Genomic DNA, 144,179 nt, shown 5'->3' on the forward strand with positions numbered 1-144,179 from the left:
GAAGAGCAGAACTTCTTCAACGTGGGCAAGGCGGTATGTCTACATATGTGCAATAAAGTGAGCCAATTATTCCTACCATTGCCTACTGTCCTACATCGAATATAATGGAGAACAATTCATTCCTCTCCCACGACCTGTTCTGTCCCATCTTAAGTGAACTCTAAGGATACAGTTGACATTAAATCCATTTTATTCTCCCTTCTTCAGCATATCTAGTGAGCAGATTGATGTGCACCAATGAGATCACTGAAGCCCTCCATTATTGTCTTGGAATCTGATTCCCCAGCATATTGAAATCTGACAGGAGAAACTGTTGTGTATTGAACCCAATGTTTACTTTATCCCAAATTACAGCATTCATTCGATAAACGTATAGACATATAGACATAGGACCTTTGTCATGGGGGCTTCATTGGCGATGGTTCTGGAGTACACACTTCCTCCATAATGATCTGCATTTTTGATACACAGTCAAACATCACTGCACAGATGTGGCCAGTGTCCTCATATTTGTCCTCAGACATTGCAGGGTGCTTGGCGCTTGTTTAAATCACTGTAACACTGATGCCCAGATCTGAGACTTTGGATGGATTTTATGAATTAGTGATCCTGGCACAGAACTTCATGTGGCAGGAGCACATGTTGTGAATTCAGGTGCAGAGGACAGTGACCCTGCCTGCTTTTCCCTGATGTGTGCTCCTGTTGAGTAAAGCTTTGCACAAGGTGTGCTAATTCATGAAACCTCCCCCTTTTGTAGGCAGACTCCAGGAACATGGAGTACGCAAGTAACTTGTGTTGGTGTAGATTGTAGCAGTGTGTTTGATGGTCCTAATTTGCAAAATTTAGGTGAGACATTAAAACATATTTTTGTCCCGGGAACAAAGTGTGTCCTGTAAACATGGGCATGCATGAGAATGTTTTAATTACCTGAAAGGTGCCTAAGTACTTTACATGCCTTGTCAGTGATGTAGCACCAGCGTGAGAATGTACTCTTGCTCCTTTCCACCATAAGGCTACAAAAACAAAAAATTAGGCAAACTGTGGGTACCCTTACTAACTTTCACGTGCCCAGACAATGTTGTTTTCACATATTCCTACTACCTACACACATGGAAGACGCCATTGACTCACTTGGTAATCTTCACTGCAGGAACAGAGCTGCTGATCAGAGATCATCCCTTAGCTCAAAAGAGAACAATCTACCATTGCAAATTTTTACAGCAGAATCCTGAAAAAGAGCAGTCCTGCTCCTGTCTCTGTCTCTCCCAGCTTCCACCCTGGTCTGCTAGCAACAAGACTTTAAATTTGTCAATGTATAGCTCTGCTTTAACATGAAGCAACATCCCTTTAAGTGCTGCCGACTCACTTGCTATCGTACATTTACATACCCAGCTCGCTCTCCATGCTTGAACCAATCAGTGCAGGGAGTGTATAATAATTATTAAAGTCACCTGACCTGAAGAACTCATGCAAGATCTTCTCTCTATGCTAAGTGTGCATGTATAGAATCATGGAATCGTACAGCACAGAAGGCGTCCATTTGGTCTATCTCTTGCCCTTTTCCCATAGTACCTACAAATTTTTTCCCTTTAAATTTTTATCCGATTTTCTTTTGAAAGTTATCATTGAATCTGCTTCCCACCACCCTGTCAGGCAATGCTTTCAAGATCATAAAAACTCCGCTGGGTAAAAATATTTCTCCTCATCTTGCCTCTGGTTCTTATGGCAGACTTTCAATCTGTGTCCTTTGGTTACTGACCCATATGGCATTGGAAATAGTTTCCCATTATTTACTCTACTGAAACATCATGATTTTGAACACCTCTATTAAATCTCCCCTTAGCCTTCTCTACACTAAGTATCTCCATGTAATTGAGGTCTTTCATCCCTAGTACCATTCTAGTAAATCTACCCTGTGCCCTTTCTTAGGCCTTGACAATCTTCCTAAAGTGTGGTGCCTAGAATTGGACATAATACTCCAGCTGAAACCCAACCAGTGACTTATAAAGGTTTAGCATAACTTCCTTGTTTGTGTACTCGATGCCTGTTTATAAAGCCAAGGATCCCATATATTTTTAACAGCCTTCTCAGCTTGTCCTGCCACCTTCAAAGATTTGTGTACATACACCCCCCAGGTCTCTTTGTTCCAGCACCCCCTTTAGAATTGTACAATTTAGTTCTTTATTGCCTCTCCTCATTCTTCCGATCAAAATGTATCACTTCACACTTCTCTGCGTTAAATTGCATCTGCCATGTGTCTGGTCATTTCACCAGTCTGTCCATGTCCTCCTGAAGTCTGTTACTCCGCCTCATTGTTTACTACATTTCTAAGTTTGTGTCATCTGCAAACTTTCAAATTATGCCCTGCATACCCAAATCCAGGTCATTAATACATATAAAAAAGAGCAGTGGTCCTGATTCCAAGCCCTGCGGACCACCACTGTATACTTCTCTCCAGTCTGAAAAACAATCGTTCACCACTACTCTGTTGTGTATGGAAGTTGTTGTGATTCCACTAGAGCTACATTGGAGCACATAATTGGCTCTAATAGCACTGAAAAAGTACTTAGTACAAAGATGAAGTCATTAATATCCTTGAAGAATTATGTGTGTTCAAAAATCAGGTTCTAACTTCATTGGCAATAATCATTTGATGTCAGTAATTTCTGTGAGATTTCTCCTGATCTCCCATCATAACTCGGAGAAATGGTGTAAATGACTATTCACATCATTTCTCTGGGCCTTCTGCCAACATTATTTTGGAAGATTGGGGAACCCCTGCGGAAAACCTATCCCTAAGTTTTTTGTAGGAACTAAAGATTTACCCTCATTTTAAACACAGTGGTGTGATGGTGCTGTCCATTGGTACTCCAATGAAGCTGTGCCATAGGGTGATGGGATGTTGAATGACCACTGTGATTATCCATACTGCAAGCTCCTAGTCTCAACAGTGGCACTAGAAGGAAGTGCACAGCCATGGACAAAGTGCCTTCTTAGAAGGGAGAGAAAATCAGGGAGCAAGTTTAAAATTATACTACTGAGGAATATTAGACTAATGAGTGTGTACATTCACAGGTACAGAGTAAAATGTGGATTTCTGCAGATGTTGAGAGTGTAACAGAATTTAGGATGATTGTAAACTATGATTTCTGGTAAGCTGTCATTTTATTCTACTGACTTTTGCTTATTGGATTTATTCTTTTTGTATTATTTTTGTCACATTTGTTTTTGTGTTTGTATTTGCCTTAGTTTTTGCATCCTTGTGCTTTCTCCCCCCTGCATTTTTTCGGGCCAAAAATCTATCACCCTCCCCATCCACCCGTTTGTTATCATTTGATTCAATTATTCCAATGTCTCCTGGCTGGCCTTCCATCTTCCAACCTCCATAAATTTGAGCTCATCCAAAACTCAGCTGCCCGCGTCCTAACTTGCACCAAATCCCATTCAACCATCACCCCTGTGCTCACTGACTTACATTGGCTCCCGGTTAAGCAAGGCCTCGATTTCAAAATTCGCATCCTTGTTTTCAAATCCCTCCATGGCCTCGCCCCTCTCTGTCTCTGTAATTTCCTCCCTCGGAGATCTCTCTGCTCCTCCAGCTCTGGTCTCTTGCGCATTCCCTATTTTAATCGCTCCATCATTGGCAACTGCGTTTGCACGTCTGATGCTGCTCTTGGTTGCTCTTCTACTCTCGGCATTGAACTAGGGTTAGTCTCCTGGCTTGATGGTCAAGAGTGAACGATGTGTGAGTCATGAGGTTACAGATTGTGGCGGTGTAAAATTCTGTTGTTGCTGATGGCTCACAGCACTTCATGGATATCCAATTTTGGCCTGCCAGATCTGTTCTTAATCTATTCCACTTAGCACAGCAATAGTACCACATGACACAATGATCTGCATCATCCTACCTTAGTCTGTCCTACCGAGTGACCATACGGCGAAAATGTCACCATCCTGGTAACAGTCATTATGTCTTCTTTTGAACGAAATCCTTTGTGCCAGCATCATTTGAAGAAGGAAGAGTGGATAGAAAACTTTGCATGATATTCTCTTCAACCAGGCTCATGATCTCATTGAAACAGCCATGAATAAGAGGTGAATGGCAATCTATTGAGACATATGTGACCTTGAGGATCATAATGAAATATACCACTGGAGTGCTGAAACAAAGATTTAGATGCTTGGATAGAATAAACGAAGTTCTGTATAGAAGACCTGCTAAGGTCTCAAAGATCAAAGTACCGTGTTGCATGTTACACGACTTTATATTTCATTGTTTTCAGACCTTTGGGTTGTGCTCTGCTCCTCTGTCCCAGATTCAGGAGTTGATTTGCTGAATGGTTCGTCCATGTGATGCGAAGCATCTGATCTCCCACCTGTGCAATGGCTGGCCTACACTAGCAAGGCCTTCAATTGATCAATATGTGTCTAGCTGCTTCGGAATTTTACATTCCTGGTTAAGTAACAAAACTCTTAAATTGTCTGGAACTATTTCAATATATTTTTTTTTAATTCGTTCCGGGATGTGGGCATCACTGCCCAGCAAGGCCAGCATTTATTGTCCATCCCTAATTATCCTTGAGAAAATGGCAGTGAGCCGCCTTCTTGAACTGCTGCAGTCCTTGTGGTGAAGGTACTCTCACAGTGCTGTTAGGGAGGGAGTTCCATGATTTTGACCCAGCGACAATGAAGGAACGGCGATATATTTCGAAGTCAGGATGGTGTGTAACTTGGAGGGGAACTTGCAGGTGATGGTGTTCCCATGCGCCTGCTGCCCTTGTCCTTCTAGGTGGCAGAAGTCACAGGTTTGGAAGGTGCTGCCGTGAATCTTACAGACAGTACATACTACAGCCACGGTGCACTGGTGGTGGAGAGAGTAAATGTTGAAGATGGTGGATGGGATGCCAATCAAGCAGGCTGCTTTTTCCTGGACGATGTTGAGCTTCTTGAGTGGCAGGCGGAGAGTATTCCATCACACTCCTGACTTGTGCCTTGTAGATGGTGGAAAGGCTTTGGGGAGTCAGGAGGTGAGACACTTGCCATGGAATACCCAGCATCTGACCCGCTTTTGCCACAATATTTATGTGGCTGGTCCAGTTAAGTTTCTGGTCAATGGTGAGCCCCCAGTATGTTGATGGTGGAAGATTCAATGGATATGATCTTCACCATGTGAAAACTACAAGAGAAATGCAGGGGACAGCACCAACCATTGTACATGGCTTTCTTTGACCTCACCAAGGCCATTGACACTGTCAACCATGAGGGACTATGGAGTGTCCTACTCCGTTTCGGTTGCCCCAAAAGTGTGTCACCATCTTCTGCCTGCTCCATGACAACATGTAAGCTGTGATCCTGACCAACGGATCCACCACAGACCCAATCCTCTTCTGGACCAGGGTCAAGCAGGGTTGCTTCATCGCGCCAACGCTCTTCTTGATCTTCCTCACTGCAATGCTCCATCTCACTATCAACAAGCTCCCCGCTGGAGTGGAACTACACTATAGAACCAATGGGAACCTGTTCAACCTTTGTCGCTTCCAGGCTAGATCCAAGGTCGTCCCATCCTCTGTCATCGAACTACAGTATGCAGATGACGTTTGCGTCCATGCACATTCAGAGCTGAACTCCAAGCCATCATCAACGTCTTCACCGAAGCATATGAAAGCCAGGGCATTACACTAAACATTCATAAGATAAAGGTCCTCCATCAACCTGACCCCACCACACAACACTGCCCCCCGGCCTTGGACAACGTGGATCATCTTCCATACCTCAGGAGCCTATTATCAGCAAGGGCTGACATCGATGATGAGGTCCAACACCGCCTCTAGTGTGCCAGCGCAGCCTTCAGTCTCCTTAGGAAGTGAGGATCTTAAATCTGACACCAAGCTTATGGCCTACAGGACAGTAGTGATACCCGCCCTCCTATATGGACCATGTACAGTAGACTCCTCAAAGCGCTGGAAAAATACCACCAGCGCTGCCTCCGCAAGATCCTGCAAATCCACTGGGAGGATAGATGCACCAACGTCAGTGTTCTCGCTCAGGCCAGCAACCTCAGCATCAACGCACGGACCACACTCAAACTAGCTCTGTTGGGCAAGCCACATCGTCCGCATGCCCGACACGAGACTCCCAAGGCAAGCACTCTACTCAGAACTCCTACACGGCAAGCGAGCCCCAGGTGGGCAGAGGCAATGTTTCAAGGACACCCTCAAAGCCTCCTTGATTAAGTGCAACATCCCCATTAGCACCTGGGAATCCCTGGCCCAAGACCGCCCTAAATGGAGGAAGAGCATCCGGGAGGGCGCTGAGCATCTCGAGTCTTGTCGCCGAGAGCATGCAGAAACCAAGCGTAGACAGCAGAAGGAGCATGCGGCAAACAAGACTCCCCACCCAGTCTTTCCTTCAACGATTGTCTGTCCCACTTGTGACAGAGACTGTAATTCCCGTATTGGACTGTGCAGTCACCTGAGAACTCACCTTTAGAGTGGAAGCAAGTCTTCCTCGATTTCGAAGGACTGCCTGTGATGATGATGATGGATGACGATGTTGATTGTGGGGGATTCGGTGATGGTAGTGCCATTTAATATCAAGAGGAGGTGATTAGACTCTTGCTTGTTGGAGATGGTCATTGCCTGACACTTGTGTGGCGCGAATGTTATTTGCCACTTATCAGCCTAAGCTTGAATGTTGTCCAGGTCTTGCTGCATGCGGTCATGGACTGCTTCATTATCTGAGGAGTTGTGAATGGAACTGAACACTGTGCAAACATCAGCGAACATCCCCACTTAGAACAGAAGAACATAAGAAATAGGAGCAGAAGTAGGCCATACTCGAGCCTGCTCCGCCATTCAATAAGCTCATGGGCTGATCTGATCATGGACTCAGCTCCACTTCCCCGCCCGCTCCCCATAACCCCTTATCCCCTTTTCATTTAAGAAACTGTCTATTTCTGTCTTAAATTTATTCAATGACCCAGCTTCGATAGCTCGCTGAGGCAGCAAATTCCACAGATTTACAACCTTCTGAGAGAAGACATTTCTCCTCATCTCTGTTTTAAATGGCCGGCCCCTTATTCTAAGATCATGCCACCTAGTTCTAGTCTCCCCCATCAGTGGAAACATCCTCTCTGCATCCACCTTGTCAAGCCCCCTCATAATCTTATACGTTTTGCTAAGATCACCTCTCATTCTTCTGAATTCCAATGAGTAGAGGCCCAAACTACTCAACCTTTCCTCATAAGTCAACCCCCTCATCCCTGGAATCAACCTAGTGAACCTTCTCTGAACTGCCTCCAAAGCAAGTATATCCTTTCGTAAATATGGAAACCAAAACTGCACGCAGTATTCCAGGTGTGGCCTCACCAATACCTTACATAGCTGTAGCAAGACTTCCCTGCTTTTATACTCCATCCCCTTTGCAATAAAGGCCAAGATACCATTGGCCTTCCTCATCACTTGCTGTACCTGCATACTATCCTTTTGTGTTTCATGCACAAATACCTCCAGGTCCCGCTGTACTGCGGTACTTTGCAATCTTTCTCGATTTAAATAATAACTTGCTCTTTGATTTTTTCTGTCAAGGTGCATGACCTCACACTTTCCGACATTATACTCCATCTGCCAAATTTTTGCCCACTCACTTAGCCTGTCTATGTCCTTTTGCAGGATTTTTTTGTGTCCTCCTCACAAATTGCTTTTCCTCCCATCTTTGTATCGTCAGCAAACTTGGCTACGTTACACTTAGTCCCTTCTTCCAAGTCATTAATATAGATTGTAAATAGTTGGGGTCCCAGCAATGATCCCTGCGGCACCCCACTAGTTACTGGCTGCCAACCAGAGAATGAACCATTTATCCCGACTTTCTGTTATCTGTTAGTTAGCCATGCTAATATATTACCCCCAACCCCGTGAACTTTTATCTTGTGCAGTAACCTTTGATGTGGCACCTTGTCAAATGCCTTGTGGAAGTCCAAATACACCACATCCACTGATTCCCCTTTATCCACCCTGTTCGTTACATCCTCAAAGAACTGCAGCAAATTCTGTTCTTATGATGGAGGGAAGGTCATTGATGAAGCAGCTGAAGACGATTGAGCCTAGGGCACATAAGAACATAAGAACATAAGATAAGAACATAAGAATTAGGAACAGGAGTAGGCCATCTAGCCCCTCGAGCCTGCTCCGCCATTCAAAAAGATCATGGCTGATCTGGCCGTGGACTCAGCTCCACTTACCCGCCCGCTCCCCATAACCCTTAATTCCCTTATTGGTTAAAAATCTATCTATCTGTGATTTGAATACATTCAATGAGCTAGCCTCAACTGCTTCCTTGGGCAGAGAATTCCACAGATTCACAACCCTCTGGGAGAAGAAATTTCTTCTCAACTCGGTTTTAAATTGGCTCCCCCGTATTTTGAGGCTGTGCCCCCTAGTTCTAGTCTCCCCGACCAGTGGAAACAACCTCTCTGCCTCTATCTTGTCTATCCCTTTCATTATTTTAAATGTTTCTATAAGATCACCCCTCATCCTTCTGAACTCCAACGAGTAAAGACCCAGTCTACTCAATCTATCATCATAAGGTAACCCCCTCATCTCCGGAATCAGCCTAGTGAATCATCTCTGTACCCCCTCCAAGGCTAGTATATCCTTCCTTAAGGTGACCAAAACTGCACGCAGTACTCCAAGTGCGGCCTTACCAATACCTTATACAGTTGCAGCAAGACCTCCCTGCTTTTGTACTCCATCCCTCTCGCAATGAAGGCCAACATTCCATTCGCCTTCCTGATTACCTGCTGCACCTGCAAACTAACTTTTTTGGATTCATGCACAAGGACCTCCAGGTCCCTCTGCACCTCAGCATGTTGTAATTTCTCACCATTCAAATAATATTCCCTTTTTTTTCCAAGGTGGATGACCTCACATTTTCCGACACTGCCCTGAGGAACTCCTGCACCGCTGTCCTGGGGCTGTGATGATTGAACTCCAACAACCACAACCATCTTCCTTTGTGCTAGGTCTGACTTCAGCCAGTGGGGAGTTTTCCCCGATTCCCATTGACTTCAATTTTACTCTGGCTCCTTGATGCCACACACCGTCAAAAGCTGCCTTGATGCCAAGGGCAGTCACTCTCACCTCACCTCTAGAATTGAGCTCTTTTGCCCATGGTGGACCAAGGCTGTAATGAGGTCTGAAGCTGACTGGTCCTGGCAGTACCCAAACTGAGCATCGGTGAGCAGGCTATTTGTGTGCAAGTGCCGCCTGATAGCACTTGAGGAAGAAGCAGTGTGGCAGCCTAGCCCAGCCGTCTTTGTGGCCCCTGGCCTGTGAGCACCATCGGAGCAGGCCGTGGAGCAGAAGGAGCAGCATGGCAGCATACCATTCCAGGGAGCAGCACGTGCTGGAGCAGGAGAGCAACGGCAGTGAAAAGCGCCGTCACCAAGGTCCAGGTCGGTGATTGGAGCGTGGGCAGGTACATCAGGAGTGGCGAGATCGGGGTGAAGGAGCGGTGAGATACTGTAGAGGGACGTGATCGGGGCCCAGGAGAGGCGCGAGTTCGGGGCCCAGAAGAGGTGAGGGCCCAGGGGCAGCACAGGCCAGCCCACACTGCGATATGTGTGCACACTTGGTCCATGCAGCAGAGCAGATCTCCAGTCATCTTGGTTAATCCTTGCTATTGGACCAAGACCTAGCTCTGTCAAGCCCGTGTGGTGGCTGGTGTATAACGGCCACCACAAGTTAAAAAAATCCAAGCACATGCATCTTCCACCCTTCAAGATTTAGTTCGGACCTGGAATTTTAGGTCCATCATTGTAATGTCTGTAAGCTTGTAATGTTTGTAGCGCCACACTGTGGATGTGGACGAATTGTGTACTGCAGCTGCAGAGTTAATAATTAAACAGCACCAGGCAGATTCTGGAGGATTCCGAGAGAGCTGCCTGCCATGTAGGAAACTGTGTGTGCTTGTGCTCTGTGAATATATCACATTTGGTGATGAGATGGGATTTTGTGGATGATTTAAAGCTTAAATTTTGTTGGGGAAGGATTCAACCAGCCGACAGAGAGACTTTGGAAGTTTCTGTCTTTGGAAAAAAGCTACAAAATCTGCGGTAAAATACAGCACACGGTGTGAACAGCTAGAGATTAAAATGGCAGGTATAATCGGACATTTGGGGGAATATAGACATGACCGGGAACATTTTAAAACGTATGTGGATCGGTGAGAAATGTATTTCACTGCAAATAACATAATTGAAGTTCCAGACAATGCAGTCCAGAACCGGGCTGTGTTGGAACGTAAGAAAGCGATCTTCTTATCGGAGGCGAGTCCGGCATTGTACGAAACCCTTGTAAATCTGCTTGTGCCTGATGAGCCAAAGGACACAACGCTTACAGAGATTTTAACGAAGCAGGAGCAGCACTATAACCCCAAACCGTTAGAAATTGCTGAAAGCTATCGTTTTGGGATTCAAAATCAAAAGATTGCTGAAAGTATCAGTGATTACATCAGAGCATTAAAAAAGCTATCGATGCACTGTAATTTTGGAAACTTTCAAAACCGAGCATTATGGGATCGTTTTGTTTGTGGGTGAAAAATGATGCGATCAGAAGGAAGTTATTGACGACGGATGACTTGACTTTTGAGATTGCTTGTCAGATAGTGAGGTCGATGGGCATAGCTGAACAATATTCCCGAGAATTAAATAATAATTACAGTCGTCAGTCAACCGAGGTAAATCACCTGCAGTTTCAAAGTAAAAGACGGTGGGGGCCCAAAGTCTCAGAAACTAAAAATTCCAACAAAGCGTCGAAGTCGTGCTATAGGTGCCTGGGACAACACATTGCTCAAAGTTGTCCATACGTGAAGGCAGAGTTTTTCTTCTGCAGAAAGACTGGGCATCTTGCGAAGGCATGCTGACTGAAGGGTAAACCACCTTTTAATGCTATGGGTCCAGCGTTCAAAGCTATGAGTAGAAATCCCAAGAGACTACATAGCATGGAAGAACAACAACAGGACGAGGAGATATTAGAGTTACACGTCATCAGGAACACGAGGTTAACGGACAGCGATTCGGAAAGCATCAAAATCCACATAGATGTTGCGGGATTCAAGATACCGATGGAAATTGACACGGGTGCATCCGTGAGTGTAGTACCGGAGTCACTATATCGTGACAAATTGCGTGATTTTCAACTGGAGAAATCCAAGACAGAGCTGCGAGGCTACTCGGGAGAGAAAATTCTTGTGGTAGGTCGTATCACCATACCGGTGAAATATAAAGATCAATTTCAGAACTTGCCTATAATAGTAGTGAAAGGAAACAAGTCTGCCTTACTAGGAAGAAATTGGTTGAGCTCACTGAAGCTGGATTGGAGTATGATTTTCTGTGTGGAAGTGAGATCTTCATCAACGGATGAGGTTATCAAGAAGTATCCGAAGGTGTTCTGCGAAACGGGCAGTCTGATCCAAGGCTTCAAGGCGAGTGTCAGGGTACAGAAGGACGCTAGATCGGTTTACTACAAGCCACGTTCCATACCATATGCACTCAAGGAGAAAGTTGAGCAAGAACTCAAAAGACTAGAGACTGAGAACATTATTTGTAAGATAGATCGATGTAATTGGGCTACACCCATTGTTGTTGTACCTAAGTCTGATGGTAAGGTAAGATTGTGTGGTGATTATAAAGTAACCGTAAACCAGGTTCTAGAGGGTAATGTCCCCAATACATTGCCGAATATAGAAGATTTGTTCACAACACTGACAGGTGGTCAGATCTTCTCAAAACTGGATCTTACGAATGCCTACTTACAGCTTGAACTAGATGAGGAGTCCAAGTCATGTTTGACTATAAATATTCATCTAGGCCTATATCAATTTAATAGGCTACCGTTTGGAGTGTCTTCCACCCCTGCCATATTCCAAGGGGTAATGAACCAGATTTTGCAAGGTATTGAAGGGGTAGTATGTTATTTGGATGACGTACTAATTTCAGCACCAAATAGGCAAATTTATAATAACATATTGAATGAAGTCCTCAAACGTCTAGAGAAGCACAGAGTACGAGTGTCTGCTCGTAAGTGTGAGTTATTTAAAAACTCAGTGGAGTACTTAGGGTACAGAGTAGACAAAGCTGGTTCACATCCAACCATGGAAAAATTGGATGCAATTAGAAATGCACCCACCCCCAGGAATGTCACTGAACTTCGTTCATTCTTGGGTCTTTTGAACTATTATGTGAAGTTCCTACCAAATTTGGCTGCAGTATTACATCCACTGAATGAAATTTTGAAAAAACAGGTCCATTGGAAGTGGTCAAAAGAATGCGATACAGCATTCAAGGAGTGTAAAAGCAAATTGGTAGAGAGCACCATGTTAGTTCACTATGACATATCTAAGGAGATTAAGCTAGCATGTGAAGCCTCTCCTTATGGAGTTGGGTCATGTATCACGTAGTGGGGAGGAGAGACCAATTGCTTTTGCTTCACGCACTCTCAGTGAGAGTAATTATGCGCAAATCAAAAGGGAAGTTTTGGCATTAATTTTTGGGGTCAAGAAGTTTCACAAATACTTGCATGGTCGTAAGTTTACCATCGTTGTGGACCATAAGCCCCTAACAGCAATCCTCCCTCCAAAGTCCCCAGTTCCAACATTAGCTGCAGCCCGAATTCAGAGATGGGCTTTGATTTTGTCAGCATATACATATGATATTGAATACAGATGATCAGCTGATCACAGTAATGCTGATGCAATGTCTAGATTGCCTTCCCCATCACAAGTTAGGGAAGAAGTGTTTTATTTTTCATACATTAATGACCTGCCAGTCACAGCTTAAAAGATTGGAAGAGCAACCAAACGTGACCCAGTGATGTTAAAGGTGTATGATTATATTGCAAATGGATAGCCAAACCAGGTAACAGACAAAGATACACATCCATTCTTCATTCGTAGGAATGAATTATCAGTCGATAAAGATTGTATCATGTGGGGTGCAAGAATGGTTATACCAAATAAATTCAGGTCCAAATTATTAGGAGACCTCCATGACCAGCACTTGGGAATGTGCTTGACCAAGAGTTTTGCATGCAGTTATTTATGGTGGCCAGGTCTTGATAAAGATATAGAGTACATCGTGAGTCAGTGTACAACATGTCAATCGGTAAACAAGCAACCACCACCAGTACCATTACAGTCATGGAAATGGCCTCCCAGGGTGTGGCAAAGGCTACATATTGATTTTGCTGAGCTAGAAGGACAACAATTGTTCATTGTGATTGATAGCCATTCAAAGTGGGTTGAGGTGTTTCCAATGTGGAAAATAACAACAAGTAAAACATTGGACATTTTACGAAAATTATTTTCTTCTTTTGGCCTCCCTGAAGAGATTGTTTCGGATAATGGATCACAATTTCGTTCAGAAGAATTTGCACAATTCACGAGCAAAAATGGTGTGAAACATACCAAGTTTCCACTATACCATCCTGCTTCGAATGGTGCAACAGAGCGCACTGTACAAATTGTAAAACGTGCCCTCATAAAACAAATGTTAGATCAAAATCCAAATAAACGTCATTGGATCACAAATTGGCTAATTTCTTGATTACATATTGAAATACTCCTCATACAACTACTGGTAGAACACCAGCAGAGTTGTTTCAAAAATGACAGCCACGAACCAGATTCTCGTTGTTACAACCAAACTTGGCACAGTCCGTAGAAGAGACACAATTAAGACAGAAAGAGAATCAGGATAGAGGTAGAGTAAAAGAGAGAAGTGTGAAATCAAACCAGAAGATGAGAGTGAAGAACCATCACCATAAATGGTTAAAGTGGTTACTAGGAAGTGTGGTGAAGATATGTGGTCCTCGCACATATTTGATAAAGTTGTTTGATAATGGACAGGTTAAGTTTGTTCATATTGATCATATTTTATCTACAGACATGGAAGGAGTTGAAGGTGGGAATGATTCAACTATTTCTGCCTTATCAGATAATTTTGATACACCAGTAGAAAATCCTAAATCCAATGTACTGGAAACAAATCCAGGAGAGAATCAGAATGAAAGTCTGAGTCCGAGTCAGGAAAACAAAGAGCCTGAAGTTAGAGTGAGCTCAAATGAAAATCAAGGAAATTCCGTGGAGGAAAATGTTCCTCAGGATGAGCCTCGAATAAGTGTGAAATCGACACCATGTTTGGAAGGTTCTGTTCGAGAGCGAAGGTATCCTCTTCGAAACAGAAAACAAGTGGTAAAGTTAAATTTGTAAATATGGAAAAAAAATGTTTATACCCTGTGTTATGTATAAACATGAAAGTTATGTATGATGTTTGTTATAATAACTTCTTCATTAAGGAGGGAGAAGTGTAATGTCTGTAAGCTTGTAATGTTTGTAGCTCCACACTGTGGATGTGGACGTATTGTGTACTGCAACTGTAGAGTTAATAATTAAACAGAACCAGGCAGATTCTGGAGGCTTCTGAGAGAGCTGCCTGCCACGTAGTATGCTGTGTGTGCTGTAATCTGTGAATATATCACAATTATTGAAACACCTGTGAACTTTTTGACGTGGAACCAAGTCATCCTCGGTTCGAGGGACTGCCTATGATTTTGAGCACTTTCGATGACACCTTCCATCACTTTGTTGATGATTGAGAGTAGATTGATGGGGTGTTAATTTGCCGGATTGAATTTGTACTGCTTTTAGTGGACAAGACATAACACATTTTCCACATTGTCGGGTAGATGCCAGTGTTTTAGTTGTGCTGGAACAGCTTGGCTAGAAGCGCGGCTAGCTCTGGAGCGCAAGTCTTCAGCATGACAGTCGGGATCTTCGTCCCTTAACATCAAGTTACAAAGAGTCTCGTGATCTGTTACATTTTTGCATTCTAATCACCTGCACCTTATAGCTCGTTAACCATTTCTTTATAAACACTGAACAGATCTGTACGCTTGTGACGTTAAATCAGAAGCACCAATATTATAGTTTATACTATTGACAGGATTGACATGAGGTAACAATACGAGCCCCTTTCTGCTTCGTGAAATTGCAAGTCAGCTAACCCATTCTCTTTTGTCTCAATTGTGGTAATTGGCTAATAATTCAAATACACATACAAAACTAATAACAGCATTCCTTTCTTTAAAATTTAGAATCAGATTCAATTTAATAAAATGGAGAGGCCAGGGCCTCATTTAGTGAACTCATGGCTGATGCGCATTTCTCTGCCTCATCAAATGCCCAGCAGTGTTCTTTCTCCTTCACCATGCCTCATGGTGGCACTGTTTCTCCTTCTCTTGGCCTTGAATTCATGTTGTTCCCTCTTTTTCTCCATCTGCATTGATTTTCTATCTGTCACTGTTGCCCTCATTCTTCCTCAGCCTACAATTTCAACATTCCTAACTGGAACGGATTCCCTTGTTTTATTCTTCCTGCACTAAGCAAGCCAGCTCAATACTTGCACTTGCTTTTTTTCATCTGGTCAACATTTTAAAATATCACTGGCCTTGTAAATGAGCAAAGCCATTCATGCCTGTGTTGCACCAATATCCTGGACTTCCACCCGCTGTTGCCTGCAGTACTCATCCTGCCCTAAAATGTGGGGTCATAGTATTTAAATATGCTCTGTTGTTTCTGTCATGCAATTTTCGTGTAACATCGGAGTAATAATCCATGAAGGGGTGGGGGGAAGGGCTGGAAGCATTTATCATCATCATCATAGGCGGTCCCTCGTATCGAGGATGACTTGCTTCCTCGCCAAAAAGGGATGAGTTCACATGTGTTTCAATGAAGGACCTAATATTCCGGGTCCCGAACTACATGTTGAAGGGTGGAAGATGCCTTTGCATGGATTTTTTTAACATGTGGTGACCGTTGCACACCAGCCACCACACGGGCTTGACAAAGCTAGGTCTTGGTCCAGTGGCAAGGATTAACCAAGACAACTGGAGACCAACTCTGCTGCACAGACCTAGCGCGCAAACATATCGCAGTGTGGGCTGGCCCGTGCTGCCCTTGGACCCACCCTCTCCTTGGCCCCGAACACGTTGCTCCACGATCTGTCGCCGCTCCTCCACCCCGACCTTACCGCTCCTGATGTACCTGCTCCAATCAGCGACCTGGATTTTGGTGACGTCCAATCCAGTCACCCTCTTCACAGCCGTGGCTCTCCTGCACCAGAAATGGTATGCTCCACGCTGCTCCTCCTTTAGGCCCCGACCTGCTGCTGATGGTCCTCGCAGGTTAGGGCTGCCACGCAGCAGCACCTGCACTAAATGGAAGCATTTATTACAGCATTTAAATAACAAGAAATAGCAGAAGATTAGGCTGGGGAAGCAGCAGGTGAGTAGTGATCCTTATGAAAAACTGAGGTTACCATCAGGTAGCTGAATAGGTGTGTCATGTAAAATCTTATGGCACTTTTGAAGACGATCTTTTACAGGAGGGGTAGGCAGAGACACCCAAAGAATGGTGGCAGGCATTGCAAGGAGGCAGAGAAGCAGAGCAAACAATTATAAAGCAGCCAATGATCAGACATACCTGGTTGAAATACGACAAAGGAGAGAAAGACTGCCGGGTGTCCGTGGGAGAAAACAACAAGAAATGTCAGAATTGCCATGTAGAGGAAGGTTGCAGTGGCAAAGAGTGTCACCTCTCTCAACCCCACAACAGCACACAAGTGTTGTAAATGGTTTAATGACCTGGCTATATACTATAAACCACTATATACTATCGTCATAGAAGTCATAGAAATTTACAGCATGGAAGGATGCCATTAGGCCCCTCGTGTCCATGCCAGCTGACAAAGAGCTATCCAGCCTAATCCCACTTTCTAGCTCTTGGTCCGTAGCCTTGTAGCTTATGGCACTTCAAGTGCACAGCCAAATACTTTTTAAATATGACAAGGCAGTGAGTTTCAGACTCTCACCGCCCTCTGGGTGAAAAAGTTTCTCCTCAAATCCCCTCTAAACCTCCTACAAATCACTTTAAATCTATGCCCCCTGGTTGTTGACCCCTCTGCTAAGGGAAATAGATTCTTCCTATCCACTCTATCTAGGCCCCTCATAATTTTAGACACCTCAATATGGTCTCCCTTCAGCTCCTCTGATCCAAAGCAAACTACCCCAGCCCATTCAATCTTTCCTCATAACTAAAATTCTCCAGTCCAGGCAACATCTTCGGAAATCTCCTCTGTACCTTCTCTAGTGCGATCACATCTTTCCTGCAATGTGATGACCAGAACTGCATGCAATACTCAAGCTGTTGCCTAACTAGTGTTTTATACAGTTCATACATAACCTCTCTGCTCTTGCATTCTATGCCTTGGCTAATAAAGTCAACTTTCTGTAAGCCATCTTAACCACCTTATCTATCTGGCCTGCTACCTTCAGGGAACTGTGTACATGCACTCCAAGGTCCCTCTGTTCCTCTATACTTCTCAGTGTCCTACCATTTATTGTGTATTCCCTTGCCTTGTTAGCTCTCCCCATACTTCTCTGGATTGAATTCCATTTGCCCACCTGACCAATTCGTTGATATCTTCCTGCAATCTACAGCTTTCTTCATTATCAACCACACAGTCAATTTTTATATCATCTGCAAACTTCTTAAATTATACATTCATATATCCCACAAAAATCAAAGGACCCAGTACTGACGCCTGCGGAACCCCACTGGAAACAGCCTTCCAGTTACAAAAACACCCATTGACCATTACCCTTTGCTTCCTGCCTATGAGCCAATTGGAAACCAGCATACTGTTCATCCTCTAAAATGACAAGCTGCACATGTCTTCCTTCGCACTGTACTGTGTTTTGGTATTTCAAGAGGATGGCCTCTTGATTGTCAGAATTTCTTGCACATCAGCCATAAAACTACGAGCAAAGGTACTCAACTACAGGGGACCCAACCGTTATAAGGTAAATGCACTAATATTTACAAAGGCAGCTGTTGATGATTTTTCCATTTCCATTTATACGTCTTCTAAACTTATCTTTTGTTTCTTTACTTGTCTCATTACCATCTTATTTTTCTCTGTACTATCACACCTTTTATCATTTAATTTCTCCTGCCTTCCATCCTATCACAGACATTCCCTTGTGTTCTTCCCTCCCCTCCCCCTTTCCCTGCCCCTGCACCTGCTTAAACTCTGTTACATCTCGAACTTTTTCCGTTCTGACGAAAGATCATCCACCAGAAAAGTGAACTGTTTCTTTCTACACAGATTTGGCCTGACCTGCTGAATATATCAAGCATTTTCTGTTTTTATTTCAGATTTCCAGCATCCGCAGCATTTTGCATTTGTTTCCAGATGTAATGTCATCAGTCATCACGTGATTGGATGTCACATGATCAAGCCTACAGGAATACCTCTAATCATTATGTGTGCATGTGTGGTTAAATTATGTGGCTTGCAATGTGTGTTGAGCCTTTCACTGTTTGAAGCCAATGCAATTATAGCTCAAGTTAAATGCCTTTGCACTTTTCCCATAAATGTGCCTTAGCTCACTCTCAGAATACCACACTCCACTGCAACAGTGTGAATTTTCTGTTTTTCACAGAAACTATTCTTGTGATCTCTCTAAATGAGATTTACCATTTTAGTGCACAGATTATGGCCAGTTTTATGGTGCGAACTAATGTGTATGAGAAGCTACCTAAATTAATTTCAGTAAGGCTCTCTACAGTCATCAGAGAGGTGACTTTGGCCCAGAAATTCGAGTAGGCCGGAAACCTGCTGGTAACAGCGCAGGCCAAGGCTAATGACTGCCCATAGAGAGCGCAGGCAGCACCGGTATTTTGGTGCTCCCTGCTAATTAATGTTAGCGGTGCAAAGAAATTGTGGTGTAACGTGTTCCTTTTAGAGCTAAGCTCAGAAGGTGGCTGAAGATCACTTCTATAAATTAAGGAGAATGAGGAAGAAAGGAAATTAACCTGTAGGCCATGTATGGAACAGTTGCCCTATTTGTTATAACAATTTACCTGCCACCTGCTCACCAATCAATGTTACAGCAATGCATTCAGCTTTTATGGAGAAAACCCTCTGTTGTTTGAAGCTCATCAAAGTGACACAAGCAGAGCTCTGGAAACCTATCTATGGAAGTCATTTTTTAAATCAACACAAGCTCTGGCTCGCAAAATTTCTACAGGTGGAAAAAGGGTTCGGCAAATTGTTTATGCAGTTGTGGGGATTGTGCTGGAGAAAACTGGTTTGGTCGTACTTTGGGTTTTATGAGATCGGAGGAGAAAGGGGGAGGGTATAGGTGTACAACAGGGCAAATTAATTATCGGAAGTCTATACCTCTCATTGCACTGAAGAAAGCATGCAGTATTCAGTGTTGTTGAAATGGACCACAGTTCATTTGTTTTTGACAATGAGCCAAGATGGCCCATTTAATGCTTTCAAGGACTCTCGCCTATCACTTTACCCAAAGATCTCATTCTAATGGAATAGAGACTAAGCCAAGCTCTTTATTTTAAATGCATGTTTAAATTTTCATAAGGCAGGAAGAAAAAGATATAGGACAGGAATGATCAAATCCAGCACTTTGTAATTTTTGAAATCATTACAGTGTAGTCATATTTCATTGGTAAGCTGAGGTCAGTTTAGTCACTGGCTTAGGAGGATCTGACAACTGAGGGCTTTTCACTATTCCATGGTGAGGACAGAGTAATCATATCTGATAAGTTAAAGAATTTGAATTCACACTTCAGATTTCAGAGATTGATACACTGAACACCCATAGGTTCTGTCTCAGGTTGAAACACCCTGCTTGCAACTTTGGTGTCAAATTTGATCCTGAAATGAGCTTTCGACCACATGTCTGCAGCATAACTAAGATCGCCTATTTCCACCTCCATAACATCGCCTGTCTCCGCCCTTGCCTCAGCTCATCTGCTGCTGAAGCCCTCATCGTTACCGCTAGACTTGACTATTCTAATGCACTCCTGGCTGGCCTCCCACATTCTAACCTACGTAAACTAGAGGTGGTCCAAAACATTGCTGCCTGTGTCGTAACTCGCATCGTCCCGTTCACCCATCACATCTGTGCTCACTTACCTACATTGGCTTCCAGTTAAGCAATGGCTCGATTTCAGAATTCTCATCCTTATTTTCAAATCCCTCCATGGCCTCGGCTCTCCGTCCCTATCCCTGTAATCTCTTCCAGCCCCACAACCCCCCGAGATGTCTGCGCTTCTCTAATTCTGCCCTCTTGAGCATCCCTGATTATAATCGCTCAACCATTGGTGGCCATGCCTTTTGTTGCCTAGGCCCCAAGCTCTGGAACTCTCTGCCTAAGCCTCTCTGCCTCTCTACCTCTCTTTCCTCCTTCAAGACACTCCTTAAAACCTACCTCTTTGACCAAGCTTTTGGTCACTTGCGTTAATTTCTACTTATGTGGCTCGGTATCAACATTTTTAGCTCATAATACTCCTGTGAAGTGCCTTGGGACGTTTCACTACGTTAAAAGCGCTATATAAATACAAGTTGTTGTTGTTATTCCTAATCCAAACCTCAAGCTTATTGTTATAGTCACTCAGAAGTAATTATTCCCAATATTCTGCATCTTCCCATTTGTTACACATTCAGGGCTGGATTTTTGGTTAATTTACCCCCCATTTAGTGCCTTGGGCCTGAAACGAAGTGCACACGATTTTGCTCCCGGACGGAACTTTCGTCAATGGTTTTGCAGCGGCGCTAAAACTTACTGCCCCACCGCTATCTTGACCATTGGGATAATGTAAATCGTCGTGCATCGCTGCGTTAGCATCCCGGATGGAACTTTCCAGCATTTCGCCCGATTTAGCATCCGCCCGAGAACCTGCCCAGAAAAAAACAGACGGACCCAGGGGGCACCATGCGCTAACGGCCCCATGTTGAAAGTGGAGAAGAAAGTTGCAGTTGTGAGTGATTAAAAGGATTGGGAGAACATGACAACATAAAAAATAGAGACAGGAGTAGGCCATACGGCCCCTCGAGCCTGCTCCGCCATTTAATAAGATCATGACTGATCCAATCATGGACTCAGCTCCACTTCCCCGCCCGCTCCCCATAACTCCTTATTCCCTTATCGTTTAAGAAACTGTCTATTTCTGTCTTAAATTTATTCAATGTCCCAGCTTCCACAGCTCTCGGAGGCAGCAAATTCCACAGATCCACAACCCTCTGAGAGAAGAAATTTCTCCTCATCTCAGTTTTAAATAGGAGGCCCCTTATTCTAAGATCATGCCCTCTAGTTCTAGTCTCCCCCATCAATGGAAACATCCTCTCTGCATCCACCCTGTCAAACCCCCTCATAATCTTATACGTTTCAATACGATCACCTCTCATTCTGCTGAATTCCAATAGTAGAGGCCCAACGTACTCAGCCTTTTCTCATAAGTCAACCCCTTCATCTCCGGAATCAACCTAGTGATGTTTCTCTGAACTGCCTCCAAAGCAAGTGCATCCTTTCGTAAATGCTGCGTTACTGCATGCATTTGATTGTGAAGTTTTATGTGAGTTTCTAGTTTGTTTTATAAAGACATTTTAAAAGGTGAGGGCTATGCTAGGTCAGGAGCCATTCATCCTGGCTGCTATTGCCATACGACTTCAAGCCGGAAGAAGGCTTGTCGTTGATCATTTGCAACATAATCGAAGAGATCGCAGATGTATGGGGAGGAGGTTTTACCCCCACGAGTTTACAGGGAACATCGCTCATACCTCCAGCACAGTACATTAGAAGGCTGCGCTTCCGAAAAGAAGTGCTGACAGAGATATGCCAGCTCCTACAGGCAGACCTACAGTCTACCAGCAGCAACAGGACTGCACTGCCCGTGGAAGTAAAGGTGACTGTGGCACTTGCCTTTTATGTCTCCGATTCCTTCCAGGCAATAGCAGGGGACATATGCTCCATCTCGCAGCACGCTACACATAGCTGCATTCGCCAGGTGACTACTGCACTGTACGCACACAGGATGGACTTCATAAAGTTCTTAATGACCAGGGAGACCCAAAATGAGAGGGCTATAGGTTTTGGACAATTTGCTGGCTTCCCCAAGGTTCAGAGTGCCATTGACTGTACGCACATCACCCTGCGATCACCTTTACAGAATGCAGAGGTTTTCCGAAACCGAAAGGGATTCCGCTCCCTGAACGTACAGATCATCTGCGACCATATTCAGCGCATCATGGCAGTCAATGCCCAATATCCAGCGAGCATCCATGATGCTTTCATCTTGCGTGTGAGCAGTGTCTCAGGCCTGTTCCAGCATCAACCACAAGGCAAGAGCTGGATGCTCGGGGACAAAGGTTATGGCCTCGCCACCTGGCTCATGACCTCCCTTCGGAACCCTCAGACAGAAGCCGTGCATCGCCATAATGAGAGCCATGCAGCCACACGCAACATCATTGAACAGACAATTGGAGTGCTCAAGCAGCGCTCCCGATGCCTGCACCACTCTGGAAGCTGCCTACAATACTCCCCTCAGCAGGTCTCTGAGTTCATCGTGGTGTGCTGCATGTTAAACAACTTAGCCATCATGAGGGGACAGGATTTGCCAATGGGGATTGCAGGACCACCTCAGGAGGAGGAGGAGGAGGAAGACGAGGAAGAAGAGCCTGGTAAGAACCCCATGTCACCACCATACCACCACCACCACAATCACAGGGGAGGCATCGTGGAGATTTTGCTGCTGCAAAAGCGTTATGTTGGCAGCTCATAATTGAACACTTTGCTTGAAGAGTGAACGGCAGGTTTGAGCGTTGCCAGGTCACTCTATCCCACCATGTTGACTATTACCCCTCTTAATCTGCAAATGAGACACTACACAGGAATGGTTAAGGTGAACAAAAACACTTATTAAACATTGCAACATTGTAAACTTTGTAACCTTCATTGTGATATTTAAATACAATAAAATAATGAACTACATCCAGCAGTGTGATAATTCAAGAGCATTATCAGAACATATTCCAGCAGTGTGATACTGTAACATCAACTCCTGCCCCACTATTTTTTCCCACCATCTTTTTCCCCCCTTCCCTTCATCCCCCTCCCTTGCCTGCTGCTCCTAATCAAAGTGGCACCAAGGTGTGCAGTGGGGCTGCCAGAGCACTGCTGTGTTGGGGGGGAGAGACAATGGAGATGGCATCTGGGGATGCACTGGCGCAGCTCGTGGCCTGGAAGGCCGGTCTCTGACTGGCTAACCTCTTCATCGGCGTCACCAGTCACAGGTGGTTTGGGTGACAACCGTCGCTGATGCTCGGTTGGCAACTGAGTGGGGGGAGATTGAATGCTGTCATCACGATGAATGACACCACCTCCCATATCCCTGGAGCCACTCAGTCACCGACGGGCCTGGTCCCTAGCAACTGGAGCACGATGTAAACTAACACCTTGCTGGCCTGCTTCGGAACCGTCACTTCCCCATGTGACAGTGGGGAATGCAGAATGTATGGAGGTAGGCATGGACTACATCACTTGCCCAAGCTGAAGCAGAGCTCGTGAATGTGATGCAACATATTCTGCAAGGGCTCAAGCCACACTCTCCGGGACTCCACTGTCACTGCTGGAGGCCACCAGCCTCATGTGGGCATCAATGGCCTCGCTGGTACCATGGCTCGCACTGATAATCTGCGACCCTTCCTCTGTAATCTTTCAGACTGTCAATGCTCGCAGGAATCCTTCCCAAGACATCAAGGAGCTGACGACTGATTTGGATGCTCTTCCTGGACATTTCCACTATGTCCAGTTCCACGTCCGCCTGTCTGTCAGCAGACCGACTTTGCCGACTCACCCTCTGGAGAGATGGCCTGCGAGATTCAACCCCAGCACTGCGTTGCTGCACGCCACTGGTCCTAGGAGCCTCAGATTCCTCAAACCCTGAGAATGTCACATCGTCCTCAGAGGAGCCGAGTACCAGTGGTGGAACAGGGGTGGATTGATGCTGTGCCAGAGTTGGCTCATCGGTATCCTCCTCTTCTTCCTCCGCCAGGCTCATTTGAAGGACCGGTGCTATTCCATTATATCTAGTCCAGAGACACTGCAGGCATTGCCCCAACCCAGCCCAAGGAGTGTGCAGGACATTGCCCCAACCCTAGTCCAGAAGCACTGCAGGACATTCCCCCAACCTTTCCCAGGGAGTGTGCAGGACTTACCCTCAGTATCCGAGCGGGGTTCAGCACCCACAGAGACAGCTACCTGACCAGTGACGCCAATGAGGCCTGCCACTCTGTCCTCGATGTCGGTGAGTGGCAGGGTCTGAGGCAGACCCCCGCCTGTCTGCACCTGCTCACGACAATTATGAGACTTCTTTGCCTGCAAAGATGAAAGTGGGAATGGTTACAAGAGGGTCCATCTGCTCTTGTGGCACACACAGATAGCCACCAAAGCACTTATACCATACTGTCTGAATGTAATAGAGTCCTTTGTTTAATGGTCTTGGAAGTTGCATGTGGTTCATCAGGAGGACATCAAAGTGGGGAGCTATCTTATGAAATCTCAGAAAGCAATCTTAATGTGTAAAGATCATTCATGGCAAATAGGGTACCGAACTAAGCCTACCAATGTGTCATGCATTTTAGGAGGCAACCCCAGAGTGCTGAGAGGCACCAACAGCATGAGAACAAATAGTGTGTCAGATTTTTCGTTGAAGTAATGAAGGAGTGCATTAATTAAAATGGTACTCACTCTGACGATCCTGGTGAGATCGTTAAATTTCTTTCATCACTGTGCGCCAGTCCTGACCACAGTGTCCGAGGCAGAGACCTTCTCAGCGATGTCTCTCCAAATTGTCTTGAATATGGAGGGCAGTGGTCTCGAACTACCCCGAAGATGCAACTCCGAACATCTCCATTCCACAGCCCCACTAAAGCTTCATTAGCCTTCATTAGGCTGAAGCGCTTGGCACGCTGTCTTCAATCGTCCTCCTCCATCAAAAATGTGAAATGGCTGATTCAGCCCCGGTTATACTGCGCACGTGCGTGCAGTAAGTGGCGCGCCCTGCATTAGCGTTTGTGACAGGAGACCAGAACGTGGAAGCGTGGGGGAAAAAAGCGCATGCATAAAACAGCAGATTGCGCCAATGTCGGAACTTTCGGCTCCAGCGCACAAAGTCTGTGGTGTAATGCCAGAGTTAACGCTAATGCTCCTTGTGAACTTTCATTTGGTGAAAGTTGCTCGTGCTGGGGCTAATGTTATCCCGGCACTAAATGTTTTGCTCAGCTGTGAATTGTACCCGGTAAGGCTTGTAAATGTGAAAAAAAGAAAATCCAGTCCATCGTATTACAATCTCAGGCAGGACAGTTTCAAATAGGCAAAACATCGAAAAAAAAATTAACCTTACCTACAAATCTCAAGGGTTAGCTATCAAAACCTAGGGCTAGATTGTCTATCGCCTCAGTTAGTGGCCAGAGAGTACGTTAATCTGAATGTTGGAGCTTCGTGACTGGGAGCACAGCTCTTAGCGCCCTGACGAAAAATTCATTAGAGGCTCACCGTGGGCGCAAACCATTAGCGCCTGGCTGCTGATGATCATTCCGGTCATGACGTAATTCTGGTGCAATGCACACACTTGCGCCCCGGTCAGTAAATTAGGTGCGGCTGCCTCATTGAGTGCCCGCCAATAACAACATCTGGAAAAACAATTGGTACGGGCTTGCAGAGTTGTGAACTAGTGGCTACTTAAATGGATGAGGAAGCGCTTCCCTCGGAGATCACAGTCAGTGCAACGTTTACACACAGCACGATGCGCGAGCCTCCGAGTTTGCAGTGGCAGACAGACATAATAGTTCAGCTTACGAAAAAGTCATTTCTAAAACTTTAATGGGGGCATTACTAGTTTGCCAGCATTGCATTCTACATGATCTTGCAAGGCATTGTGAAGAGAGAAGGGCTGTTGGCCATGTCAGAGGCCGAAGGAGGAGAGCCCCTAGATGTCGGGGCAGGAGGCCTTATCCCCCATGGCTTTACCGGCAGCACACTCATACCTGGACATGTCCGAGGAGCAGTGTGTCAGAAGGCTGTGCTTCTGAAAGAAGGTTGTTACAGAGATATGCCATCTCCTGCAGGCAGACCTGAAACCTCACATCGGCACCAGGACTGCGTTGCCTGTCGCAGTGAAGGTCACGGTGGCACTCACCTTCTATGCCTCCGGCTCCTTCCAGGCTGCATCAGGGGCCATGTGCCGTGACTCACAATTTTCAGCTCATTGCTGCATCTGCGACATCATACAGGCACTCCACACCCGTCGAAATGGACTTCATTACCTTCCCTATGACCATGGAGAAACAGGATGAGCGTGCATGTGGATTTTGCCAGGTGAGAGGGCTTCCCGAGGGTGCAAGGAGCAATTGACTGCACACACGTGATCTTGTGAGCACCATTCGAGAATGCAGAGGTATTCAGAAACAGAAAGGGATACCACTCCCTAAATGTGCAGCTGGTGTGCGACCACATGCAGCACATTCTCACAGTCAATGCTCAGTATCCTGGAAGTGCACATGATGCGTTTATCCTCCAGGAGAGTACTGTGCCACGACTGTTTCAGCCACCCCGGGAGGGCCGAGCCTGGCTGCTCGGGGACAAGGGATACAGCCTCGCCACCTGGCTAATGACCCCACTCTGCAACCCCACCATAGAGTCAGAAGGACGCTACTATGTGAGCAATGCCACCACCCGCAACATCATACAGCAAATAATAGAGATGCTGAAGCAACAATTCCGATGCCTGGACTGCTCTGGAGGCAGTCTTCAATACTCCCCTCAACAGGTCTCAGTATTCATTATGGTGTTCTGCATGTTGCACTAATTAGCCATCATGAGGGCCCTGGCCTTGCCACTGGGGATTGCAGGCCCACCTCAGGAAGAGGAAAAGAGGGTGGCGGAGGAGGAAGAAGAATAGGAGGCTGGAGACACCCCGAATCTCCAGCAACAAGAAAAAGGACCAGCAGCAGCCACGAAAAAGGCAGCCTGCCAATGTTGGGGGCACCAGGGCTATTTGGCGGCGGCTCATAAGGGAGTGCTTCACTTAAATGGAGGTAGCTGAGGGATGCAGCTAATGATAACCACGCATTGTGCCACGATAATGCCACATCTCCGTCACAACTGATCAGTCAGACACCAGAGGCCCAAGGAAACAGTTTGTTGTGTATCTGCAAAGCATGCACTCCCATGTTCCGCCACCAGGGAGTGCATCCCCTGAAGTCCCAAGGGATTCCAGCATCCCTTGGGAGCACTGTATATAAGCTGGCCTATAAGGCCTGTTCCTCACTCTGGAGTGTCTTAATAAAGACTGAGGTCACTGTTACTTTAACCTCCCTGTGTGCAGCCTCATCTGTGTTCGGAACACAATAACTGGCGACGATTATACGAATCCAATGCAAAGATGCAGCAAATTGTGGGCATCCTGCAGAAGATCTCGGAGGGTGAGGACTGGAAAGCCTATGTCGAACGGCTAGACCAGTACTTTGTAGCCAACGAGCTGGACGGAGAAGGAAGTGCTGCAAAAAGGAGAGCGGTCCTCCTCACGGGGCACCGACCTGCAGCCTCATGAAGAATCTTCTGGCTCCAGTGAAACCCACAGATAAGTCGTATGAGGAGCTGTGTACACTGGCTCAGCAGCATCTTAACCCGAGGGAGAACGTGCTGATGGCGAGGTATCGTTTCTACACGTGCCAGCGATCTGAAGGTCAGGAAGTGGTGAGCTACGTGGCCGAGCTAAGGCAACTTGCAGGGCAATGTGAGTTTGATGGTAGCCTGGAGCATATGCTCAGAGACTTTCTTGTACTGGGCATTGGCCACGAGACCATCCTACGAAAACCTTTGACTGTAGAGACACCGACACTCAGTAAGGCCATTGCGATAGCACAGGCGTTTATGTCCACCAGTGATAACACCAAACAAATCTCTCAGCACACAAGTGCTAGCAATGTTCATAAATTAACTGGAACTGTGTTTGCGATCAGAAATGTACAGGGCAGAAACCACGAGTCTGCAACTGCCAGCAGGCCTCAGGTGACCCAGATGACTCAGAGTCTGCAACAAAGGATGAATGCAAGGCAATTCACACCTTGTTGGTGTTGTGGAGGCTTCCATTCAGCCTATTCATGCCGCTTCAAAGGGTATGTTTGCAAGAGCTGTGGAACAATGGGGCACCTCCAATGAGCTTGCAGACGAGCTGCAACCTCTGTAAAACCTGCCTAACACATCGTGGCAGAGTAAGATCGGCCCATGGTGGATCAAAGCAATCTCGAGCCTCAGAGAGAGGAGGCAGATGCTGAAGTACACGGGGTGCACACATTTGACGAAATGTCCACCTACAATGCTAAATGTAAAATTGAATGGCTTACCCGTAACCATGGAATTGGACATTGGCGCTAACCAATCCATAATGAGTAAAAAGATGTTTGAGAGACTGTGGTGCAACAAGGCACTCAGACCAGCCCTGAGCTCCATCCACACGAAACTAAGAACGTTCACCAAAAAGCTCATCACTGTCCTGGGCAGCGCCATGGTCAAGATGCATGAACTGCCACTCTGGATTGTCCCGGGTGATGGCCCCACACTGCTTGGAAGGAGCTGGCTGGGCAAAATCTTCTGGAACTGGGTTGGCATCCGAACGGTATCATATGTCGATGAGGCCTCATGTACCCAGGTTCTGAACAAATTTCCTTCCCTTTTTGAGTCAGGCATTGGAAACTTTTCCAGGACGAAGATGCAGATCCACTTCGTCCCAGAGGCACGACCCATTCACCACAAGGCGCGAGCGGTACCTCACATGATAAGGGAGAGAGTGGAAATTGAGCTGGACAGGCTGCAACATGAGGGCATCATCTCCCCAGTGGAATTCAGTGAGTGGGCCAGCCCGATTGTTCCAGTACTCAAAAGTGATGGCACGGTCAGGATTTGCGGCGATTATAAAGCAACTATTAATTGTTTCTCGCTACAGGACCAATACCCGCTACCTAAGGCAGATGACCTATTTGCGACCAAGCTCGACCTGACTTCAACCAGGACGCAGGAGCTGGAGGCTTCTTCGAAGAGCCTCACCTGCATCAACACGCACAAGAGACTGTTCATTTACAACAGATGCCCGTTTGAAATTCGGTCGGCTGTAGCGATCTTCCAGAGAAACATGGAGAGCCTACTCAAGTCGGTACCACGCACGGTGGTTTTTAACGACGACACATTGGTCACGGGTCGGGACACCATCGAGCACCTACACAACCTGGAGGAGATCCTCCAGCAACTGGATCGCGTAGGGCTGCGGCTGAAGAGGTTGAAATGCATCTTCATGGCAACAGAAGTGGAGTTTTTGTGGAGAAAGATCGCGGCAGATGGCATTCGGCCCACAGACGCCAAGACAGAGGCTATCAGGAACGCGCCCAGGCCACAGAATGTCACGGAGCTGCGGTCGTTCCTGGGATTCCTCAACTATTTTGGTAACTTCCTACCGGGGTTAAGCACCCTCTTGGAACCCTTACATGTGTTATTGCGTAAAGGTGAGAACTGGGTATGGGGAAAAAAAACAAGTAATTGCTTTCGAGAAAGCCAAAACATTTTATGCTCCAACAAGCTGCTTGTATTGTATAACCTGTGTAAAAGACTTGTGCTAGCATGTGATGCGTCGTCGTACGGAGTCGGGTGTGTATTACAACAAGCTAACGTAGCGGGGAAGTTGCAACCTGTCACCTTTGCCTCCAGGAGCTTGTCTAAGGCCGAGAGGGCCTACAGCATGATTGATAAAGAGGCAGTAGCGTGTGTGTTCGGGGTAAAGAAAATGCATCAGTACCTGTTTGGCCTCAAATTTGAGCTGGAAACCGATCGCAAGCCCCTCATATCCCTGTTTGCTGAAAACAAGGGGATAAATACTAATGCCTCAGCCCGCAAACAAAGGTGGACACTCACGCTATCAGCGTATAACTATACTATCTGCTACAGGCCAGGCACCGAGAACTGTGCGGATGCTCTCAGTCGGCTACCATTGCCCACCACGGGGGTGGAAATGGCGCAGCCTGCAAACTTGCTGATGCTGGCGCAGCCCGCAGACTTGTTGATGGTCATGGAAGCATTTGAAAATGATAAATCACCTGTCATGGCCCGCCAGATAAGGACTTGGACGAGCCAAGATCCTCTGCTGTCCCGAGTAAAAAACTGTGTACTGCATGGGAGCTGGGCCAGCATCCCCATTGAAATGCAAGAACTAATCAAGCCGTTCCAGCGGCGAAAGGACGAGCTGTCCATTCAGACAGACTGCCTGTTGTGGGGTAACTGCGTAGTGCTACCCAAAAAGGGCAGGGAGATGTTCATCTCGGATCTCTACAGCACACACCCGGGTATAGTAATGATGAAAGCGTTAGCCAGATCCCACGTGTAGTGGCCCGGTATCGACTCTGACTTAGAGTCCTGTGTATGGCAATGCAGCGTGTGTGCTCAGTTGAGCAACGCGCCCAGAGAGGCACCACTAAGTTTGTGGTCCTGGCCCTCCAGACCATGATCGAGGATCCACGTCGACTTTGCGGGCCCGTTTCTTGGTAAAATATTCCTGGTGGTGGTGGATGCTTTTTCAAAATGGATTGAATGTGAAATAATGTCGGGAAGCACCGCCACCACCACCATTGAAAGCCTGAAGAGCCACTGCATACCATGTTTGCCACCCACGGCCTGCCTGACATACTGGTCAGTGACAACGGGCCATGTTTCACCAGTGCCGAATTTAAAGAATTCATGACCCACAATGGGATCAAACATGTCACCTCGGTCCCATGTAAACCAGCCTCCAATGGGCAGGCAGAGCGGGCAGTACAAACAATCAAACAGAGCCTTAAACAAGTCACAGAAGGCTCACTTCAAACCCGCCTGTCCCGAGTACTGCTCAGCTACCGCTCGAGACCCCACTCGCTGACAGGGATGCCCCCGGCTGAGCTACTCATGAAAAGGATACTTAAAACCAGACTCTCGCTGGTTCACGCCAACCTGCATGATCAAGTAGAGAGTAGGCGTCAGCAGCAAAATGTAAACAATGGTTGTCATGTATCTCACACTACTGTATATAACTGTAGCTTACCATGCTATACATGACTGTAACTAGATATGACCTGTAACCACGAGCATACTTTACCACCAGGGGTGCACTTGCAGGAGACACTGCATACCTGTTCCACACAGGTATATAAAGGCAGGTCTCAGGCAAGTGTGGCACTCGAGAGCTGTGAAATAAAGGTGCAGATCCAGAGTGACCTTGACTTCAGCATGTGCCTCGTGTAAGTCTGTACTGCAGGGTCAGGACTTTACAATGGTCATGCCACTGTATCACGGGAAACTGATCTGAATGACCCGATGTATGTGCTAAACTATGGACATGGTCTCAGGTGGATCACGGGCACGGTGATAGCTAAAGAAGGGAGTAGAGTGTTTGTAGTCAAACTAGACAATGGACAAATTTGCAGAAAGTTCCTGGACCAAACGAGACTGCGGTTCACAGACTGCCCTGAACAACCCACAGCAGACACCACCTTTTTCGAGCCCACAACACACACCCAAAGGATCAACGACACCACCCCGGACCAGGAAATCAAACCCATCACACCCAACAGCCCAGCGAGGCCAGGCTCACTCAGCAGCCCTGCAGGGCCAACAACACGCCAGCCCAGCGAGGGCACAGCCAACACACCAGAGCAGACATTTGTACCGAGGGGGTCCACCAGGGAAAGAAAGGCTCCCGACCGCACCTTGTAAATAGTTTTCATTTTGACTTTGCGGGTGAGTGATGTTTTGTAGCTGTAAAGCATGCACTCCCATGTTCCGCCACCAGGGAGCGCATCCCCTGAAGTCCCAAGGGATCCCAGCATCCCTTGGGAGCACTAAGGCCTGTTCCTCACTCTGGAGTGTCTTAATAAAAACTGAGGTCACTGTTACTTTAACCTCCCTGTGTGCAGTCTCATCTGTGTTAGGAACTCAATATAGTTCAACTAATATTTTATTTGGCAAACGTACCTCAAACAACCCCAAAAATCCCACACCCTCCAATAAAACAAAATGGAGCACCCACCCCTTCAAAATACACAACAGATGCTGAAACTTCCTAACATATATACAAAGGTCCCATGGGGACACATTTATTCAGTCCGTCTTCCACTGGCATTTCCCACCCTCCTGCCTCACCCCCCCTCCCTCGCCTACTGCTCCTCCTCAATGGGTCCTCAGTGCCTGCAGCAAGGCTGCTTGAAGGCTGTTGTGTGTCTGAAGGAGACAGGTAGATGGCCGAACACGACTCTCTGGACCACCTCTGGGCCTGGAAGGCCCGACTGCTGACAGCACCATCTGAGAATGAGCGGCACCAGTGTCGGATGGCTGGGGTGCAGACCACAGCAGGTGCAAAGGCGGACTGACAGTGTCGGGAAACTGAATGATGTCCTCCTGACAGGACATCAGGTTCCAACTCGACCAACTGGCTGCCACTCCACCGGAGCAGAGCCTCAGCATCCAGAGCAATCTGTTGCCGCAGGGATCGGAGCTGGGACCTCAACTATTTACAATCTATATTAATCACTTGGATGAAGGGACCGAGTGTAATGTAGCCAAGTTTGCTGATGATATAAAGATGGGTGAGAAAGCAAATTGTGAGGAGGACACAAAAAATCTGCAAAGGGATATAGACAGGCTAAATGAGTGGGCAAAAATTTGGCAGATGGAGTATAATGTGGGGAAATGTGAGGTTATCCACTTTGGCAGAAAAAAATCGAAAAGCAAATTATTATTTAAGTGGAGAAAAATTGCAAAGTGGAGCAGTACAGAGGGACCTGAGGGTCCTTGTGCATGAAACACAAAAAGTTAGCGTGCAGGTACAGCAAATAATCAGGAAGGTGAATGTACTGTTGGCCTTTATTGCAAGGGTGATGGAGTGTAAAAGCAGAGAAGTTCTGCTACAACTACGCAGGGTATTGGTGAGACCACACCTGGAATACTGCGTACAGTTTTGGTCTCCGTATTTAAGGAAGGATATATTTGCATTGGAGGCAGTTCAAAGAAGGTTGATTCCAGAGATGAGGGGGTTGACTTATGAAGATAGGTTGAGTAGGTTGGGCCTATACTCATTGGAGTTCAGAGGAATGAGAGATGATCTTATTGAAACATATAAGATAATGAGGGGTCTCGACAAGTTGGATGCAGAGAGGATATTTCCACTCATAGGGGAAACGAAAACTAGGGGGGCATCGTTATTTTGTTTGCAACATGTTGTAAGGCGTGTGGCCTCAAGGTAAGGGGACACACACAAAACAGCCACCTCATTCACATACTGTCACTGTCTAGTGGGTGCTCTGCCTCACCGCCCTTCACCGTCACGACTGCAGCGCCCATGAGGGTGGATTCTCGCCCCTCCACCTCGGTGAGGTCCTGCAGGCAGGGTTGGCCCTCTCCCTGATGATGCAACTCGCACATATTGTCCACGAGTTTGACCTGCAATGACAAAAATAAAAAGTTGTTAGTGGCTGTGTGGGTGCTGGTGTGCCACATGTGTCTGCAGTAGGGTATCACGAGTGATATGACGAAGTGAGCATATCTGCATTTCTTCCTGGGTGGCATCGCACAGTGGATTTGTGAACGGTGGGTCTGGGGCACAAGCAACTACCAGTAAGTATGAGGCTTAGGCTGTGACCGTATATGAAGAGTTGAAAGGTACTGCGAGGTGGGCTCAGGCTGAGTAAGGAGCTAGAAGGTGAGAGAGGCTTGGATAGGCGGGGCATATCTAGTGAGGCGATATAGAGGTCTCAGGTTGGCATCAGCAAGGAGGAGCATGGCCTGGTAGCCATCACAGGCAGTCCCTCGAAATCGAGGAAGATTTGCTTCCACTCTAAAAGTGAGTTCTCAGGTGACTGCACAGTCCAATATGGGAATTGCAATCTCTGTCACAGGTGGAACAAACAGTGGTTGAAGGAAAGGGTGGGTGGCTAGTCTGATTTGCCGCATGTTCTTTCCGCTGCCTGTGCTTGATTTCTGCATGCTCTCGGCGACGCCACTCGAGGTGCTCAATGCCCTCTCGGATGCTCTTCTTCCATTTAGGGCGGTCTTGGGTCAGGAATTCCCAGGTGCCGGTGGGGATGTTGCACTTTATCAAAGAGGCTTTGAGGGTGTTCTTAAAATGTTTCCTCTGCCCACCTGGAGCTCGCTTGCCTTGTAGGAGTTCCGAGTAGAATGTTTGCTTTTGGAGTCTCGTGTCGGGCATGCGAACAATGTGGCCTGCCTAATGGAGCTGGTCGAATGTGGTCGGTTCTTGGATGCTGGAGATGTTGGCCTGAGCGAGAACACAGACGTTGGCGCATCTATCCTCCCAGTGGATTTGAAGGATCTTGCAGAGGCAGCGTTGGTGGTACTTCTCCAGCGTTTTGAGGTATCTACTGTATATGGTCCACATCTCTGAGTCATATAGGAGGGTGGGTATCACTACTGCCATGTAGACCATAAGCTTGGTGCCAGATTTGTGGTCCTCATCTTCAAACACTCTATTCCTCAGGCGACCGAAGGCTGCACTGGCACACTGGAGGTGATGTTGGACCTCGTCATCGATGTCTGCCCTTGCTGACAGTGGGCTCCCGAGGTATGGAAAGTGGTCCACATTGTCTAAGGCCGCACCGATGACTGGGGGAGGGGACAGTGCTGTGTGGCGGGGTCAGGATGGTGAAGGACCTTTGTTTTACGGATGTTTAGTGTAAGGCCCATGCTTTCGTATGCCTCGGTGAAGATGTTGACGATGGCTTGAAGTTCAGCCTCTGAATGTGCGCAGACACAAGCATCGTCTGCATACTGTAGTTCGATGATAGAGGATGGGATGACCTTGGATCTAGCCTGGAGGCAATGAAAGTTGAACAGGTTCCCATTGGTTGTGTAGTTTAGTTCCACTCCAGTGGGGAGCTTGTTGAGCGTGAGATGGTACATTGCAGCAAGGAAGATCGAGAAGAGCGTTGGCACAATGGCGCAGCCCTGTTTGACCCCGGTCGAGGCATGGATTGGGTCTGTGGTGGATCCGTTGGTCAGGATTACGGCCTGCATGTCGTCGTGGAGCAGGCGGAGGATGGTGACAAATGTTTGGGTGCAACCGAAATGGAGGAGGATGCTCCATAGTCCCAAGGCCTCTCACACAGTTGACAGTGTGAAAGACCTTGGTGAGATCAAAGAAGACCATGTACAAGGGTTGGTCCTTCCAGATAAGAGAGATGAGGTTGTGCATTCGTGCCAATAGTGCCTCTCCGCCATACTTTAGTGTCTCAGCGGGGAAAGTGAGAGACGCTTGAATGGCAAGGCATATCTGGTGAGGCAATAGAGAGGTCTCAGGTTGGCATTAGCATGGGGGAGCATGGCATGGTAGACATAGAGAAGGAATAGGCAGTGCAATGTCTTTACATTGTGTGAGACAGTGAGGTTCACATGAAGGCATTGGAAGATGAATGGAAAGGGTACTCACCCCGATTACTCTAATAAGTCATTGAATTTATTGCAACCTTGCGTAGCTGTTGTGGCCACCATGTTCCAGGCTGAATTGTGCTGTGCCACCTCCCTCCACAGCCTCATCAAAACCCCAGGCGGTTACCTTCATCCCCCTCCAGGCGGGAGAGCATTCCAGCGACTCTCCACTGCCTCCAGCAAGGCATCAAGGGCGGTGGGCGAGAAGTGGGGAGATAGCTGGCATCCTCCTATCCTCCTTGCTCCTCTATTTTCACACTCTGATGACCCTGTGGAGCTGGAGCTGCTCATGCGCTAACTTACCTTGCCGTGCCTTTAAGACTCGTATTTTTCCGGGATCTGAATCGGAGTTCAGCGGATGCGTAATGGGTCTGCAAAATGTACTGACCAAACTTTCGTTATCACCCCCCAAGCACTGGTGTGCAACGCCCCTGTCAGTTCTTTGACCAATTCTGATGAATTTCTGGACGGGAGGCGCAAACACTTTTTCAAGGTGTTAAAAGTACCTCTCTGCCTGGATTAACATCGCAACAGAGGAGCAACTGAATCTTTCCCCCCTCGGCTTGTGATTAATATAAACACTGCTACGTGCAGGTAATAGTACTGTCTGTCTTACATTTGTCACTTGAAGCGTCCTCATGGCTGTTTATGCAGCTGAAGCGCTTTTAGCGGCTGCAAGCAGGGGCGTACTTTGGAGAGGGTGGCAAGAGGAGCGGCGATTTCCAAAATGGATGAGCTTTGCATGCCGATGGACGTCACGCACTTGACTACTTACAATACTTTCAGCGAGCACGCAAAATGGCAGAGCTGTCGACCTGAAAATGGCGGCTGCTGCAGGACCTGTTGGCAGCGGGCGGAAGTGAGGCGGCAGCCATTTGTTTCCCCAAAATGGGCCTTAACGACCAGCGCAAACACTTTGAATTTTGAGGCCTTTGATTCTATCAGTCTGGTTAGATACAAATTGGGTCTAGGTGGTGGAAAGATTGTTTTCCTCAAAATGGAACATTATAATCTGCATATGTTGTGTAATATAACAGCTCCCTCTGTTGGATGCCGTGTAGAATGGTCCAAGAAAATAAGGGCATTTATGCAGATTCTGGAAAAGTGAGAATTATAGGTTTCATTTTCAGCTGCTTTAGATGTGGTACCATGGCATTTAATCTTCTAAATTGCTTGACCTTATTGTGAAGTGTTCGACTATTTGTATTATCTGTATAACATTTATTTCAGGAGCTGAGGCCGTTGTTTCCATGTTTTTCTGTTCCACACAAAAATAATACGAACACGATGCATCTCAGCACATCTAAAATGTCCTTATGTATCTTTGAAGTGGTTGTATCAAAGAGAAAAAAAGGCTACCCAAATGTTGCCTTGTTGCAGTGTACTTGATCTGAAGGGATAAATATATAAAGATCTATAAAGAACCAGGGATAGAATCATAGAATTATACAGCACAGAAGGAGGCCATTTGGCCCATCGTACCTGTGCCAGGGCTTTGAAAGAGCTACCCATTTAGTCCTACTCCCTGCTCGTTCCCCATAGACCTGCAAATGTTTCCTTTTTTTGGTATTTATTTAATTAAAGATAGCACTCTGATACTGTTCAGTATTTGATCAGAATAGATAACCATATGCATGTTTGGTACTTTTTGAATGGAGTCTATTTTTAAAATGAAAAAGAACCGCTAGACTTTCCACTTCACATCGTCCATCTAAGGCCCATCTATCGCCCAAAACCGACTCTATCACCCATTTTGACTAAAAAGTGGAAACTAGGCCCAAAATATCGCCGGAAAAACAGGTGCCAAAGTTTCCACTCTGATCGCCCAAATGATCGCCCACACAAGGCCCATCCCAAGTTCCGGCACCTAGTATGCACTTCACTGGGCTGATGCAAGGCCCAAAAGAGTGCTGAGAAATACTTTTACTGGGCTTATGAGAAGGAAATGGGCACTACGGACGTCATTTTGAAGATCGGAAGAAGGGTGGAGGCATAGTTGTGAGTTATTTAGAGAGTTCATTTAAATTTAATTTTACTCATAATATTAGAACAGTGTATATAAAGGGTATATAAAGTAGGTATTATCAAGTTATTTTGGAAATAGGTTTCATATATTGACATTATTTTGGAAATAGCTTTTACATAGTGAAATTATTTACTGATATTGTTGGGGCCTATTAAACTGACTGGTATACAGTGTAGTGAGTACAGAGAGTGCAGAGTACAGTGATTAGAGAGTATAGAGGAGAGACATTATATTAAATTAGTGAAAGTAATTATTGATAGTGATATGGGGTCTTTGCTTTCCCTGCCATTAATTGCAACTGCTCACAAACTGGTTCCTGAAAGGATCAATCGAAGAGGTGGCAGAGAAATGCGTAAACGGAGACGAAGACAAAAGAGGAGACCGTACAGCCAACGAAAGTACTTGGAAAAGCAATCTTACCTGAACTTGTCTGAAAATGCTTGTCTTAGGAGGCTGCGATTCCGGAAGGAGGTCATCGATGAGATGTGCCAACTCGTCAAGGATGATCTGCAGCCTTCCAGCACCATCAGAACCGCACTGTCTGTTGAGATGAAGGTTACTGCTGCTCTAGCCTTCTACGCATCGGGATTTTTTCAGGCTTCAGCTGGCGACATCTGCTCTATCTCTCAGCACGCTACACACTGCTGCATTCGACAGGTGACTGAAGCCCTTTACGCTCACAGGATGGACTTCATAAGCTTCCCAATGTCCAGGGAGGCACAGACCGAGAGAGCTTTGGGTTTTTACAGGATATCACAGTTTCCCAAGGTATCGGGAGCAATAGACTGCACGCACATTGCCCTGAAAGCACCCTTAAAGAACGCAGAGGTGTTTTGTAACAGAAAGGGGTTCCACTCACTAAATGTGCAGCTTGTTGTTGACCACAATCAAACAATTCTGACAGTAAATGCTACATTTCCTGACAGCATCCATGATGCGCACATCCTACATGAAAGTGCTATCCCTGACCTGTTTGTCAATCAGCCAGAAGGTCACGGTTGGATGCTGGGGGATAAAGGATACGGCCTTGTCAGTTGGCTGATGACCCCTCTGTGTAATCCTGTCACTGAAGCACAGAAACGTTATAATGAAAGTCACATAGCGACTCGCAACATTGTTGAAAGGACAACTGGAGTCCTAAAGCAGCGCTTCAGATGCCTGGATCATTCTGGAGGCAGCCTACAGTACAACACTGACCAGGTCGCAGAGTTTATTGTGGTGTGTTGCATGCTGCATAACCTAGCTATAAGAAGAGGACAAGTAATGCCAGATCGGGCTGCAGGTCCACCTCCAGAAGGAGGGGAGACAGAAGAACCAGCGGCGAGGATGAAGAGGAGGAATAGGCAGAATAGGACGCAGGCGCGGACATAGAGGAACACAATCAGCCTGGCGATCTATCACCGGGACCACCACCCCGCTCCCGGGGCAGGGGCAGTTACATGACCGCTAAGCTGTTGCGTCAGCAGCTACTTAATGAACGCTTTGCATGAATTCTCATTGTGGATTTTCAAATGTTCATTTACAGTTATGGTTAATCAAAAGTTTCATTTGCATGGGGTACTGGCCTATCATCGGCATTAATGCTTATTTTAAATAAAGTTTAAGGGAAGTACTGCTACAGTAAAAGAATAAACAAATAAGGATGAACAACTGTAAACTTGTTAACTAATGTAACTAAGAGACAAGGCACAAAAAAATTTGTTGAATTAAAAGTTTATTTTTATTAACAAAAAAGAAAACTATTTTTTAAAAACGAACACCCTCCCTCCACCCATCACCCCTTCCCTTCAAATCCCAATGAATTGAACACAATGATAATGATAAAAATAACAATTAACAATAACAATGCACAAATTAAACAAGTAAACAATGATAAACACAACCCCCACCCTACCTGCGTCCACGTTTCCCTCCAAGTCCTTTCCCGCCCTGTGTTCTTACCCCACCCGCCCATTTTGGTCTACGCTGACCGACACGAAGACATTGTGCAGTGTGGGACGGCAAGACTTCCTGCTGTGATGGAAGTGAAGTAGAGGAAGTTGAAGCCTGGGGCTCCACTTTTGAGTCTGGAGGAACGTTGCCCTCCGTACTCGCTTGTGTGCTCGGGGTCTCGCTGCGAGCTGACACGACACCTTGGGGTGCAGCGCCGAGTGCAGCCATCAACTCATGCCGAAGGGCATTGATTGCGGCAGTTTGCTCACAAATTGCCTCCAACGTCTCCCGTGCTGTCTGTGTTTGCACGGAAGACCAGTTGGAGAAGTTCGTGCTGAACTCACTCCAGGTTGTTGGAAACTGGCACCAGTTCTCGGAGAACTTGCTTCAGCTTGCAGAGAACTGGTTCCAGTTTGCGGAGAAACCCGCGAAACCCTGGATAAGGTCGCGACCGATTGCGACCGTCTCCCTGCACAGGGATATCAAGCTCTCCGTCTGGCCTTCCATGGTAGGCGATTGCCCACCCAGTTAACCCGACCTCCGTGGGGTCGACGTTGGCAAAATTTCACGCCTTGGCTTCACCACCTGTACACTGCCTGGTCCCAGTTCCTCTTCCATCTCAATTGAGATGGCCGCAGGTTGTTCCCCCACACAAAAACAAGATCATATTCTTCCTCCTCCTCCTCCTCCTCCTCCTACTCCTCCTCCTCCTCCTTCTCCAATGCCTCCTCCTCATGCTCTTCCTCCACAGTTTGAGGGTGTTCCCCCTCTTCCTCCTGCGAGTTCGTTGATGTTCCTGATTCCAACGACACTTGACCTTAAAAAGACAAATGACGTTTCTAAACATTTCTAAACACTTAAAGACAACTTATTAGGATATTAACGGTGCTCATTGTTATTAAACATACATATCAATACATACTACTTTTTCAATGACCCAATACATAAGACTAATTTTCAATACCCCATATGCACAATGGTTCACCAGGGCTGACAAGACCTCATTCGTGAATCATGAATAGCTCAAAAGTATATATCATAAAGCATTATCATTGCAGGACATTACAAGAGTAATTATGATATTTTAAAGATGTATTTGATAATGTTTGATATATTGTACAGTTCCCATTACTCACGAGAATCGAGGGTGGGTTCGGCCACACCACGGGTTGTGATCGAATGGCTGTCAAGCCCCACTAGGGCGACCACAAGCTCCTCATATTCACTTAGCAGCTGCATTTGAGCCGAGCCGCCGCCTGTCCTCCTTTGCTCAGCTCTATTTAGTGAAATCTTCTTCTGTAAATGATAAGATAACATTGCATGGCATAAGCTAATTGACTTGGTAATAAACATTTCAGATTGACATAATTAAATGTTTGATTAGAACCTTGCATTGAATTACAACAGCTCATTCTTCTGAACTCCAATGAGTATAGACTCAACCTATCTTCATAAGTCAACCTTGCATTGTATTGCGTATGAACAATATGAACAATATGAACAATATTCCACAATATAAAATTCAACTTAGTGTTAGGATGCATAAATTATTTCATAATTTAATTAATTAATACTATAACGAAATGACATTGAAAATTCCAATTAAAATTTCCATACATCATTTAAATATAAAATATGTATAATTTCAAATATAAAATGCAACTTACTCTGGCTGCTGACAGCAGGCTGTTCCACTTTTTGCGGCACTGGTCCAGTGTCCGCACTTCATTTGACACCGATGTAACCACATCTGCAATCTCTGCCCATATTCTCCTGTATGCCCCATGTTAAATCTACCCACCTGCCGCTCATGATGCTAACCAGAGCCTTGTTCGCCTCCTCGCTAAAGGGCTTAGCCCCTTTTATGTTCCAAATCAGCCTTCATTGATTTTTTTGGTTAAATATATTTATAAATATATTATACAATATATTTTTCTTTGTATTGTACAGTATGGATAACTTGTAGTGCAATATAATTATTTCAAACCGATAAATCAAGGATAATTTACAAAAAGATTGTTATTCTAATCACAGACACGAATCCAGCAATTCAAACCCTTCTTTCCTCTCTCTCGCTCTCTGACCCTCCCTGTACTTCTGAGCATGTCTGATGACCCCTGACCTCTCAAAACGTGGCAAAGAAAATCAACCACAAAAAAAATCGCATACATGCGCACAATAGCGATGCTAGGGAAGCTTTATTTTTCACTTCCGTTTTAGGTGGGCGATCGTGAGATCGCCGAAAAATCACATCGCCCATTTGATATCGCCGGAGTAAGGCCGAGTGGAAAATCTCAACAAAAAAAAATGGGCGATGTGCAGGCGATCAGCAAGGCCGAAACGTCCCACATCGCTGGAACATCGCCCACTTTTTTGGGAGATGGCCCCCTAGTGGAAAGTCTAGCCCCAAGAATCTGCTTCCTAGCCGTGGTCATAAAGTGCAATGCACATTATAGGTAGAAATACACTCAACATCATTAAACAGCGCTGCAGTTGGTTTAAGATTTGTTCTGAAGTTGGAGCACAGCTATAACATTTTAATGAGTTCCTGCTGCTTTCTTATGAAATTTGTCACAAATTGACAGCTTGATAAAATACACATACAGCTTGAATTCTTTTGAAAATAACAGCATTTTACAAATGCTAAAAACTTTAAACTTAAGCTAATACTTACCAATCTAAACAGAAAAGAATTGATATCTCAGTACCTGTTCTTATTTCACTATTAAAGTTTGAAAATAAATTCCTAAAGATTTATCTGGAATTTACCTATGAACTGATTTTGGTGTTAATTGTAATTTCCAAAATTCCTCCAAGTTGCTATAGCTGGCATTATGTACTGATTAATTGCCAGACCAGGAAAATTAGTAGCTCGACTTACATAGCATGAAAAGTAGGTCCTTAATTTGGTGACTGGACCAGATCTCTGGATTCCATAGTTTGGGCATTGCACAAGAATCTGTCTGTTGTCAACTTTAAAGTCACCAGGGTCGAATTTGTGTTTGATGTGGTGACACCGCCTGAAGGGTGATTTTACTGTCAAATTACCAAATTCAGTATTTTTCCCCAAAGCTGAGAGTGCAGCGCTAAAAGAGACGTTCCACACTTGTCCTCGGGCACCAGCTGAGCTGGAGCTCAGGTAACTCAGGAGGCCGACTTAATTTCCCCACGGTAGGCTGCCGGCATTCTTCTTGATAAAGCAAAAAAAAAAGTTTGTGAAAATTTATTTCACCCACACGCACACTTCCCCAATGGTGCCATTAATAAATATATGCTGAAAAAATTTGTTAACAACTTACCTTGATCTCTGGATGGTACCGCCCCGGGACCCCTAATGTAGTGATAGCTTTTCCAGTCGGTAGAAATGCCTACCAGTGAAGCCGCCGAACCTGCCTAATATCGCAGTCACGGCGCCAAGCGCCCGGCGCGATGCCTTACCAAATTGTGGAAAACTGGGCATTTTCGCCCCAGGAGTGAGGGAGGTGGGGGCGGTAAATGTGGTGCGAATCACCTCAGCTGGGTGTTGCAAGGGCACTATTCACAGCCACTTACCCAATTTCAGCTGAGTTCCATTCAGCAATCAGCTTTCAATCCTTAACTCCATCTCCATCTGGCTGTTAAAGGGGAGGTCATTTGAAGCTGCTGATGCTCATTTTCAGCATTGCTGAAGTTAATCACTCATCTGTAGAGCTGAGGAAGTTTGTGAAATGGCTGCTGGAAATCCCTCTTCAAGGGAGAGGGCCACAAGATTCAACAATGTGGCTCTGGAAGCATTGGTGGAAATACTGGAGACCAGGAGGGATTCCCTGTTCCCTGCCTTGGGAAGGAGGCCATTGTTATGTATATATAATGTATGTACTGTAACACTAGACCACTGACTGTATCTTCACACTGTATACACCATACCTATACCACCAGAAGGTGCTACTGGTGGTAACCTAATGGTCACCTGTACACTGCAGGTAACCAAGTATAAAAGGAAGCTCACTTCATTGTGTCCTCACTCAAGGAGCTGCAATAAAGGACTAAGGTCACTACAGTTCAAGTACAATACCCTTACCTTTTGGAGTCATTATTAGAGTGCTTGCATAAACTACAACTGGCGACGAGGTTACGAATTTCCACGCACAATATGTCGAACCTAAGCAACTTTCAACAATTCGCTAATGGGGAAGATTGGGATGCCTTTGTGGAAAGGTTTGAACACTTCTTCATTGCAAATGACCGAGCAGGAGACGACCCGACCTCGTTGGCTGATAAGTGCAGAGCTCTCCTGCTCAGCAGTTGTGGGCCTACTGTCCATGGCCTCGCCAGGGACCTGCTAGCCCCAATGAAGACGACAACCAAAACTTACGCGGAGCTCGTAACAATAATACAGGAACAGCTCAAACCTAAAGAGAGCATCCTCACAGCCAGATACCGGTTCTACACCCACTGGCGGCCCGAAGGCCAAGAAATTGCAAAATATGCTGCAGACCTGAGACGATTGGCTGCACGGTGTGATTTTGGCGACCACCTCACCGAAGCACTAAGGTACATCTTCGTTATTGGGATCGGCCACGACAGTCGCCCTGCAGAAGGCAATTAAAGTGAGCCAGGCATTCATGATTTCGGCCTTTGATTCCAGAAGGATGATGACTCACCCCCAGGACTCTAACCCGATGAGTACAGTGAACCGAATGGCACCTTTCAGAGGCAAGGCTACTGCCCCGAGTCCTGGAACCCTGAGTCCGCCACATGGGGCCAACCGGCTAGCCTCATGCTGGCGCTGTGGAGGAAATCATCAGGCCCACCAGTGCCGATACAAAGACTATACTTGCAAAGGCTGCAACACTAAAGGTCATCTCCAGCGAATGTGTAGAAAAAGTGTTACTCACCGAGTCGCTGAAGAGTTGGCCGATCACCCGGGCTCCAGGGCTGATGAAGATGAAGAGAGAATCTATGAAGCGGCTCAGCCCCTGGAAGAGCTGTATGGAGTGTATACCTGCTCCACCAAGAGTTCCCCGTGGAAAATGGAAGTAGAAATCAATGGTGTTCCAGTCTCGATGGAGGTCGACACAGGGGTGAGCCAATCGCTGATGAATCAGACGGCCTTCGAAAAACTCTGGGACAATCCCGCCAACCGACCCAAAATGTTCCCAATCCAAGTGAAGCTGCTCATTTACACAAAAGACACCATCCCAGTCGTTGGCAGCGTGGGTGTCCAGGTGTCCCATGGCGGCGCGATGCACAAGTTACCTTTGTGGATCGTTGCTGGTGATGGTCCAACGCTGCTGGGAAGAAGATGGATGAAGCAAATTCAAATCGGTTGGAGCTGGGAAAGCCTCCAGGCTCCGGCGATCGACGTCCTACACGGCCCCAAACTTGGATCCATCACAGCACCTGGAAATCCTATCATCCTACTCGACTGCGTGGCGACGACACAGACTGCACAACTCAACGGCAAGATGATCCGACCTCACCTTCTGAGCTCCAATGGCAGGACGCCGAGGGAAGAAGATCGGCGCAGAAGGTAGATTCCCGGCTTCCGTGGCAGAATCTGGGGAGAAAAGGATCACCGCAACCTGCCTCGTCAAGAAAAAGAAGATGGCGCCCACACCATGAGGTGAAGCACCTGAAATCAAGATGGCCGCGACCAGACCACGAGGGGCAACGTTGAGGGAGCAACATGTTGCCGAGCAGTGAACTGGATTGGGGTAAAGGTTGCAAGGCTCTTTTAAAGGAGACTGGCAACCCAGAACTATTAAAGGGACAGTTCCGCTCTTTGTACAGCGATGTCGGTGACACTAATGTGAAAGATGCAATCAACAAATGCAAGTATATAAATGTACTGTTGAACAGTGATGCTGGTAATACTAATGAAAAAAAATGTAACTAACAAATGCAGGTATCTAAATGTAACCTTGCGCACAGATGCTGATAGTATATGGGAAAGTGATATAATTGACAAATTCAAGTATATAAACACAACCTTGCACCGAGATGCTGATAGTACATGGGAAAGTGATGTAATTGACAAATGCGAAAGTGTAAAGACAAATAACAATGTAAAGTCGGCTGATTGCGGTTGGAGCCAATGTATCATGAAAGCTAATGATGAAATGAGATATGATGTCAGGTTCTACATGCACGTCGACAAAGCCAAAGGTAACCGCCCGTGGGAAGCACCCAAGTCCAGCGGGCTACCCGATCATGTAGCCTGCTCCTCCGGGACCAATGTGATGCCCCAGGGAGGGTGGCCACACACACAGTGGGAGCATACCCACTGTAGGGCCAGCGATCAAGGGACGGCACAGGCACCACCACTGGCACCCTGCCCCAGACTGGTCCTACCCCCTGGCCACCAGGGCCAGCAGCGGGAGCAAGAGGCCAGCACTCTCCAGCCCTCCCGGCGGGAGTCTGGGATGACCAGACTTTTACCACCGCTGAAGGGCAGAAGGGAGACCCTGCAGTCCTCAAAGGAGGACAGGGAGGCCACACACTCCTGTGGTTCTGCCCACCATTAAACGTCCTCACCCACCTGCACCCCAAGGGTCAGACCGCAATACCATGTATGTATCCTACCCGTAATATGAACTTGCTCCACCACTGCTGAACTCTAAAACAGTGACATAACCAATCCGAATCCTTATTCTCTGTACATGTATGCCAATGCAGGTGTTGAGCCACACACATGGTCTATGTATGGGAGGGGAAAATTGATGTATGTAGCCATGGACACATGGATCACACCCAGAACCCACACAACCCTCACCACAACCTCCAACCGTCCACTGCCGACCACTTCCCAATGTCGTGGCAATAAGGACTTGTGGGTCTACAGGGAGAGAGCCATTCCCAAGCAAAGACAAAGTGCAAGTGCTTTGGGCACTCAAGTCGAGGGCCAGAGCACACCATGATAAAGCCTGTGGCACAAGACTTAGGGGGGAGTGTTTTTATGTATGTATAATGTATGTACTGTAACACTAGACCACTGAATGTATCTTCACACTGTATACACCATACCTGTATCACCAGAGGGTGCTACTGGTGGAGACCTAAGGGTCACCTGTACACTGCAGGTAACCAAGTATAAAAGGGAGCTCATCTCATTGTGTCCTCACTCAAGGAGCTGCAATAAAGGACTAAGGTCACTACAGTTCAAGTACAATACCCTTACCTTGTGGAGTCATTATTAGAGTGCTTGCATATACTACAGCCATGACTGCAGGTGTTCCATGCCATGTGGCAAGAGGTGTCCCAGGAAGTGTCGGCCAGCACTGAGGTGCAGAGAAGCCTCACCCAGTGCCGCAAGAAATTCAACGATCTATGTCGGGTGGCTTCCACATCTCCTCCATACCAGCCTCTCAACCTCTGTCTGTGCACACTGTGCAAACCGTCACTTCCACAGCACTCAACCACCAAGCATCTGCAGATCCTCATCTCACACCTTGCCTACATTCACAGTTATTCACCTGCAGACATATCTTCCACATACATAGCTGGACTCTTACTCCCACGAGTTCCTTTCTTTTGCAGGCCAAGATGGCACATAACAGACGGGAGCAGCAGAGGACTGGAAGAGGGGAACCTGAACTGCAGCACCTCTCTGACCTTGAGGAGCGAGCGCTGGGGCTCTTTGGCCCGCAGATGGTAGGCACTGTGGCCGGCGGAGATGTCGAGCCCGCTGGGGAAATAACGATATCTTTATCCCCTCTCCTTTCCTGATACCACTTCCCTCACACATCAGGAAGCTCTATCACTTTCCAAAACCCTCTTCTTCTCTCATCATTTCCCCCCTACACCTGAAGGCTTTATCACTTTCCAGCTCCGATACTGTCTGCATTCCTTGCTCCATTCCTGCCCCACTGCCCTCACCTTAATGCGAGACTTGTGCCATTTATGCTTTCAGATAACCAGGCAGAAACTGTATATCCTGCACCTGAGCCCCTGCCACCACCTCCCCCGCAAACCCCCCCCCCCCCCCACTTCCCCCGCCCAATACATTGTGGAGGGAGAGGAAGAGCAGGAAGAGAGGAAGAGCAGGAGGAGGAGGAGTCAAACACTTAGTCGCTGCTTCTCTCATCCACAGGCACCAGCTCAGATACTGGCACTACACATTCGTTAGAGTTTAGCTGAGTAGAGGGGCTGCACTGGGTGATGCACTAGGGCCTAGTGGGCTGCAGCAAAGCCAAGGGGAAATGGAACTTCGGGAGCCATCTCCCCGAAGGGCGAGTTCACGTGCAAGTTCTGCTCCACAGGACTCAGATAAGGACTTCGATGGGGAGGCATTCACACAAAGGCAAAATGCACTCTGACATCATAGGTGCAATGCCCGAGCGCCTCGTGACAATGGTACAGAGTGTGGAAGAGCTCGCCTCAAGCATTGGACAGAGCTCTGCACATACCATGGAGTACATCTATGCCAGTCAACAGACCATGGTGCACCCCCAGAGAGACCGTGTGGATCCAGACCTCATGACGCGTGTCTTGGGCGATGTGTAAGCCTCCATTGCAGCACTGGTAGAAGCAACTCAACATCTTAGTGCTGTAATACAGAAGCTCAGACTGCTCTCATGTAGCCTCAGGTTGATGCCCTGCAACATCTTGGTGTTGTCATGCAGTCAGTGAGTGCTGGCATCAAATCTCAGACTGCTGTCATGCAGTCTCAGCTTGATGCCACGCATGGTCTGACTTGTGTCATACAGTCAATGACTGCTGGCAACCAGTCGAGGACTGCTCTCATGTAGTCTCAATGAATGTTGGCATCCAGTCTCTGACTGCTCTCATGCAGTCTTCGTTGCATGCCACGCGAGCTTTGACTGCTGCCATCACCACTGGGTCCACCACAGTCCACCGGGGACCTCACAGTGTCGCAGCAGACCACTACACAGTGCTCAGCAGATTGGTTTGGATGCTGAGGTGCTGCCCCGGGGGAGTGGCAGTGGATCAATGGAGCAGGAACCTGCTGTCCTCTCTCAGGATGACAGCATTCCTGAGCCCACTACTGCCACTCTGCCACTGCACTTGCCACTGCCTGTCACTCAGCCAGCCTAGACTGCCACTTTCCAGCCTGAGGTGGTGCAGTCTACAGCCGAGCTTTCCAGGCTCAGAGCTGGTGGAGGGCATCCTGCAAGGCCATTTGTAGCCTCTGGCACTGACACACAGCAATTTTCCACTAGCCGTGCAGCCACAGGGGAGACACAGTGGAGGAGCTCCTGAATAGTTAAAGCAAAGAGGGGATATAAGGAAATGCACAAGGGTGATTAGTAAATACACTATGTAAGCGTTTGTTGTTCTGATATAAATTCGGATTGGAATGTTTATTCTTTGTTATTTTGTCTCATTTCAGTTTTGGGGCTTTGGAATGGAAGTGAAAATAGACGTAGTCAGAGGGACGTCCAGAGGAAATGGGATAAAATTCACTGGAACTGAAGTCTGATGAGATGGTCGTGGGCCTGTCTTGCAGAATCGCGATGGGCTTGCTGCCTCTTCCATCACTGTTGTTGCTGCTCCTGCTCCTCTTCCTCCTTTTCCTGCTCCTCATCCTCCTCCTTCTCTTCCTCATTATCCTTCTCTTCCTCAGGTGGTGCGGCTATACTTGGTGGCAATGGCTGTGGCCTCAAGATGGCGAGGTTGTGCAGAATGCAGCAGATGGCGACGAATTGGGACACCCGTTCAGCCGACTTACTGGAGGACTCCTCCTGAGCAGTCAAGGCAGTGGAACCATTGCTTCAGCACTCCAATCGTCTGTTCAATGATATTCCTGGTGATGGCATGGCTCTCATTGTATGAGTGCTGGGCAGGAATGGTGGAGTTGCGGAGGGAAGTCATGAGCCAGGTGGAGAGCAGATAGCACTTGTCTCCGAGTAGCCAGCCGCGAGCTTGTTGTGTTGGCTGGAAGAGAGCTGGCACACCGGTCTGACACAGGATGAAAGCATCGTGGCTGCTGCCAGGATAGCGGGCATTCACAGTGTGGAGTCGGCGTGTGTGGTCACACACCAACTGCACATTTAGTGAGTGAAAGTCTTTGCAGTTACGGAATACTTCAGGATTGTGATGCGGTGCCCGCAAAGCGACGTTGGTGCAGTCAATGGCGCCCTGCACCATGGGGAAGCACGCTATCCTGACGAAGCCACATGCACATTCCTGTTGCTTCTCTCTGGTCAAATGTATTCCCTTGTCCTTCTGTACAGAGAATCTGTGACCTTGCGTATGGTCGCCAAACTGGGAGATGTTGGAGCTGTCTCCTGTCGCTCCCTGGAAGGATTTATTGGCATAGAAATTGAGCGCAATGGTGACCTTGACTGCCTCTGAGAGAGCTGTCCTCACCCTGGTCTGAGGCTCGAGGTCGGGTTGCAGGAGGTGGCAGAGCTCTGTGACCATGTCCTTGCTGAAGCACAGCCTTCGAATACACTGTTCCTCGGTGGTTTAGGAGAACTGCTGCTGGAATACAATGGGAGGGTAGGATCTCCGGAAGAGCTACGGAATATCAAAGAGCAGAAAACGCTAGTGGGAGTTGTGTACAGACCACCAAACAGTAGTAGTGAGGTTGGGGACAGTATCAAACAAGAAATTAGGGATGTGTGCAATAAAGGTAAAGCAGTTATCGTGGGCGACTTTAATCTACATATAGATTGGGCTAACCAAACTGGTAGCAATGCGGTGGAGGAGGATTTCCTGGAGTGTACTAGGGATGGTTTTCTAGACCAATATGTCGAGGAGCCAACTAAAGAGCTGTCCATCCTGGACTGGGTGATGTGTAATGAGAAAGGACTGATTAGCAATCTTGTTGTGCGAGGCCCCTTGGGGAAGAGTGACCATAATATGGTAGAATTCTTTATTAAGATGGAGAGTGACACAGTTAATTCAGAGACTAGGATCCTGAACTTAAGGAAAGGTAACTTCGATGGTATGAGGCGTTAATTGGCTAGAATAGATTGGCGAATGATACTTAAATGGTTGACGGTGGATAGGCAATGGCAAACATTTCAAGATCACATGGATGAACTTCAACAATTGTATATTCCTGTCTGGAGTAAAAAATAAAACAGGGAAGGTGGCTCAACCATGGCTAACAAGGGAAATTAAGGATAGTATTAGATTCAAGGAAGAGGCATATAAATTGGCCAGAAAAAGCAGCAAAGCTGAGGACTGGAAGAAATTTAGAATTCAGCAGAGGAGGACAAAGGGTTTAACTAGGCGGTGAAGAAGGCAAATGGTATGTTGGCCTTCATAGCTAGGGGATTTGAGTATAGGAGCAGGAAGGTCTTACTGCAGTTGTACAGGGCCTTGGTGAGGCCTCACCTGGAATATCGTGTTCAGTTTTGGTCTTCTAATCTGAGGAAGGATGTTCTTGCTATTGAAGGAGTGCAACGAAGGTTCACCCGACTGATTCCCGGGATGGCAGGACTGACATATGAGGAGAGACTGGGTCGACTGGGCCTGTATTCACTGGAGTTTAGAAGGATGAGAGGGGATTTCATAGAAACATATAAAATTCTGACAGGACTGGACAGGTTAGATGCAGGAAGAATGTTCCCGATGTTGGGGGAAGTCCAGAACCAGGGCTCACAGTCTAAAGATAAGGGGTAAGCCCTTTAGGACTGAGATGGGGAGAAACTTCTTCACTCAGAGAGTTGTTAACCTGTGGAATTCCCTACCACAGAGAGTTGTTGATGCCAGTTCATTGGATATATACAAGAGGGAGTTAGATATGGCCCTTACGGCTAAAGGGATTAAGGGGTATGGAGAGAAAGCAGGAAAGGGGTACTGAGGTGAATGATCAGCCATGATCTTATTGAATGGTGGTGCAGGCTCGAAGGGCCGAATGGCCAACTCCTGCACCTATTTTCTATGTTTCTATGTTTCTATTGCTAGCTGTATTGGGCCTTCTCCCTCTCTCCCTGTGCCTCTCTCCCTGTGGCTCTCTCCCTGTGCTGCTCCCTGTGCTTCTCCCTATCTTTTTCTATGCCTTTCTCTCTGCATTGGTCTTTGCGTTTGTCTTCGCCTAAGTAGCCTCCGACAGTGAAACCGGAGCAGGAAATATAGTGGCAACACAACTACCATGAAACGAGATAAATGTTGTTATTTGAAGTTTGCCTTGAATGATACAGGGGAATAGTTCGGAGCCAGAACAGTCCTTGAAGTTAAAATTGCTGCAATCTGTCCACCAGCCACTTTGCTTATGAGTTAGCAAGCTGCAAAGAGTAATAGCCAACAACACTTTTTTTTCAAGATGACACCTTTAAATAGCACTCTTCTAGCCAATTCCCGACTGCAACTCGGCAGCTGAAGTTGTTGTTGTGACCGCCAGACAGTAAGTGAGGATGCGCGGCAGAATTTCACTTTTGGGGCGGTAACGGGGTGCTGCGCACGGCGATGACACGGAGTAGTGGGGCGCTACCGGTAGGAGCGAGGCACTATCTTGCAGTGCCTCCCCAAAAGCTCCACCCAATTCCACGGGGATGCTGTTATTACCGCGCCCGAGCAAAACTGAACTGGCATCAACAACTCTTTGCGGTAGGGAATTCCACAGGTTAACAACTCTCTGAGTGAAGAAGTTTCTCCACATCTCAGTCCTAAATGGCGTACCCCTTTTGCACCCTGTTAGTGCCTCCGGCAGGTGCACAATAGGCCAAATTCGGCCCCTCACAGTTTGTTTGTCTTCAAGTTTGCATGTGCTTCCAATTTTGAAAGATATCCAAATTAATTGACAGCTCAGAGTTACCCAAAAACTTGTGATTAGAAAAATTTTGAGCAAGAGTCTTATTTAAACGGCAAAGTTGTATCCTGATGATAACATAGAACACAGTAGCAGTAGTCGGCCATTTGGCCTCTCGAGCCTGCTCCGACATTCAATGAGATCATGGCTGATCTTCTACCTCAATTCTACTTTTCTGCACGATCCCCATATCCCTTGATTCCTTTAATATCCAAAAATCTATCGATCCCAGTGTTGAGTATCTGTAAAGCATGCACTCCCATGTTCCGCCACCAGGGAGCTCATCCCCTGAAGTCCCAAGGGATCCCAGCATCCCTTGGGAGCACTGTATATAAGCCAGCCCCTAAGGCCTGTTCCTCACTCTGGAGTGTCTTAATAAAGACTGAGGTCACTGTTACTTTAACCTCCCTGTGTGCAGTCTCATCTGTGTTCGGAACACAATAACTGGCGAGGAGAATACGAATCCAACGCAAAGATGCAGCAAACTGTGGGCATCCTGGAGAAGTTCTCGGAGGGTAAGGATTGGGAGGTCTATGTCAAAAGGCTAGACCAGTACTTTGTAGCCAATGAGCTGGATGGAGAAGGAAGCGCTGCAAAAAGGAGAGCGGTCCTCCTCACAGTCTGCGGGGAACCGACCTACAGCCTCATGAAGAATCTTCTGGCTCTGGTGAAACCCACAGATAAGTCGGATGAGGAGCTGTGTACATTGGTTCGGGAGCAACATAACCCGAGGGAGAGCATGCTGATGGCGAGGAATCGGATCTACACGTGCCAGCGATCTGAAGGTCAGGAAGTGTCGAGCTATGTGGCCAAACTAAGGCGACTTGCAGGACAATGTGAGTTTGATGGCTACCTGGAACAAATGCTCAGAGAATTTTCTGTACTGGGCATTGGCCACGAGACCATCCTACGAAAACTTTTGACGATAGAGACACCGACCCTCAGTGAGGCCATTGCGATAGCACAGGCGTTTATGTCTACCAGTGATAACACCAAACAAATCTCTTAGCACACAAGTACGAGCAATGTTCATAAATCAACTGGAACTGTGTTTGCGAGCAGAAATGTACAGGGCAGAACCCATGAGTCTGCAACTGCCAGCAGACCTCAGGTGACCCAGATGACTCAGAGTCCGCAACAAAGGATGAATGCAAGGCAATTCACACCTTGTTGGCATTGTGGAGGCTTCCATTCAGCCTATTCATGCCGCTTCAAAGGGTATGTTTGCAAGAGCTGTGGAACAATGGGGCACCTCCAACGAGCTTGCAAACAAGCTGCAAGCTCTGCAAAACCTGCCTACCGCCACGTGGCAGAGGAAGATCGGTCGATGGTGGATCAAAGCAATTTCAAGCCTCAGAGAGATGAGGCAGATGCTGAAGTACACGGGGTGCACACATTTTCGATGAAATGTCCACCTATAATGCTAAACGTAAAATTGAATGGCTTACCTGTAGCCATGGAACTGGATACTGGTGCTAGCCAATCCATCATGAGTAAAAAGATGCTTGAGAGACTGTGGTGCAACAAGGCATTCAGACTTGCCCTCAGCCCCATCCACACGAAACTGAGAACGAACACCAAAGAGCTTATCACTGTCCTGGGCAGCGCCATGGTCAAGGTCACCTACGAGGGCATGGTGCACGAACTGCCACTCTGGATTGTCCCAGGTGATGGCCCCACACTGCTTGGAAGGAGCTGGCTGGGCAAAATCCGCTGGAACTGGGATGACATCTGAGCGCTATCACATGTCAATGAGGCCTCATGTACCCAGGTTCTTAACAAATTTCCTTCCCTATTTGAGCCAGGCATTGGAACTTTTTCCGGGCCGAAGGTGCAGATCCACTTCGTCCCAGAGGCACGACCCATTCACCACAAGGCGCGAGCGGTACCTCACTTGATGAGGGAGAGAGTGGAAATTGAGCTGGACAGGCTGCAATGCAAGGGCATCATCTCCCCAGTGGAATTCAGCGAGTGGGCCAGCCCGATTGTTCCAGTACTCAAAAGTGATGGCACGGTCAGGATTTGGGGCTAAAATAAAGTAACTATTAAACGTGTCTCGCTACAGGACCAATACCCGCTACCTAAGACAGACGACCTATTTGCAACGCTGGCAGGAGGCAAGACTTTCACCAAGCTCGAACTGACTTTGGTCTACATGACGCAGGAGCTGAAGGAGTCTTCGAAGGGCCTCACCTGCATCAACAGGCACAAGGGACTGTTCATCTACAACAGATGCCCGTTTGGAATTCGGTCGGCTGCAGTGATCTTCCAGAGAAACATGGAGAGCCTACTCAAGTCGGTACCACACATGGTGGTCTTTCAGGACAACATATTGGTCACGGGTCGGGACACCGCCAAGCACCTATAAAACCTGGAGGAGGTCCTCCAGCGACTGGATCGCGTAGGGCTGTGGCTGAAGAGGTGAAATTCGTCTTCATGACAACAGAAGTGGAGTTTTTGGGGAGAAAGATCGCGGCTGACGGCATTCGGCCCACAGACGCCAAGCCAGAGGCTATCTGGAACACGCCCAGGCCACAGAATGTCACAAAGCTGCGGTCGTTCCTGGGACTCCTCAACTATTTTGGTAACTTCCTACCGGGGTTAAGCATCCTTTTAGAGCCCCTACATGTGTTATTGCGCAAAGGTGACAACTGGATATGGGGAAAAAAACAAGTAATTGCTTTTGAGAAAGCCAGAAACATTTTATGCTCCAACAAGCTGCTGGTATTGTATAACCCATGTAAAAGACTTACGCTCGCATGTGACGCGTTGTCGTACGGAGGTGGGTGTGTATTACAACAAGCTAACATTGCGGGGAAGTTGCAACCTGTCGCCAATGCTTCCAGGAGCTTGTTGAAGGCCGAGAGGGCCTACAGCATGATTGAAAAAGAGGCATTAGCGTGTGTGTTCAGGGTAAAGAAAATGTATCAGTATCTGTTTGGCCTCAAATTTGAGCTGGAAACCGATCACAAGCCCCTCACATCTCTGTTCGCTGAAAACAAGGGGATAAATACCAATGCCTCAGCCTGCATACAAAGGTGGGCACTCGCGCTATCAGTGTATAACTATACCATGCGCCATAGGCCAGGCACCGAGAACTGTGCGGATGCTCTCAGTCGGCTACCATTGTCCACCACGGGGGTGGAAATGGCACAGCCTGCAAACTTGTTGATGGTGGCGCAGCCTACAGACTTGTTGATGTCCATGGAAGCGTTTGAAAATGATAAATCACCTGTCACGGCCCGCCAGATTAGGACTTGGACCAACTCAGATCCTCTGCTGTCTCTAGTCAAAAAACTGTGTATTGCATGGGAGCTGGGCCAGCATCCCCGTTGAAATGCAAGAGCCAATCAAGCCATTCCAGCGGCGAAAGGACGAGCTGTCCATTTAGGCAGACTGCCTGTTGTGGGGTAGCTGTGTAGTGCTACCCAAAAAGGGCAGGGAGACATTCATCTCGGATCTCCAAAGCACACACCTGGGTATAGTAATGATGAAAGCGATAGCCAGATCCCACGTGTGGTGACCCGGTATCGACGCTGACTTAGAGTCCTGTGTACGGCAATGCAGCATTTGTACTCAGTTGAGCAACCCGCCCAGAGAGCCACCACTAAGTTTATGGTCCTGGCCCTCCAGAACCATGGTCGAGGATTCATGTCGACTATGCGGGCCCGTTTCTGGTGGTGGTGGATGCTTTTTCAAAATGGATTGAATGTGAAATAATGTTGGGAAGCACCCCCACCGCCACCATTGAAAGCCTGAGGGCCATGTTTGCCACACACGGCCTGCCTGACATACTGGTCAGTGACAACGGGCCATGGTTCACCAGTGCTGAATTTAAAGAATTCATGACCCGCAATGGGATCAAACATGCCACCTCGGCCCCGTTTAAACCAGCCTCCAATGGGCAGGCAGAGCGGGCAGTACAAACCATCAAACAAAGCCTTAAACGAGTCACAGAAGGCTCATTCCAAACCCGCCTGTCCCGAGTACTGCTCAGCTACCGCACGAGACCCCACTCGCTCACAGGGGTGCCCCCGGCTGAGCTATTCATGAAAAGGACACTTAAAACCAGACTCTCGCTGGTTCACCCCAACCTGCATGATCAGGTAGAGAGTAGGCGGCAGCAGCAAAATATAAACGATGGTCGCGCCACTGTGTCTCAGGAAATTGATCTGAATGACCCTGTGTATGTGCTAAACTATGGACATGGTCCCAAGTGGAACGTGGGCACGGTGATAGCTAAAGAAGGGAATAGGGTGTTTGTAGCCAAACTAGACAATGGACAAATTTGTAGAAAGCACTTGGACCAAACGAGGCTGCAGTTCACAGACTGCCCTGAACAACCCACAGCAGACACCACCTTTTTCGAGCCCACAACACACACCCAAAGGATCAACGACACCACCCCGGACCAGGAAATCGAACCCATCACGCCCAAAAGCCCAGCAAGGCCAGGCTCACCTAGCAGCCCTGCAGGCCAACAACACGCCAGCCCAGTGAGGGCACAGCTAACACACCAGAACATACATTTGTACCGAGGCGGTCCACCAGGGAAAGAAAGGCTCCCGACCGCCTCACCTTGAAAATAGTTTTCACTTTGACTTTGGAGGGGTAGTGATGTTGTGTATCTGTAAAGCATGCACTCCCATGTTCCGCCATCAGGGAGCTCATCCCCTGAAGTCTCAAGGGATCCCAGCATCCCTTGGGAGCATTGTATATAAGCCGGCTCCTAAGGCCTGTTCCTCACTCTGGAGTGTCTTATTAAAGACTGAGGTCACTGTTACTTCAAACTCCCTGTGTGCAGCCTCATCTGTGTTTGGAAGACAATACTCAGTCTTGAATATACTGAAAGACTGAGCCTCCATACCATTCTGCGGTCAGGAATTCCAAAGAGTCACCACTCTGAGTGAAGAAGTTTCTCCTCATCTCAGTCCTAAATGGCCAATCCCTTATTCTGAGACTCTGACCCCTGGTTCTAGACTTTTTAGCCAGAGGAAACATCTACCCTGCATCTACCCTGTCAAGTCCTGTAAGAATTTTGTATGTTTCAATGATATCACCGCTGATTCTTCTAGACTCTAGAGAATATAGGCCGAGTGTACACAATCTCTCCTCAAAGGACAATCCCCCCATCCCAGGAATCAGTCTGGTGAACCTTGCCCTCCTTCCTTAGGTTCGGAGACCAAAACTGCACACAATACTAAAGGTGCGGTCTCACCAGGGTCCTATATAATTGCAGTAAGACACCTTTACTATTATACTCAATTCTCTTGTAATAAAGGCCAACATACCATTTGCTTTCTTAATTGCTTGCTGTACCTGCATGTTAACTGATTGATTCGTATACAAGGACACCCTGGTGCCTCTGAACCCAAACATTTCTCAATCTCTCACCATTTAAAAAATACTCTGTTTTTCCAATTTTCCTACCAAAGTGGATAACTTCATATTTCTTCACTTTATATTCCATTTGCCATGTTCTTGCCCACTCACTTAGTCTGTCTATAATCTCTTGAATTTTCTTTGCATCCTCCTCACAACTTACATTCCCAGTGAGCTTTGTATCATCAGTAAACTTAGATATATAACCTTTGGTCCCCTCATCTAAATCATTGATATAGATTGTGAAAAGCTGGGGCCCAAGCATCGATCCTTGTGGCACCCCACTAGTTACAGCCTGCCACCCCGAAAATGACCCGTTCCTATTCTGTTTTCTGTCCGTTAACCAATCTTCAATCCATGCTAGTATATTACCCCCAATCCCATGAACCCTAATATTGTTCAATAATCTCTTGTGTGGCACCTTATCGAATGCCTTCTGAAAATCCAAATACACCACATCCACTGGTCCCCCTTATCTATTCTGCTAGTTACAACCTCAAAAAACTCTAATAGATTTGTCAAACATGATTTCCCTTTCATAAATCCATGTGGACTCGACCCAATCCTGTTATTATTTTCTAAATTCCCTGTTACCACGGCCTTAATAATAGATTCTAGCATTTTCCCTGCTACTGATGTCTGGCTAACTGGTCTGTAGTTCCCCGTTTTCTCTCTCCCTCCTTTCTTAAAATAGAAACATAGAAAATAGGTGCAGGAGTAGGCCATCCGACCCTTCGAGCCTGCACCATCATTCAATAAGATCATGGCTGGTCATTCCTTCAGTACCCCTTTCCTGCTTTCTCTCCATACCCCTTGATCCCTTTAGCCGCAAGGGCCATAGCTAACTCCCTCTTGAATATATCCAATGAACTGGCATCAACAACTCTCTGCGTCAGGGAATTCCACAGGATAACAACTCTCTGAGTGAAGAAGTTTCTCCTCATCTCAGTCCTAAATGGTCTTCCCCTTGTCCGAAGACTGTGTCCCCCGGTTCTGGACTTCCCCAACATCGGAATTATTCTTCCCGAATCTAACCTGTCCAGTCCAGTCAGAATCTTATTTGTTTCTATGAGATCCCCTCTCATCCTTCTAAACTCCAGTGTATAAAGGCCCAGTTGATCCAGTCTGTTAAGTCCTGACTCTAATGTTGACTTACACGAGACACATGCTGAAGTCAAGGTCACTCAGGACCTGCACCTTTAATTCCATCTCTCCAGTGCTGCACTTGCCTGAGACCTCTCTTTTTATACCTCAGTGGGACAGGTATGGAGTATCTCCTGCAAGTGCACCCCTGGTGGTCAGGTATGCTGGTGGTTACAGGTCATATCTTATTACAGTCATGTATCGTATGGTAAGATACAGTTATGTACAGTAGTGTGAGATACATGACATCAGCCTCCCCCAAGGTCTTATTGCCTTTATAGATTCAGTCTCTTAGGTGGTCTGCGCTCTCGCGTGGAGCGTCTTAGTTGTGGTTCAGTTGTTTGCCTTGGTGCCTGTTTTTCATTCGGAGTGATTGCTGGTATCTCGCCCGGGCTATCTCTTTCGTTCGGTGTGATTGCTGGTATCTCGCCTGGGCTGTCTATTGAGACTGCCCTTTCCTCAAATTGTTCCACCTGTCTGTCCACCAAGGTGTGGTGTGAGTTCCACATTGTAGTCTGCCTCTGGTTCTTCAGTGTTATCAGTGAATCTACTTTTTACTTGGTCTACATGCCTCCGGCAGGTTTGGCCATTGTCCATTTGTACAACCAGTAGCCTGTTTCCCTCTTTGTCTGTTACTGTCCCAGCAAGCCATTTGGGACCCCAGCCATAGTTTAGCACAAACACTTTGTCCCCTATCTCATTCCACCTCCCCCTCGAATTTCGGTCATGGTACTCAGTTAGCTTTTGACACTTAGCCTCAACAATTTCATGCATGTCTGGGAAGATTAACGAGAGCCTGGTCGTTAAGGTTCGTTTCATCAATAGTTGCGCGGGGGGAACCCCAGTCAACGAATGCGGACGAGATCTGTATGTCAGCAGCAATCGCGACAGGCGGCTCTGCAGCGTGGGACCTTGGATTCTGAGTATGCCTTGTTTAATGATCTGCACTGCTCGCTCTGCCTGGCCATTGGAGGCCGGCTTGAAAGGTGCCGCATTAACGTGATTTATACCGTGGTCAACTATAAAATCATGAAATTCTGCGCTGGTGAAGCACGGACCATTATCACTGACCAACATGTCAGGAATTCCGTGCGTTGCAAACATGGTTCTAAGGCTCTCCACAGTGGTGGAGGTGGCGCTCGAGTTTAAAATGGTGCACTCGATCCATTTTGAAAATGCATCAATGACTACAAGGAACATTTTGCCCATGAATGGGCCCGGATAGTCAGCATGCACCTGTGACCACGGTTTGGTGGGCCAGGGCCAGGGGCTTAGGGGGGTCTCCCTGGGGGCATTGCTGAGTTGGGCACAAATGGTGCACTGACGGACGCAGAGCTCCAAGTCCGTGTCAATGCCAGGCCACCAGACATGAGATCTGGCTATGGCCTTCATAAGGATGATCCCCGGGTGCTCGCGATGGAGCTCCCGGACAAAAGCCTCCCTGCCTCGTAAGGGCATAACTACTCGGCTGCCCCACATCAGGCAGTCTGCCTGTAGTGAGAGTTCATGCATGTGCCTATGGAAGGGTTTGACCTCCTCGGGGCAGGCATCGCGAGCCTCTGCCCAGTCACTCGTTAAAACGCATCTTTTAACGAGAGATAACGTGGGGTCGCTGGTCGTCCAGGCTCTGATTTGGCGAGCCATCATGGGCGAACCTGTGGATTCAAAGGCATTGATTGCCATGACCATCTCACAGACCTGTTCGTCGGACCCTTCTGTGGTCGCCAGGGGTAGCCTGCTAAGCGCGTCGGCACAGTTGTCTGTGCTTGGTCTGTGCCTTATCGTGTAGTCGTAAGCCGCCAGCATGAGTGCTCACCTCTGAATGCGCGCCGAGGCGTTGCCGTTAATTGCCTTGCACTCGGATAGCAGGGACGTGAGGGGTTTGTGGTCGGTTTCTAATGCAAACTTGGCCCCGAAAAGGTATTGGTGCATCTTTTTGACACCGTACATGCATGCGAGCGCCTCCTTCTCAACCATACTGTACCCGCGCTCCGCCCGCGAAAGTGACCCGGAGGCATAAGCAACAGGCTGCAATTTACCCGCATCATTGACGTGCTGTAAAACGCACCCCACCCCATACACTGACGCATCACACGTAAAGACTAACTTTTTACCTGGGTCAAAAAAGGCTAAAACTCTCTTGGAACATGGAAGGTTGTGTGCCTCATTGAAGGCGCGTTCTTGGGCGTCCCCCCAAAACCAATCGCACTCCTTTCTGAGTAGCACGTGGAGAGGCTCCAGCAGCGTGCTCAAGTTCTGCATAAAGTTCCCAAAGTAATTGAGTAGCCCGAGAAAGGCACGCAGTTCCGAGACATTCCGGGGCCTGGATGCGAGGCAAATCGCATCGCTTTTGGATTCGGTTGGGCGGATTCCATCAGCGGCAATCCTTCTGTCCAAAAATTCAACCTCAGGCGCGAGAAACAGACACTTGGATTTCTTAACTCTTAGGTCTAGCCTATCCAATCGACTTAGTACATTCCTCAAGATTGCAGAGATGAGAGTCGGTGTCCCTGCCCGTGATAAGTATGTCATCTTGAAACACAACCGTCCCCGGGATGGACTTGAGCAGACTCTCCATGTTGCGCTGGAATATAGCAGCTGCCGACTTGATGCCGAATGGGCATCGATTGTACACAAAAAGGCCTCGATGTGTGTTGATGGTGGTGAGTAGCTTAGACTCTTCGGTCAGTTCTTGCGTCATATACGCAGATGTGAGGTCAAGTTTCGAGAAAGTTTCCCTCCAGCCAACATGGCAAATAGGTCCTCCGCTCTGGGCAGCGGGTATTGGTCCTGTAGGGAGACTCTGTTTATGGTAGACTTGTAATCCCCACAGATTCGCACGGATCCATCAGGCTTCATGACGGGGACGATGGGGCTTGCCCAGTCGCTGAATTCCACGTGAGAAATTATGCCTTCCTGCAGAAGCCGGTCCAGTTCGTTTTCAATCTTTTCCCTCATCATATAAGGCACAGCTCTAGCCTTGTGATGGGCCGGACTGGCATTCTATGTGATGTAGATTCTGACTTTAGCCCCTTTGAAGGTGCCCACACCTGGCTGAAAGAGATGTTCAAAACGGCTTAGAACTGTTGAGCAGGAGGTTCGTTCCTCTGACGACATGGCATGAACATCATCCCATTTCCAATTAAGTTCTGCTAGCCAGCTTCTCCCCAACAGGGCTGGGAGATCCCCGGGGACAATCCACAGGGAAAGTCGGTGCACCATCCCTTTGTGTGTGACTGAGAGCATGGCGCTGCCAAGGACTAGGACGATTTCTTTAGTATAGGTCCTTAGTTTGGTGTCGGTCTTTGTGAGTTTTGGTCTGTTGCTTTTGTGCAGCCACAGATGTTCAAATTGTTGAACGCTCATGAGGGATTGACTGGCCCCCATGTTCAGTTCCGTGTTGACGGGTATCGCGTTGAGTAGAACCATCATCATAATTGGAGGCATCTTGGTGTAAGAACAGTGGACATTGATCGTGTTAACCTGCTGTACCTCGGCGTCCCGTGCACTGTTCTAACCGTCTTCTGGTCCGCTTTCCGACCCTTCCGATTCGTATACCAGCTGAGCTACTGTTTTTCTGCACATGCGAGCCAGATGCCCTGTGTAGTTGCATTTTCTGCAAACGGCATGCTGAAATCGACACACCCTGGTTGAGTGCCTTCCCCCACATCTCCAACACAGAGCGTTTCCATTGTTTCCGAATAGATGTTAACAAATACTATGTGATTGGGATTACGGAGACATGGCTCCAGGATGATCAGGGCTGGGAACTCAACATCCAGGGGTATTCAACATTCATGAAAGATAGAATAAAAGGAAAAGGAGGTGGGGTAGCATTGCTGGTTAAGGAGGAAATTAAGGCAATAGTTCGGAAGGACTTTAGCTTGGATGATGTGGAATCTATATGGGTAGAGCTGCAGAATACCAAAGGGCAAAAAACGTTAGTGGGAGTTGTGTACAGACCTCCAAACAGTAGTAGTGATGTTGGGGAGGGCATCAAACATGAAATTAGGGGTGCGTGCAATAAAGGTGCAGCAGTTATAATGGGTGACTTTAATATGCACATAGATTGGGTTAACCAAACTGGAAGCAATACGGTGGAGGAGGATTTCCTGGAGTGCATAAGGGATGGTTTTTTAGACCAATATGTCGAGGAACCAACTAGGGGGGAGGCCATCTTAGACTGGGTGTTGTGTAATGAGAGAGGATTAATTAGCAATCTCGTTGTGCGAGGCCCCTTGGGGAAGAGTGACCATAATATGGTGGAATTCTGCATTAGGATGGAGAATGAAACAGTTAATTCAGAGACCATGGTCCAGAACTTAAAGAAGGGTAACTTTGAAGGTATGAGGCGTGAATTGGCTAGGATAGATTGGCGAATGATACTGAAGGGGTTGACTGTGGATGGGCAATGGCAGACATTTAGAGACCGCATGGATGAACTACAACAATTGTACATTCCTGTCTGGCGTAAAAATAAAAAAGGGAAGGTGGCTCAACCGTGGCTATCAAGGGAAATCAGGGATAGCATTAAAGCCAAGGAAGTGGCATACAAATTGGCCAGAAATAGCAGCGAACCCGGGGACTGGGAGAAATTTAGAACTCAGCAGAGGAGGACAAAGGGGTTTGATTAGGGCAGGGAAAATGGAGTACGAGAAGAAGCTTGCAAGGAACATTAAGATGGATTGCAAAAGTTTCTATAGATATGTAAAGAGAAAAAGGTTAGTAAAGACAAACGTAGGTCCCCTGCAGTCAGAATCAGGGGAAGTCATAACGGGGAACAAAGAAATGGCGGACCAATTGAACAAGTACTTTGGTTCGGTATTCACTGAGGAGGACACAAACAGTCTTCCGGATATAAAAGGGGTCGGAGGGTCTAGTAAGGAGGAGGAACTGAGGGAAATCCTTATTAGTCGGGAAATTGTGTTGGGGAAATTGATGGGATTGAAGGCCGATAAATCCCCAGGGCCTGATGGACTGCATCCCAGAGTACTTAAGGAGGTGGCCTTGGAAATAGTGGATGCATTGACAGTCATTTTCCAACATTCCATTGACTCTGGATCAGTTCCTATGGAGTGGAGGGTAGCCAATGTAACCCCACTTTTTAAAAAAGGAGGGAGAGAGAAAACAGGGAATTATAAACCGGTCAGCCTGACATCGGTAGTGGGTAAAATGACGGAATCAATTATTAAGGATGTCATAGCAGTGCATTTGGAAAGAGGTAATATGATAGGTCCAAGTCAGCATGGATTTGTGAAAGGAAAATCATGCTTGACAAATCTTCTGGAATTTTTTGAGGATGTTTCCAGTAGAGTGGACAAGGGAGAACCAGTTGATGTGATATATTTGGACTTTCAGAAGGCTTTCGACAAGGTCCCACACAAGAGATTAATGTGCAAAGTTAAAGCACATGGGATTGGGGGTAGTGTGCTGACATGGATTGAGAACTGGTTGGCAGACAGGAAGCAAAGAGTAGGAGTAAATGGGGACTTTTCAGAATGGCAGGCAGTGACTAGTGGGGTACCGCAAGGTTCTGTGTTGGGGCCCCAGCTGTTTACACTGTACATTAATGATTTAGACGAGGGGATTAAATGTAGTATCTCCAAATTTGCGGATGACACTAAGTTGGGTGGCAGTGTGAGCTGCGAGGAGGATGCTATGAGGCTGCAGAGCGACTTGGATAGGTTAGGTGAGTGGGCAAATGCATGGCAGATGAAGTATAATGTGGATAAATGTGAGGTTATCCACTTTGGTGGTAAAAAGAGAGAGACAGACTATTATCTGAATGGTGACAGATTAGGAAAAGGGGAGGTGCAAAGAGACCTGGGTGTCATAGTACATCAGTCATTGAAGGTTGGCATGCAGGTACAGCAGGCGGTTAAGAAAGCAAATGGCATGTTGGCCTTCATAGCGAGGGGATTTGAGTACAGGGGCAGGGAGGTGTTGCTACAATTGTACAGGGTCTTGGTGAGGCCACACCTGGAGTATTGTGTACAGTTTTGGTCTCCTAACCTGAGGAAGGACATTCTTGCTATTGAGGGAGTGCAGCGAAGGTTCACCAGACTGATTCCCGCGATGGCGGAACTGACCTATCAAGAAAGACTGGATCAACTGGGCTTGTATTCACTGGAGTTCAGAAGAATGAGAGGGGATCTCATAGAAACGTTTAAAATTCTGACGGGGTTAGACAGGTTAGATGCAGGAAGAATGTTCCCAATGTTGGGGAAGTCCAGAACCAGGGGACACAGTCTAAGGATAAGGGGGAAGCCATTTAGGACCGAGATGAGGAGGAATTTCTTCACCCAGAGAGTGGTGAACCTGTGGAATTCTCTACCACAGAAAGTTGTTGAGGCCAATTCACTAAATATATTCAAAAAGGAGTTAGATGAAGTCCTTACTACTAGGGGAATCAAGGGGTATGGTGAGAAAGTAGGAATGGGGTACTGAAGTTGCATGTTCAGCCATGAACTCATTGAATGGCGGTGCAGGCTAGAAGGGCCGAATGGCCTACTCCAGCACCTATTTTCTATGTTTCTATGTTTCTATGTTTCTATGAGCTGAGTCTGGCTGATCTCCCTTGAGCTTCTGTCAATCTGTTGTTGATTGCTTGCATTGTGGGTTGATGAGGTGTGATCGGTCGTTCATGTGGCCTTTGATTTTGATGGCTTCTGGTGCCACTGTCTGCTGTTGAAGGCTTGCTCTCCTGCCTTTATCTGTGTGTGGGGGTAGCGGTTTGTTTCACAATGTGAACCCCTTGTTCCGATGCCTTGTTGGTTGTCGTACCCGAAGTATAGATCAGCCTCGTTTCTTCGTCGCCTGCCAAGAACATCTGTGCGACCAGTGCTGCTGCCTCAAGAGTCAAGTTCTTAGTCTCGATAAGCTTTCGGAATATGCCTGCGTGGCCTATTCCTTCAATAAAAAAATCTCTCAGTACTTCTCTCCTTAGTTCATCGGGGAACTCACATGAACTAGCCAGCCTCCGAAGTTCCGCCACGAAGTCGGGTATGCTTTGACCCACACAACGTCTGTACTTGTAGAAACTGTGTCTGGCCATGTGTTGGCTGCTCGCTGGCTTCAGGTGGTCGCTTATCAGTGTGCTTAACTCCTCAAACGACTTGCTTGTTGGTTTCTCGGGTGCCAGCATGTCTTCCGTAAAGCGTATGTTTTCGAGCCACAGCTGGTCAAGAGATGGGCTCTTCTCTTGTCTGCCTTATCGTCGCCCAGCTAGTCTTTGGTCACAAAGCTTTGCTGGAGCCTTTCTATAAAGTCATCCCAATTGTCTCTCGCATTGTATTTCTCATCTGAGCTGTTGGTAGCCATTCTGTGGATTCTGTGATCCCGTAACTCGTCGCCACTGTTAAGTCCTGACTCTAAAAGACTGACTTACACGAGACACATGCTGAAGTCAAGGTCACTCAGGACCCTCACCTTTAATTCCAGCTCTCCAATGCTGCACTTGCCTGAGACCTCCCTTTGTATACCTCAGTGGGACAGGTATGGAGTGTCTCCTGCAAGTGCACCCCTGGTGGTCAGGTATGCTTATTGTTTCAGATCATATCCAGTTACAGTCATGTATAGCATGGTAAGATACAGTTTTATACAGTAATGTGAGATACATGACACAGTCTCTCCTCATATGTCAGTCCAGCCATCCTTGGAATCAGTCTGGTGAACCTTCGCTGCACTCCCTCAATAGCAAGAACATCCTTCCTCAGATTAGTTGACCAAAACGAACACAATATTCCAGGTGAGGCCTCACCAAGGCCCTGTACAACTGCAGCAAGACTTCCCTGCTCCTATACTCAAATCCCCTTGCTATGAAGGCCAACATACCATTTGCCTTCTTCACCACCTGCTGTACCTGCATGCCAACCTTCAATGACTGATGAACCATGACACCCAGGTCTCGCTGCACCTCTCCTTTTCCTAATCTGCCGCCATTCAGATAATATTCTGCCTTCGCGTTTTTGCCCTCAAAGTGGATAACCTCACATTTATCCACATTATACTGCATCTGCCATTTATTTGCCCACTCGCCTAACCTGTCCAAAGCACCCTGCAGCCTCTTAGCATCCTCCTCACAGCTCACACCGCCACCCAGTTTAGTGTCATCTGCAAACTTGGAGATCTTACACTCAATTCCATCATCTGAATAATTAATATATATTGTAAAGAGCTGGGGTCCCAGCACTGAGCCCTGCGGCACTTCACTAGTCACTGCCTGCCATTCTGAAAAGGACCCATTTATCCCGACTCTCTGCTTCCTGTCTGCCAACCAGTTCTCTATCCACATCAGTACATTACCCCCAATACCGTGTGCTTTGATTTTGCACACCAATCTCTTGTGTGGGACCTTGTCAAAAGCCTTTTGAAAGTCCAAATACACCACATCCACTGGTTCTCCCCTGTCCACTCTACTAGTTACATCCTCAAAAAATTCCAGAAGATTTGTCAAGCATGATTTCTCCTTCATAAATCCATGCTGACTTGGACCAATCCTATCACTGCTTTCCAAATGAGCTGCTATTTCATCCTTAATGATTGATTCAACATTTTCCCCACTACTGATGTCAGGCTAACTGATCTATAATTACCCGTTTTCTCTCTCCCTCCTTTTTTAAAAAGTGGTGTTACATTAGCAACCCTCCAGTACATCGGAATTGATCCTGAGTCGATAGACTGTTGGAAAATTATCACCAATGCATCCACTATTTCTCGGGCCACTTCCATAAGTATTCTGGGTTGTAGACTATCAGGCCCTGGGGATTTATCGGCCTTCAATCCCATCAATTTCCCTAACACAGTTTCCCGCCTAATAAGGATATCCTTCAGTTCCTCCTTCTCACTAGACCTTCGGTCCCCTTGCACATCCGGAAGGTTATTTGTGTCTTCCTTTGTGAAGACAAAACCAAGGTACTTGTTCAATTGGTCTGTCATTTCTTTGTTCCCCATTATAAATTTACCCAAATCCGACTGCAAGGGCCCCACGTTTGTCTTTACTAATCTTTTTCTCTTCACATATCTATAGAAGCTTTTGCAGTTATTTGTTATGTTTCCGGCAAGCTTCCTCTCGTACTCTATTTTCCCTCTCTTAATTAAACCCTTAGTCTTCCTCTGCTGTATTCTAAATTTCTCCCAGTCCTCAGGTTTGCTGCTTTTTCTGGCTAATTTGTATGCCTCTTCCTTGGATTTAACACTGTCCTTAATTTCCCTTGTTAGCCACGGTTGAGCCACCTTCCCAGTTTTATTTTTACTCCAGACAGGGATGTACAATTGTTGAAGTTTGTCCATATGATCTTTAAAGGTTTGCCATTGCCTATCCACCGTCAACCCTTTAAGTATCATTTGCCAGTCTAATCTAGCCAATTCGCGCCTTATACCATCAAAGTTACCTTTCCTTAAGTTCAGGAACCTAGTTTCTGAATTAAATTTGTCACTCTCCATCTTAATAAAGAATTCTACCATATTATGATCACTCTTCCCAAGGGGCCTCGCACAACAAGATTGCTAATTAGTCCCTTCTCATTAAACATCACCCAGTCTTGGATGGCCAGCTCTCTGGTTGGTTCCTCAACATATTGGTCTGGAAAACCATCCCTAATACACTCCAGGAATTCCTCCTCCACCGCATTTCTACCAGTTAGGTTAGCCCAATCAATATGTAGATTAAAGTCACCCATGATTACTGCTGTACCTTTATTTCACACATCCCTTATTTCTTGTTTGATGCTGTCCCCAACCTCACTACTACTATTTGGTGGCCTGTACACAACTTCCACTAGCGTTTTCTGCCCTTTGGAATTCCGTAACTCCACCCAAACCGATTTCACATCATCCAAGCTAATGTCCTTCCTTACAATTGCATTAATTTCCTCCTTAACCAGCAATGCCACCCCACCTCCTTTTCCTTTCTGTCTATCCTTCCTAAATGCTGAATACCATTGGATGTTGAGTTCCCAGCCTTGCTCACCCTCGAGCCATGTCTCCGTGATGCCAATCACATCGTATCCGTTAACTGCTATCTGCACAGTTAATTTGTCCACCTTATTCCGAATACTCCTTGCATTGAGGCACAGAGCCTTCAGGCTTGTCTTTTTAACACACTTGGACCCTTTAGCATTCTGCTGTAAATCGTCCCTTTATGTTTTTTGCCTTGGGTTTCTCTGCCCTCCACTTTTACTATTCTCCTTTCTGTCTTTTGCTTCTGTCTCCATTTTATTCCCCTCTGTCTCCCTGCATAGGTTCCCATCCCCCTGCCATATTAGTTTAACTCCTCCCATACAGCACTAGCAAACACTCCCCCTCGGACATTGGTTCAGGTCCTGCCCAGATGCAGACCGTCTGGTTTGTACTGGTCCCAACTCCCCCAGAACCGGTTCCAATGTCCCAGGAATTTGAATCCCTCCCTTCTGCACCACTGCTCAAGCCATGTATTCATCTGAGCTATCATGCGATTCCTACTCTGACTAGCACCTGGCACTGGTAGCAATCCTGAGATTTGAGGTCTTACTTTTTAATTTAACTCGTAGCTCCCTAAATTCGTCTTGTCAGACCTCATCCCATTTTTTACCTATATCGTTGGCACTTATATGTATCACGGCAACTGGCTGTTCACCCTCCCTTTTTAGAATGCCCTGCACCCGCTCCGAGACATCCTTGACCCTTGCTCCAGGGAAGCAACATACCATCCTGGAATCTCGGTTGTGGCCGCAAAAACGTCTATCTATTCCCCTTACAATTAAATCCCCTATCACTATCGCTCTCCCACTCTTTTTCCTGCCCTCCTGTGCAGCAGAGCCAGCCACGGTGCCATGGACTTGGCTGCTGCTGCTCTACCCTGATGAGTCATCCCTCTCAACAGTACCCAAAGCGGTGTATCTGTTTTGCAGGGGGATGACTGCAGGGGACCCCTGCACTACTTTCCTTGCACTGCTCTTCCTGTTGGTCTTCCATTCCCTATCTGGCTGTGTACCGTTTACCTGCGGTAAGACCAATTCGCTAAACATGCTATTCACGTCATTCTCAGCATCGTGGATGCTCCAGAGTTCATCCCACCCGCAGCTCCAGTGCCGTAATGTGGTCCGTCAGGAGCTGGAGGTGGATACACTTCCCGCACACGTAGTCGTCAGGGACACCGGAAGCGTCCCTGACTTCCCACATAATACAGGAGGAGCATAACACGTGTCCGAGCTCTCCTGCCATGACTTAACCCCTAGATAAACTTAAATTGGCAACAACAATGCTAAATGTTACTTACTGATAAAGAAAAAAATAAATCTACTCACCAATCACCAGCCAATCACTTACCCCTTGGCTGTGACGTCACCTTTCAATTTCTTTCTACTTCATTTTTGCCTTCTCTCCCAGCTGCAGTTGCACCGCTGATTCTCCTCAACTCACGCTGGCCTTTTGTTGGCCTGGGACACTGCCGCTCCGCCTCTCGACCTCCCGCTGGGCCTCCCCGACTCACGCTGGCCTTTTGTAGGCCTGGGACACTGCTGCTCCGCCTTGCGACCTCCCGCTAGGCCTCCTCGACTCACGCTGGCCTTTTGTAGGCCTGGGACACTGCCGCTCCGCCTCTCGACCTCCCGCTGGGCCTCCCCGACTCACGCTGGCCTTTTGTAGGCCTGGGACGCTGCCGCTCCGCCTCTCGACCCCGAAGTGGGGTTACCTTAGCTACCTTCCAATCTGTGGGAACCATTCTAGAATCTATGGAATTTTGGAAGATGGCAACCAATGCAGCCACTATCTCTATAGCCATCTCTTTCAAAACCCTAGCATGTAGGCCAGGTCCATGGGATTTATTGGCTTTCAATCCCTTTTACTTTCTCCAGTCCTATTTTTTTTTCTCATACTAATTTCTTTCAGTTCCTCATTCTCGCTATACCCCTGATACTCCACTATTTCCGGGAGCTTTTTCATGTCTTCTTCCGTGAAGACAGACACAAAGTATTTGTTTAACTTTTGTGCCATTTCCTTATTCTCCATTATAATTTCTCCTGTCTCAGCCTGTAGTGGACTCATATTTACTTTTGTTAATCTTTTCCTTTTTACATACCTATAGAAGCTTTTACAGTCTGTTTTTATGTCTCTCACTAGTTTACTCTCATATTCTATTTTCCCTTCCTTTATCAATTTCTTGGTCCTCCTTTGTTGAATTCTAAAATCCTCCCAATCCTCAGGCAATTTGGCAACATTATATGCCTCTTCCTTTGATCAAGTAATATCTTTAATTTCTCTTGTTAGCCACAGTTGGACCACTTTTCCTGGGGGGTTTTTGTGCCTTAAAGGAATGTTTTTTTGTTGTAAATTATGTATTAATTATTTGAATGCTAGTGATTGCTTTTCTACCTCATCAGGAAATGCATATCATGTTAACTGTGAGCTCGACTAAGACCCGCACAGTCTTGAACCCACCAGTGACAGCTGACGGTTGGGAGGATCCTCGTCATAGGAGGCTCAGGCAAGTTCATTTTTAAAAACTTTTTAAAGGTTACTTGTGGCCCTACAAAGATGCCTTAAATCCCCGATGACAAACTTTCTCGATCCCCTCTCATTCCTGACTTACCTTGCCAGTGACGCGGGTTCCGGGGGGTGCCCTTATTCCCCACATGTTTCAATTCCCACCTGTTGGTAGTGCCATCAGTCTCACCAACTGCAGGTGGGACTTGGTATCAGAGCATGCTTAAAATCTCCCGGGCTTCACACTCTGGACAATGGGGCGTATGGATTACCACCCATTTCAGCCTCTGTGGTCCCTATTTTTGGCCCGAGTTTAAAATCATGTCTCATGTGTTCATGTCTCTGTAAAAGAGGTGATTAGTATTTTCTCATTAGCACACGTCCATTAATATCAATTAGAATTCATAAAAAGCTATAGGACAGACAGGATTTGGGAGCACTATTCTAACTTTAAGATGATGCATGAATAAATATATATACAGTGTATGTGTGATTTAGTTGTATAAGTTATGCTGCGTAGTTGCATGCTGATTATAATTGTGACCCTCAGCACTAAACAAATGCATGGAAGCAAAGGTTCAAGAATTTGTTTAACTCTGAGGCTGATTTGCTGCCTAGCATGAGATTGGGGTCATCAGCAGTTACATTTTGCCGATCCTGAAGGGTGTCACTGGAAACAAGCTAATCATAATAAGGATACACAGGGGATGCCAATGATAGCTGTAAAAAAACAGGTTAATCATTTTTTATTGTGCACTGGGGAAGACAATGATTACAGCATAAATGAGAATTCACTCATCTTTTGATACCTATGGGGTTTGCAGGAGGGCCTCATAATCTATAGTGTTCACTCGCGGTTTTAATGCCTGTCACTGTGTTTGCTGTTCCACCCTTCTGTAGATGCCATTCATTTAGCAAGACAACAGTGGTAGGACACTGGGCAAGTCATCCAAATAATCCAAATGTTATCTTCCTTAAAATGTTATGTGCTGCAAGTACTATTAGTTCAGTGAGGACTGCATTGCAGTAGTGTTGGCGATCTGCTAGTTATTATCAGACCTTATTCATAATGTAGTTCAAGACACAATATACACTTCAACAAAAGTGAATTAAAAAATTGGGATTTGTGTAATTTTAAGATCAATATCAAATTTACGTAATTAAATCTAAATTTTTAAAATATTCATATGCATTCAGTAACTACTTTTGTGAATTTGTGTGTCCCATTGAATCTTTCTTTTGCTTGATTTTCAGGATTTATAAAGAATAATTTCAGATTATAACCTCTTTCACTGGAGACTGAGACTATGAAGGGAGAAAGGCATGCTATTCAGTGGGAAAGGAGATGTACATGTCGGCCGTACTCAACAGTCATACGAACATAAGAATTAGGAGCAGGAGTAGGCCATACTGCCCCACGAACCTGCTCCCCCATTCAATAAGATCAACATCACTTTCCCGTCCGATCTCCATATCCCTTGATTCGCCCAGAGTCCAAAAATCTATCTCAGTCTTGAATATACTCAATTGGGTGGAATTTCGGCTTCTCTCCGCTCCATCTTTTGCACTGAAGCGATGGCAATGGTGGCGGTGAGGTGCTCCGGCCAGGCGGTCAGCCTCCAGCGATCCTCAGGTCTGGTTTTGCGGTGACGTGGAGCAGCATCGCCTAGAAGAGCTGCGTGTGCAATGCCCCTGGTTACGACACCGGCGTGAGCTTTGACTCCTGCCCGACCTGAAAACCCTGAAATGCGCCCTGCAGTGAACGCCTGGGAAATCAGGCGGTGCAACAATACTCACAGCGGAGAGGTAAGTAATGGACTCCGAAGGTAAGTATGATTGTTTTTTCTTTTAATTTTTTTTGTGATTTGTGTTGCGGTGGCATCGGCAATGTTTTGGCAATGTTTTTGTGGCTTTTTTGAAAGCTTTTATTCCCCCCCCGGGTGTCGCTTGGAGCGCTCCCGACACGGCACGTTAGCTCGGGAGTTTCCCATGCTAGCATCCTACGAGAGTTACACAATGCCTCCCTTAGCGCTGCACCCCCTAACTCAGGGCCCAGCTGCCCTATAGTACTTACTGAGGTGCAAACTGCTCCTGGGCGCAAACCTTACAGCACTGCCGCCATTACCGCCCCAAAACACGAAAGCCAAAAATCCAACCCATTCAGCATCCACAGCCTTTGGGCTAGAGAATTCCAAAGATTCATAACCCTCTTAGTGGAGAGATTCCTCCTCATCTCAGTCTTAAATGACTGACCCCTTATCCTGAGACTATGCCCCCTAGTTCTAGACTCTTTAGGCAGGGGAAACATCCTATCAGTGTCAATCCCCCACAGTCTCTCATTTGATGCATTTGTAGGCAGCAAGTTATCTAATATTGCAGATAATCTATATGTTAACCTGGAAAGCAGTAAATATAAAAAGATTGAGGGTGCCCAGTGATTTTTTTCCAGTAACTTAATCATTGTGATTTATGTAAAGTTTTGAAGTTAGATCATTAGTGTTATAAAAGTGATATACCATAGTTCTCAGAACCATGATCGGGTTTAAACTCCCAGTTGTTAAAAATTGAGCATTGTTAACAACAACAATTTAAATTTATAAAGCGCATTAAGCATAGCAAAATATCCCAAGGTGCTTAACAAGGACGATATCAATAAAAACATTTTTGACATCGAGCCACAGAAGGCGATATCAGGACAGTTAACCATTCAATAAGATCATGGCTGATCTGTGACCTAACTCCATATACCCGCCTTTGTCCATATCTCTTACTATCTTTGGTGAACAGAAATCTATCAATCTCAGATTTAAAATGAACAATTTTAATCAATCTCAAATATAAAATTAACAATTGACCTAGTGACAATTACCGTTTGTGGAAGAGAGTTCAAAACTTCTACCACCCTTTGCGTGTAGAACTGTTTCTTAACTTCAATCCCGAAGTTCCTGGCTCTAATTTTTAGGTTATGTTCCCTAGTCCTAGATTCCCCAACCTGCAAAAATAGTTTCTCACTATCTAGCCTATCAGTTCCTATTAATATCTTTAAAACTTTGATCATTTCTAATATGTCCTTACTATACAGCATAAATGCACACGAGGCATATACTTGAGAGAAGGTCACTCTGTGACCAGTTACCTTTATTACCAAGACCTCAAGAGATGAAGGTGGGTGGAGCTTCCCCTTTTATACCTGAAAGTCCAGGTTAGGAGTGTTTCCCACAAGTTCACCCCTTGTGATAAATGTTCTCAAGGTATACAACTTAAGTCAGCTGATACATGGGTTACAATGATAGTTGAATACATGACATCACCTCCCCGCCCCGCCCCAAAGTCTTATTGGGATCACAGGTTAAGTCTCTCTGGTGGTTTACGATCCCTTGTAGAGCAACTGAGTTGGGGTGTTCCGGTTGTTGGACGCTGGCCTGAGTGTCTGCTGTTTGCGGTGCCTCAGGCCTGTCCGGACTGCCCACAGTGACTGGGCTCTCCTCCACTTGGTTCCAGTGTTCGGTCACCTGTGGTGGAGTAAACTCTATGTTGTGTTCTTCCTCTGCTTCTTCTATGGGGTTGCTGAACCTCCTTTTAGTTTGATCCATGTGTTTGCGGCAGATTTGTCCATTGGTAAGTTTAACTACCAAAATCCTATTTCCCTCTTTGGCAATCACCGTGCCTGCAAGCCATTTGGGCCCTGCAGCGTAATTAACGACAAAAACAGGGTCATTGACATCAATACATCACGCCCTCGCATTCCTGTCATGGTAGTCACATTGTGACTGATGCCTGCTCTCAACAATTTCTTTCATAGTAGGGTGTCTGAGGGATAACCTGGTTTTGAGCATGCTTTTCATTAGCAATTCTGCGGGTGGAACCCCTGTGAGCGAGTGTGGTCGGGATCTATTGGCCAACAAGAGGCGTGATAAGCGGCTTTATAGGGAACCCCATTGGATTCTGAGCATCCCCTGTTTGATTATCTGCACTGCTCGTTCTTCTTGGCTGTTTGAGGCCGGCTTGAACGGTGCTGTTCTGACATGGTTGATTCTATTGCCTGCCATGAAGTCCTCGAATTCAGTGCTTGTGAAGCACGGGCCATTGTCGCTGGCCAAGACATCCGGTAGACCATGGGCGGCGAACATTGCCCGTAGACTTTCTACGGGGCTTCCCTGGGTGCGTTGCCCAGCTGAGCCACATGTGTTGCACCTGCGAACACAAAGTTCCAGGTCGGCATCTATCCCTGGCCACCAAACGTGTGACCTGGCAATTGCCTTCATCAAGTTGGGTGGCATTGTGAGCTGCGAGGAGGGTGCTATGAGGCTGCAGAGTGACTTGGATAGGTTAGGTGAGTGGGCAAATGCATGGCAGATGAAGTATAATATGGATAAATGTGAGGTTATCCACTTTGGTGGTAAAAACAGAGAGACAGACTATTACCTGAATGGTGACAGATTAGGAAAAGGGGAGGTGCAACGAGACCTGGGTGTCATGGTACATCAGTCATTGAAGGTTGGCATGCAGGTACAGCAGGTGGTTAAGAAAGCAAATGGCATGTTGGCCTTCATGGCGAGGGGATTTGAGTACAAGGGCAGAGAGGTGTTACTACAGTTGTACAGGGCCTTGGTGAGGCCACACCTGGGGTATTGTGTACAGTTTTTGTCTCCTAACTTGAGGAAGGACATTCTTGCTATAGAGGGAGTGCAGCGAAGGATCACCAGACTGATTCCCGGGATGGCAGGACTGACATATCAAGAAAGACTGGATCAACTGGGCTTGTATTCACTGGAGTTCAGAAGAATTAGAAGGGATCTCGTAGAAACGTTTAAAATTCTGACGGGTGTAGACAGGTTAGATGCAGGAAGAATGTTCCCAATGTTGAGGAAGTCCAGAACCAGGGGTCACAGTCTAAGGTTAAGGGGTAAGCCATTTAGGACCGAGATGAGGAGAAACTTCTTCACCCAGGGAGTGGTGAACCTGTGGAATCCTCTACCACAGAAAGTTGTTGAGGCCAATTCACTAAATATATTCAAAAAGGAGTTAGATGTTGTCCTTACTATTAGGGGGATCAAGGGGTATGGTGAGAAAGCAGGAATGGGGTACTGAAGTTGCATGTTCAGCCATGAACTCATTGAATGGCGGTGCAGGCTCGAAGGGCCGAATGGCCTACTCCTGCACCTATTTTCTATGTCTATGTCTATTTTTTTTTAATTTCAAAATAAACTTTATTCATAAAAAAATCTGTCTAAGTTACACACCATCCCTACTTGGATATATATTGCCGTTCCTTCATCATCGCTGGTCAAATCCTGGAACTCCCTCCCTAACAGCAATGTGGGAGTACGTTCACCATATGGACTGCAGCGGTTCAAGAAGGTGGCTCACCACCATCTTCTCAAAGGCAATTAGAGATGGGCAATAAATGTTGGCCTTGCAAGTGACGCACACATTCCATGAATGAATTAAACAAAAAGTCTGCCCTAATTATTCTAATTACCCAATTTTTGAGCTTTAGTCTCGCAAGTACCCCGTCCCCCAAATCACAAGGGTGGGGGTCATTTTAATAATTAGGTTGGAGGCATAAGAGAGACCTACTGCGCCCAGTTTTGGTCCCCTCACATGGTGGGTGATATTGAGCCTTTGGAAATGGTGCAGAGAAAGACCACACGATGATTTCCCAATTTGAAGCATCTTAATTACCAAGATAGGCTCAACACTTTAGAGAGTGCAGACTTAGGCGTGATTTGACCAATGTTTATAAGATGATGAAGGGAATAGACAGTGTTTGTGTCGGCAGTTTGTTTCAATTGAACAATTTAGGAACGACCAGAGGTCATAATCTCAAGTTATTTAAGGTCAGAACTAGGTTAGGAGATGGTTGTTTTGCCATAGATTAGGCGATCTGTGGAACAGTCTGCCGGCTCATGCAGTGAACGCTGATTCACTGAGTTCTTCAAGCTCGAGCTGTAACTGTTTCTAGCTGGGGCAGAGATCACCTTGTATAAAAAGTAGGTACTGTACGATATTAATTCGGGTCAGAATAGTCTCCTGGACTAGTTTGCATCACCTGTGTCTGTCGGGGGTGGGCGGGGGGGGTGGTGGACAGGAATTTTCCTGATTTTTTTCTCCTACTTGACCTTGGTTTTTTATCTGGTTTCTCACCTCACCCTGGAGATTACATGGCTTTCGGGTGGGGAGCCCACACAGCAATGCAGTTGTGTGGGTTAGGCTGGATGGACCAGTGGGTCTTTTCCTGTCAGTCATGGTTTGTATATTCGTAAGAGAGGCACCCAACCTGCTTTGCCTCTGAAAAGGAAAACCCTTGAACCTTCCTGAGCTGAAGACTGAGCTCATTAAAATCATTTTAACTCTGCATAAACTTTGGCTGGCATTTTGAGAGATCGATTAGCGTTGCAAGTTTTCATCAGACATTTTGTGGGCCGACAGCAGAAACCATACCTGCTGTCCACTAGACAATGCAATGGGTGGAATTTATAGGGAATCCTGGGAATGTCTCCAGACACAGCCCCAAAATGCTGCTGGGACATTAGTGGGGTGGATCGAGGATGTCTTCACCCGTTGTCCCTGGGTTAGAATTTGCAGGGTAAGTAACAGGGGTTGAAATTTCTAAGCTCGTATCAATAATTCTTAAGCTGCATTCTGGAACTTGTAACTCATGAAAGTGACAGGCACAGTGACACTGGTGCATCCCGGGAATTGTAATCCACTTGTGTGACATACTCAGAGTGACAGTAAGAGTCTCTTGATTCAAGGAATTCCACGCTCCACAATGCAAGCTGAGATCTGTGAGTTAGTAAAAGCAGACCTACATCCTGGAAGTGTCAGAAGGACTATTTTGTCAGTTGAAGTGAACGTTACAGCTGCACTTTTATTCTATGCATCTGGATCATTCCAGGCTACAACTGGGGATGTGTGCGCTATTTCTCAATATACAACACATGTCTGCATTCGGCAGGTGACTGCTGCACAATATGCGCGGAAGAATGACACATAAAGTTCCCCATGATCGCCCAGGCAATGCATGAAAAGGCTGTGGGCTTCTCCAGGATTGCTGGCTTCCCAAATGTACAGCGCTGCATTGATTGTACCCACATTGCCTTGCGAGCATCTTTTGGAGGATTCCGAGATGTACGGGAACAGAAAAGGCTTCCACTCCATTAATGTGCAGATTATGTGTGACGACATGCATCGCATCATGTCAGTTGATGCGAGATATCCTGAGAGCGCCCATGATGCATTCATCCTACGCGAGAGCGCTATATCTGCCATGTTTCAGCAGCTGCCAGAAGGACAGAGCTGGCTGCTGGGAGACAAAGGATATGGCCTCAGCACCTGGCTCATGACGCCCCTACGCATAAACCGGACGGAAGCTGACCGGGAATACAACATGTCGCACATTGCAATGCGCAGCATAATAGAAAGGACCGTTGGCATCTTGAAACAGCGTTTCCGATGCATGGACCATTCCAGAGACTACATGCAACACTCCCCTGAGATTGTCGGTCAGTTCACTGTTGTGTGCTGCATGCTGCATAACTTAGCCATCATGAGGCAGCAGAAGCTGGTAGTAGAAGACGCACCTGAGGTGAGGGTAGCTGATGATGAGGAGGAAGATGCAGATAATGATGAGGAGGAGGAAGCCATGCAACTACCTGAACCTGGAGCACGACGGCAGAGGAGGGAGAGCCATCGTGCCCGTTTAACGATTGCTCGAGCCTTGCCCCAGCAGCTCACCCATGAACACTTTGCTGCCTGAAGAGTCAGCAGCAACCATTCCAACTGGACCATGTTTACCGTTTGGACCTGTTCTGTAATGTTGTGTTGTGTTAATGGAACAAATAATGCAAATGATTGAGTTATAATGTAAAATATATTTTATTCAAAAGTTTAACAAACACTTGTTTGTACTTAACTTAACTTTAATAAAATATTCTTGTATCAAACTTTAAAGTTTTCACTTAAGATCACTTACAAACTTTAAGATCACTTACAAACTCTAAGATCACTTAAAAACTTTACGATCACTTACAAACTTTTAAACTTGTAAATTTACATAACTTACAAAAAACTTTTAATTTGAGAACAGTTACAACAGTAACAATAATAATAACAACAACAAGAACAACAATAGCAAAGAAAGGCTGCACCCATCTCTCCTCCACCTTAATCTAAGACCGCCCATGCGCTTGGGCTTGGTGACATCACCCCTGCCCTCAGACGATGGCGCAGTGATTCTCGGGTTGGTACCAAGCTTATTCTTTCAAATATCTCGGGTAATGCGCACTTCTTGATGGGGGTGGCAGGCGGCAATGTGGAAGGCCTAGCTTCAGAGGCTGGTCTGGGGTTTGAAGTGGGAGTGGCAGTTGATTCTGTCAATGGGCGCAGGGTCTGGGCATGTTCCCTTATTGCAGCAGCTAACTCCAACATTCCATCCCTGACGTTCGCCGACAGTGTATCAGCTGCCTGTGACATTCCCCCCCTCATGCGCCCAGACAGTTTCTCGCGAGAGTGTTGTTACTTCTCCCGACAGTCCCAGTACCTCATCACCCACCCCACTGATGGTGCCCAGGAATGATCATGTAAAGTCAATGCTCTCCACACACATTGCCATCATCTGAACCACATCTGTTAGATCCTGCACCTCAGGAGAGTGCGGTCGAGTTCCCTTTCCCCTCCTCACCCGGGGTGCGGCTCGCTGCATCCCACTGGGACCCGCAGCCTCGGACGGTGGGGCCCTGGGTGTGGCTCGCTGCATCCCACTGGGACCCGCAGCCTCGGACGGTGGGGCCCTGAGTATGCCTCGCTGCATCCCACTGGAATCCCCAGCCTTGGACGGCGGGAAACTATGGAATGTCCTAATACTCATACCACTCAGGAAAGGGCCTGGCACCTCAATGGGCGGCACCTGAAACTCCTCCAAAGTGAGTGCAATGATGTCGCATTCATCCGTCACCTCCCACTCCCCCTCACCACCATTCTCTTCGTCTGGAAGGTCGCATTGGAAGATGTTCTTCTCTTGATCACAGAGCTCTTCCACGTCCTGCAACCAGATCTCGAGCCTCGGACCAGGGTGAGGAGGGCTCTCTAAGTGGCAGTCAAGGAAAATTTCTATGCCAGTGGATCCTTCCAGTGTGTAACAGGAGACATCTTCAACACCTCCCAGTTTACCGTCAAATGCTGCATCTGTGAGGTCACAGATGATCTCAGCAGAAGGAAGAGGGATTACATTTCCTTCTTCATGACCAGAGAGAAGCAGCACGAGTTTGCATGTGGCTTTGCCAGGAGAGCGGGCTTCCCCAAGCTGCAGGGTGCCATTGACTGCACCCACATCGCTTTGTGGGCACTGCATCACAATCCTGAGATATTCCGTAACTGCAAAGACGACCACAAACCCTTAATTCTCATCGTCAATGCCCGCTATCCTGGCTGCAGCCACGATGCATGCATCCTGCGCCAGACCGGTGTGCCAGCTCTCTTCCAGTCACCACATCAAGCTCGTGGCTGGCTGCTCAGAGACAAGAGCTATCTGCTCTCCATCTGGCTCATGACTTTCCTCTGCAACCCCAACACTCCTGCCCAGCACTCATACAATGAGAGCTACGCTGCCACCAAGAACATGATTGAGCAGACCATTGGAGTGCTCAAGCAACGGTTCCGCTGCCTTGATTGCTTGGGAAGAGTCCTCCAGCATTCGACTGAGCGGGTGTCCCTAATCGTCAATGTCTGCTGCATGCTGCACAACTTGGCTATCGTGAGGGTGCAGCCATTGCCATCAGACATAGCTCCACCAGCTCACGAGGAGGAGGTGGACAAAAGAAAGAAAGAAAGACTTGCATTTATATTGCGCCTTTCATGATCACCGGACGTCTCAAAGTGCTTTACAGCCAATGAAGTACTTTTGGAGTGAAGTAACTGTTTTAATGTGGGAAACACGGCAGCCAAGTTGTGCACAGCAAGCTCCCTCAAACAGCAATGTAATGACCTGATAATCTGTTTTTGTTATGTTGATTAAGGGATAAATATTGGTCAGGACACTACGGATAACTCCCCAGCTGTACTTTGAAATAGTGCCATGGGATCTTTTACGTACCCCTGAGAGAGCAGATGGGGCGTTGGTTTAACATCTCCCGAAAGATGGCATCTCCAACAATGCAGCACTCCCTCAGCACTGCACTGGAGTGTCAGCCTAGATCGATGTGATGAAGTCCACGGAGTGGAACTTGAACCCACAGTCTTCTGACTCAGAGGTGAGAGTGCTACCTACTGAGCCACAGCTGACCCAGGAAGAGGAGGAGAATGAACAGGGGCAGCGGCAGCAAAGGAGAAAGCAGGCGATAAATAGACCTTTTGAAGAGCGGTCTGCGAGCACCTCATCAGACTGCAGTTCCAATGAATTCCACGACAATTCCCGGTTGGTCTGCACGTCCCCAACATTACATCAATTTATCATTCCATACCAGAGCCCCAATGGGAATGGTAGCACAGTGGTTAAGTTACTGGACTACTAGAGGCCTGGATCTGATTGTGAGTTCAAATTCCTCCACGGCAGCTGTGGAATTTAAATTTAAGTAATTAATTAAATTAAATTAAAAATCTGGAATAAAAAGCTAGTATCAGTAATGGTGACCATAAAACTGTCGGATTGTCGTAAAAACCCATCTGGTTCACTAATGTCCTTTGTGGAAGGAAACCTGCCATCCGTACCTGGTCTGGCCTATATGTGACTCCAGACCCACAGCAATGTGGTTGACTCTGAAATGCCCTCTGAAATGCTTAGCAATCCACTTATGTGTAAAAAAACGCTACAAAAAACTATAAGAATAAAACCGGACGGACCACTCGGCATCAACCTCGGCACCAGCGACAGACAGGACAAAGTCACACCCAGCCCAGTCGACCTTGCAAAGTCCTCCTCACCAACATCTGGGGACGTGCCAAAATTGGGAGAGCTGTCCCATATACTAGTCAAGCAACAGCCTGACATAGTCATACTCACAGCCTTTCAGCCAATGTCCAAAAATCCTCCATCACCATCTCTGGGTAGGTCCTGTCCCACCGGCAGGACAGAGGTGGTGGCACAGTAGTATACAGTCAGGAGGGATTGGCCCTTGGAGTCCGCAACTTTGACACCGGTCCCCATGAAGTCTCATGACTTCAGGTCAAGCATGGGCAAGGAAACCTCCTCCTGATTACCGCCCTCCCTCAGCTAATGAATCAGTACTCCACCATGTTGAACACCGCCTGGAAGAATCACTGAGAATAGCAAGGGCACAAAATGTACTCTGGGTGGGTTCTTCAATGTCCATCACCAAGAGTGGCTCGGGAGCACTAGTACTGACTGAGTTGACTGAGTCCTGAAGGACATAACTGCCAGGCTGGGCCTGCGGCAGGTGGTGAGAGAACCAACATGAGGGAAAAACATACTTGACCTCGTCCTCAGGAATCTACCTGTCGCAGATGCATCTGTTCACATTAGCATTGGTAGTGACTATTGTGTCTATAAGCACTCTAGTAATGACTCCACGAGGTAAGGTATTGTACTTGAATTATGGTGACCCGAGTCCATTTATTGCAGCTCCTGAGTGAGGGTACAGCATGGTGAGCTCTCTTTTATACCTGGTTACTTGTAGTGTACAGGTGACCCCTAGGTCTCCACCAGTTGCATCCTCTGGTGGTACACGCATAATGTATACTGTGTGAAGATACATCCAGTAGTCTTATGTGACGGTACATTGAGTGTACAGGGTATATATTTATGTTATACATACACAACATCATTCTCCCCTAAGTCTTGTGCCACTGGCCTTTGCATTGTGAGCTCTGGCCCTAGACTTGTGCCCAAAGCCCTTGCACTTTGTCTATGCTTTGGCCTGGCTCTCTCCCTGTCGACCCCCAAGTCCTTATTGCCACAACATTGGGAAATGGTCAGCAGTGGATGGTTGGAGGTTAGTGGGTTCTGGGTGTGATCCATGTGTGTCCATGGCTACATACATCCATTACCCCCCCCCCCCATACATAGACCATGTGTGTCCATGGCTACATACATCCATTACCCTCCCCCCCCCCCATACATAGACCATGTGTGTGGCTCAACACCTGCATGTGTATACATGTACAGAAGGCAAGAACAAAAAAAAGGAACATATAATTAATTGCATCACTGCTTGGGTTTTGCAGTAGTGGAACAAGTACATTTTACAGGTAAGGTACATGTGTGGTATCACAGTCTTGCCCCTGGGGTGTAGGTGCATGTGGGCGAGGACGCTAGTTCCAGAGTAACCGGACTGTGTCCAGGTTGTCTGATGGCGGGGCTGTGCCCTCTGCCAGCTGGGGTGGGCTCGGATCGCTCACCTGGCTGAGTCTCAGGGCCTTTGCTGTTGCTGAGTGGTGGTCAGAGTCACAGGAATGTATGGCCTCCCTGTCCTCCTTTGAGGGCTGCATTGTCTCCCCTCTGCCCTTCAGTGGCAGTGGGAGCCTGGTCATCCCAGGTCCCGTTGAGAGGGCTGAAGGATGCTCTCGGTACTGGCCCTGGTGGCCAGAGAGGTAGAGCCGATCTGGGGCAGGGTACCAGTAGTGGTGCCTTTGCCTGCAGCTGGCCCTGCAGTTGGTATGCTCCCTCTGTGTTTGGCCACGCTCCCTGGGGCATCACATTGGTCCCGGAGGCACAGGCTATGTGATCGGGTTGCCCGCTGGACCTGGGTGCTTCTGACGGGAGGTTGCCCTTGGTTTTGTCGGCGTACATGTAGAACCCGGCATCGCACATAATTTCTTCATTTACTGTCATAATACATTGGCTCCAACTGCAATCGCCCGACTCGACACGGCTCGATACATTTACATACTTGCATTTGTCAATTACATCTTATCCATGTGTATTACCGGCATCGCTGTACAAAGTTACATTTACATACTTGCATTTGTCAATTACATCTTTTACATGTGTATTAGGGCATCGCTGTACAAAGAGAGGAACTGTCCCTTTAATTGTGATGGATTGCCGGTCTCCTTTAAGAGAGCCTTGCAATCTTTACCCCAATCCGGTTCACTGCTCAGCGTCACGTGTTGCTCCCTCAACGCTGCCCCTCGTGGTTTGGCTGCCGTCATCTTTACTTCAGGCGCTTCACCTCGTGGTGCGGGGGCCATCTTATTTCTCTCCACGAGGTAGGCTGCGGTGATCCTTTTCTCCCCAAGTTCTGCCACGGAAGCAGAGAAGTTACCTTCTGCGCCGATGGAGTCCTGCCACTGGAGCCTGGAAGGTGAGATCGGGTCGTTTGGGCTGGATCATCTCACCATTGAGTTGAGCGGTCTGTGTCATCTCCACGCAGTCGAGTTGGGCGGTTGGTTTTTCAGGTGTTGTGCTGGATCCAAATTTGGGGCCACGTAGGACGTTGATTGCCAGGGCCTGGAGGTTTTCCCAGCTCCAATGGATTTGATCATCCATCTTCTTCCTAGCAGTGTTGGACCATCATCAGCAACGATCCACAAAGGTAACTTGTGCATCGCGCCGCCATGGGACACCCTGGACATCCACGCTGCCAACGACTGGGATGGTGTCGTTTGTGTAGGTGAGCAGCTTCACTTGGATTGGGATCATTTTAGGTCGTTCGACTGGATTGTCCCAGAGTTTCTCAAAGGCCGCCTGATTCATCAGCGAATGGCTCACCCCTGTGTCCACCTCCATCGTGACTGGAACACCATTGATTTCAACTTTCATTTTCAACAGGGAACTCTCGGTGCTGCAGGTAAACACTCCGTACATCTCATAGTGGGGCTGAGCTGCTTCATGGACTCTCTCTTCATCGTCGCTGGAGTCCGGATGATCGGCCAACTCTTCAGCGACTCGGTGAGTAAAATTTCTCTTGCACATTCGCTGTCGGTGGCCCTTCATGTTACAGCCTTTGCAAGTATAGTCTTTGTAGCGGCACTGGTGGGCCCTGTGTTTTCCTCCACAGCGCCAGCATGGGGTTGGCCGGTTGGCCCCATGCGGTGGATTCAGGGTTGCGGGACTTGGGGTTCTGTTCTCTCTATCCTGAGAGAGACCACTTGCAGCAGCCTTGCCTCTAAAAGGCACCAGTCGGTTCACAGTACTTGCTGGGTTAGAGTCCTGGGGGTGAGTCATCTGCTTGGAATCGCAGGCCAAGGCCATGAATGCCTGGCTCACATTAATTGCCTTCTGCAGGGTGACCATGGTGTCTGCAGAAAGCAGCCTGTGGAGAAGGCCCTTGTGGCTGATTCCAATAACGAAGATGTCCTGCAGCGCTTTGGTGAGGTGGTCGCCAAAATCACACGGTGCAGCCAATTGCATAACATATATACTTGTGTTATACATACACAACAGTGACCACCGCACAGTCATTGTGGAGACGAAGTCCAGTTTTCATACTGAGGACACCCTCCAGCATGTTGTGTGGCTAAATGGAATAGATTCAGAACAGATTCAGAACAAAACTGGGCATTCATCAGGCATGTGGGTCATCAGCAACAGCGGAATTGTATTCCACTACAATCTGTAAACTCATGGCCTGGCATAACCCTCAATCTACCATTACCATCAAGCCAGGAGACCAACCCTGGTACAATGAGGAGTGCAGAAGAGCATGTCAGGAGCAGCACCAGGCGTAGCTAAAAATGAGGTGCCAGTCTGGGGAAGCTGCAACATAGGACTACATGCATGCTAAATAGCAGATGCAGCATGCTATAGACAGGGCTAAGCGATCCCACAACCAACGGATCAGATCAATGCTATGCAGTCCTGCCACATCCAGTCGTGAATGGTGGTGGACCATTAAACAACTAACAGGAGGAGGAGGCTCCATGAATATCTCCATCCTCAATGCTGGCGGAGCCCAGCATGTGAGTGCAAAATACAAGGCTGAAGCATTTGGGACCATCTTCAGCCAGAAGTGCCGAGCTGATGATCCATATCGGCCGCCTCCTGAGGTCCCTACCATAACAGAAGCCAATCCGATTCATTCCTGTGATATCAAGAAACGGCTGAGCGCACTGGATACAGCAAAGGCTATGAGCCCCGATAACATCCCGGTTGTTGGCTGAAGATTTGTGCTCCAGAACTAGCTGCACCTCCAGCCAAGCTGTTCCAGTTCAGTTACAACACTGGCATCTATCTGACAAAGTGGAAAATGGCCCAGGTATGTCCTATCCACAAAAAGCAGGACAAATCCAATCCGGACAATTACCGTCCCATCAGTCTACTCTCAATCATCTGCAAAGTGATGGAAGATGTCATCGACAGTGCTATCAAGTAGCACTAACTCACCACTAACCTGCTCAGTGATGCCCAGTTTGGGATCCACCAGGTCCACTCAGCTCCAGACCTCATTACAGCCTTGGTCCAAATGTGGACCATGGAGCTGAATTTCAGAGGTGAGGTGAGAGTGATTGCCTTTGAAATGAAGGCAGCATTTGACCGAGTGTGGTATCAAGCAGCCCTAGTAAAACTGAAGTCAATGGAAATCAGGGAGAAAACTCTCCGCTGGCTGGAGTCATACCTAGTACAAACGAAGATGGTTCTTGTGGTTGAAGGTCAATCATTACATCCCCAGGTCATCGCGGCAGGATTTCCCTCAGGGCAGTGTCCTCGGCCCAACCATCTTCAGCTGCTTCATCAATGACCTTCCCTCCATCATAAGGTCAGAAGTGGGGATATTCGCTGATGATTGCACAGCGTTCAGTGCCATTTGCAACTCCTCAGATAATGAAGCCGTCCATGCTCGCATGCAGCAAGTAACATTCACGCCACACAAGTGCCAGGCAATGACGATCTACAACAAGCGAGAGTCCAACCATCACCTCTTGACATTCAATAGCATTACCATAGCTGAAGCCCCCACCATCAACATCCTGGGGCTCACCATTGACCAGAAGCTTAACTTGACCAGCCACGTAAATAGTGGCAACAAGAGCAGGCATTTGACAAGGTGCTACATAAAAGGTTACTGCACAAGATAAAAGTTCATGGGGTTGCAGGTAATATATTAGCATGGATAGAGGATTGGCTAACTAATAGAAAACAGAGAGTCCGGATAAATGGTTCATTCTTGGGTTGGCAACCTGTAACTAGTGGGGTGCCGCAGGGATCGGTGTTGAGACCCCAACTATTTACAATCTATATTAACGACTTGGAAGAAGTGACTGAGTGTAACATAGCCAAGTTTGCTGATGATACAACGATGGGAGGAAAAGCAATGTGTGAGGAGGACACAAAAAACCTGCAAAAGAACATAGACAGGCTAGGTGAGTGGGCAAAAATTTGGCAGATGGAGTATAATGTTGGAACATATGAGGTTATGCTCTTTGGCAGAAAAAAATTGAGGAGCAAGTTATTATTTAAATGGAGAGAAATTGAAAAGTGTTGCAGTACATTGGGACCTGGGGGTACTGGTGCATGAAACACAAAAGGATAGTATGCAGGTACAGCAAGTGGTCAGGAAGTTCAATGGAATCTTGGGTTTTATTGCAAAGGGGATGGAGTATAAAAGCGGGGAAGCCTTGCTACAGGTATACAGGGTATTGGTGAAGCCACACCTAGAATACTGCGTACAGTTTTGGTTTTCATACTTAAGAAAGGATATACTTGCTTTGGAGGCCGCTCAGAGAAGGTTCACTAGGTTGATTCCGGAGATGAGGAGGTTGACTTATGAGGAAAGATTGAGTAGGTTGGGCCTCTACTCATTTGAGTTCAGAAGAATGAGAGGTGATCTTATCGAAACATATAAGAATATGAGGGGGCTTGACAAGGTGGATGCAGAGAGGATGTTTTCACTGATAGGGAAGACTAGAACTAGAGGACATAATCTTAGAATAAGGGGCCGCCCATTTAAAACTGAGATGAGGAGGAATTTCTTCTCTCGGAGGGTTGTAAATCTATGGAATTCGCTGCCTCAGAGGCCTGTGGAAGCTGGGTCATTGAATATATTTAAGACAGAGATTGACAGTTTCTTAACTGATAAGGGAATAAGTGGTTATGAGGAGCGGGCAGGGAAGTGGACCTGAGTCCATGTTCAGATCAGCCATGATCGTATTGAATGGCAGAGCAGGCTCGAGGGGCCGTATGGCCTACTCCTGTTCCTATTTCTTATGTTCTTATGTTCTTATGTAGGTCAGAGGCTGGATATTCTGCGGCGAATGTCTCATTTCCTGACTTCCCAAAGTGTTTCCACCATCTACAAGGCACAAGTCAGGAGTGTGATGTAATACTCTCTACTTGCCTCGATGAGTGCAGTTCCAATAACACTCAAGAAGCTCGACACCATCCAGGACAAAGCAGCCCACTTGATTGGCACCCCATCCACCACCTTAAACATTCACTCCCTTATCACCGGTGTACCATGGCTGCAGTGTGTACCATCTACACAATGGTGCCACCTCCCAAACCCACGACCTCTACCACCTCGAAGGACAAGGACAGCAGGCGCATGGGAACATCGCCATCTCCACGTTTCCCTCAAGTTACACACCATCCTGACTTGGAAGTATATCATTGTTCCTTCATCGTCGCTGGGTCAAAATCTCGGAACTCCCTCCCTTACAGCACTGTGGGAGTGCCTTCACCACACGGACTGCAACGGTTCATGAAGGCGGCTTACCGCCACCTTTGCAAGGGCAATAAATGCTGGCCTTGTCAGTGACGCCCACATCCCATGAACAATTTAAAACAAATTGAAATGAGGGATAACACCAATTAAATTTTTATCAGAAAATATTAACCATAAATATATACAATAATTAAATTTACTATTCACCACTTACCACTGCCTTTACCTATTCTACCGCTCCTAAATTTTGTCTCCGCAGTGGCTGCAGCACAGCTGGTGGAAGGCTGCTGAGTGCCAGAGACGACAGTTGGCCTTGCAGGATGCCCTGGATCAGCTCTGGGTCTGAAAGGCCCGGCTGCAGACTGCACCACATTAGGTTGGGCGGCGGCACTCTGGGCTGGTTGGATGGTAGGTGGCGACAAGTGCAATGGTGGAGTGGCAGTGGTGGGAGTAGGAATAGGAATGCTGTTCCTGCTCCACTGACCCAGCACCACTCCCCCGGAGCATCACTTCAGCATCCCCACCAATGTGCTGGAGCACAGATTGGTGGCTTGCTGCAACACTGTGAGATCCCTGGTCAACTGTGGTGGACCCAGCGATGATGGCAGCAGTCAGAGTTCACGTGGCGTTCAGCTAAGTCTGCATGAGAGCAGTCTGAGCTTCAATGCCAGCAACCATTCTCTGTATTACAGCACTAAGACGTTGCATTGCTTCCACCTGTGCTGCAATGGAAGCTGCCACATCGCCCATGACACACGTCATGATGTCTGTGTCCCCATGATTTCTCTGGGAGTCCACCATTGTCTGCCGATTGGAAATTATAGGTTCCATGATGTGTGCAGAGCTCTGTGCAATGTTGGAGGTGGACTCCTCCATGCTCCTTACCATTGTCGAGAGGTTCTCGGGCACCCTTGCATTTGCACCTATCATCTCGGTTTGCATGACCATCACTCTTGTGAATGCCTCCCCATCAAAGTCCTCATATGAGTCTTGTGCAGCAGAACTCGTGCGCAAAGTCACCCTCCACAGAGCTGGCTCCCGAGGTTCCCTTTCCCCTTGGCCTTGCTGCAGCCCACTCATTCCCGATGCATCTTTGTTCATGTGATGTTTCTACACATTCCCATAGTTCTGCCTGTAGTAACTCGATGGTTTTATCTCGGAGTTGGTTCTGTCGCTGTAGACAGACCAACCAAATTGCCTTTTCTACCGATTCTTTATGATCCTTGCTTGCTGTCCACTGGGCTGCAGCGTCTCCTAGATGCTCAGCGCGCAATAGACCAAGCACACATTCTTCAGTGACATTCACTTTCTTATACACATAGGAGGAAATCCTCTCTTCCATCTTGGTTCTTTCTTCCAAAACAGCACTCTCTGCATCACATCCCTTATACCAGAGTCCTTCCGCGGTCGCCATTTCTGTAGGGGGTGGTGTGTGGGGTCAGGTTCACCTCTGACCTTCTGAGCGGTTCGAATCGCTCCCACTCCCTGGGTTCTAGACTCTGGATTTATTTGGGGATGTGACAAAGTGCAAGAGACAACTGGTTTGGTGCAAAAGAATTTTGGTTGTATTAAAGACAAGAAAATACAATGTCAAACTTATAATTACTCAAATAAAGAACAGTACATCACACATTCAAAGGGGTTACAATGAATAATACACCTCCCACCTCCCAATACCTAACACTGACTAGATTAAACTCCAGGGAAAACAGGGACTATGCTTACTGATCCTTTAATGGTAGTTGGCAGTGGTTCACGATTTCGGGGTTCGCTGGATTCTGTAGGTTCTGCTTGCCATATCCCGAACGTCGGAGAAGACTTCTTACTGCGCAATCTTCAGTTGGGTGGTATTCGCTGATGCGGTAGGGCGCGTTTTGGACTTATGGGGTAAGTATCCGTTTTCTTTCTTTAGAAATAGGTTTCAAAGTCTTTTTAGATAATGTTTTCACCTGTTGGTAGTCAGGCCTAGGTTGTAGAGTGGAAGGTTTCGATTCTTCGGTTTCTTCCTTTGGAGTTTTGTTTTGAAGTTGGTCGATTGCGGTGCTTTTGATGGTACCACGTTGGCTGTGGTCGGTTGCTGCCGCGATGGTGATGTTCTTCCTTCCTTTTCGATAGCAGAACGTCGAGGCTGGAGAAGTTAGTTACAACTGCTGCAGTGGTCTCTCTCCCTTCTTGATGCTCTATGATGCTATGTTGCTGTGTGCATACCTTCTGCTAAGCGTCCCTACCAGTGTCTTCTGAAGCAACAGCATACCCTTTGTTAAAGCAGGGCCTATTTATACCTTTGGAGCTGTTCTAATCTTCGCGCTAAATCAGCCCGGATTCTTTGTTTAATTTTGGTGGGCTTGATATTTCTTTGTCATATTTTGGCGGGCTCATTAAATGTTAACCTCTTTCAGATGTGTTGATCTTCTAAATCTGTTTCTTGATGGAAATATTAGCTTTGGTATCTGCAATGTCTGTCAGTGCTTGGTGTTTTCATGCAGGCTGGATGTGCCATTGTTATTATGTATGGGCTGGAATGGTTTTCCAGATCAGGATGATGGTTAGCTATCTCTGGGTTAATTGTTGCTATGTTAATGTCTCCTGGGGAGAAGGGTTTTCGAGTATCCATAATTCTCCAGACAATTTACTTTAGTTTCAATACCCCAGACAGCTTCAATACTCAAACTGGCTTCTTTGCAGGATAGTTATCCTTTAGTTCTTTAATCCTGCCCACACAGACTCAATCTGCCTTGTAAAATCCCAAAATTCGATTAAAGTTCTTAGTTTCTTCCATGAGCACCTTAGGATTTCAAACTTTCGAGTAGATAGTTCCAAATTAAAATTCCTTTTCAATGAATCCAAACACTGGGGGAGTTTCCCCACGAATTTTTTAACCCTTCAACTCATTGGAGTTCAGAAGAATGAGAGGTGATCTTATCGAAATGTAAAAGATTATGAGGGGGCTTGACAAGGTGGATGCAGAGAGGATGTTTCCACTGATGGGGGAGACTAGAACTACAGGGCATGATCTTAAAATAAGGGGCCGCCCATTTAAAACTGAGATGAGGAGAAATTTCTTCTCTTGGAGGGTTGTAAATCTGTGGAATTCGCTGCATGAGAGAGCTGTGGAAGCTGGAATATTAAATACATTTAAGATAGAAATAGACAGTTTCTGAAATGATAAGGGGATAAAGGGTTATGGGGAGCGGGCGGGGAAGTAGCGCTGAGTCCATGATCAGATCAGCTATGATCTTGTTGAATGGCGGAGCAGGCTCGAGGGGCCGTATGGCCTACTCCTGCTTCTATTTCATATGTTCTTATGTTCTTTTATTGTTATTATATCAGTAGTTGTTATTATATTAGTAGTCCACTAGGTGGCGCGCTCCACTAGTCTACAAGTAGCCTTGGTGGTTGCGGTACATCTCAGGTTTGATATGTGGCGCCTGCAAAGCCAGGTATGTGCAATCGATGGCATCGTGCACCATGGGGAAGCCCAATATCCTGGTAAAGGTAAAGGGAGTCAAGGGTTATGGGGAGTGGACAGGGAAGTGGAGTTGAGGCTCAAGGGGCCAAATGGCCTACTCCTGCTCCTATTTCTTATGTTCTATGTTCTAAAGCCACATGTATGCTGTTTAGAGAGAAGTCAATGAAGTCCTTTTTCCTGGAGTATAGTGCATCTGTGACCTTATGAATGCAGTGATGGACGGAGAACCAAGAGATGTTAGCTATGTCTCCTGCTCTAGACTGGAAGGGTCCGGTGGCAAAATAAATTGAGGGCCATGGCACCGTGGTACAGGAGGCTATTCAAGTGGGGGGAGTGAAAAGGAATGTTGTAGTGGTAGGTGATAATATAGTCAGGGCAATAAGATACGGTCCTCTGCAGCCACGACTGGGAGTTCTGATGGCAGGGTTAAGGATATCTCCTCGTGGCTGGAGAAGAATTTCGAGTGGGAGGGGTAGGATCCAGACACCGTGGTCCATGTAAGAACCAATGCATAGGTAGAACTAGGAATGAGGTTCTGCTGAGAGTGTTTGAGGAGCTGTGGTTTAAATTAAAATGCAGAACCTCAAAGATAATAATCTCTGGATGGTGACTTGGGCCATGATATAAGGACCAGCAGTTAAGAGAGTGAAATGCATGGCTCAAAAGAGTTGTGTGGGAGGAAAGGGTTTTGATTCATGAGGCACTGACACCAGTACTGGGGAAAGAAGGAACTGTTCTGTTGGGATGGGCTCGACTTATACCGGGCTGGAACCAGTGTCCTGGTGAATTGAATGACTAGGACTGTAGATAGGGCTTTAAACTAAAAAGAGGGGGGAGGGGTCAGGTGAGGGGAAATTAAAAAGCCTAAAGAGAAAAGTCAAGACAATGGAGCAGTGTCGCCATTCGGAAAAAGATATGCAGAGTGTGACAGGAGGGACACAGGGCTAGAACCTCCTCTTTTTTTGCATGCTTAACGCCCATTTTACCGCTGAAATGATGTAGAACGCCCAGATATCGCCCATTTTGCCACAAAATGGAAACTGACACCCATTTTGCGGAAACTTATCGTCGAGCGTTACTTTCCCCATGTGCTTAATGCCGGTAAAAAATAATACCACCCGCCCACTTTTTGGGGGAGGAATCATCAGAATGGGCGAAATCAACGCCCATAATATCGCCCAGCATTAATTTCCACACTGATTTAAGGCCGAGATTCAATATTAACGCCCCGCCAACTTTTTTTTGTTGTAAAGAGCATATTTACCGAAACTAGTGGCCATGAGATCACACAGCGTCACTTTCATCACCTCGCACACATATCACTCGCTCAAAAAACTGCTCAGAAAAAGTGGAACTAACTGAACTAATCACAGTGTTATGGATGCCCTGTCCTACATCACAAATTGCATCCTTTAAAAGGCTGCTGTGCTTCAACCTCGGGGGGAGTTCGGATGTACTCTGGAGGTCATTGGAGTTGATGTGAACATCTGTACAAACATCTTGACCAAACTGTGACCGATTGGAATTTAATAGGTGTCTTCATCGGGACATTAATTGTTTGTGACCAATCGGTGGAAAACAGAGAGCTACTGCAATGGGGCCTGTCCTTTCGCAGCCTCTCTTGATGACCAATTACATGCAGCAGACTCGGGATCGCCGAAGGTGCGCTCCACAGCATTACGTGCCCAATGTAAGACATGCCAGACTGATGAGGAGAACCAGAAGTGTCACCCCCCCGCAAGTACAGGGAGAAGCAGTCTTCCCTTGACCTACCCGACACCACCTGCCTTCAGAGACTGCGTTTTGACAAAGAGGTTATCACTGAGGTATGCCAGCTGATAAGGGGAGATCTGCAGCCTGCCAGCACCATCATTACTGCACTGTCTGTCGAGGTCAAAGTCACCGCGGCACTGTCGTTCTATGCCTCGGGTTCTTTTCAGGACACAGCTGGCGACATTTGCGGACTTTCTCAGCATGCCACACATCGCTGCATTAGACAGGTCACTGAAGCCCTGTACGCATGCAGGAGGGACTTGATCAGTTTCCCTATAACCAGGGATGCACAAAGTGAGAGGGCTCGAGGATTCTCCAGAAAAGCAAACTTCCCCAAGGTACAGGGAGCAATCGACTGTACGCACATCGCGATGTGGGCAGCTTTTCAGAATGCAGAGGTTTTCAGGAACTGCAAGGGATTCCATTCCCTGAATGTCCAACTGGTTGTCGACTACCAGCAAACTATACTGGTAGTGAATGCTCAATTTCTGGGCAGCATCCATGATGCTAACATCCTGCGTGAGAGCACTGTATCTGACTTATTTAACAATCAGTCACAAGGTCAATGCTGGATGCTTGGTGACAAAGGATATGGTCTCGCCACCTGGCTGATGACGCCCCCTGCGTGACACCCACACCGAAGCCGAGAGGCGATACAACAAGAGCTCAAATACCACCCTGAGCAGGTAGCACAATTCGTGGTGGTGTGCTCCATGCTGCACAACTTGGCTATCAGGAGGGGACAAGAATTGCCTGATGATTCTGACAGTCCACCTCACCAGAGAGAGGAAGAGGAGGACAAAGGGGCGGACGTTGACATCGGCTCAGACAAACAGGCTGATGCTGAAGTCATGCCCCCACCCCGCTGTAGACCACATGAAAGGGCCCGTGGTGGCATGATAGCTGCAAGAGCCTCATGTCAGGAGCTCATCAATGATCACTTTGCCTGAAAGAACGTTGGTGTTATTTACAAAGTTGCTGGGTGTGCAGTTCATACATCAATGGTGGGCATCACCTTGGTGACAGTTAAAGTTTAAGTTGATTGAAGTTAAGTGTCATTATACCCTTTGATGTTAAAGAATCACCAGCGTGTAACGATGCAGCTACCTGAGCCAATACGCAGCAAGGTTTTGTTAAATAAAAAACATTTAAACCGAACATTTGTCTGAAATCAAGAGTATTTCCGTAAAAACCAACCCTACCCCTCCCCACCGCCCACTTCTCCTCCCCACCTCTACTCCTTCCCCTTCCCCTCCAGACTCCAAGCCGCCTGGCCGAGGAGCTCTTCAGGCGATGCTTCATTGGGGGGGATGGGGAATGACGGCCGAAACGCTGCTTGGACGGATACGGGAGAGGACGGTCCCGAGGTGGGAACGTGCTCCAAGCCAGAAGCAAGATGTTGCTGCTGGCTCTCATGTGTGGTTGGCAATGGGGGTGCGGCACCGTGGGGTGCAGTGCTGCGCTCCGGGACCACTGGGAGCCCTCTGCCACCGCTGTTCCTGGCTACCAGCTCCAGGGCTTCCACCATCTCTTCCATGTTATTTCTTATTTGTGGGACAAAAACTCGGTGCCAACTATGTTCTTGATGCTTAGTAGGCTTTTTGCTGCTGGTGAATCTCCGTCGTGCCTCTCACAACAGCCAAACAAGTACACACCACAGCCACACACACTTTCAGTCCCTCTCAGCTCCTTCTCTCTCTGTCTCCTCTTCTGTGTATGTCATGATGACCCTTGACCTCCTGAATCGTGGGAATCGAGCGTTGCCATGCCGTTCCTAAGGACGCCGACACTTTGCGGTAGAATGTCAGAGAAATTTAACGCTACCTCCCATTTCATATCGCTCGCAGTAATGCCAATTTAAAAAAATGGAGACTAGATACTTTGAGAATGGGCGAGAAGCCGGCGATCTGAAAACCCATTTTTACCGCCCACGCTGGAAATAACGCCCATTTTTTGGCGATAAGCACAAAAGTGTAAAATCTAGGCCTATGAGTTTACTAATTAACCCTGTCTCATTACACAATACACAATCTAAAATAGCTTGTTCCCTGGTTGGTTCCATGATATATTATTTTAGGATTGTATTCCATGAACTGGTCCTCCAGACTACCTTTGCTAATTTGATTTGCACAATCTATATAAAAATTAAAGTCTCTCACGATTATTGCATTACCTGTGTTACAAGCTCCTATTATTTCTTGATTAACACTCTGTCCAACAGTATAGCTACTGTTAGGGGGACCATAAACTACTCTCACCAGTTCTTTCTGCCCCTTTGTTATTTCTTATCTCCACCCATACTGACTCTATTTCTTGATCTTCTGAGCTAAGATCCTTCCTCACTGCTGTCCTTATGTCATTCTTTATTATCAGGGCTCCACCCACACGACCCTCCACCCCCCCCCCCCCCCACCCCCCAGCCCCCTCCTATTTCTTTTCCATTCTCTGTTTTTTTCTAAACATCAAATATTCTGAAATATTTAGTTCCCAAACCTGGTCACCTTGCAACTGTGTCTCTGTAATGGCTTCAGATGGCTGGACAGATCTGAAAGAGCCCTTCAATACACACCAGCCAAGGGCTCCAGAATGATCGTGGTATGCTGTGCTCTGCACAACATAGCGCAGCAGCGAGGACTGGAGATGCAGGAGGAGCAAGGCGCAGAGCGCACAGCCTCTTTGGAGGATGAGGAGAAGGAATAACCTGAAGGGGACATCCACCAGCAGTTGCCTGGGAGGAACCAGGATGGTCTCATAGTGGCAAGATTTAGTTAAGTTGCACCAGTGTATCCAGATGCTGAACAAACTTCCCCTCACCCACCACCACAAAGCAGTCCTAAGATGACCAAAGCATTCCTGTCATAGACACCCATTGCTTGAAGTTAAGTAATGACTTACAATTCACTCCAACTGACAAGGCCACTTTCAAGGTAGCAGGCAAAAATGGACAACACCCATGTGCATCCCCTTGTGCATCTACAATTGTGCTCATTTTCTTTTTATGCTACTTCTATGATGTGCAACCCCCGTGGCTTCAGCAGAGGTAAGGGCAGGCTGCTCACTTCCCTGCTGTGGCTGCTTAGACACTTTTGGCAGACATCCTCTAGATTTTGGAGCCTTGAGGAGCCTGCCAAAGACTCTTCCTCCTATACCTGTGCAGGGGCAGACTAGACCATCGGGATCCGTGGCAGCATGTGGGGCTCTGACTGAGAGGGAGGCAACGGGGGAGCAGAGGGAGCACTTTGAGCAGAGCCCCCACTTCCACGTCCCTGCTCACCATCATCCCTATCATAGGCCACCCGCAGTTCCCTGCTAACAAAGAGCTGCAGAGCACTTTTCTGTATATCAGTGAGTGGTGAACGGCCAACTCTAGGTTTCTATCCATCCTAGATATGTTGTTCACTGCAAACAGGCACTCGTTTGATTGTTGCAGTTGATGCTCCATGGAGGTGGCCACCCTTTCCATGGAAGAGCACATTGTGCATAAGTGATTGGTTGGTGAGTATTTCCCTTTTTTTTTCCACTCTAAACTAGGGCATTAGTTTAAACTAAGAGCCGGGAAATTAAAACATTTCAATTGGGGTAAGTAAAACAATAAGTGAATTAATAATAAGAGTATTAGCACGGCACAGCTTCTGAGTATAGATTTCATCAGTATGCAAGGGAATTTGGCAAGCGTGGGAATTCAGTGAGGTGGGGGTAAGAGGTGCTGCTTGATATGTAAAAAAATAAATATAAACAAATAGGGTTAAATTAGGACTGTGGGCTAAGTTACAGTAAAGTCCTAAAGCATATAACTAAATTTAATAAATTAAACAAGGTTATTACCAAGATTAAAAACTATAAATCGATAATTGAGTGATATTTCAAAACTTGAAAACCTAATTAGTTAAATAAAATACAATAGAGATGGCAGGGCAGGTGATGTGTTGCAGCTGCAGCATGTGGGAGCTGATGGACACCAGTGTGATCCACAGCAACCAAATCTGCAGTAAGTGTCTTCAGCTCAAGGAACTTCAGCTCAGAGTTGATGAGCTGGAGTCTGAGCTTCAGAGGAGGGAGAACGTTACCTGGATACTTTGTTCCAGGAAGCAGTCACATCCCTTTAAGTACTTCAGATTTAGTCCGTGGTCAGGAACAGGAAGGAGTGACTACGAGTGAGGCAGATTTGGGGATCCAGCAGGTAGCATTGGAGGAGCCTCAGCCCTTGCATTTGTTCAACAGGTACAAGGTTCTTGCTGCATGTGTGGACAAGAGCAGGGACTGCAGAGAGAATTAGAAAACTGACCACAGCATCGTGATACAGGGAGCCATACAAGTTGGAGCAGTAAAAAGAAATGTAATAGTGGTAGGGGACAGTACCGTTAGGGGGATAGATACTATTCTCTGCAGCCTAGAATGTGAGAACCGAAGGCTGTGTAGCCTGCCCAGTGCCAGGGTTAAGGACATCTCCTCAGGGCTGGAGAGGAACTTGGAGTGGGAGGGGAAATATCCAGTTGTCATGATCCACATAGGTACCAACAACATAGCTAAGTCTAAGAAAGTGGTTTTGCTGAGGAAGTATGAGCAGTTAGGGGCTAAATTAAAAAGCAGAACCACAAAGGTAATAATCTCTGGCTTACTACCTGAGCCATGAGCAAATTGGCACAGGGTCAATAAGATCTGAGTGTTGAATACGTGGCTCAAAGATTTGTGTGGAAAAAATTGTTTTCAATTCATGGGGCACTGGCACCAGCACTTGGATAAGAGGAAGCTGTTCCATTGGGACAAGCTTCACTTGAACTGGGCTGGGACCAGTGCCTTGCTGAATTGACTAACTAGGGCTGTAGATAGGGTTTTAAACTAAATAGTGGGGGTGGGGGTGGGGGAGTGGGGGGGGGGCGTTGGGGGAGGGCGGGGGATTCAAGTGAGGGGAAATTTAGAAAGTTAAAAAGAAAGGACAAGGCAATAGTGTAGGGTAGCGATATGGATAATGATAACCAGAGTGTGACAGGAAGGGACAGAGCGTACAAACATAAGAGTGCACCAGCAAATAGGGTCTCATTAGGGAAAATGGTAAAAAGACAATATTAAACAATCTTTATCTGAATGCACGCAGCATTCATAACAAGTTAGATGAATTGATGGCACAAATAGAAATAAATGGGTATGATCTGATAGTCATTATCGAGACGTGGTTGCAAGTTGACCAAGGCTGGTAACTGAATATTCAGTGGTATTTTCGGAAGGATAGACAGAAAGCAAAAGAAGGTGGGCTGGCTCTGTTAATAAAGGATGAGATCAGTACAGTAGTGAGAAATGATCTTGGCTCAGAAGATCAAGATATAGAATCAGTTTGGATGGAGATAAGAAATAGACGACTGGTGGGAGTAGTTTATAGGCCCCCTAACAGTAGCTACACTGTAGGACAGAGTATAAATCAAGAAATAATGGAGGCTTGTAAGAAAGGTACACCAATAATCATGGGCAACTTTAATCTTCATATAGATTGGACAAATCAAATTGGCAAAGGTGGCCTTAACGATGAGTTCATAGAGTGTATTCGGGACAGTTTCTTAGAATAATACATTCTGGAATCAACCAGGGAACAGGCTATTTTAGATCTGGTAGCAAAGGATCCTCAAGGGAAGAGTGATCATAAAATAATAGAATTTCACATTCAGTTTGAGGGTGAGAAACTTGTGAGTGAAACTAGTGCCTTAAACCAAAATGAAGGCAATTACCAAGATATTAAGACAGAGTTGGCTAAAGTGGACTAGAAAAAATAGATTAAAAGGTAAGACTGCAGATAAGCAGTGGCAGACATTTAAGGAAATATTTCATAATTCTCAACAAATATATATTCCATTGAGAAAGAAACACTCTACGAGACCAAAAAAAATAATAGAGAGAGAAAATAAATAATGAGAGTAAATTAGCAAGAAATATAAAATCAGACAATAAGAGCTTCTACAAGTATATAAAAAGGAAGGGAGTAGCTAAAGTAAATGTTGGTCCCTTAGAGGATGAGACTAGGGAATTAATAATGGGAAACAGGGAAATGGCAGAGACTTTGAACAAATATTTTGTATCTGTCTTCATGGTAGAAGACACTAAAAGCATCCCTAATAATAATAGAAAATCAGGGGGCAAAAGGGAGGAAGGAAATTAAAACCATTATTGTCACTGGAGAAAAAGTACCAGGCAAAGTAATGGGACTAAAGGCTGACAAGTCCCCTGGACCTGATGGCCTGCATCCTCTTGGTCTTAATAGAAATGGCTGCAGAGATAATAGATGCATTGGTTGTAATCTTCCAAAATTCCCTAGATTCTGGAAAGGTCCCAGCAGATTCGAGAACGGCAAATGTAATGGTTCTATTCAAGAAAGGAGGGAGACAGAAAGCAGGAAACTATAGGCCAGTTAGCCTAACATCTATCATTGGGAAAATGCTGAAATTTATTATTAAGGAAGTAGTAGCAGGACATTTATAAAATCCTAATACAATCAAGCAGAGTCAACATGGTTTTATGAAAGGGAAATCATGATTGACAAATTTATTAGAGTTCTTTGAAGATCTAATGAGCAGGGTGGATAAAGAGGAACCAGTAGATGTAGGGGCTCCGCTCGCCCAAGTGCCACCCAAAGTGCCGTTGATGGCCGCCGAGGTACCAGATAGTACTTTCAGCGGGGTTTTCATCACCGAGGTCCCCCGAAGGTTGGCGGGAGGCAAATCAATGACGTACTGCACCAATCTAGGTGGCAGCGGACGGGAGGTCTCATTCTCGGCGGCAGAGGCGCTTGCTGTCCATGTGCCACCAAGGATGGAGTCGGGTCCACGGAGGCTCGAAGACCTAAAAATAAAAATCATCAACAAAAAAAAAAGACGCATCTGAGGATCTTCAGGGGACCCCATCCAGGTAAGTACCTGTAAAGAAATAATTTAAAAACATTCCACTCACCTTGTTTACAGGATCTTGACACTCACCGTTCAGGACAGAGCAGCCTCCACGCAGCGGTCCACCGCTGTCCTGCCGCCGACTGTAGCCGACTCCCGCCCGCACCAACGTGCATCGTCTGTCCGCTGATGTCGGCAGACGCCTCCCGGCAGCTCTCTCCTCTCGCCCACTCCAGGCCACGTTGAAAGTAGCACTGGGCGGTTCGAGCAGAGGAATGTCGGCGGCAGTGGGCGGTAAGTTGATTAATTTTGGCCTAATAGTGTATTTGGATTTCCAAAGGGCATTTGATAAGGTGCCACATAAAAAATTACTGCACAAGATAAGAGCTCATGATTTGGGGTGGTAATATATTAGCATGGATAAAGGATTGTCTAACTAACAGAAAACAGAGGGTCAGGATAAATAGGTCATTTTCAGGTTGGCAAACTGTAACTAGTGGGGTGCCACAGGGATCAGTGCTGGGACCTCAACTATTTACATCTATATTAATGACTTGGCTGACGATACAAAGATAGGTGGGAAAGCAAGTTGTGAAGAGGACACAAAGAATCTGCAAAGGGTTATAGATAGGTTAAGTGAGTGGGCAAACATTTGTCAGATGCCATAATGTGGAAAAATGTGAAGTTATCCACTTTGGTAGGAAGAATAGAAAAGCAGAATATTATTTAAATAGAGGGAGACTATAGAATGCTGCAATGCAGAGGGATATGGGTGTCCTCGTACATGAAACACAAAAAAGTTAGCATGCAGGTACAGCAAGTTATTAGGAATGGAAATGGAATGTTGGCCTTTATTGCAAGGCGGGATGGAGTATGAAAGTAGGACAACCTTGCTACAACTATACAGGGCGTTGGTGAGAGCACACCTAGAGTACCGCGTACAGTTTTGGGCTCCTGATTTAAGGAGGGATATACTTGCATTGAAGGCAGTTAAGAGAAGGTTCACTAGGTTGATTCCTGCAATTAAGTGGTTGTCTTATGAGGAAAGGCTGAGCAGGTTGGGCCTGTACTCATTGGAGTTTAGAAGAATGATAGGTGATCTTATTGAAACATATATGATTTTGAGGGGGCTTGACAGGGTAGATGCTGAGAGGATGTTTCCCCTCATGGGGGAATCTAGAACCAGGGGTCATAATTTCAGAATAAGGGGTCGCCCATTTAAGACGGAGATGAGGAGGAATTTGTTCTCTCAGAGGGTCGTAAATCTTTGGAATTGTCTACCCCCAGAGAGCTGTGGAGACTGTTATTGAATATATTCAAGGCTGAGACAGTCAGATTCTTGAACTATAGGGGAGTCAAGAGTTATGGGGAACAAGCAGGAAAGTGGAGTTGAGGTCAAGGTCAGATAGCCATGATCTTATTGAATGGCGGTGCAGGCTCGAGAAGCCATATGGCCTACTCCTGCTCCTATTTCTTACGTTCTTACGTAGCCATTGCCTGTGACATCGTACTGCTCATGTTGGAGGTGGACTCCATTCTCCCTACACTTGAGCACATCACAGCTGGGAAGTCTGTCAGAGCCATCCACATTTTTTCTTGCTGCTCAAGAATCATCCTTTTTGTCAATGGTCCCAGATGTTCAGCATCTGCATCCAGCTGAGCACTGCTTCTCGCATCCTATGCCCTCCGATGAGGACTCTCCACTGCTGTCCCTGCTTCTGTCACCTGCTCGTGCTTACATGATCTATGAGGCACCATGTGACAACACTACTCTCTCCCTTGGTGGACCCACCGACATGTGCGTATCTGCGCTGGCGCTGGGTGTGCCTGGGTCATGTGACTGTGCACGCTCAGAGAACACTGCTTCCTCTGAGGAGACATCTTTGTCCTCCAGCTGGACAGTAGGGTGGCACTTGATGGGCCTGTGATAGAGTAAAGACATGAATTAGAACTGTTATGATAAGACTGTTTTAAATTATCATTATGTACATGATGACATTCTACTGGCTGCTGACATCAAGTCACCATGAATGACTGTTGTATGCCAAGTGGCTGTATGATATTTACTTCTGTCACCATGTAGATGGGAAATCCTCCTCTTTCCAATTTCCACTGCCTGCAGCGCTGATCTCCAGCTCCTCCTCTTCTGCTGCAGTCAGTGGAGGGCCAGCTGCGGTTCTCTGCCTCTCCCAGGTGGACTATGCTCTCGTCTCCTGCAAGGAGGAAAACAAGAGACCTTTGAGTGAGAGTCATGGAATAAGCATAAGGAATGCATGGGCAACATCTGTAGAGTGTGACTATGAAGGAGTGATGTGACTTTGCTGAATGGCCTCCTTCTGTGGTGTTAATATCTATGATTCTATGATTGCATTAGGATGAGGGTATGTGTCAGTGCATATTCAGATGGGGATGTGAATAGGTGCATAATCAGAAAGGGATGGGTGCACCTGCAAGATAGGTTGATGTGAGGAATGATCTGCAGGAGTAGGCTTGGGAAGGCAGAGTGAGGGGGTTGGGTTAACATACACATTAGGATGTAGGGCAATGAGGCATTGCACTCACCTTTCCTGCCCTCATGAGGTCATTAAAGCGCTTCCTGAGCTGTATCCATGATCTGGTTACTGCACTCATGCTGCTTATTTCTTCCTACATCTGCAGCCATCCCTTCTTGGTCTCGGCAGCTGGACTCTTCCTCATGTCACCAGGGAAGAGGAGCTCCCTGCGCGGATTGGAGCAGGATTTCCAGGGAGGCATCACTGAATCTGGGTGTAGCTTTTTGGTGCTTTGCCTGCCTTTTTGATTATTAATCTGTGTAAATTTATACACCAGCAAGGAACGTGGGGTCCGATTTTCAGTACCTCACTGCCCACTGCCGCCGTCTGACGCCCATTCCCGCTGACATTCCTCCTGAAGATCCGCCCAGTGCCACTTTCGGAGTGGTCTGGAGTGGGCGGGAGGGGAGAGCTGCCGGGAATCACCTGATGATGTCAGCGGACGGCCGGGTGGCGCAACTGACCTCCTGCCTGCCGAGCTCCCAGATTCCTGCGGGCGGGAGTTGACGGGGCTCAGCGGCAGAACGGGGGTGGATCGCTGGCTGCAGGCTGGTCTGTCCACGACGGTAAGTATGAAGAACCTGAAAAAAAAGTAAGTGAACATTTTAATACTTTTTTCAACAGCGACTTATCTGTATGTACCTGTACTTTTTTAATTTTTTGCTGTTGTTTTTTTATCAGTTCTTCAACTCTCCATGGGCCTGAGTCCATCCTTGGTGACACTTGGGTGGCAAGTGCTTCTACCTCTGAAAATGCGACCTCCCGCCCGCTGCCGCCCAGATTGGTGGCGTACATCTTCCATTTGCCGCCTGCCAACCTTTGAGGGACCTTCTTCCTGAATATCCTGCCCAAAGTACCGTCTGGTACCTCGGCAGCCATCGATGGCACTTTGGGCGGCACTTGGGCTGGTGGAGACCTTGCTGAAAATCGGCCCCATACTCTTTAGACAATGCACTGTTGCCCTCACCAACCTTCCCTGCATCTCCGCCAACCTTCAACTGTCATCTGTGCATTGCTCCTTTAAATAGCTGAGCTGAAGTTGCGTCATCTGTGATGTCACCATATCTGCTCCAGTTAATTGGTTGGGAAACCTGGAAGTCTGATTCAATTGCAGTGGCTTAGTTCATTAGCCTCTGCAAGATACGCTGCTTCAACATCCAGATTCCTGACATGATCCAAGCCCCCCTGCACCCATCCCAATGGCAGCATAAAAATTCAGCCATTTAAGTCCAAAACTAGGGAGTTGAAATTCCCTTTAAAATGTCGCTCGTTAGCACTGGTGCAAGGCAGCTAATGGGTGGCAAAGGCCTACCGCCAGTGTTAAACTATGTCCATGGCTCGGGAGAAATTTGTTAGGCTCTTTAGTGGAAGCGCCAAGAGGTCACGCTGTGCCATCTAACGCTGCCCATGTGGTGACGTCATCCAGCGTGCAACGCCCCTTTGGCGCTGCTCCCGCAATATTTGATTGGTACGGATACCTAACGGCAAGGCATCCGTACTGCCTGGGAAAAGTGGAGTGAACATCGCGGCGCTCGGGCGTATTCGCCCAGAGATTAAGGTAAGTTTTTTTCTTTATTTATTTTATCTTCTTTTCATTAGTTGTAACAGTGGGGAAGTTTGTGTGTCAGTCGAAGAAGTTTGAGGTTCTTTCTTCCCTTTTCTTCCCGTTTTTCAACTAGCATGGCGGCAGCCTCCTGTTGCGAAATTCAGTAGGCCTCCTGAACACCCGCCCGAGGATGAGTGTGCTATGCCATATTTTAGCACTGCTATCTCATCTTTGGGCGTAAAAACTGAACTTGGTAATTTGAGCCTTCACCTAACGCCTGGCGGTAAAATCAGCACTCGGGCGGTGACGCCGCCTCAAAAACGGTGGTACCGAATTTCGACCCCAAGAGTCTTAAGCTTAAATAAAGCCAATTACATAGGTATGTGGGTGAGTTGGCGAAGATAGATTGAGAAATTAGATTGAAAGGTATGACGGCAGATAAGCAATGGCAAACATTTAACAAATATTCCAAAATTTTCAACGAATATGCATTCCATGGAGAAATAAAAGCGCCATGGGAAAAATGATCCATCTGTGACTAAACTAATGAAGTTAAGGGTAGTATTAGATTAAACGTGGCTTATAATGTTGCAAAGAATAGCAGTAAGCCTGAGGAATGGGAGAGCTTTAGAAACCAACAAAGGATGACTAAAAAATTGATAAAAAGGGAGAAAATAGAATGAGAGTAAACTGGCAAAACATATAAAAACAGATTGTGAGAACTTTGACATATATGTGAGAAGGATGAGAGTGGCAAAAGTAAGTGTTGGTCCCTTAGAGGGTGAGACAGGAGAAATTTTAATGGGGAATAAGGAAATGTCAGAGACTTTAAACAATTATTTTGTATCTGTCTTCACAGTAGAAAACGCAAAGCATATTGAAAATAATCAGGAACCAAGGGGCTAATGAGACTGAGGAACTTAAAGTAATTAATATCAGTAGAGAAAAAAGTACTTAAGAAACTAATGGGCCGAAAAGCCTACATCCTAGGGTTCTAAAAGAGATGGCTGCAGAGATAGTGGATGCATTGGTTATGATCTTCTAAAATTCACTAGATTCTAGCGGATTGGAAGGTAGTAAATGTAACTCTGTGATTCAAAAAAGGAGGTAGAGAGAAAACAGGGAACTATAGGCCAATTCGCCTGATATCAGTCACTGGGAAAATGCTGGAATCCATTATTAAGGATGTGCTAACAGGGCACATTAGCAAATCATAATATGATTAGGCAGAGTCACCATGGTTTTATGAAAGGGTAATCATATTTAATAAATTTATTAGACTTTTGTGAGGATGTCACGCAATAAAAGCAGCCTGTTCATCCTTTTGTGATAATGTACTCCCTCGCATTTCTGGTATCATCCTTGTAACTCCTCTCTGCACCCTCTCCAGTGCCTCTATATTCTTTTCATAATATGGCGACCGGAACTGTACGCAGTACTCTAAGTGCAGTCTAACCAAGGTTCAATACAGGTTTAGCATAATTTCCCTGCTTTTTAATTCTATACCTCTCAAAATAAACCCTAGTGCTTGGTTTGCTATTTTTATGGCCTTGCTAACCTGTGTCTCAACTTTTAATGATTTGTGTATTTGTACACCGAGATCCCTTTGTTACTCGACCCCATCTAGACTCGCACCCTCCAAGTATAAGTGATCTCCCTATACTTCCTACCAAAATGTAATACGTCACATTTATTTGCGTTGAACTTCATTTGCCAATTATATGCCCATTCTGCAAGTTTATTATTTTCCTCCTGTAATTTGTTACAGTCCTCCTCAGTATTGACTGCAGGCATGAATTCAAATTGGAGCATATGTCATGGTAGCCATTACTGAGACATGACTGCATGACGGTCAGGACTGGGAACTAAATGTACAGGTGCAGCTTCAAGAATCCGGAACCCTCGGGACAGAGGCCGTTCCAGACTCCGGGCTTTTCCAGACTTTCGATCATCTTTTTGACGTCACGAATCCGGAAACACCCGAGCCCAGGTTCGGGTACTTCCGGATTTCGGAACGTCAGAAAGAGCGGGGTGGGTTCCCATCGAGGAGCTGTTCGGGCCACTGGCACCATCGAAGAGGAGCTGTTCGGGCGGGCCCCGTTGCGGAGGAGGTGTTTGGGGTGTCCCCGCCAAAGAGGAGCAGTCTGGGCAGGGCCCTGTCACGGAGGAGGTGTTCGGGTGGGCCCCGACGCGGAGGAGGTTTTTGGACGGGCCAGCGAGGAGGCCCCGAGGTAAGGGCAGTGGCGGCGCGAGGGGCGGTGAGGCGAGGCCCGAGGTCAGGCAGCGGTGGGACCCTGAGGTCGGCAGGGTCGGAGGGTCCGGATTCCGGAACATTTTACGGATTCCGGACAACCCTGCCACCGATCGGTCCAGATTCTGGAACATTCCGGATTCTGGAACTCCAGATTTTCGACGCTGCACCTGTACTAGGTTATAAGTTCGACAGGAAAGATAGCGAAAATTGCTGAGGGGGAGCAATAGCTTTAATGATTAAAGATTAAATCACTTCAATGATAAGAGAGGATTTAAAGAGAAGTAAGCAGTTAATGGAGACCATACAGGTTGAATTAAGCATTCGGAAAGCATCTATGACTGCAGTGGGAGTTTTATAGAGGTCCCTTAGTAGCAGCTGTGAAGTGTTAGATTGTATAAATACAGAGATTAGACAAGTGTGTAGTTAAGGCAGAGTGGTTTTAATGTGGGATTTTAACTTTCATAAATATTGGAATAAGTAGATTGGCATCTGTCAGGAAGGTAGTGAATTTCTTGAGTGCATCTGGGATAGTTTTCTACAACAATACGTCCTAGAGACAACAAGGGGGCAAGCCATATTGGAGCCGAAATTGCCCCCCTCTTTAAGGTCCATTATCACCAATAAGAAGAGGTAATGGGGCGGTAAAGCCTTTCCGATCGGGGGCAGGTGGATGGGCTCACCCATCGGAAATTGCACCCGGGCAGGGGGTGGCACAAACGGGTTTCCGACGCGCCCCTTGTTCCCGCCCCACGGGCACGCGCCGACTCCTTACCTCCCGGCAGCGACCACTTTCCGCCCCATGAGGTAAATTGCCCTGCGGGAGTGGACCCGCCGCTGATCGCTGTCCCTGACACCTTTTCCCGGCGGGAAGCTGCCAGTGGCAGGGCGGCACATCTTCCCTTAAAGAGGTGGTGCACCACCGCAGCTGCTATTTTATTTTAATTGTCGTCCGACTCTGAAGTCGGCCCGATAATGGCAGCCTCAGGTTCAACTGGGCCGCCAACAGGCAGCCCGGTACCCCTTCTTGGGTGCCTGACTGCTGGCCCGGCCGAAAGCCTCCCTGGTGGCCCTTTAACTGAAGTGAGGAGACGTTGTGATGTGTCAGCATCGCAATGAATAACATCAACAAAAGCAGGCAATTGCCCTGTATTCTCCGCCCCATGGATTCGGGCAGAGAATCTTCATTTCATTCGAATTATCCGACCGTTTGGGGCGGAGGACAATTTTGCCCCACATCAGATTTAGGAATGAATAATGAGCCAGATTTCATTAACAGCCTAACTGTCCGTGAACATTTCTCCTATAGCGATCATAACATGATTGAGTTCAGCGTAGTGTTTGAAAGGGAGAAATGCAAAACAGCTACTAAGGGGGAGAAATTCGAGGCGTTCGTGCCTCCCGTCAATTGACTTTTTGCCCGGGCACAGCGCCGCTAACGATTCCCATGAAATTCCGCAGGAGTTTAGCAGCCGCTGTAACCGGTAGTGACGTCATCACCATGCGCAGTGACCCGTGTTTGCCCCGGAGTGAAAATTCGGTAATATCCCTGAGGCTGCATGGGCGGTAAAACCACAGAAGATCAGTGGGAACTATTTTAAAAAGAATTTAATCAAATGGATTTCAATATAAGCAAATTTGAGGTCACCACTTTGGTCCTAAAAAGGATAGAATAAGGTACTTTCTAAATGGTGAAAAGCTAAAAACAGTGGATGCCCAAAGAGACTTGGGGGTTCAGGTACATTGATCATTAACAGGTACAGAAAATAATCAAAAAAGCTAATGGGATAGCAGTGAACCCGGTGACTGGGAGAAATTTAGAACTCAGCAGAGGAGGACAAAGGGTTTGATTAGGGCAGGGTACAAGAGGAAGCTTGCAGGCAACATTAAGACGGACTGCAAAAGTTTCTATAGATATGTAAAGAGAAAAAGGTTAGTAAAGACAAATGTAGGTCCCCTGCAGTCAGAATCAGGGGAAGTCATAACGGGGAACAAAGAAATGGCAGACCAATTGAACAAGTACTTTGGTTCGGTATTCACTAAGGAGGACACAAACAACCTTCCGGATATAAAAGGGGTCAGAGGGTCTAGTAAGAAGGAGGAACTGAGGGAAATCCTTATTAGTCGGGAAATTTGGTTGGGGAAATTGATGGGATTGAAGGCCGATAAATTCCCAGGACCTGATGGTCTGCATCCCAGAGTACTTAAGGAGGTGGCCTTGGAAATAGCGGATGCATTGACAGTCATTTTCCAACATTCCATAGACTCTGGATCAGTTCCTATGGAGTGGAGGGTAGCCAATGTAACCCCACTTTTTAAAAAAGGAGGGAGAGAGAAAACAGGGAATTATAGACCGGTCAGCCTGACATCGGTAGTGGGTAAAATGATGGAATCAATTATTAAGGATGTCATAGCAGCGCATTTGGAAAGAGGTGTCATGATAGGTCCAAGTCAGCATGGATTTGTGAAAGGAAAATCATGCTTGGCAAATCTTCTGGAATTTTTTGAGGATGTTTCCAGTAGAGTGGACAAGGGAGAACCAGTTGATGTGGTGTATTTGGACTTTCAGAAGGCTTTCGACAAGGTCCCACACAAGAGATTAATGTGCAAAGTTAAAGCACATGGGATTGGGGGTAGTGTGCTGATGTGGATTGAGAACTGGTTGGCAGACAGGAAGCAAAGAGTAGGAGTAAATGGGGACTTTTCAGAATGGCAGGCAGTGACTAGTGGGGCCCCAGCTGTTTATATTGTACATTAATGATTTAGACGAGGGGATTAAATGTAGTATCTCCAAATTTGCAGAAGTTGGGTGGCAGTATGAGCTGCGAGGAGGATGCTATGAGGCTGTAGAGTGACTTGGATAGGTTAGGTGAGTGGGCAAATGCATGGCAGATGAAGTATAATGTGGATAAATGTGAGGTTATCCACTTTGGTGGTAAAAACAGAGAGACAGACTATTATCTGAATGCTGACAGATTAGGAAAAGGGGAGGTGCAACGAGACCTGGGTGTCATGGTACATCAGTCAATAAAGGTTGGCATGCAGGTACAGCAGGTGGTTAAGAAAGCAAATGGCATGTTGGCCTTCATAGTGAGGGGATTTGAGTACAGGGGCAGGGAAGTGTTACTACGGTTGTACAGGGCCTTGGTGAGGCCATACCTGGAGTACTGTGTACTGTTTTGGTCTCCTAACTTGAGGAAGGACATTCTTGCTGTTGAGGGAATGCAGCGAAGGTTCACCAGACTGAATCCCGGGATGGCGGGACTGACATATCAAGAAAGACTGGATCAAATGGGCTTGTATTCACTGGAGTTCAGAAGAATGAGAGGGGATCTCATAGAAACGTTTAAAATTCTGACGGGTTTAGACAGGTTAGATGCAGGAAGAATGTTCCCAATGTTGGGGAAGTCCAAAACCAGGGGTCACAGTCTAAGGATAAGGGGTAAGCCATTTAGGACCGAGATGAGGAGAAACTTCTTCACCCAGAGAGTGGTGAACCTGTGGAATTCTCTACCACAGAAAGTTGTTGAGGCCAATTCACTAAATATATTCAAAAAGGAGTTAGATGTAGTCCTTACTACTAGGGGGATCAAGGGGTATGGCGAGAAAGCAGGAATGGGGTACTGAAGTTGCATGTTCAGCCATGAATTCATTGAATGGCGGTGCAGGCTCGAAGGGTCGAATGGCCTACTCCTGCACCTATTTTCTATGTTTCTATGTTTCTATGAATGCTGGACTTTATATCTAGAGGATTAGAGTACAAAGGGTTAGAAGTTATGCTGCAGCTATACTAAACCCTGGTTGGACCACACCTGAAGTACTGTGAGCAGTTCTGGGCACCACACCTCAGGAAGGATATATTGGCCTTGGAGAGAGTGCAGCATAGGTTTACCAGACTGATACCCAGACTTCAAGGACTAAGCTACGAGGAGAGATTACACAAATTAAGGTTGTAGTCCCTAGAACTTAGAAGGTTATGGGGTGATCTGATCGAAGTTTTCAAGATATTAAGGGAAACAAATAGGCTCGATAGAGAGAAATTATTTCTGCTGGTTGGGGATTCTAGGACCAGAGAGCAGAGTCTAAAGATTAGAGCCAGACCTTTCAGGAGTGAAATTCGGAAACACTCCTCCACAAACGGCAATTGATGCTCGATCAATTGTTAATTTTAAATCGGAGATTGATAGTTTTTTGTTAACCAAAGGTATTAAGGGATATGGACCAAAGGCGGGTAGCCTTGATCTCATTGAATGGCGGAACAGGCTCGAGAGGCTGAATGGCCAACTCCTCTTTATATGTTCCTATAAGGGCTCATGGGGTTGGAGGCAATATATCAACATGGATAGAGGATTGGTTATCGGACAGAAAACAGAGAGTAAGGATGAACGGATCATTTTCAGGTTGGCAGGCTATGACTGGTGGGTGTTGCAAGGATCAATGCTTGGCCCTCAGCTATTTACAATCTATATTAATAACAGATGAAGGAACTGAGTGTAATATACCCACGTTTTCTGATGATACAAAGCTAGGTGGGAAAGTATGCTGTGAGGAGGATACTATAGGCTAATAATTCGTGGCTGTCACGAGAGTTGCCGGTGTCACCGCACCCTCGGCTTAACAGCCGCTGAAAATGGACGAAGTGCTACAAGAGAAAAATTCACACTGGGGGCTAAAGATTTTTAGACGCGCGCTAATTTACTGTGTAATGCCCTCCTGGGAGCTTTACTGCAGGCATGGGGAATGAAGTTGCTGTCCTGAAGCAGTGATCAAGCTTCCAACAGCCTCTGGAAGTGAGGCAATAGAGTTCGCTTGGCATTGTGGGAAATTAAAAGGACAATGCATTAAAAGGGCAATGTCTTCTGAACTAATAAAAATCAAAATAACGTGACAAATGCAGTTTCCCTTTAAAAGAAAATAACATTAAAAAGAAGCCCCAAATGGGAGTCTACAGCTCTTGAAGCTGAATTCCCTTCCAATCCTCAAAATATGTAAAAAGTGCTTCAGCTCTAACACAAATGACTCGGTAAGTCAAGGAAGGGACAGCCAGGGTTTTGCACGCAGCACTCCATCTTTGTGCAGAAGTGTTAACACTGCAAGAGAGGTCATCTACCCACAGGGGCCAGGTGTTCCTCCAGAAAGAACGATGTGGGACTACATCACGAAGGCCATCACAGCCAGCAATGTCGCTCCCACCCCCTGGCTCCAGTTTCCAAAGATGCTTCATGACCTCAGACCACTGGTCAAGGTCAAAAGCCGAATCCTACCAGCTGTACCACTAGCCTCACACGCTGCTCATTGCATGACTCTTCCACCAATCACTCACCTACTAACAATCTGTATCAATCGCGAGGCATAACTCCCATTCCTAGCCTCACCTCACCCCCTTAGAGGAAAGGGTGCTGGCCATTCTTGGCCGGGGCATGGCTGAGCCCTTGGCCAGTGGTAGGGCAGAGAGGATACAAGATGCTGGTATCCTCATATGCTATCCTCCTTCTGGCATGCACCTCTTGCTTTCCTGCCCTCCCCTCACCATAACTCCACCCTTGTGTCTTCTTCATTTCACATACCCAAGGAATGCAGCCTGCCCACCTAGTGGTTGACCAAGAGGAGGGAGAGGAGACACTCCCAGACACCAGCTCTTCAAGGTTGACCAGCAAGGCCATTTGCAGTGTCCCCCACTGAAAGTCAGAAGCCTTCCACCAGAGAGGCTGCAGCCACTGTGTGACATCAGTAGGATAGGCAAAGGCATACACAAGACAGTCACGAAGGGAATGCATAAAGGGCGATGAGTTGATAGCTTGATGTCATAGTGGATGGATAGATGTATAAAGTTGGATTGGAAATTTTGCTTTGTGGTGGCTTTTATTTTAGCACCATGGGACGCTGTACTGGTCAGTAAGAGAGGAAAGATAAAGGGCTGGATTTTCGGCTTTTGCGATTTCGGGGTTGTAATGTTGGCGGGGCGGTCCTGATACTACCTAGAAAAAGTTTGCGTATTTGTCTGCAAATTTCACCCAAAAATTAGATTCCATGATTGGGGGCATAAAATCGGGCGTTACACAAGGAACTTTGTGCGCCCAGCCGAAAATCGCCGCGTTAAAAAAGGTAGCCATTTTGCGCATGCACAGACACGTTTCAGTTTTCCCGGGCGCAGTCGGTACTTTAGGACACGGCGGTTTCCTGCGCGCATGCGCAGATGACCCGGCCCATTTCTGACACTTCGGCAGAGATGGTGCAGCAAGACGGCAGGCAGCGTGCCAGAAGATTCTCTGCAGAGGCTGCTGATGCCTTAGTGCAGGCCATTGAAAGGAGGTGGTCTGCACTCCATCTGGTTGGGGGAGAGAGGCCGTTGTCCAGCATTTTTAACAGAATCTGGCGGGAGATTGCACAAGATGTCAGCGGCCGACACGGTGGCCAGAACTGGCACACAATGCCTCAAGAAGTTCAATGACCTTACAAGGGTCGTCAGGGTGAGAACCCTTCACATTTATGTAGGCCTGCCACGCTTCCAAGATCAATGTCACGCACAATGTTAAAACTTTGATGGAACTGCCCCTTTTCAATGTGTTGCAGGCCATGATGAGGATTGCAGAATGGAGCAGAAAGCTAAAGGCTCACTTGTCCAGCCATTGCCTCTGTATTCAGGATGCACATATCCTCTTGTACCCTCATCATTGTCAAGCCTCCTGACACTCCATTCCCACTGCTAATATGTGTTTCATTAACATCACCCTCAACCGCTATGCTACCTGCCTCTCACCTACTCCCAATCTTTGAAAAACCTCACTCTACAACCACACAAATTGAGGTGAAGTCATTTACACATCAACACAGTGGCAGCTATTGAACTATGGAAGGCATATGTGACACAACAGAAGGTGGACCCTTACTAAACCCTTCTTATTGTTCTTATTGCAGGCCAAGCTCTCCCACAACAATGGCATATCGGAGGCAGACAGCCTGAGCTGCTGGAGCTCACTGTTGTGGAGCAGCGAGTCTCGGCCCTCATGGGCAACCAGTTCTGACAGTGGCCGGGGGTTTTCCGAGCAGCCTTCGGGTAGTGAAGGTATGTAGTGAAGGTACGCGACTGATGTGTCTTCATTGACCCCCTAATATGAAGTGGCCTAGCCCCTTTACATGTGCAATGCCACCTTCCTGCTATCACACTGCCCCCTCCCCTGCTGCTAACCAAACGCCTCTTATTCTCTGCCTGCAAATGACCAGCCGCACGCCGACAGCCATCTCGGGAGCCATCTACATCCAGCCATGGAGGAGACGATGAGGAAAGGGATGAAAGTGTGCTGCCTGAACCTCACAGCCAGCAGTCGCCCCGGCTGCCCGCACAACATCTAGGGATGAAGCCGAATTCCTGGGGTTTGAGGATTCTGAGGATCCAGGCCCCAGTGGCCTATAGCAACGCCCAGCGGGAGGGGAAGCTCAGAGGCCAGCTCTCCAGAGGGTGAGTCACCACTGTTGTCCTGCTGAAGAACCTGGACTTGGTGGCAATTTCGAGGGCGAACACACAGATGCACCGCGAGTTCATGGGTCATTGGGTAGGATCCCCGAGAGCATCAACAGACTTGCTGCGAGTGTTGTGGAGGCTGCTTCATGCATTGGCCCTGCAACTCAGGCCATCCCTGCCCACTCACAGAAGCAGGTGGCCTCCTGCAGTGATAGTGGTGTGCTCGAGTGTGTGGCGTGTGACATTGATCACGTTGCAGTAGCGATCGCATCGCAGGCACAAGCTACGCTTCAGCTTGGTGATGTCATGCGGTCACTGACTGGTGCCATCCTCTCTATGTGCCCCACTGTCCAATGGGGAATTGACAGTGCCAAAGCAAGCCAGCAAGTTGTGGTAACACATTGGCACTGGATGCTGAGGCCCAGCCTTGCCTGAGTGTGAGTGGTTTCCAAGAAATGGAAAGTGCTGTCCTTCCTCAGGATGGCAGCTTTTGGCTCCTACCACTGACTCTCCCACCATGCACCTTATGTGGTCTACACCACAGCCATCAGAGACTACTTCTGCCGATGGTGAGGTGCAACAGTCCGTAGCCGGGCCTTCCAGGCCCAGAACTGGCCCAGGGCGTCGTCATATGCTGTCTGCACTGTCTGCCCCCTAACACAGCAGCCCTCAAGCAGCCTTGCTGTAGGCACTGAGGCCTCCTTGAGCAGGAGCAGCCGGTATGGGAGGGAGATGAAGAGAAGGGGGGGAAATGTCAGGGCAAGTGCCAGTAAGGGGAGCAGCAACCTTGTACAGAGGCATTGGTAAATAATGAGGATGCCTGTAAATAGTTGTTTTGAGAAATGAACTTGTTGTTCAGTGACTTGTTGCAGAACGCTGTTTATTGTTTTGTTTGCTTTTGTTGGTTTATTGTATCATTTGGTGTTGTTGATTGAGCATAGTTTGTTACTTATTTTGATGAACATGTCATTTTGACCCTTTGTCGTTGGTGTCGTGTGTATCATTCCAAAGCTCAGTGTAGATGTGCCTGTATGGTGTCACAAAGTGAGGCCAGTATTAGATGAATTCCTCAGCTTCCTCCATTCAAGCAAACTGGTCCATTATGAGCTGGCGACGTGTGGCTCTTGCTCTGGCAGCATCTCCACGCTGCCTCCCCCATGGATGGGGTGGCTGTGCAATCGGTGCCTCATCAGGTGCCTCTTCATCGTCCTCCTCCTCCTGAGGTGGGCCTGCAATCCCCACTAGCAATGCCTGGCCCATCATGTAAGATTCTGGTCAACGGTGACCTCCAGGGTGTTGATGGTGGGGGATTTGGCGATGACAGATGTCGAATTGAGAATATAGAAAGATCAGAGGGGAAGTGAAAAAGGAAACAAGAATGGTGAAGAGAGTGTATGAGAACAGATTGGCAGCAAACATAAAAGGTAATCCAAAAGTCTTCTGTAGGCATATAAATAGTAAACGGGTAGTAAGAACATGGGTGGGGCCGATTTAGGACAAGGCGTAACTAAAAGTGAGGTACCAACCTGGGGAAGCAGCAACACAGGACTACATGCATGCTAAGCAACGGAAGCAGCATGCTATAAACAGAGCTAAACCTTGTTTTCAGCGAACCGGGATGTGAGGGGCTTGTGATCGGTTTCCAGCTCAAATTTAAGGCCAAACAGGTACTGATGTATTTTCTGTACCCCGAACACACGCGCTAATGCCTCTTTCTCAATCATTCTGCAGGCCCTCTCGGCCTTAGACAAGCTCCTGGAGGCATAGGCGACAGGTTGCAACTTCCCCACAACGTTAGCTTGTTGTAATACACACCCGACTCCGTACGACGACGCATCACATGCTAACACAAGTCTTTTACACAGGTTATACAATACAAGCGGCTTGTTGGAGCATGAAATGTTTCTAGCTTTCTCAAAAACAATTACTTGTTTTTTTCCCCACACCCTGTTCTCACCTTTACGCAATAACACATGTAGGGGCTATAAGAGGGTGCTTAACCCCGGTAGGAAGTTACCAAAATAGTTGAGGAGTCCCAGGAACAACCACAGCTCCATGATGTTCTGTGGCCTGGGCGCATTCCTGATAGTCTCTGTCTTGGCATCTGTGGGCCGAATGTCGTCCGCCATGATCTTTCTCCACAAAAACTCCACTTCTATTGCCATGAAGATGCATTTCGACCTCTTCAGCCACAGCCCTACGCGATCCAGTCGTTGGAGGACTTCCTCCAGGTTTTGTAGGTGCTCGACGGTGTCCCGACCCGTGACCAATATGTTGTCCTGAAAAACCACCATGCGTGGAACCGATTTGAGTAGGCTCTCCATGTTTCTCTGGAAGATCGCTGCAGCCGACCGAATTCCAAACGGGCATCCGTTGTAGATGAACAGTCCCTTGTGCGTGTTGATGCAGGTGAGGAACTTCGAAGACTCCTTCAGCTCCTGCGTCATGTAGGCCGAAGTCAGGTCGAGCTTGGTGAACATCTTGCCTCCTACCAATGTTGTAAATAGGTCATCTGCCTTAGGTAGCGGGTATTGGTCCTGTAGCGAGAAACGATTAATAGTTACTTTATAATCGCCGCAAATCCTGACCGTGCCATCACTTTTGAGTACTGGAACAATCGGGCTGGCCCACTCGCTGAATTCCACTGGGGAGATGATGCCCTCGCTTTCCAGCCTGTCCAGCTCGATTTCCACTCTCTCCCTCATCATGTGAGGTACCGCTCATGCCTTGTGGTGAATGGGTCGTGCCTCTGGGACCAAGTGGATCTGCACCTTCGCCCCGGAAAAGTTTCCAATGCCTGGCTCAAAAAGGGAAGGAAATTTGTTAAGAACCTGGGTACATGAGGCCTCATCGACATGTGATAGTGCTCTGATGTCATCCCAGTTCCAGCAGATTTTGCCCAGCCAGCTCCTTCCAAGCAGTGTGGGGCCATCGCCCGGGACAATCCAAGTGGCAGTTCATGCACCGTGCCCTCATAGGTGACTTTGACCATGGCGCTGCCCAAGACAGTAACGAGCTCTTTGGTGTATGTTCTCAGGGCTGGTCTGAGTGCCTTGTTGCACCACAGTCTCTCAAACATCTTTTTACTCATGATGGATTAGCTAGCGCCAGTATCCAGTTCGATGACCACGGTAAGCCATTCAATTTTACATTTAGCATTATAGGTGGACATTTCATTGAAAATGTGTGCACGCCGTGTACTTCAGCATCTGCCTCCTCTCTCTGAGGCTTGAAATTGCTTTGATCCACCATGGACTGATCTTCCTCTGCCACGTGGTGGTTAGCAGGTTTTGCAGAGCTTGCAGCTCGTTTGCAAGCTCGTTGGAGGTGCCCCATTGTTCCACAGCTCTTGCAAACATACCCTTTGAAGCAGCATGAATAGGCTGAATGGAAGGCTCCACAACGCCAACAAGGTGTGGATTGCCTTGCATTCATCCTTTGTTGCGGACTCTGAGTCATCTGGATCACCTGAGGCCTGCTGACAGTTGCAGACTCGTGGTTTCTGCCCTGTACATTTCTGCTCGCAAACACAGTTCCAGTTAATTTATGAACATTGCTAGCACTTGTGTGCTGAGAGATTTGTTTGGTGTTATCACTGGTGGACATAAACGCCTATGCTATCGCAATAGCCTTACTGAGGGTCGGTGTCTCTACAGTCAAAAGTTTTCATAGGATGGTCTCATGGCCAATGCCCAGTAGAAAAATGTCTCTGAACATCTGCTCCAGGTAGCCATCAAACTCACATTGTCCTGCAAGTCGCCTTAGCTTGGTGACGTAGCTCACCATTTCCTGACCTTCAGATCGCTGGTACATGTAGAACCGATACCTCGCCATCAGCACGCTCTCCCTCGGGGTAAGATGCTCCCGAACCAGTGTACACAGCTCCTCATACCAGTGTACACAGCTCCTCATATGACTTATCTGTGAGTTTCACTGGAGCCAGAAGATTCTTCATGAGGCTGTAGGTCGGTGCCCCGCAGACTGTGAGGAGGACCGCTCTCCTTTTTGCAGCACTTCCTTCTCTGTCCAGCTCATTGGCTACACAATACTGGTCTAGCCATTCGACATAGGCTTCTCAGTCCTCACCCTACGAGAACTTCTCCAGGATGCCCACAGTTTTCTGCATCTTTGCGTTGGATTCGTATACTCATCGCCAGTTATTGTGTTCCTAACACAGATGAGACTGCACACAAGGGGTTTAAAGTAACAGTGACCTCAGTCTTTTTAAGACACTCCAGAGTGAGAGGAACAGACCTTCGGGGCAGGCTTATATACAGTGCTCCCAAGGGATGCTGGGATCCCTTGGGACTTCAGGGGATGCGCTCCCTGGTGGCGGAACATGGGAGTGCATGCTTTACAGATACACAACAGTATTCAATGGTATAATGTTGTTTACTAATAGTACTAGAGATCACATGCTTCTGTTTAAAAATTATATGTATCCCCTATATAAGTGTCAGCTGTGGCTCAGTTGGTAGCACCCTCGCCTTTGAGTCAGAAGGTTGTGGGCTCCAGTTCCACTCCAGTGACTTGAGCACAAAACTCTCGGCTGACACTCTGGTGGAGTGCTGCACGGTCCCATCTTTTGGATGAGACGTCAAACCGAGGCCCCGTCTGCTCTCAAGTGGATGTAAAAGTTCCCAGGGCACTATTTCAATGAAGAGCAGAGGAGTTATCCCCGGTATCCTGCCCGATATTTATCCCTCAACCATAGAATCATAAAATGATTACAGCACGGAAAAAGGCCATTCGACCTGTCGAGCCCATGCCTGCTCTCTGCAAGAGCACCTCAGCTAGTCCCACTCACCCACCCTATTCAATTTCACAAGACCCCAAGGTAGGATTTGAACTCCAGCTTTCCAGATCAGTGGTCCAGGTTACTGATGTAACAAGTAACATCAGCACCACACCACCAATCAACATAACAAAAAAAGCTAATCTGCTCATTATCACATTGCTGTTTGTGAGAGTTTGTTTGTGCGCAAATTGGCTTCCGCGTTTCTCACATTACAACAGTGACTACACTCCAAAAGGACTTCATTGGCTGTAAAGCGCTTTGAGATGACTAGTGGTCGTGAAAGGCACTATATAAATCCAAGTCTTTCTTTTCTTTCAAAACATCGCAACAATATGCTGCATGTGTGTAAACAATTTACTTTATTCACAGTCTTTTTTAATAAAAATCAATCGCATCATCATTACCAACGAATAACGGTAATGCTAATTTGCGTGTGAAAATATTTTTTCATTTACATATGCAAATGATGCTTGTCTGGATATATCAATTATAACAGCTATCAACATTTCATGAATATTAAACCGTGTAAACGTGGTGTTTAGTTGAGCTGTGGTAAGTACTCAGTCAGCTCCCAGTTTTCCTGCTGCCTCACTCATAAGCATAATGAAAAAAAAAAGGGCATCTTGAAAATAAAAATTTATACGACTTGTTTATCATAATTGATATTTATTAGCATGGCTAGTCAGAAACTTCTAGAAATGGCAGAGATCCGGCGCAAATGAGTCTCCGCTGTTTTCTGAGGAGCTTTGCCAGATTTGTTGGCTCGTGTGCATACCCATTGGTGCATTGGTGTAAAACCAATGTGAACAGCTGAACCAGCAGAAAGCCTCTGTGCAACTTTATAAATACTGTGCAGCCTGAAATACTCAGTAACACACTGTGGGACAAAAGTTAAGACAGGAACACTGCTTGGCTCTTCCATTTATCCCTCAAATCATTTCACTGCATATCTTATCAATATCTTTATTACACTTGGACAGAATATTTAAGTGCCATCTATGCCAGAAGGCAGCTGGGCATAGCACCAAGCCAGAGGAGAAGAATGCACAACATCACTTATTCAGACCTCCAACCCTCCTCTTGGAGGGTATTGAAGACAGGATTGGCAGACTGCAGGGTATGAGTGCCACCGAGTCACCCAGAATTATCACTTGTGCCACCTGGTGAGACGTGACACTGACTGCCAACTGTCTCCCCCCCAGAACAGTGCTGCAAGAAATTCCACATGCTCAGAAGGTCAGGCAAGGCAATACATTGCACACCAGTCCTTGTTTCTTCTTGACCATCATGGGCACCAACACATGCTTCGTCCTCTTAAAGCAACACTTTCACAACTAATCCTTCACGGTGTTCTCTGCTGAATGGTGCCTCCACCTCCCTAACATAGAAACATAGAAACATAGAAAATAGGTGCAGGAGCAGGCCATTCAGCCCTTCTAGCCTGCACCGCCATTCAATGAGTTCATGGCTGAACATGAAACTTCAGTACCCCCTTCCTGCTTTCTCGCCATAACCCTTGATCCCCCGAGTAGTAAGGACTTCATCTAACTCCCTTTTGAATATATTTAGTGAATTGGCCTCAACTACTTTCTGTGGTAGAGAATTCCACAGGTTCACCACTCTCTGGGTGAAGAAGTTTCTCCTCATCTCGGTCCTAAATGGCTTACCCCTTATCCTCAGACTGTGACCCCTGGTTCTGGACTTCCCCAACATTGGGAACATTCTTTCTGCATCTAACCTGTCTAAACCCGTCAGAATTTTAAACGTTTCTATGAGGTCCCCTCTCATTCTTCTGAACTCCAGTGAATACAAGCCCAATTGATCCAATCTTTCTTGATAGGTCAGTCCCGCCATCCCGGGAATCAGTCTGGTGAACCTTCGCTGCACTCCCTCAATAGCAAGAATGTCCTTCCTCAAGTTAGGAGACCAAAACTGTACACAATACTCCAGGTGTGGCCTCACCAAGGCCCTGTACAACTGTAGCAACACCTCCCTGCCCCTGTATTCAAATCCCCTCGCTATGAAGGCCAACATGCCATTTGCTTTCTTAACCGCCTGCTGTACCTGCATGCCAACCTTCAATGACTGATGTACCATGACACCCAGGTCTCGTTGCACCTTCCCTTTTCCTAATCTGTCACCATTCAGATAATAGTCTGTCTCTCTGTTTTTACCACCAAAGTGGATAACCTCACATTTATCCACATTATACTTCATCTGCCATGCATTTGCCCACTCACCTAACCTATCCAAGTCACTCTGCAGCCTAATAGCATCCTCCTCGCAGCTCACACTGCCACCCAACTTAGTATCATCCGCAAATTTGGAGATACTGCATTTAATCCCCTCGTCTAAATCATTAATGTACAATGTAAACAGCTGGGGCCCCAGCACAGAACCTTGCGGCACTCCACTAGTCACTGCCTGCCATTCTGAAAAGTACCCGTTTACTCCTACTCTTTGCTTCCTGTCTGACAACCAGTTCTCAATCCACGTCAGCACACTACCCCCAATCCCATGTGCTTTAACTTTGCACATTAATCTCTTGTGTGGGACCTTGTCGAAAGCCTTCTGAAAGTCCAAATATACCACATCAACTGGTTCTCCTTTGTCCACTTTACTGGAAACATCCTCAAAAAATTCCAGAAGATTTGTCAAGCATGATTTCCCTTTCACAAATCCATGCTGACTTGGACCTATCATGTCACCATTTTCCAGATGCACTGCTATGACATCCTTAATAATTGATTCCATCATTTTACCCACTACTGAGGTCAGGCTGACCGGTCTATAATTCCCTGTTTTCTCTCTCCCTCCTTTTTTAAAAAGTGGGGTTACATTGGCTACCCTCCACTCCATAGGAACTGATCCAGAGTCAATGGAATGTTGGAAAATGACTGTCAATGCATCCGCTATTTCCAAGGCCACCTCCTTAAGTACTCTAGGATGCAGGCCATCAGGCCCTGGGGATTTATCTGCCTTCAATCCCATCAATTTCCCCAACACAATTTCCCGACTAATAAAGATTTCCCTCAGTTCCTCTTCCTTACTAGACCCTCTGACCCCTTTTATATCCGGAAGGTTGTTTGTATCCTCCTTAGTGAATACCGAACCAAAGTACTTGTTCAATTGATCCGCCATTTCTTTGTTCCCCGTTATGACTTCCCCTGATTCTGACTGCAGGGGACCTACGTTTGTCTTCACCAACCTTTTTCTCTTTACATACCTATAGAAACTTTTGCAATCCGCCTTAATGTTCCCTGCAAGCTTCTTCTCGTACTCCATTTTCCCTGTCCTAATCAAACCCTTTGTCCTCCTCTGCTGAGTTCTAAATTTCTCCCAGTCCCCAGGTTCGCTGCTATTTCTGGCCAATTTGTATGCCACTTCCTTGGCTTTAATACTATCCCTGATTTCCCTAGATAGCCACGGTTGAGCCACCTTCCCCTTTTTATTTTTACGCCAGACAGGAATGTACAATTGTTGTACTTCATCCATGCGGTCTCTAAATGTCTGCCATTGCCCATCCACAGTCAACCCCCTAAGTATCATTCGCCAATCTATCCTAGCCAATTCTCGCCTCATACCTTCAAAGTTACCCTTCTTTAAGTTCTGGACCATGGTCTCTGAATTTACTGTTTCATTCTCCATCCTAATGCAGAATTCCACCATATTATGGTCACTCTTCCCCAAGGGGCCTCGCACAATGAGATTGCTAATTAATCCTCTCTCATTACACAACACCCAGTCCAAGATGGCCTCCCCCCTAGTTGGTTCCTCAACATATTGGTCTAGAAAACCATCCCTTATGCACTCCAGGAAATCCTCCTCCACCGTATTGCTTCCAGTTTGGCTAGCCCAATCTATGTGCATATTAAAGTCACCCATTATAACTGCTACACCTTTATTGCATGCACCCCTAATTTCCTGTTTGATGCCCTCCCCAACATCCCTATTACTGTTTGGAGGTCTGTACACAACTCCTACTAACGTTTTTTGCCCTTTGGTGTTCTGCAGCTCTACCCATATAGATTCCACATCATCCAAGCTAATGTCTTTCCTAACTATTGCATTAATCTCCTCTTTAACCAGCAATGCTACCCCACCTCCTTTTCCTTTTATTCTATCCTTCCTGAATGTTGAATACCCCTGAATGTTGAGTTCCCAGCCCTGATCATCCTGGAGCCACGTCTCCGTAATCCCAATCACATCATATTTGTTAACATCTATTTGCACAATTAATTCATCCACCTTATTGCGGATACTCCTTGCATTAAGACACAAAGCCTTCAGGCTTGTTTTATTAACACCCTTTGTCCTTTTAGAATTTTGCTGTACAGTGGCCCTTTTTGTTCTTTGCCTTGGGTTTCTCTGCCCTACACTTTTCCTCATCTCCTTTCTGTCTTTTGCTTTTGGCTCCTTTTTGTTTCCCTCTGTCTCCCTGCATTGGTTCCCATCCCCCTGCCATATTAGTTTAAATCCTCCCCAACAGCACTAGCAAACACTCCCCCGAGGACATTGGTTCCAGTCCTGCCCAGGTGCAGACCGTCCGGTTTGTACTGGTCCCACCTCCCCCAGAACCGGTCCCAATGCCCCAGGAATTTGAATCCCTCCCTGCTGCACCACTGCTCAAGCCACGTATTCATCTGCGCTATCCTGCGATTCCTACTCTGACTATCACGTGGCACTGGTAGCAATCCCGAGATTACTACTTTTGAGGTCCTACTTTTTAATTTAGCTCCTAGCTCCTTAAATTCGTTTCGTAGGACCTCATCCCTTTTTTTGCCTATGTCGTTGGTACCAATGTGCACCACGACAACTGGCTGTTCTCCCTCCCATTTCAGAATGTCCTGCACCCGCTCCGAGACATCCTTGACCCTTGCACCAGGGAGGCAACATACCATCCTGGAGTCTCGGTTGCGGCCGCAGAAACGCCTATCTATTCCCCTCACAATTGAATCCCCTATCACTATCGCTCTCCCACTCTTTTTCTTGCCCTCCTGTGCAGCAGAGCCAGCCACGGTGCCATGAACTTGGCTGCTGCTGCCCTCCCCTGATGAGTCATTCCCCTCAACAGTACCCAAAGCGGTGTATCTGTTTTGCAGGGGGATGACCGCAGGGGACCCCTGCACTACCTTCCTTGCTCTACTCTTCCTGCTGGTCTTCCATTCCCTATCTGGCTGTGGACCCTTTCCCTGCGGTAAGACCAACTCACTACACGTGATACTCACGTCATTCTCAGCATCGTGGATGCTCCAGAGTGAATCCACCTTCAGCTCCAATTCCGTAACGCGGACCGTCAGGAGCTGGAGGCGGATACACTTCCCGCACACATAGTCGTCAGGGACACCGGAAGTGTCCCTGAGTTCCCACATGGTACAGGAGGAGCATAACACCCGACCGAGCTCTCCTGCCATGTCTTAACCCTTAGATACACTTAAACTGGTAATAACAATGTTAAAAGTTACTGACCAATATAAGAAGAAAAAGAAAAACTACTCACCAATCACCAGCCAATCACTTACCCCCCAGGCTGTGACGTCACCTTTGTTTTTTTGCCTTCTCCCTGTAGCTGCACCGGTACGCCTCTCGCCGACCCCGGACTCGCGCTGCTCCGAGCTCCCGCCTCCTCGACTGACTGCTCCGAGCTCCCGCTGGCCTTTATAGGCCTCTCGCCGACCCCGGACTCGCGCTGCTCCGAGCTCCCGCCTCCTCGACTGACTGCTCCGAGCTCCCGCTGGCCTTTATAGGCCTCTCGCCGACCCCGGACTCGCGCTGCTCCGAGCTCCCGCCTCCTCGACTGACTGCTCCGAGCTCCCGCTGGCCTTTATAGGCCTCTCGCCGACCCCGGACTCGCGCTGCTCCGAGCTCCCGCCTCCTCGACTGACTGCTCCGAGCTCCCGCTGGCCTTTATAGGCCTCTCGCCGACCCCGGACTCGCGCTGCTCCGAGCTCCCGCCTCCTCGACTGACTGCTCCGAGCTCCCGCTGGCCTTTATAGGCCTCTCGCCGACCCCGGACTCGCGCTGCTCCGAGCTCCCGCCTCCTCGACTATGCTGCACTATGGCTACAAAACTCCCCAACAATTGCCTTGCAAAACCTCAAACTCCATTTCATTTCACTTTAACACTCTCACACTCCCACATCTGTTGAGTCACACACCCGTTAACTGCCAGCCTTACTTACTTATGTACTTGCAGGAGAACTTGGCGCACAATGTCCACCAAGGCAGGCCACCAAAGGGGGCTTTGCTATCTTTAAACCCTTCACGCCCTTTAAGGACAAGGCCATGCAGCTCATGGGGTGGCAGTCAGTTCTTGTGGTGGGAGATGTGGAGATCAGAGTCATCTTGCTGATGCCAGGTTGCCGACTGAGTATCTGCACTGTATCCTGACATCCCTGTGAAGCACCACTTAACCACCACCTTCTACCCATTTCTCTGTCTCCTTAATCCCAAGGGGGTGATTCTTTTAGTAGAAGGTACAGGAGTTCTTTGTAAAATCAGAAAATGCTTCTCCAACAGAGAGAAAGAGAGAGAGAGGTGCCAGCCAATACAGACAATTGTTTATTAACCATAGGGGACGATTCCCTTGGAGATTGTCCCCCTGCACCATCGTAACCGAGGTCAAACTTCCACAGAAGCTCCAGTTCCGCTGTCTCTTAGACATACAATTTTCCAGAGGCAGCAGAAAATCCCTGAGGAAATCCACCCCCCCATGCTGAATAAATAATTGTTAGTCCATGACTTTATTGTACAACTTCTTTGACAACTGTTAAGAAAGGGTTAATCCATTCAGTAGTTTGTGCGGATCTGAATGGGAGGTTGGTCGTGTAAATGCTAATACCCAGTATAATCTGAACTGGTTATGTAGGATAGTTTGCTAAGAAAATTTTAGGCATTATTAACTCATAGGCATAGACTGGTTGGTAAACAATAGACGTTTGCCTGATGAGGGGCTAGAACCTCCACTTTTGTGGTTATCACCCAAAAATGGGCGATATTTCCGGCGTGGGTGTTAAAAAAGGATTTTCAGATCGCCGGCTTCTCGCCCATTCTCAAAACGCCTAGTCTCCATTTTTGAAAATGGGCATTACCGTGAGCGATATAAAATAGGCGGTTGCGTTACATTTTTTGACCTTCTGCCGTAAAATGTGGCCGTCCTTTGCAAAGGCATGGTAACACTCGATTCCCGCGATTCAGGAGGTCAAGGGTTATCATGACATGCGCAGAAGAGGAGACAGAGAGAGAAGGAGCTAAGAAGGACTGAAGGTGTGTCTGGGTATGGTGAGGCTGCTTTGGGAGGAAGGAGGGAGACTTTAGAGCTTCACAGCAAGTAGGCAAACAAAAAGTAGCTGTTACCAGCCACATATTTTCCCGAATTTGGTCTATAATAGTGAGAGAGGAGGAGGCAGCACAGCACGCTGTAGAGACTGACGCTGGAGAGAGTCGTGAGGTGGGAGAGGAGCACATTGGAGGGCGTAAAAGAGCCAGGAGGTTCTCGGATGAAGCAAATACCTCTCTTCTGTGGGAGGTCGAGTCACGCTGGGGTGATTTGACACAGGGAGGGCGTGGGAAGCCCGCCCCAAAGGCATACCAGAGGATATGGACCGAGATAGCAGAGGTGGTCTCGTCGGCGACCAACGAGGTTCGTGAGGGCAACCAATGCCGCAAACAATGGAACGACCTTGTGGGATCTGCAAGAGTAAGTATTACATTGATTTACATGTATTTATAGAATTTGATTTGTCACAGTCATGAGTGACTATCATCAGATGTGAGGTCTTTCACTTTTACTGGGAATGTTTTACTCAAAGCCTGTGATCACGGTGTACATCTTTTGTTAAAGAATGATAATTTTCATAATAATCATAATTACATCTGTCGGTTATATGTTGTATCAGTCTCTGTGACAGTACCTAGCAATGATAGCACGCAATGATCTCATGCCATGTCGTCCTGTCACCTTTTACAGAAGAAACTATCGACGATGAGGTCCGTGTAGAGGCGAACGGGTGGGGGGCCACCAGTCCCCAGTGACATCACTGAGATGGAGGAGCCGGTGCTCACACTTGTGGGGAAGCAACCCCGGACAACCACGGATGCATCTGCAGACCCTGAAGTGATGCCACGTGAGTAAAGCTTACACCATTGCATGATGTAAAACTCAATATATGCCACATCCACTCATATCCAAACAATCATATATTGGTTTCTAAAATTGTCATAGAAATAATGCTGGCTAATGAAATAATGCTGGCTAATGAAAATCACTGGAATGCAAATGTGTTGATGGTCAATGAAATGTGATGTCTGTGATGATTTTGCGAGCGGTGGTGCTTTTGTCGTGCATATGCTGTGTGTAGCGCTGGACTCACCTTGTGACCCTAGTACCCACTTCCCCTCTAATAACCTAATTTGTGTTTTGCAGCTCAGCCAGCAGCGCTGCCCCAGGCAAGACCACAGAGGCCAGAAGGTGGGGGCCCAACTCTCTGGACGATCCAACATCTGGTGCTGAGGAGCTCCGATTCTCGCCCGTCATACTGCTGGGTCTATTCTCCATGGATGACAGTGCGGATGTCAAGGAACCTGCATCGCCACGCTCCAGAAGCCATTCCACCCCAAGACCATCTAGTGGTCCTCTGGTCATTCCCGCCTCTACTCTGGAGGTACCGGCCCCAAGCACCTCACCACAGGGCACCCCATTTGTCCCCAGGACGGCACCAACCCCACGGAGGTCTCGTGGACGTGGCAGGTCTGTTCCATGAGCGCCACATGACAGCGGAGAGATGGTATAGTTGTCCATGAGGACTGTAGACATTGGTGACCAGCTCATCGAAGCATTGGGGGGCATATCCCGACAGCTGGCCACCATGACCGAGTACATTCTGCGGATGGCGGAGGCCCTGGATGCGATAGCCAGGAACACTGCTGCCACAGGACTCCCAGTGGTCCCCGAGCGCCGCTCTACACCCCTAGGTTCCGCACCACCACTGCGAACGACAGATGAGAACAAGGACCAAGATCCTGCTTCTGCATCAGAGAATGTTGCTCCCTCGGCAGCCCCCGCTCCCGTACCCGTGCAATGACCGCATCTGCCTTCATCCCCCCCAATGAGGCACCGCCTGAGGAGCTCCTCGGCCAGGCGCCGTGGAGTGAGGAGGGGAAGGGGTAGAGGTGGGGAGAAGAAGGAGGGGGGAAGAAAAGTGAGGTGCATGTCCGCAGGTGATGGCTGTGTTATATCTCCATCTGGTTGTATGCAATTTGTTGTAATGTATGGGGGCTGAGAACCACGCTCCTGTTTTGCCTTTGTATTCTGTGTTGCTGGACATGTTGAACATTTGATTGATGTCAATAGTGGAAAAAGTGGGGTGTGGGCAGGGGTTGCGTGTTATTGCCTGTGATACTTATGATTTCAGACTAATGTTGGTATAAAATTTTTGTTATTGAACATAACCTTGTTGCGCATTGTCTCAGATAGCTGCACCATTGCACACTGATGATTCCTTAACATGAAAGGGTAAAATACAACTTAACATCAATCAATGTATACTTTAACTGGCACCAAGATGATGGGCACCAGTGATGTCTGAGCTGCACACACACAGCAGTGTGTCAACGTTGTCACTCACATCAACGCTCTTTCAGGCAAATCGTTCAGATATCAGCTCCTCACGTAAGAGTGCGATTTAAAAAATGGCAGCAACTCTGCTGGCTCTCGTTCAGAACAGTTCCACTTTTTCTGCGCGTTTTTTGGGTGAGTGATATGTGTGTGAGTGACGGTGGGCGATCTCCTGGGCATTAGTTTCGCCAGATGTGCTCTTTATGACAAAAAAAAGTGGACGGGCGGTATTTTTGAATTTCGGCATTCATTCCGTGAGGAAAGTAATGCTGGGCAATATTATGGGCCTTGATTTTGCCCATTTTGATGATTCCGTCCAAAAAAAGTGGGTGGGCGTTAAAACATTTTCCTGGCGTTAATCACATGGGGAAAGTAACGCTCGGCGATAAGTTTCCTAAAAATGCCCGGCAGTTTCCATGGGCGTTATACGTCATTTCAGCGGTAATATGGGCATTAAGTGAGCGTTAAGCTTGCAAAAAAAGTGGCGGTTCTAGCCCGAGGTGTTAAGGTGAAGGGGCTAAAGATTCACCTGCTGCCTTCTCATGGACTATTCCTCCCAGAGTGTTGATAGCAATGTTCTTACAATCCTAACATCTTCCTGACTCTTACAGCCAAACTGAAAGGCAGGACATTCTAATATAAGCAGTAATTGGAACAGTTGTAGATAACGGGCAGAACTTTCTACTTTGGCGGGGACGTAAAATGGGCCATCGTGGATCAGCTCCCTGACTTTAATGAAACGGAAAATGAGTGGGGTCTATAACCGGCAGATCTACTATCACACATACTAAGCCTTGCCAAAGTTAAAAGTTCTGCCTAACTTTTCTGCTGCAGAACTTTTATTTTGTGCACATAGGGTTACATCGGATATACGGCACAGAAAAAGGCCATTCGGCCCAACCAGTCCATGCCTGCGTTTATGTTCCACTCGAGCCTCTTCCCGTCTTTCTTCGTCTAAATCTATCAGCATAACCCTCTATTCCCTTCTCCCTCATATGCTTGTCTCGCCTCCTCTTAAATGCATCGATACTATTCGCTTCAACCACTCCCTGTCGTAGCGAGTTCCACATTCTCACCACTCTTTGGGTAAAGAAGTTTTTTCTGAATTCTCTCTTGAATTTCTTGGTGACTATCTTATATTGATGTCCTCTAGTTATGCTCTTCCCCACAAGTGGAAACATTCTCTCTGTATCCACTCTATCAAAACCTTTCACAATTTTAAAGACCTCTATGAGGTCACCTCTCAATTTTTTTTTCAAGAGAAAAGAGACCCAGCCTGTTCATCCTTTCCTGATAATGTACTCCCTCGCATTTCTGGTATCATCCTTGTAACTCCTCTCTGCACCCTCTCTAGTGCCTCTATACCCTTTTTATAATATGGCGACCGGAACTGTATGCAGTACTCTAAGTGCGGTCTAACCAAGGTTCGATACAAGTTGAGCATAACTTCCCTGCTTTTTAATTCTATACCTCTTGAAATAAACCTTAGTGCTTGGTTTGCTATTTTTATGGCCTTGCTAACCTGTGTTTCAACTTTTAATAATTTGTGTATTTGTACTCCAAGATCCCTTTGTTACTCGACCCCACCTAGACGCATACCCTCCAAGTGACCTCCCTATACTTCCTACCAAAATGTAATACCTCACATTTATCTGTGTTGAATTTTATCTGCCAATTATATGCCCATTCTGAAAGTTTATTAACGATCTTCTGTAATTTGTTGCAGTCCTCCTCGGTATTGACTATCCCTCTAATTTGGTATCATCCGCAAATTTAGAAATTGTGTTTTTGATTCCAAAGTCTAAATCGTTAATGTCAATTGTGAACAGCAGTGGTCCCAGCACTGATCCTTGTAGAACACCACTACCCACCTTCTGCCACTTTGAACGACTTTTACCCCTACTCTCTGCCTTCTGTCTTGAAGTCCTTTTCAGAATGGCAGGCAGTGACGAGTGGAGTGCCGCAGGGCTCAGTGCTGAGACCACAGCTCTTCACAATATACATTAACGATTTGAATGAAGTGATTGAGTGTAATATCTCCAAGTTTGCAGATGACACTAAACTGGGTAGCCGTGTGAGCTGTGAGGGGAACGCTAAGAGGCTGCAGGGTGACTTGGACAGGTTAGGTGAGTGGGCAAATGCATGGCAGATGCAGTTTAATGTGGATAAATGTGAGGTTATCCGCTTTGGGGGCAAAAACACAAAGACAGAATATTATCTGAATGGTGGCAGATCAGGAAAAGGGGAGGAGCAACGAGTCCTGGGTGTCATGGTTCATCACTCATTGAAAGTTGGCATACATGTACAGCAGGCGGTAAAGAAGGCAAATGGAATGTGGGCCTTCATAGCGAGGGGGTTTGAGTATAAGAACATAAGAACATAAGATTTAGGAACAGGAGTAGGCCATCTAGCCCCTCGAGCCTGCTCCGCCATTCAATAAGATCATGGCTGATCTGGCCGTGGACTCAGCTCCACTTACCCGCCCGCTCCCCATAACCCTTAATTCCCTTATTGGTTAAAAATCTATCTATCTGTGACTTGAATACATTCAATGAGCTAGCCTCAACTGCTTCCTTGGGCAGAGAATTCCACAGATTCACAATCCTCTGGGAGAAGAAATTCCTTCTCAACTCGGTTTTAAATTGGCTCCTCCGTATTTTGAGTCTGTGCCCCCTAGTTCTAGCCTCCCCTACCAGTGGAAACAACCTCTCTGCCTCAATCTTGTCTATCCCTTTCATGATTTTAAATGTTTCTATAAGATCACCTCTCATCCTTCTGAACTCCAACGAGTAAAGACCCAGTCTACTCAATCTAACATCATAAGGTAACCCCCTCATCTCCGGAATCAGCCAAGTGAATCGTCTCTGTACCTCCTCCAAAGCCAGTATATCCTTCCTTAAGTAAGGTGACCAAAGTTGCACGCAGTACTCCAGGTGTGGCCTTACCAATACCCTATACAGTTGCAGCAGGGCCTCCCTGCTTTTGTACTCCATCCCTCTCGCAATGAAGGCCAACATTCCATTCACCTTCCTGATTACCTGCTGCACCTGCAAACTAACTTTTTGGGATTCATGCACAAGGACTCCCAGGCCCCTCTGCACCTCAGCATGTTGTAATTTCTCCCCATTCAAATAATATTCCCTTTTACTGTTTTTTTTTCCAAGGTGGATGACCTCACACTTTCCGACGTTGTATTCCATCTGCCAAACCTTCGCACATTCGCTTAACCTATCGAAATCGCTTTGCAGCCTCTCTGTGTCCTCTACACAACCCGCTTTCCCACTAATCTCAGTGTCATCTGCAAATTTTGTTAAACTACACTCTATCCCGTCTTCCAGGTCATCTATGTATATTGTAAACAGTTTTGGTCCCAGCACCGATCCCTGTGGCACACCACTAACCACCGATTTCCAACCCGAAAAGGACCCATTTATTCCGACTCTCTGCTTTCTGTTCGCCAGCCAATTCTCTATCCATGCTAATACATTTCCGCTGACACCGTGTACCTCTATCTTCTGCAGTAACCTTTTGTGTGGCACCTTATCGAATGCCTTTTGGAAATCTAAATACACCACATCCATCGGTACACCTCTATCCACCATGCTTGTTATATCCTCAAAGAATTCCAGTAAATTAGTTAAACATGATTTCCTCTTCATGAATCCATGCTGCGTCTGCTTGATTGCACTATTCCTATCTAGATGTCCCGCTATTTCTTCCTTAATGATAGTTTCAAGCATTTTCCCCACTACAGATGTTAAACTAACCGGCCTATAGTTACCTGCCTTTTGTCTGCCCCCTTTTTTAAACAGAGGCATTACATTAGCTGCTTTCCAATCCGCTGGTATCTCCCCAGAGTCCAGAGAATTTTGGTAGATTATAATGCATGCATCTGCTATAACTTCCGCCATCTCTTTTAATACCCTGAGTTGCATTTCATCAGGACCAGGGGACTTGTCTACCTTGAGTCCCATTAGCCTGTCCAGCACTACCCCCCCTAGTGATAGTGATTGTCTCAAGGTCCTCCCTTCCCACATTCCCGTGAGCAGGGAAGTCTTACTGCAGTTGTACAGGGCCTTGGTGAGGCCTCACCTGGAATATTGTGTTCAGTTTTGGTCTCCTAATCTGAGGAAGGACGTTCTTGCTATTGAGGGAGTGCAGCGAAGGTTCACCAGACTGATTCCCGGGATGGCTGGACTGACATACGAGGAGAGACTGGATCAACTGGGCCTTTATACATTGGAGTTCAGAAGGATGAGAGGGGATCTCATAGAAACATACACGATTCTGACAGGACTGGACAGGTTAGATGCGGGTAGATTGTTCCCGATGTTGGGGAAGTCTAGAACCAGGGGACACAGTCTTAGGATAAGGGGGTAGGCCATTTAGGACTGAGATGAGGAGAAACTTCTTCACTCAGAGAGTTGTTAACCTGTGGAATTCCCTGCCGCAGAGAGTTGTTGATGCCAGTTCATTGGATATATTCAAGAGGAGTTAGATATGGTCCTTACGGCTAAGGGGATCAAGGGGTATGGAGAGAAAGCAGGAAAGGGGTACTGAGAGAATGATCAGCTATGATCTTATTGAATGGTGGTGCAGGCTCGAAGGGCCGAATGGCCTACGCCTGCACCTATTTTCTATGTTTCTAAGCTTCTATGTAAGTCAGTTAGCTATCTATTCTGCTGCTTGTCCTCTGACTCTGCATTCTCTGACCTTGTTCATCAGTCTATTATTGGGTGCCTTATTGAAGGCTTTTCCAAAATCTAGATAAATTAGGTCTACTGCATTACCACTACCTACTCTCTCTGTTACCTCTTCAAAAAATTCAATAAAGTTGGTCAAGCAAGACTTTCCCTTTTGAAATCCATGCTGACTATTCATTATTATATTTTTGGTTTCTAGATGTTCTTCCATTTTTTCCTTTAGTAGGGATTACATTATTTGTCCTACCCCCAATGTTAATCTGATTGTTCTATAATTCCCTGGATATGTTGGGATCAAAATTCAGGTGCACCAGAAAGCTGGAACTTCTGGTACAGTAAGTAGATCCATTTTCAGGATTTTGAAATTTTTCAAAGTCCTATAGGAAATGGATCATAATGGGCACGGGCCTTAGATTCAAAGCCAGACTGACTGCCTGAAAATGGGTCACTCACGGCCTCCAGTGCTGTCAATCAGTGGTGGAGTTATGGTGACGTGACAGCGCATGTATGTCACCACGCTCTCTCTCTCCTCCGTTAAAGGGGAGAGAATTTATCATTTTTTAACTTTGACCACTGGGCCACCAGGGAGGGGTTTGGTCAGGCCAGAAGCCTGGTGCCCAAAAGGGAGTGCCAAGCTGTCCGTTGGCGGCCTGGCCGAACCCGGGGGCAGTATTTTTCTGGCCGATCGGCAAGTCGGCCAGCAAAAATGTTTCCATTGTGGTAACGGCAGTGGGCCCTCCCCTTTAAGGGCGGCACAGTGCCAGGCCACACTCAGTGCAGAAAAACCTGCAAAATGGGTGAAAATTGATGGGTAAGTATTTTTATTGCGTTTTTATTGTTTTCATTGGCGGTGCAACCACTCAGGCAGGATCGGGTCCAGCCGAAAAATCCCCGACTTGAATTTAGCTTGGGTCGGCCCCAAAGCGGTGGCCATTCTCTTTGAGACCCTGAATTTCAGCCCCGTTATATCCTCCTTCTTAAATATAAGTATTTCATTAGCTATCCACCAGTCCTTTGGCTCAGCACCTTTTTCTAATGAATTATTAAATATGTGTAGTAATGCCTCTGCTATCTTGTCCCCAGATTCTTTTAAAATGTGTGGAATGCAATCCATCCAGGGGTGTTATCCTCTTTGAGCTTGATTCGTTTATTTAATATATCTCCTTTTTTTAATGCACTTATCTGATTACTAATCTCATCATCCAATGTCATGTCCACCTGTTCTATCTCCCTGGTAATATAGAAGCGAAATAATGATTTAATATTTCTGCCATCTTTCTATCGTTACCTGTGGTATTGTCCTGTCTATCCTTTAATGACCCGATTCCCGTCCCAACCTTCCTTTTTTTATTGATGTGCCTGTAAAATATTTTACTATTTTGTTTCATGTTCCTTGATAATTTAGTTTCAGAGTTCCTCTTTGCCGTCCTAATTGCTTTTTTGACCTCTCCTAATCTCTTCATATTCTCCCTTATCCCGCACTCCTCTGCTATCTATGTACTTAATGTCTGCCTCTTTCCTTATCCTCAATTGTTCCCTTCTGGCTTTATTTATCCATGTAGTCTCATGAGTGTTTATTTTGTTCTTTCCTTTTGGCAGAATATATTTTTCCTGCACTCTGTTAAACACTGTTTTAAAAGTTTCCCATTACTGTTCTACATCGTGGTTTGCCAATATTGTTGACCATTTTATTTTCCCAAGTTCTATTCTCAACCCCTCAAAGTCAGATTTTCTCCAGTCTATTACCCTGGTTTTCATCATACTTATGTCCTTCTCAATTATCATCTTAAAGCGTGTTATATTATGGTCAATATATATTATGATGTAAAAATCACAGTCAAATCATGAGATTAACCATAAACCATAACTCTTGATTAGACTTGAAGACTCCAAAATCCTCCCTCTTAGCCCCGGCAGTTAAGGCTGGTTTTGGTAGAAAATTGGCAGCCACCTTGCTTCTGGCCACTCCGGCACTGGCCCTGGAGGTCGCCATTTTCGGTAGGTCAGAAGTACGGCCGGTGCCTGCGTTCGGTAGAAGAATGCAAATGAGGCAGATCGTGACATCAATCAGCATGTAACGCTGATTTAATGCACAACCTTCTATTTTGGATGTCACCACATGACTGTAAGCCCTTCCAAAGCATGCACAGCTGAATGTGTGGTCAGTTGCACGACAGACCTCCCACCCCCCAGCGCTACTTAAAGGGACACACGCAACTTAGAGGTAAGTTGCTTTTGTACTGGTTCCTGTACAGTTTATTTGAGTAGTGGCTTGGTGTAAAACATTTAAAAAAGTTGTTAAAATGTGCAGGGAGTGCTGCTGGACATTTGCAAGGTGTTCGCTTTTAAATGAAGGCCTCTGGACACACTTCTTGCTGCCAGGCCTGGGGATAACAGTTGCAATCCCCCTTGGGCTGCAGCATGACATGGAGATGGAGCAGAGGCAGTAAAGGGAACAAGTGGCTCACAGAGGGAGGAGGAGGAAGAGGAGGAGGAGGAAGAGGAAGAAGCAGAAGAGGTGGAAGCAGAAGGATTTCTGGCCAAGATATCTGGGATGGAATCTTCCGCCTGCGGTACCAGTCAACACATCCTCAATCCCCCTTTCAACCTTTGTCCTATACCTTACCTTCCCTTTGACATTGCAGTCAGGTTTTCTGCCAATGCACCAAGCATTTCATTGTGCATACCCATCAGCGTTCTTCTGTAGGTCATCCCATCAAAGTCTTCATCTGAGTCCTGTGCAGCAGAACTCGTGTGTGACCTCGTCCTCCGGGGAGCTTGTAGCAGCCCACTCATGTCCGGTATCTCACCACGTGCAGATCCCGCATTGAACCTATTCTCTAAAGTACGTGGAGTGTCAGTGTCTGAGTCGGTGGCTGGAAGTGTGAAATTGAGTGAAGGTGTTTCTTCTTCTTCGCTCTCCTCTCCCTCTTCTTGTTCAAATACTGACTGGGGAGGCTGGCTTTTTGGGTGTCTGAAATGAGAAAGTCACAGGTTAGGGTTGTGGTCAGGGGATGGTTTAACTGGTTGCATCAGCTTAAAGAGCTAGGCGCAGTGAAAATTAACTTGGAAACAGATGCTAAGGATTTTAAGTAAAAAAAATGTCTCTTAGTTCTGAAGGAAGGCATAGAGCCTCCAAGTTTTCTTAAGCACGCAGTAGAAATGCAACAGTGGAAGGAGACCCTGCATGGGACTGAGTTACAAAAGCTCAGAAACAGATCTGCTTGGGCCCAGTTGAAGGAGGTGACATATGCAGTTGTGTCAACACCATGACCTTGCACACAGCAGCTCAGAGGTGAAAGACATTTAAAACTTTGCCAGATCAGGCAAGGTAAGAGGGACCAATCATCATTTCCAAGAATGCATGTAACTGCACTTGCCTGCCACTTACAGCCACCTGACTGAGATAAAGTACTTGAAGAGCTTACTTGGCAGTGTTCCTTCACTTACAGTCTTATATTTATGCATCTTACTAAAAGCCTCACATAGTGTGCAATTACTTGGCTCCTGCATCTGTTATCATCCTCAGCATGGTCTGCCCACTGACACCTGAATTGAACTGCATCTCATGCCACCAGAGAACATTTTCACTTTCTGACATCTTTTTAAAGAAGAAGACTGCCCTTACCAAAAGAGAGAGAGATTGGCGATAGTGGGTGGATCCCCCAACCTTTACCCTCTCACCTCATACAAGGGAGAATCTTTGATTCTTCTGGGGAAGCAGGCATGAGAAGGACACAACAATAGGAGGGCAGGTATCAGTTGCAAGCTCATCATGACATTGATTCTCTTCCTTGCCACCTTATTGTGTTTTAAATTACTAAGAAGCAAAGAGGGAAAAATTCAGGGCCTTTGCCCCTCCTGTTAGTGGGAGGATAACATCACAATAAAGGGTGAAACTGAGTATTGTGTACAATGAGCAAGTGTGACCTTAGCTCCTTTAATAAGACTCCAGAGTGCAGGTACCTCGTGGTTGGCCTGCTTATATACTATGCTCCCAATGGATGTTGGGACTCCAACAGGTAGGCCCTCTGGTGGAAGTGTAATACAGGTGACAAGGGGTTAAATACATAACATCACTCCCCCATGAAGTAACAGTACACTTATTTACAAGGTGAGATGATCTGGCACTTTTCGCTCCCTTGTCGATCGTCTCGGTACAAATGCGGGTGTGGGTGAGTTGATTAGTTCTTCACTGGCCTTGCCGGGCTGCTGCGGATGGTGAGTTCGGCTTCGTGGTCAACCATGGTGTCAGTTGCCACTTTTGTGCTTGTTGGAGGGTCAAAGTTGGTGGTGTCTTCTTCGGGTTGTTCGTAGCTGTTGGTGAACCGCAATTTGGTTTGGTCCAAATGTTTTCTGTATGTTTGTCCATTGGCCAATTTGACCTGAAACACCCTACTCTCCTCTTTGGTTGTGACCATGCCAGCGAGCCATTTGGGACCATGTCCATAATTGAGCACAAACACAGGATCATTGATCTCAATATCACGTGACAAATTTGCGCAGTCATGATACACACTTTGTTGATGCTGCTTGCCCTCCACGTGATCATGGAGATAATGGACAAGAGAGAGCCTTGTTTTTAGCGTCCTTTTTATGAGCAGCTTGGCTAGGGGAACCCCGATGAGTGAGTGGGGTCTGGTGCAGTAGCTGAGCAGCACGCGCGACTGCTGGGTCTGCAGGGAGCCTTCTGACACGCGTTTCAAGCTTTGCTTGATGGTCTGAACTGCCCGTTCTGCCTGGTCGTTGGATGCGGGCTTGAACGGGGCAGATGTGACGTGTTTGATCCCATTGCGGGTCATGAATTCCTTGAATTCAGCACTGGTGAAGCACGGGCCATTGTCGCTGACTAGGACATCTGGCAAGCCGTGCGTGGCAAACATGGCTCGTAGGCTTTCAATAGTGGCCGTGGACGTGCTTACAGACATTATCGCACATTCAATCCATTTTGAATAAGCGTCCACGACAACCAAAAACATTTTGCCTAGAAATGGACCCACATAGTCCACATGGATCCTCGACCACAGTTTGGAGGGCCACGACCACAAACTTAGCGGTGCTTTGAAGCAGGTGCAAAATTCACAAGAAACAAACCAGTGTTTGGGCTCATTCGAAAGGAAATTCAATTTGGGACTATCTACCGAAAAGTATGGAACTCTAAAGTGCTTATGGAAGAAACTACGAACTTTAATAGAATTTTGGATTTTAAAAGATAGACTCAAGGCTGTGGGCGGACCTAAGGAATTAGCAGGAGACAGTCTAATTAAGTGAAGCTACCTGGGTGTGAGGACTAAGTTAACCTGTCTGGAGTGATGACTATTCGAAAATCCTTCCCCCACAAGAGACATTAACATCACAAAATCACCCAGAGGTAGCTACCCATCAACATGGGTCTGGACAACCATTTCAGCATATACATCACACAGGGGCCCAATCCAGCCTGTATGCGAAAGACTAAGCACAAAAGGACACTGCAATTACCAAAATAATATTTCCATCAGGAACCAGTTTTCGAACATCAACTCACCCAAAACATATCAACCTTTAATGAGCCCACCAAAATATTACAAAGAAGAACCAAGCCCGCCAAAATTATACAAAGGATTTTGAACAGATTTGGCATCAAGATTAGAACACTGAAATCGTATAACTGGTCCCCTGTTTCAACAGAGGGTATGCCATACTACACCAGGTGCTATACTGCGAGTATGTCATCATGACAAGGAGAGAAACCAACACGACATTTGTAGACTAACTTCTCCAGCCTCGAAGTCCTGACGTCCTGAAGGAAGGAAGAACATCATCATCGTGGCAGCAACCGACCATAGTCAACGTGGTATCAAGGGAAAAACAACCGCGATATATGTTAACTATCAAAAGGATTGGTAAGCATAGTCCCTGTCTGCCGGAGTCTAACCTAACTAGAATTAGGTATTGGGAGGTGGGAGGTATAAGTTACTGTAACTCCCTTTGAATGTGTAGTGCATGGTTCTTTATTGGAGTGATTTTAAGTTTGACCTTGTACCTTTCCTTGTACTGTCCTTTATTATAGAGTGATGTAAGTTTGGCCTTGTATTTTCTTACTAGAGTAATAAGCCTGTATTACTTTGACTGTAATAAAACCAGAGTTCTTTTGCATCAAACCAGTGTCCTTTGCACTTTTGTCACACGCCCCAAATAAGTCCAGAGTACAGAACCCAAGGGAGTGGGAGCGATTCGAACCGCTCAAGTTGGTCAGAAGGGAACCTGACCCCCTCATAGAGACCACCACCCCCTTACAAAATGGCAACTGCGAAGGCAGGACTCTGGTACAAAGGGTGTGATGTGGAGAGTGCTGGTTTGGGGCAAAGAACCAAAATGGAAGGGAGGATTTCCTCCTATGTGTATAAGAAGGTCAATGTAACTAAGGAATGGTGCTTAGTCTATTGCGCGCTGAGCATCCAGCTGACGCTGCAGCCCAGTGGACAGCAAGCAAAGCTCACAAGGAAGCAGTAGAGAAAGCAATCTGGTTGGTCTGTCTACAGCGACAGGTCCAGCTCCTAGACAGAATGAATGAAACATTACAGGCAGAGTTATGGGAATGCGCAGAAAACTACCAGGAAAGGGTTATGTCAGAAGAAAGATTATCGGGAGAACTCCGTAAGCTAAAACAGGAAAGGACCCAAATAATGGAAAGGTTTAAAAACAGTCAGAACTATTTTCAATGTCAGGTTACTGAGGCCAAAAGTAATGAAAAGTCATTGAGGGAGGAAAGCACTCGCCTCACCCTACAAGTAAAAGAGCTCTAGGAAAGATTTAAAGATGTGCAGGCAGGATATAAAGTAACTAGCACTAATGGGTTTGAATCGGGAGACCACGGTCCCTGCCAGCAACAAATTAAAAGTTTAAACCTTGCTCTGTCCAAGGCAAAAGGCATGATATGCCTAATAAGCCCAGGTATGCCCCAGGTAAACCTGGAAGAGAAGGAAGAAACTACTCGGCCACTACCTGTGGCACCGATGACTACACCGGTGCAGCAGCAGGAGGGGCAAATCAGTTGAGGGGCGGACAGGGATAGTGAATCACCACCACCTGTAGCACCGAGTTTCAGCTCGGCTTGGCTGCAGGGAGAAGAGGGAGGTGAGCCAGAACATGGAGAGCCAGAACCAGGGCCAATGTGCCCGGTCCGCAACAGAAGTTTGGCCCGCCCACCATTGGCGGGGTTCCAGGACCCCTGGAAAGTCAGTTTGTGGTTCCCCACACTCCCCACCAGCTTAGGGCTATGATAAGCCACCTCGGAAAGCTAACTCCAAAGGGAGACCCCTCAGTTCACTTTGTGAAGGTGGAAACGGCAGGGGAAATTAATGGGTGCGATGATGCAGAAATAGCAAAGGTGCTTCTCCTATCTCTAGACAGCAAACTGTACCAGTCCCTCTCTACTGAGAGCAAAAGAGAACAGAAAATACTTGCTGCCATCCAGAAAGACATTTTAGAAGCAATGGGCTGCAATGACGGGAGTCCCTTCTCTAGAGTAGAGAAAACGGTGCAGCTCACAGGAGAAACCCCACAGGCTTTCGCAGACCGGCTGTGGCCTGTGTCCAAAAGCGCCTGTAGTGGGGATATAGACAGAGATCACTTAAACCCGGACTAATTAGCACACTGGCTCTAAAGCCTAGTAGCTAACAGTTTACCCCGAATAAGAACCAAGGCTGAGGCCTGGTTCGACCCAAGAGAGCCCCAAGCCACAGAACAGGGAGTGCTTAGGCAACTGACCCTAGCTTACAGAAACGGCAGAGGGACAGAAGAGCACTCACAAAAGGGAAGGGTTCACAAAATCCGACCTAGCTAAGATAAGAGGGAATGGCACCACGAGGGGGGCAACCCCTCCGATACAAAACGTATCTGCTTTGGGTGCGGAAAGAGTGGGCACTGGAGAAGGGATTATAAAAATCCTTGGAAGAATATTGCAGGAAAGAATTCCCCAGCCCCTGCCCAAAAGACCGAGACAGATAAGCCAGTCCCTCCCCACTCATTTGAGATCTTTTTAACTGCGCTCCGAGCCATGGCCCTGGAAAGGTAGCCACCACCACCGGTACCGAGATCCCATCTGCCCCCTCCCAACCAAAACCGTGACTAGGACAGGCACAGCCTGTCCACCTGTGTGCCCTCGAGTACGATGCGTGGAGGAGACCGACCGTATAGATGGAAGTGGAAAAGGTGAAAGGGACTTACCTGCTGGACACCGGTGCCTCAAGCACCCTTGTCTATGCAGCTAACCCCGCCGCCTCACCTCTCTCTAACGGGGTCCCCTACAGCTTGGTGGGTTTCACAGGCACCGAACAGACTGGCTCATTCTCCGTTCCGCTCTCAATTCATTTAGGTACACTCCACACTAAGTGGACTTGTATCCTGATGAAGTGGGAGCAGGAAGGGAGAGGGATCCTGGGGGCTGACTTCATCCTAGGCCACGGGATCCTAGTGGATTTAAGAAACCACTGTCTTTGGGGGTCAGTCTGCACGGTACAGGGGAGTGAGGTGATGGTTATCCCGGGAAAACAGGGAAAAGGGACGGTGTGCACCATGAAACCAAAGGAGGGTTATGACCTTGAATCACTGGTCAGTAACACCCCGATAGGATACCAAGAGTATGTGAGGAAAAACCTTGCAGCTTTTGCCACTCACAAACACGACTGTGGAAGGATAAACGGGGTCAAGGTTAGCATAGATGGGGACCCCATGACCCGACCATAGAAACAGTACAACTTCCCCAGGGAGGCGGAGGCAGACATGGAAACAGCCTTGGGTTCGCTGGTTAAACAGGGGGTCTCGAGACCAATAGCTACCCATGTGAACTCTCCATTGTGGCCGATTAAGAAACCGGACAAATCCTGGAGAGCCACGGTGGACTATCGAGTACTCAACCGTAACATCCCCACCTGTGCACCCACTGTTGCTGCCGTCGCCGACCTCATTGGAAGTATCTCAGCCTCCGCGACCACCTTCACGGTGCTGGATATTTCCAAAGGGTTCTGGTCCATACCTTTAAGAAGGGAAGATCAGTACAAGTTTGCTTTTACCTTTAAAGGACAGCAATACACTTGGAACTGTCTCCCTCAGGGCTTCCACAACAGCCCCAGTATTTTCCATCAGTGTATGGCCAACTGTTTAAAGAGTTTCAGCAGACCCCAGCCATTAATACAGTATGTAGATGACCTGCTCCTGTTCACCGATGAGGGGGAGGAGCATGGCTCACTGCTGGCTAAGCTGCTGGAGCTGCTGAAAGAAGAGGGATTTAAAGTAAACCCCAAGAAGGCACAGATCGACCTGAAGGAAGTAAAATTCCTGGGACTGGCTGTGCATGCAGGGGAAAGAGCCATTGACAAAGCTAGAAGGGAAGCAGTGCAGAAGATCTTTTCTAGGGCTAACCGGGTACTGCAGAGATTTAATTAAGGATTATGCATCCACCACAGCCCCTCTGCTCCGACTCCTACACAAGGAGGTGGAGTGGGAATGGGACAAAGGTTGCGAGGCAGCATTTATCCAACTCAAGAAAGACCTGCAGACCGCACCAACTCTAGGGGCCATAGATGGGGGGTAAAGAGTTTTTCCTGGAGGTAGCAGCCAGTGGGGACAGCCTGAACACAGTACTGTTCCAAGAGCAGCAAGGCCGTCTGAGACCAGTGGTTTACTCCTCCAGGATACTCACGGATGTGGAGAAGGGGTACTCCAACTGTGAGTGGCACCTCCTAGCCACTCACTGGGCGATGAAAATATCACTGATCTTCACAGGGGGGGTCCCCTATCACACTCCTTACCCACTATACGCCCATCCAAATGATCCTGGATGGGAGAATCAAGGATGGGACAGTGAGCAGTGCCCGCATTGCTCGCTGGACCCTGCTCCTCTCCCAAATGGACCTCTGGGTAAAGGGTCTCTGCGAGCCAAGACTCGCAGCTAACATGATTTATCCAGGGACAGCCCACCGGTGTTCTGTAGAAGTGGTATGGGAAATTAACATCGGCTTTCGGGCTGGGTTACACCGCACAGGCCGAGAGATCCATGTGGACGAGAGATCCATGTGGACGGTTCAAGCACGGTATCTGCGGGTGAACGACTCACCGGCTGCGGAGTTTATGACCCCGAGGCAGGTATTGCCCTGGTGATCAAACTCCCCAGTACTATGAGTGCCCAGCACGCTGAATTGTCTGCGGTGGTGCACGTAGTCACACACTCCGAAGAATTCCCTACCCCATACACGATTTGCTCGGACAGTATGTTCACATGCAATTCGTGTACGGAGTACCTGGCTATCTGGTCCCACCATGGATACACATCCGCAGACGGGAGACCACTGGCAATTAAGCTCCTATTGGAAAAGTTCATCAAAGCCGTAAGGGAGGAAGGGAATATCTACATACATAAGGTGAAGGCACATTCCACCACTGAACCCCGTAGCGAGGGAAACCAGCAGGCTGACATGTTAGCCAAGCAGGGAGCCCGCACAGGCAAGC

Source organism: Pristiophorus japonicus, chromosome 5, assembly GCF_044704955.1.
Source record: "Pristiophorus japonicus isolate sPriJap1 chromosome 5, sPriJap1.hap1, whole genome shotgun sequence".
In the NCBI taxonomy this organism is placed as follows: Eukaryota; Metazoa; Chordata; class Chondrichthyes; family Pristiophoridae; genus Pristiophorus; species Pristiophorus japonicus.